The following is a 144,179-nucleotide window of genomic DNA, read 5'->3' on the forward strand; positions in this document are numbered from 1 at the left end:
CATAAAAATCTACATTTTGCTGATATACAGAATACAAAAGGCATATTATATTCATTAATCAAATATTTATTTGACCATTTGAGATACAGGCAATGGCATCTTTGGATGAGGAACAGAACATTAAATGGGTTCTGAACATTCTTGGGTTCTGAACATTTTTTTTTTTTTAAAAACAAAAACTTTTTTCCCCCCTCAATTAATTGTTAATTGTTTGATTTAATCGGATAATTTCTTAACGGTAGTTAATCGAAAATCGATTAATTAACATATAACATCCCTACAAGGAAGTGGATGGGAGTCGAGACCGAGCATTCTATGCAGCTGCCCCCCCCCCGGCTGTGGAACTCACTCCCAGACCATCTCAGAGCTCCACAATCTGTGAACACTTTTAAGAGAGCACTAAAAACCTACCATTTTAACAAAGCATTTGGTTAGCTTTTTAAGCCGGTTTAATTTAAACCTGCCTCTCCTTTTTAAACTTGTTTTTAAACATGTTTTTAACCTGTTTTAGACTTTTTGATTACCTTGCAAATGGTTTTCTTTATCTTGTTTTATTATGTACTGTAGCACTTTGAGGTTTGTTTCAAATGTAAAGTGCAATACAAATAAAATGTATTATTATTATTATTATTAGATAACATCACAAAACCCAGAACAACATTAAAATGATAATTTCCTGTTGATTTGTCTATTTGAAGATCAGGATCCATGGATCCATGGATTATGTAATACATAATTAATGACAATTAATAATGAGTTTTGTAGATAATCTGCACAAAATCCGAAGTGTAAAAGTAACAATTTATTGATGGGGGTAAACTTACCATGCTCGCTGGGTGCACGTCTCAAGTCGTTTACAATGCAGCTGCAAGACTGAAGAGGTGGGAGGGCACTTGACATCACTGTATTAGGTGAATAGTGAAACTTAAACGGACTGAGGGCAGCCAGCTCATTTAAATTATTACCGAAGCACCCAAAGCTACCCCACCCCTCTGCACACACACACACACACACACACACACACACACACACACACACACACACACACACACACACACACACACACACACACACACACACACACACACACACACACACACACACACACACACACACACAGTAACTTCCTCCATTCTATAATAAGAAAGACAAGCACAAACTGTACTTACAAGCAAGGAATGGCAGTTTAATTTCAAAACTTGTGTGCGTGTCAGAAACTGTTGGGCCATATTTCGATGTTGTCAAAACCTGTCAAATCTGAATCAATGATCTCTTTCGGTCCATGTATATACAAGTCTCAAATATGTCACAAGGCGGTTGCAATATACTCAAAATATGAAAATAAACAAAAGTTTATTATGCACCTGTTTTGTCTTTCATTTTCATTCTGAACATAACCGACTTGAATTTGAATTGATCTGCAATGGAACAATAACACATGGTTTCTGTTTGGGTGGAAACCACAACGGTTACTATTCAGGATTCAGATTAGAAAATAGCAAAAGTAGCAGATCTACAAGCTCAAAGCGCGTCGCTTCGCGCCACGTTCCGATATTTATAGAACCCACAGGCACACTTAACCCATTGAGACCTGGAACGCATCTATGTCACCTTTTGATTTGAGCTAAAAAGCATTATTTTACACTTTGGCTATTCAAAAATAGCAGATCTACAAGCTCGTAGCGCGGCACCGAGTGCCGCGCTACGAGCGTGTATATCTGCTATTTTTTTTAAATCGTGTGTGCAAATTAATATATTTATATTCTTTTAAAGCGAACATTTTTAACTCAAATCTTTGCTTCTGGGGGGCCCCTGGAACAAAATATTTTGAGATGGGTGTCGGCGGCCAAATACGTATCATTCTGGGGGTCCTTGACATGAAAACGTTTGAGAACCGCTGGTATAGAAACATAGGTTTTTCAGAACACTGTCACTTGCAAAAACGTAGCCGATCTACAAGCTCGCAACTTTGCCATTTTTTGCACGACACTCTAGTTGGATCAAGTTATCAAGTAGGGCATTCATTTACGAAAAACAAAAGAAACATAACATAAAAAGTTGAACTTTGGAGATACAAGGATTCCGCCAGAAAGCGATGCAGTGGCGGAGCGGGAGCATGGATTCTACTCATGGGTTCCCACACATTTTGGGATTTTCTTAACTTTTCCATAACTTCTATTAAACTATTTCACCCCCTTTCCAGGCTTATAACAATCACACAGGGCAACAATGAGGCTCTTACCCCAGAGTGCTGTCAATGCACCAAGACAGACTCGAGCGAACAACAGATCTACAAGCTAACAACGTATCATGGTGCAACGTGTTGTTAGCTTGTGGATGAATTATTTTTGTGTCGCATGCAGGGACGTGCACAGATAGACTCTAGGTGGTGCTAGAGCACCTGCCCTTTGCCCTCTTGACCAGAAGTGCCCTTTTGAAAAAAAGATTTTTATTTTTTTATTTTTTTTTAATTTACAGCAGGGGTCTTCAACAGGGGGTCCGGGACCCCTAGGGGGTCCTCAGAGTTACTACAGGGGGTCCGCCAAATCTTTATGTGATATGATTTTTCTTTTTACCATAACCACTCGAAACCTAGCATCCCTTTTCTGAGGAGAACTTTAGCCAAAAATAGCCGATCTACAAGCCCACAACGCCTCACGCTGCGAGGCGTTGTGGGCTTGTAGATCGGCTATTTTTGGCAAAGAGGTATAGGTGTAGAGGGAAAAAAGAGCAGACCAAGTAAACAAAAAAAAGTATAATTTACTTGAGCACCTGCCCCTCAAAATGTCTGTGCACGCCACTGGTCGCATGACATCCAGTATACATAAGGCTCGTGCAGCGCAGCACTACAATCTACCATGTCACATATTTCCCGTCATGTTAGACATGTTTTGCGACATGTTTTTTACGGACAAAATCGATAGCCAAAAACAATGTATATCCAAACATTTTCCTAAACATTTGGTAAAATTCCAAACCTTTTTCCAGGCCTGGAAAACTGTTTTTTTTTTCTCATTTCAAAATATTTCAAACGTCTACTGCAGTGGCTGCTTCAGCTCAAACAGTCCCGTTCCCCCTCGCACCACCTTCCCCACCACCAGACAGGCCGACGGAGACGACAGCTGCTCTTGAGAACCTGTGGACAGACAGGGGAGACAGAAAACAACGTGGGACACAGCGTTAATTCTGTGTGACTAGAGCTATATGTTGACAATTGAGTCAACAAATAAAAACTAGACTAAAATGTTAACGAGGGAACTGGTGGAGAAGAGATCCTAAGACAAGTCATTTCATGCTTAGCCGGAAATAGCCGATCTACAACGCAGAGGGTCAGCACACAGCTAGGTACAGTATAAATCAGGCATTATGACGCCATCACGACCCGCCAACTTAAACTTTAGTCGACTAAAGCAACTCTAGATTTAGTCGGCCTAAAACTGAAGCATTTCAGAAGACTAAAATATGACTAAAACTAAATGGAATTTTATTCAAAAAACGACATCAATTTTGATTCAGTTTTAGTCAGTCTTTTGACCGACTAAATTCTATTTAGTCTTAGTCATATTTTAGCAATTTGAAACGTTTTACTTTGATAGTTTCAGTTGACTTAATATTATGCGGTTTTAGTCGACGGAATCTACAGTTGATTTAGTCAACTAAAATACATTTTGGCGGCGCTTTGATGCCTGATTAATACTTATAGGCGGCTGCAGTTATGATTTGACCCAAAAAAAATTGCAACAAAAGGTTTCTCAATGGTTTATTGTAGTATCAGGTGTACTTAATAACATATCAAAAGTTTACCAAAATCGGACCGCTAGAAAGGTCCGATTTTCAAAATGGCCGCCGTCAGATCCTTAAAATACCATTACTCCTGTATTATTCATCCTAGACAAGTAATTTTGGTGCCTAACCCCAGGTTTTGGTGATCTTGGATCTAATTAGCATAATATAAATTATATTCAAGTGATTACAAGTATAGAATTATAAAGCAATTGGTTATAAGCATGGTTATAAGCATATTTAACAATGTAATTGGACATTTCTCCCTTTTCTACGTGCCATAATGCCCAGGATTGGTGAATTCATCACCTATACATGAATTCACTGTTGAAGCTTTCAGGAGATTTCTTTTGATAACAATAAGGAATAAATTCATTATTATTGGGTGGTACTGTGAAAACATGGCTGTAACTCACAGACTGGGAATGTTACACAAATCTTGGAAGAAATTCCTTACAGAGAAGTTTCTTCACTATTTTGTTTGTAAAGGTGTCTGCCAAAAAATAAAACAATAATCCTAGTCCCCTAGGGCAGTGGTTCCCAAACTGGGGGTCAGCCCCCCCCCCCCAGATGGCTTGTCTTGCTAATTGCAAAACAAATAATTGCTAAACGTTTTGTTGCAATTAGTTTTGGGTTAGGTGCTTTTTTTTCATAACTGCAGCCGCCTACTGAGAAATGACAGATGTGAAACCTTCTGCAACCACCATCGAATCGAAAACATTGAACTATAGTTGAACTATTTCTGCATTGGCTTGTCTTGCACTGTGGGAACAAACACACCATCTTGTTTTGAAAGGGTAAAGTTGTTGATTGTGTGTGTTGGTGGTACATATGAAACTGCAGCTAACAGCTCTGTCTGGTGTAGTGTAGAGAGCATAGCTCGAGAGGAGATGATGAGGTCACAGAGAAGGCTGTTGATCATGATGAGAAAGGACAGATGTGAAACCTTCAACCTAACCACATCCGCCTTGCAAACACCTGCCTCTCTGCAACCACCATCGAATCGAAAACATTGAACTGTAGTTGAACTATTCTGCATTGGCTTGTCTTGCACTGTGGGAACAAACACCATCATCTTGTTTTCAAACGGTAAAGTTGATGATTGTGCGTGTTGGTGGTACATATGAAACTGCAGCTAACAGCTCTGTCTGGTGTAATGTAGAGAGCATAGCTCGAGGGGACACTTGTCATGTAATTATTGGCAGAAATGTTTATTAATTGCAAAAATAGCAGATCTACAAGGACACACCACATCACAATGACACTGAGTTGTGAGAAGGTATATAGTTATTTTTGTGTGACATAATCGTATGACTAAAGTATAAAATAGGGCTTAAGTGCTTAATATAAGCATCTAATCAATCAATTGGGATAGTATAGGATTATTATTGTTTGCCACACTTAGATATCTAGACATAATTACTTGCAACACACATGCAGAGTTTGCTGTTTAATGTTCTTCAAATAGCTAGCAACTATTCTGAACCATTTTGTGATAGAAACCAGGAAGGCAAAGTCCTCAGTTGTGCTCACGACATCACCTTCGTCACATGCTAAACTGTCCTACAAGTCCCATCAGATTCTCTCTCTCTCTCTCTCTCTTTTAGTATAGATAGACACTAACTCTGGAGGGTATTGAACCTCCAGAGTTACACACACACACACACATATATATATCTATATATATATATATATATCTATATCTATATCTATATCTATATATATATATATATATATATATATACATACACACATATATACATATGTACATATATACATATATAGGCTACATACATACATACATACACACACACACACACACACACACACACACACACACACACACACACACACACACACACACACACACACACACACACACACACACACACACACACACACACACACACACACACACACACACACACTTTTCACAATTATCTAATTGTATCTCTGCAATTTGGACAATTCCAGTGGATGTCTAGGCCCCCAAAACATAGGGTAAGACACAAAAGGTACTTGTCTAGGATAAATAATGAAGGAGTTAGGTTATTTTAAAGATTTTTTGGGCATCTTGGACGCCATCTTGAAAATAACACCTTTCCAGTGCTCAAACTTTGGTAAACTTTGAGTATGTTTTTAGGGACACCTAATACTGCAAGAAACAGTTGAAAAACGTTTTGTTGCAATTAGTTTTGGGTTAGGTGCTTTTTTTTCATAACTGCAGCCGCCTATTAGCTGTGTGCCGAAAATAGACGATCTACAAGCTCACAATGTGTCTGTGAGCTTGCAGATCGGCTATTTTCGGAGCGCGACACTCACGTGCAGCCAAGCATTAATATTTTAGTCTAGTTTTTATTTGCTGACAAAATTGTTAGTATATTTAGTCATAGTTTTAGTCATCATCATAGCTTAGTTTTTTCATTAGTGTATGAAGGTAGTTGACGTCATTTATTTTGTATAGAGTTTCGGGGGGCTACGCCCCCCTCAACCCCAGCCGCGCACGGGGCCCAGCGTGTGCGTGTGTATATTGTGGTACCCAAGTCGCCGGAGTAAAACTGTCCAAAAGAAAAAAAAAAAAATTTTTAATTTGGAAAAAATGTTAATATTGATTGTTACCTTGGTGGTCCGCGGACCCCCTGGTGGTCCGCCGACCCCCTGTGAGTGTTGGGACCCCCGGGGACCCCCCTGGAACATCGCGGACCCCTTCGGCTGTTTTTTTTTTTTTTCATGCACGGTTTGCTTGTTTCTGTCGCTTGTTTTTGCAAACCTGGCAGGACTTGGCAACCCGACTGACATCACTGACGTATCCTTGGTATTTGTACTTCCGGGTTGCATAATGATGACATCACTGTCGAGTCCTGTGGTGTCATGAACCTAAAAGCTGGTTTGTTTACCACATTTACCAGGGCAACGTGCAGTGCTGTGGCCGTCGGCGTTTGTTTTTGTGTTTGGGATGAACATGGCACGTGAAGGACGGACATATTGTGATCGACACATGAGTGAAGTGAAAGTAACGGCCTGGGTGGAACAAAGGACGTACGTAAGAAGGGGGGGGGGTTGAAGCAAAGGAGCTGCGTGTGTGCTGTTGTGGAGGAGATGGGCAGAGTGCAATGGCGGCCGCTGGTGTTGTTTCGGCGAAATCCGTCGCCGTTCGGTGACGGTGGTGTGCACGGTAAACGGTACGAAACTGTTTCACCTTCCGTTTTGTCCGACATTTGGTGAGTAGAATTAATTATGTTGCGCGGTGGAAAAGGTGTAGTGAGCAATGAGATGTCCCCTACGCGAGGCGTAAATTCAGCGCGGCCGCCGTGGCGAGTCAGTTGGCGACATGTGGTCTGGCGGTGCGTTGTTTATTCGATAACAGAGCTGTGGGGTGTCCCCACCGAGGGTGCGGAAGTCGGTCGCCATTTATATAGTTAGATAGTAAAGTGCTTTTATAACTATTAATTGTGAGAGGGACCACAATGGAAATAAGACTTAGGACTTTGTTGTATTAACTCAAACTGCTGTAACCTTGTAGAGTTTTTTTGCTTTTCAAATAAACTAGACACACTTGAAAAAGACCACTAGGTCGAAACGTTGTTCACTTGTTGTCTGCTGCAGTTGGAAATACATTTTTAAAAGTGAGTTGCGAGCCCTTTGTTCGTCTGTGGTTTTGCTGCCTTTGCAGTTTTGCTCAGCATGGAGGTTATGGGCTATCTTTGTCTTTGAAAAAACACAAACAAGCACACACGGACGCACGTATGCGCGCCCATTAGCTAAACAAAGCACAATGGGTCTCATTCGCAAAGCTCTTTGCGAGATACTCAAAGAGACAGTGTCCTCAATACCCTCATACCTGTCTAACTACTTACTTAACTACTACAGTGAGTGACACCCACGACCACAACACTAGAGCAGTGGTTTTCAACCTTTTTCATGCCAAGGACCCCTAAATTGATATACATTTGGCCGCGGACCCCCATTTGAAAATGTTTTGTGCCAGGGACCCCCAGAAGCAAAGATATCAGTTAATTTTCGCTTTAAAAAAATATAAATATTCAAAGATATGCACACTTTTTCAAGGTTTTTCAAAAATACATGTAGCAGATCTACAAGCTCATAGCGCAGCACACTTGAATATCCAAAGCTAAGTGGTTAAAAATGATTGTGACGCAATGTTAACTCATTTTTCTGGGGACCCCCTGGTACTCCCTCAAGGACCACTGGTGGTCCCCGGACCACTGGTTGAAAACCCCTGCACTAGAGCACTGTTTTCCAAACAGTGGGTCAGAAGCCATCTTTGGGTTGCGGACCAATTTGTATGTGTTGTGAGTAAATACCCCCCTTTTTTTTCCGTTTCCTACACTAAAAAAAGATTCATCAAAATATGTAATCATTTCTATAAATACTTTTTTTTATTTTATTTGAGAAATAGTCAAAATAGCAGATCCACAAGCCCACAACGTGGCGTGAAGTGACACCTCGTGAACTTGTAGATCTGCTATTTTCACTAGTTAGCCCGGGACTAGGGTCCCGGGCAAACGTCTCTTTTGGGTCAGAGCTGCACTAGCCTCGGAAACCCATGGCTTTTTTTTTGTTGCAAAAGAAAAAAGCCTGGGGGAAGATCCCAGGAACTGTGGTCTCGGAGCGGGAGTGAACCTTGTTACCTCCTAACCAATCAGAGTGCAGAGGGGCGTCGCTCCAAATTTGGTGACGTCAGTATTCTACAATGTTGCACAGACCAGGGGGGGAGGGGAGTAGGAGGGGGGCGGGGGGAGGGGAGGCGGGGACATAGATTGGTGAAGCAATCGGAGGACGCGCCTTGCTCCGGGCGCCTGGGTTTGGATCCGCCCTTCGAGACCATGGATTGCTCTCGTTCTCTCAGGCTAGAGCTGCACTAGAGGGAGTGACCATGATCTGGTACCACCCAAACTTAGAACAAACATGGGAAAGTTCTCATTCTACTACATACATACTGAATATGGAATTCCCTGACACCATCCATTGATGCTTTAAGACCGCGAACGCATCTGTGTCATTTTAAGATTTATTTGGCTCTAGCAGATCTAGCAGATCTACAAGCAGATCTACAAGCAGATCTACAAGCTCATAGCGCGGCACCGAGTGCCGCGCTATGAGCTTGTATATCTGCTATTTTTGAGTGGTGCCAACCACTCCTACATTTGACTTTGTCCGTGTGTCCGTATGTCCGTCCGTCCGTATGTTTGAGCACGGCTGATTGGTCAAGCTTCACGTGACACGTGACAATATGGTGTCACGTGTCACGTGACACCATATTGTTGCTGATTGCAACACAAGGATGCAACCAGTTACACTTTCAAAGGCACCACTCTCTTCACACTGGGTGTGATTTCGCTTTAAAAAAGTATATATATATTCAAACTAAAGATTTGAATATATATATACTTTTTTAAATCGAAAGTTTTTAACTCAAATATTTGCTTCTGGGGATTTTTACAGAGAGACAGAGATATGCCTGTCCGTGTTGACGAATAGTGAAAATAGCTGATCTACCAGCTCACAAAGCTTGATAGTGTTATTATTATTATTATACCCATCATAGTAGCTTGTTTGAGGAACTTGTAGCTGGTCTCAAAGGTCATCTGCTGCAGCGGAGAGGCGTTGGACGTCATGGCGTGTCGGTTCAGTGGCTTATAGACGCCTTCGAAACACATGTAGTCTGCTACCAACGACAGGTGTCTGGGGTCCACCTCGATACCTGCACAGCGCGCACACACACACACACACACACACACACACACACACACACACACACACACGGTCAGCATTTACATGAAACCGTCATCATTAGTATTATGTATATAATATACATAATGCAAAGCAGCATATCAGCTTGGGTAATGTTATTACCCAGGCTAATATTACATTACATTACATTACAGTCATTTAGCAGACGCTTTTATCCAAAGTGACTTACAATAAGTGCATTCAACATAGGTAGGGAACGAAACTACTAATCACCAGAAGTCTTAAGTGCATTTCCCGTACAAACAAGCAACCAAGAGTATACCTAGCGCTAAGGTGAAAGTGCAATATATCAGCTACCTACTTTCTTAAACAGATGAGACAAAATAGCTAAATCAAGTGAGCACGAGCTAATACAAAAAGTGTATCGACTAAACAAGATCCAATAAAACAATACAACAATACAACAATAGTTCGTACAACTAGTTAACAACAAGTAAGCCAGCCAAAGAGGAAGGGTAGTGTTTCTTGAAGAGGTGGGTTTTCAGCCTGCGGCGAAAGATGGGCAGTGACTCTGCTGTCCTGACTTCAGTGAGAAGTTCATTCCACCACTGTGGGGCCAGAACAGAAAAAGGTTGTGACCGTGTCGATCGACCAGAAGGACCCTTGAGTGACGAGGCAATCAGTCGCCCCGAGGTGGCAGACCGAAGTGGTCGGGCAGGGGTGTAAGCATCGACCATAGCCCGGAGGTAAGAGGGAGCTGTTCCTTTCACTGCCCTATAGGCTAGCACCAGGGTTTTAAACTGAATGCGAGCTGCTACAGGGAGCCAGTGCAGAGAACGGAGAAGGATAGTTGTGTGAGAGAATATGCTGCTGTGAGAGAATATGCTGCTAATATGCTGCTTCGCAGGTTCAGTATGTGTTCAGGTCCTGTCAGGTGTGCACTTTTTAAAATGATCCCTGGCTAATAAGCCTTATATGCCTTAATACATTATAATTGCCCTCTATAACTTAATCTTTTACTAAAACACAAGCTTTTACTATTAGCACATGCATTCCATGCATTCCATAGGGCTGGACCACACATGGACAAATGACTTCAACAAATGTTCGCCTTGAGTAAATGATTAGCTATTAAAAAAAAAAACGCAGGCACCCATGTTGCCCGGTTTCACATGATCCAGCACTTGATTCTTAACTTTTGCTGTCAATTCTGGATATTAAGACGTACATGTTTATGTTTTTTCACCAGTCAATCAACGCGTTTTGAAATGCGAGTTCACTCGCTGTGAGTCCCTATAGTTAGAGGGGAGGAAGGCCCAGGTGGGCGATTTATCCCACAGCAGCACATAATATAAAAAAAAGACTGTATGGAAAAAAGTAAACTTGGATGGGTGTGTATCGCCTTTCGCCACATAGTTGCTGCAAACTGAGGTAGGCTACTCTGCTTCAAGTTCACTTCATCTCCTATCTCGTGTGTTCATTAGCTTAATCCTAAAAGAAGATTCTTTTGTTTTGGTGAGTGAGAGAGTGAGACATACAGTCAGTGTTGACTTCGTCGACTAAAACTATGACGAAAAATGTTGGTCGACTACCTTTTTTCACTGACGAAAACTAAATAAAAACTAAGCTATGATGACTAAAACTAAGACTAAATATATTGACAATTTCAAACAAATACAAATAAAAACTAGACTAAAATGTTAGTGAGGGACTAGTGGAGAAGAGATCCAGTAGAACTAAAAGACAAGTAATTTTATGTTTGGTTGCGCTCAGGTGTTGCGCCCTGAAAATAGCAGATCTACGAGCTTGTAGATCGGCTATTTTCAGCATGCAACCAAGTGTAAAATCAGCCATTACGACGCCATCAAGGCACCGCCAAGATACAGTTTAGTCGACTAAATCAACTGTAGATTTAGTCGACTATAATCTTATGATATTTAGTCGACGAAACTAGACAAAAACTAAAACATATCAGATGACTAAAACATGACTAAAAATAAATGGAATTTGATTCAAAAGACTATGACTAAAACTAAACAAAAACCTTCTGTCAAAATCACCACTGCATACAGTCATGTCGTCTCATCTCGGTTTGTTCATTGACAGTGTGCAGTCAAGTTACTATAGTAGCCCGACACTGCACGTGTTACAGCCAAATGTATACTTTGTCGAACGACGGGGTCGTGCGCCGAAAATGGCAGATCTACAACCTCACAATGCGTTGGGAGGTTGTAGATCTGCTATTTTCGACCCGCGGGCCCACTGTACGGGGAGGTATAACTCGGGCTTAAAGGACTGCAGAGCTGTTCTCACATTATTGCATTATTGCGAATATATCGTCAATGGAACGTGACAAAGAAGGGCCCAACAACGGCTCCACTGCCTCCGGCAGCTGAAAAAGTTCAGTGTCAGCCCCAGCATCCTCAGGTCCTTCTACAACAGCACGGTCGAGAGCGTGCTGTTGTACTGCTGTACTGCCTGGTATGGCAGTTGCACCGCACTCGACAGGGGGGCCTTGCAGAGGGTGGTGAAAGCGGCCCCAGCGCATCATTGGAGGTGAACTTCCATCCCTCCAAGAACTCTATGAAAAAAAGATGCACTGCCCAAGCGGATCGGATCATCAAAGACACTTACCACCCCAGCCATAAACTCCTCAAGGCCTGCAGAAACCCTCGCCCTGGTAAACGGTTTCTTCTTAGCATCCCAAGTACCACCAATAGGACACTAAACAGCTTTTTCCCCACGGTAGTGAGACTGCTAAATAAGCAGTAGTGTAGGACTGGCTGCACACTCTGGACACACTGGACTTAATTATTGTTGTTTTATCTTTTTATCTTTTATTAATATGAGTGTCGTTAGGTTTTAAATTAAACAATCTTAAAGGTTTTTTGCACTTTTTTGCACTCTCAACTGCTGTTGTTGTTTTAAGCTGCACTACAATGTTTTTCACCCACTGTTTTACCTGTAATTCATGTGATGTGACAATAAAGTTCTATTCTATTCTAAATGGGCGATTATTGGGCCGACAATGGCCGATAGGAATATTTTGGCATACCGTCCAACCTTAGTGAGGACAGGTTTCCTGGTCCTCACTAGAAACATGGTTGTTTTATTGTAAACAACGAATGTTAGATTTAGGCTTTAAATACTTATACCCAAAATATGGCAATAAATGGTAAGAATTGCATTTATAAAATGGTTCTCCTAAAAAGTTGATGTCCTCAGAAGTATAGTAATACAATTGTGTGTGCATGTGTGTGCCTGTGTATGTGTGCGTGTGTGTGTGTGTTTGTGTGTGTATACCATAGACGGCGAAGACGTCTTTGATCTCCTTCTCGATGACTCTCAGCGCCACCTCGATGCCGTAGGTGTTGGCCATGGTGTGCACCTCGTTGGAGTACAGTCTGTTGATGTCCAGGATCTGCAGGAAAATAACAACATTATAATAACACATGACGCTCACACTAGAGGCAAACACATGGCAGCCACATGCCCTATTCTGGGCATGTCATTAGTCATCACAGGCGAAGAATTCTGCCGATCTACAAGCTCAAACTGCGTAGCGAGCTTGCAGATCGTCTATTTTCGCAAAGATATTTGGAGTAGCATTGTGACACGCTCTGGGCTTGCCGATTGGCAATAGCCAAAGTATAATTAGGGCTAAAACAGTTAAACATTATTTTGAAGCTATGAAAAGAAATAGCAGATAAACAAGCTCATAGCGCGTCACTTCGTGTCGCGCTATGAGCTTGTAGATCCGCTATTTCTTTTCATCTTGAAAATTTGTGACAAATCTTTGAATATATGATTTTTTGCTTCTGGGGGTCCCTGGAACTAAATATTTTTTGAGATGGGGGTCCACGGCCAAATACATACATCATTTTGGGGGTCCTTGACTTGTTTTGAGAATCACTGACATAGCAACATATAGAAGACAATTTTAGAATCGGCTCCTCAGATCTTAACGGGTTTAACGCATTTTGCTGGGGGACCCCCCCCCCCCCGGAACTCCTCAAGGACCTCTGGGGGGGGTCTCCTCAAGTACCCCCCCCCCCCCCCACGCTGAGAACCACCGCTTCAGGCAGCACGCGGTGAAAACGTACGTCGCAGTGCTTGAACAGCTCGTGCATGTTGATGCCCTCGGTGTTGAGGAGGGTCTCCTTGGCCCCCGTCTTGGTGGTGGTCTCGCTCAGCAGGCAGCGCGTGATCCCCTTGGTCTCCATGATGACGGCGTTCTGGGCCAGCGACGACATCACCGAGGTCAGGTCAAAGTGTATCTTGCTCACCGGGAGGACCAGACTCACCTAGAATAGCGAGACACAGAGAGGTGGAATAAAAACCAGTGTTGATTTTAACAGCACATTTTTATTTAGTTTTTAGTTTTGATTGATTGAAATTTCTATTAGGCAAAAGAATGTAAAACGTCACAGTTACATTTATAGTACTTTTGTCTAAAAGGTCCGACCAAAAAAGTCCTTGCGGACTTGTTTCCGTTGGGGTCCTTGAATTCATTTCATAGACATATATAGTAGCAACCAAACAGTTCAAATATCAACATAATAATACAGGGAGAAAAAAACACTATGTACAAAAAAAAAGCATGAAAAATAAAAAAATATATACAAAAAAAAAGGGGGGGGGGGGTCGTCTGTCTACCGGGAAACTAAACTAGTCATAGCCTTTTGAATAAAATTCCATTTATTTTCTGTCATATTTTAATCATCTGAAATGTTTTAGTTTTTGTCTAGTTTTAGTCAAATAGATATCATAAGATTATAGTCGACTAAATCTATAGTTGATTTAGTCGACTATAATGTATTTTGGCGGTGCCTTGATGGCGCCGTAATGACTGATTTTACACTTAGTTGCATGCTGAAAATAGCCGATCCACATCGGCTATTTTCAGAGCGCAACACCCGAGCTCAACTAAACATAAAATGACTCGTCTTTTAGTTCTACTGGATCTCTTCTCCACTCGTCCCTCACTAACATTTTAGTCTAGTTTTAGTCATCATAGCTTAGTTTTTATTTAGTTTTCGTCAGTGACAGCCAGCGACGACATCACCGAGGTCAGGTCAAAGTGAACCTTGCTCACCGGGATGACCAGACTCACCTAGAATAACGAGACGCAGAAAGGTGGAATATAAAGCACAGGTTCTCAGAGTGGGGTCAGTGGGGTTGCGATGTCAAATATTGATTTTAGATGCCATCCAACATGCGCAGAGTGACTCTTGGGTGAGGCGGTTAAAAGTTGGACTAGAGTGACGTGACTCTTGGGTTAAAACACACAGTTAAAACGGACCAGAGTGACGTGACTCTTGGGTTAAAACACACAGTTAAAACGGACCAGAGAGACGTGACTCCTGGGTTAAAACACACAGTTAAAACGGACCAGAGAGACGTGACTCCTGGGTTAAAACACACGGTTAAAACGGACCAGAGTGACGTGACTCCTGGGTTAAAACACACGGTTAAAACGGACCAGAGAGACGTGACTCCTGGGTTAAAACACACAGTTAAAACGGACCAGAGTGACGTGACTCCTGGGTTAAAACACACAGTTAAAACGGACCAGAGAGACGTGACTCCTGGGTTAAAACACACAGTTAAAACGGACCAGAGTGACGTGACTCCTGGGTTAAAACACACAGTTAAAACGGACCAGAGAGACGTGACTCCTGGGTTAAAACACACGGTTAAAACGGACCAGAGAGACGTGACTCCTGGGTTAAAACACACAGTTAAAACGGACCAGAGTGGCGTGACTCCTGGGTTAAAACACACGGCTAAAACGGACCAGAGAGACGTGACTCCTGGGTTAAAACACACGGTTAAAACGGACCAGAGTGACGTGACTCCTGGGTTAAAACACACAGTTAAAACGGACCAGAGTGACGTGACTCCTGGGTTAAAACACACAGTTAAAACGGACCAGAGAGACGTGACTCCTGGGTTAAAACACACGGTTAAAATGGACCAGAGTGACGTGACTCCTGGGTGACAGAACAGACCTGACACCACAGTCCATGCAGGCTGTCGTAGGAGTAGCTCTCTATGGAGGGATGAGACAACAGCACAGCGTTCACTCTCATGTCATCCATAGCATCTCCTTCTGCCTCCATCTTCTCCTCCTCACCTCCTGCAGGCACAATTGTTACATAATCACCTGATCGAAATTATTGATGATAATCGCAATTATTTTCTGCATAATTGTTCAAACCTTTTTTTTTTAACAGCAAAAGTAGCAGATCTACAAGTTCACAACACGTCGCATGACACGTCTACAAGCTCGGCTATTTTTGACAAAGGTTGTTGTCAAGTAAAAAAAAAATGAGCGCACAAGTGCAGTTGCAACTTATGTCTGTTTAGAGCAGTGGTTCTCACAGTGGGATCCGGGGACCCCCAGGGGCCCTTGGAGGGGTTCCAGGGGGTCCCCAGCACGTCACTTTGTGCATCGGCTATTTATTTTTAATTCTGAGAAATATCCAAAACTTTTGCATTATCTCACTTTAAAAAAAAAACATAAATCATCTCTTTAGAGGGTCAAGTTAAACGTCATGAGGGTCATACTGTACCTCCTACAGCAGCCTGTGACAGGTTGGCTTCAGCGCTGTTCTCCTCTCCCTCTGCCCCCTCCTCGCCCTCTCCCTCCTGGACGGCCGCCTCCTCCACTTCATCTCCTCCCCCCTCCTCCTCGCTCTCATAGTCCACCTAGAGAGAGAGAGAGAGAGAGAGAGACAGAGAGCGCGCATTCGAAAATTAGCACTCGTGCTATATACACTGTAAGCAAAACATCTGGTTCGTCCAATGTATTTGTGATGTCCTTATAAAATTTTAAAAAATCACACCCAGTGTGAAGTGGGCGGTGTGGTCATCACAGTGGTCATCACAGTGATGGAAGCTCACTTTTAAAAAAAAGTTTTTTTTTTAAGTGCATAGTCCTATTTATAGGTTATTAATTTCATCATGTGTCTCGCTAGCCAATCACAGTGCTGAATAGAGTCAGCCAATCACAGTACAGCTAGGGGTGTACTAATGCAGGGGTGTACTAATGTATGGGCCAATCACAGTACAGCGAAGGGTGTACTAATGAGGTGTCCCAACCCCACTTATAGGGGCGGCTACACCGCCCAAAAAAGGAGTGTGTGTGTGTGTGCCATCTCTGCATGTGCATTGTGGGCACAATTGAGAAACAAGCTGTGATATTTGGCCGCTTAGGGCGTGTCCATAAGACGTGTGTGCGGGGCACAATTGAGAAACAAGCTGTGATATTTGGCCGCTTAGGGCGTGTCCATAAGACGTGTGTGCGCGAGGACTACAAATTGTCGGGACTGGCTAAAAGAAGGTCAAAACATTTGGATGCATCCTGCTCCGTCTACAACACAACGCACTGCTTTTCAGTTCATCATTCAAGTTTGAGCCAATAAAAAATATGTGATTATTAAGCGATTAATCAACACAAATCATGCGCGGCACTAGTCATAACATTTAGTCAAATATTGTTGTGTCTGCCACTGTCAACTATATCCATAACTGGTAGTCTGCTTGTCTAGCCTATACAGACACATTGTGATCATGATCTTGGTATTGCCGATATGTTTGGATTTTGACACAATTGAGTGAGTGAGTGAGTGAGAGTGTGTGTGTGTGTGTGTGTGTGTGTGTGTGTGTGTGTGTGTGTGTGTTCGTGTGTGCACCTCCTCCTCCTGTTTCTTTTTTCGCTTGGCGTCAGAAGCGTCCGCGTCTCCCTCGTCTCCTTCATCGTCTACCACCTCCTTCTCCGCGCCACCCTCTCCATCAGCCACCTCCTAATGGACAGTGGTGGAATCAATGTATTTACTTAAGTAAAAGCATCAATACTGCCATGTAGAAATACTCTGTTACAAGTACAAGTCCGGAATTAAAAATTGACTTGAGTAAAATACCAATACGATTGTATTGGTATCAAAATGTACTTAAATTACCGAAAGTAGAAAGTGCTCAATATGCAGAATGTCCCATTTCTTGTGAGGACACTTACAAGCTCACAGCGCATCACATCGCGACGCGCTGTGAGCTTGTAGATTGGCTATTTTCAAATGGCCGAAATATATATATAGTCAGGTTGCTTAGGACAAGATTTTAGGAAAATGTGGACACGGCTGACAAAAGCGCCACATTTTTTCTATATGCTCTCCATCACCATAAGTTTCATTTTGGACGGGGAGCCACGTCATCAAGATGGCAGAAGGCAGCCATCTTGGATTTCAAAGATGGCCACCATGGGAATATCAACAAGTGACTATTTCTGCCATGATTTGGACATTTGGTTAATTCTGGCAATATATCTGATACGAGCGGTGCGTCATAATCACCCGTTGCTGAGCTTCGTGAGACGTTTTAAACCACATCGTGTTGTACCGCAAACGTAACTTAACACATTGAGTGCCAAAAACGGTCCGGACCGTTCTTCATAATCCTAACATGGTGTGCCAAAAACGGTTATGGCCGTTTTTGGGGAAAAATATGAAAAAAAAAAGATTTTTTTTTTTTTTTTTTTTTTCAATTATTATTTTTTTTTTTTCCTTCACAGCACCAGGAGATATCATTTTACGAAGATTTAGACTCCAATCCACCTCCTGGTTGAGTTATGACTTCAAAAGCCTGTATCTCGGCTCCTGTGTACTTTTTGTTTTTACGATGTATTTTCGACTATTTTCAACTGGCTGCAACTATGGAACGGATTACCGAATGTTTTTAATCTTTTTCCCCGGATTGTACGAGACCTCTATGTGTGTAATGAGGGGATCACCGTGAGGACGGTGATCACTGAAAATGTTTTGTGACTACTTGAAAAAGGTCCAAAAATGGTTAAAATTCCAGGCACTGGAGGTACCCTGTTTTGAAAAACCCCTGGCACTCAATGTGTTAAATTGTCATTTACTTGACTAATTAGTAAATGATAAACACACAAAATGAGAAACACAGGGCGTGGCTTCAATGTGGATCTCTGCCGGCAAGGTGATGATGTCATATTGATGACATCACTCTTGCCCAATTATGGAGGGGGCGGCATCCTGCACACATCGGTGTTGCTAGGCATGCATGGCAACCGATTAAGTTGTGAGTGAGGTCAGACCAAAGCTCTGCTCAGATATATGAGGTGTGAAGTTACTTTAGACTTCCACTTCTAGACCAGAAGATGGTGTGTCCACACGTGTTGTGAGAGAAAGGTATACAGAACTTTGGTAGACAAAGAATACAGGGAGATAGAGAGGGCACATTTTCCAGCCTCAACAGAACCTAAAACTCTGTTCCCATCACAGTCCATGTACAGCAGCAGCGCTGACCATGAACCGCCACTCCTGGGAGGAGTGTTGTCCCAATCCTCCCAGACTAAGCTCTCCTGTTCTGAGTGTACCTTCACGTCTCATCCGAGACGACGACCTCAACCGCCAAACGCTGAGGCATGGACATATCTGCTCAGAGGCCCGTCCGCAAATAGTCATCTCTGTAACCAGCCAGAAACAAGTTGACACAGACCCACCAAAATCTCAAAGTCATCAACGGTTTACCGAGGTTTTAACTCAACCAGGAGATGTAAAGATTTACAAAGGAAAGAAAACTCACATATGTAAACATTGTCACAAAAGTTTCAGTGGGTCAGGTAGTCTGAACAGACACCAGCGTGTCCACACTGGAGAGAAACCTTTCCACTGTAAACAGTGTAACAAGAGTTTCAATCAGATAAGTCACCTGAAGACACACCAGCGTATTCACACGGGAGAAAAACCTTTCCACTGTAAACTATGTGACAAGAGTTTCAGTTTCTTAGGTATTCTGACGAGACACCAGCGTGTCCACACTGGAGAAAAACCTTTCTACTGTAAACAGTGTGACAAGAGTTTCAGTGAGTTAGGTCACCTGAAGACACACCAGCGTGTCCACACTGGAGAGAAACCTTTCCACTGTAAACAGTGTAACAAGAGTTTCAATCAGATAAGTCACCTGACGACACACCAGCGTGTCCACACGGGAGAAAAGCCTTTCCACTGTAAACAATGTGACAAGAGTTTCAGTGTCTTAGATGGTCTTAAGACACACCAGCGTGTCCACACAGGAGAAAAGCCTTTCCACTGTAAACAATGTGACAAGAGTTTCAGTGTCTTAGATAGTCTTAAGACACACCAGCGTGTCCACACGGGAGAAAAGCCTTTCCACTGTAAACAATGTGACAAGAGTTTCAATCAGATAAGTCACCTGACGACACACCAGCGTGTCCACACAGGAGAAAAACCTTTCCACTGTAAACAGTGTGACAAGAGTTTCAGTGTCTTAGATAGTTTGAAGACACACCAGCGTGTCCACACGGGAGAAAAGCCTTTCCACTGTAAACAATGTGACAAGAGTTTCAGTGTCTTAGATAGTCTTAAGACACACCAGCGTGTCCACACGGGAGAAAAGCCTTTCCACTGTAAACAGTGTGACAAGAGTTTCAGTGAGTTAGGTAGTCTGAGGAAACACCAGCGTATTCACACTGGAGAGAAACCTTTCCACTGTAAACAATGTGACAAGAGTTTCAGTGTCTTAGATAGTCTTAAGACACACCAGCGTGTCCACACGGGAGAAAAGCCTTTCCACTGTAAACAGTGTGACAAGAGTTTCAGTGTCTTAAATAATCTTAAGACACACCAGCGTATTCACACTGGAGAAAAACCTTTCCACTGTAAACAGTGTGACAAGAGTTTCAGTGAGTTAGGTAGTCTGAGGAAACACCAGCGTATTCACACTGGAGAGAAACCTTTCCACTGTAAACAGTGTAACAAGAGTTTCAGTGAGTTAGGTAGTCTGAGGAAACACCAGCGTATTCACACTGGAGAGAAACCTTTCCACTGTAAACAATGTGACAAGAGTTTCAGTGTCTTAGATAGTCTTAAGACACACCAGCGTGTCCACACGGGAGAAAAGCCTTTCCACTGTAAACAGTGTGACAAGAGTTTCAGTGTCTTAAATAATCTTAAGACACACCAGCGTATTCACACTGGAGAAAAACCTTTCCACTGTAAACAGTGTGACAAGAGTTTCAGTGAGTTAGGTAGTCTGAGGAAACACCAGCGTATTCACACTGGAGAGAAACCTTTCCACTGTAAACAGTGTAACAAGAGTTTCAGTGAGCTAGGTAGTCTGAGGAAACACCAGCGTATTCACACTGGAGAGAAACCTTTCCACTGTAAACAGTGTAACAAGAGTTTCAATCAGATAAGTTACCTGAAGACACACCAGCGTGTCCACACCAGAGAAAAACCTTTCCACTGTAAACAGTGTGACAAGAGTTTCAGTGAGTTAGGTAGTCTGAAGAGACACCTGCGTGTGCATACTGAAGAAAAACCTTTCTACTGTAAACAGTGTGGCAAAGGTTTCAGTAGGTCAGATAGTCTTAAGACACACCGGCATTTGTGAAACATGTATGATGATGATCCATAATGATCTCACAGAGCCCACGCTGGAGGCTAATATAACCAAATCAGGCTGTTACTGCATGCTTACAGAGAGAGAGGAGCAACATCCGGTGGGAGGTTACCATAATGCTTCATTTATGCATGTACCGCATGCTGCAGACAGCATGCTGCAGAAATACAAGGTTATCCAGTTTTAAAGGTGTCCTACCACTAACAAAGATGACAATTAGGTAAATATGCATTGCTAGAATGAACATATTTATTTGATCTTGGTAAAAACAAAAATCAAGTGGTATTCTCTTTTTTTTATTCTATTTTTTTTAAAATATATATATATGTTATTTTTTTTTATCCCACGATTTTGTAACCCTTTTTTCACCCGGTGCCAATTATCTAAGTGATCCTGGGCGCTACACTCCCCTGAGGGGTGAGGGTACCTACCCTAGGAGACACGGGGAGAACATGCAAACTCCACAAAGTGGTATTCTCAATAGCTTAAATGCATTCCTTGACACCAAGATTACCCTTTTAAATGACTTGGAAGGCGAGATATTGGCACTTATAGCTATTACATGGTGGCCATCTTTGAAATCCAAGATGGCCGCATTCCGCCATCTTGATGATGTGGCTCCTACCAAATATTTAGGTTATTGTATAAGTTATGGTTTATGGGGAGCATGTGGAAAGAATCTGGTGCTTTTGTTCGCTGTGTCCACATCTGGACCTAAGCGACCTGACTAATTGCCAGAATGAACCAAATGTTCAGATATTGGCAGAAATAGTCACTTGCTGATATTCTCAATAGCTTTATCAAATTCCTTGACCCCAAAAATAAAGATTGAACTTCTAAGTGGCTTGGAAGCCGAGATATTGGCACTCATAGATATTACATGGTGGCCATCTTTGAAATCCAAGATGGCCACCTTCTGCCATCTTGATGACGTGGCTCCCCGTCCAAAATGAAACTTATGGTGATGGAGAGCATGTAGAAAAAAAATGGCGCTTTTGTCAGCCCTGTCCACATTTTTTTGCTAACAGCCTTGACTAATAGGCCTGAAGTGGTTAATGTATGTGTATGTAGAAGTTGGAGTGGTTGTTTAATTATGAGGTATTTAATACAGCACATTTTGTTTCTAGTGCCTGGAGTAGAAGACAATCTCATCTCTTCAAATACAGTAGGTTCTTGTCTGGTCCTCTGTTAAGATGGGAGGTAACAGGCCCAATGTCGTATTTTAAGTTGTATTCATGTAATCTGCCATGTGCACGAAGCTTGAGTGTTTTAGTTTGTTATTCGTTTGTTTATCGTTCTTGAATTATGTCGGTTCATTGTTTATGTCAAATGAAATGCAAGTGTCCTGTAAGTCCATATGGGCTGGGCTTCCTTGGAAGCATGACACTTTAACCCATTAAGACCTGAGGCGATTCTTAAAAATGTTTTCTAAATCCTAACAGTTTTTTGAAAAAAAATCTAAAAAGAAAAATTTCAATGATTTAAAAAAAAATTTAATAGCCAAATATATCTAAAGTGACATAGATGCGTTCCAGGTCTTAATGGGTTAATAAAGAAAAAAATCAAATCAAATCATGTATGTTCTGTAATAATAACAAAAATGTACAAAGTAACTAAAGTTTTCAAATAATTATAGTGGGGTGAATTGTAGTAGTCAGAGTGTCCACTGATATAGTGGAGTAAAAGTAAAAGTACTGAAAACTGGAAACACTCCACTAAAATCAAAATACCTCAAAATACAAAAAAGTACAGCACTTGAGTAAACGTACTTGAGCTTGTATATCTGCTATTTTTTGAATAGCCAAAGAAATATAAAAAATGACAGATTATTTCCCGGTCTAAAATGGGTTAAAATGTAATGATGACATAACGATTAATATAATAACACACACACACACACACACACACACACACACACATACCGCCTCAGCCGAACCCTCTCCATCGCGGTCCTTGTCTCCGGGCGTGGCCTTCCTCGTTTCCACGGCAATGGAAGCCAGCTTGGCGCTACGCTTCTTAATGGCTTCTAGAAGCAGATGGAAAAACCTGGGAGGCATATGGATTAAAGCAAAAAATAAAAAATCTCAATCTGTTGTATGTGCCAAGTCCTATTATGCAATGTGTGAAACACTTTCCAAGGAGCCCCCAAACAATTAATAGAAAATGAGTTTGTTTGGCAGGCAGACAGCCAGACAGACAGACAGACAGACAGACAGACAGACAGACAGACAGACAGACAGACAGACCTGTTCTCCATGTAGCGGAGGATCTTGTGCGGCGTCAGGAGCTTATCATCGCTGTAGCGTTCGGGAGGCAGGAAGTTGAAGGTGATCTTGAACAGTCGGGACTTGTTGTAGCCTTCCAGCCGCAACCTCTCCGAGATCTCTACCTTCTGTAGAACCTAGAGCACACACACTCGTTTGTATTACTATACTTGTGAGGACTATTTTAACCCATTAAGACCAGAAGCTCGATTTCTACAAAATGTCTTCTAAATCCCAACAGTTTTCTGAAAAAAGTATGTTTCTATATCACTGGTTCTCAAACATTTTCATGTCAAGGACCCCCAAAATGATATGTATTTGGCCGCGGACCCCCCATCTCAAAATATGTTGTTCCAGGGACCCCCCAGAAGCAAAGATTTGAGTTAAAAATGTTCGCTTTAAAAGAATATAAATATATTAATTTGCACACATTTTCTCGATTTTTCAAAAATAGCAGATATACAAGCTTGTAGCGCGGCACTTGGTGCCGCGCTATGAGCTTGTAGATCTGCTATTTTTTAATAGCCAAAGTGTAAAATAATGCTTTTTAGCTCAAATGAAAAAGTGACACAGATGCGTTCCAGGTCTAAAAGGGTTAAGACAGCAGTTTTATAAACAACTTTTTCAAAAATGTTGCTTTTTTTTGGAAAAACACCCCCAAATTTTGTCTGTGGAACCCCCCCAAAAAAAGGTGATCTGCAATCTCACAATGCGACACGTTTACTTACCCGCGATGTGAAAGCCATCTTGCATTGCATTAGTAAACAGGCAATATGTAGGCCTGTCACAATTATTACATGCTCGCCTAATCGCAATTATTCGAGATAATCGCAATTATTTTTGCATTATCGTAATAATCGTTTCCATGTTGACATTTTGCCACACATTTTCAAATATTAAAAAATCAGAAATAGCTGATCTACAAGCGTACAACGCGTCACAACACGTTGTAAGCTTGTAGATCTGCTATGTCCAATGCCAAACACACAATCGTTAAATCACAATTATTTGAGTTGACAATTAATGGTCAACTTCATTTGTAATAACAGCCCTAGCAATATGACAACGTAATTCACATTACAGTTTAGGCATTTAGCAGACGCGGGCAAAGATGTGTTCCCGATCTTAATGGGTTAAAAGGAACAACCAGTCATTGTCCACAAAGTAGACTCAATGAAGGTCGGACAAAATGGTGACCTACTGCATAGAACCCCAGTCACTACAGAAATGAGACAATGCCATGGTGACTCACTTTATGGGTTTGAAAATACAAAAGAGGTTGAGCTGAAACATAAACGCTGAACAATGGGGCAAAAAGGAGTGAAAAACATGATCAAGTATCACTGCTTTTATCGGAAGAAAAGTGTGACCTGAAGTGGTCACAGTCAGAAAATGAGACCAAAGTAGGTATAAACCGGTTTGGACTGGTCGGACCATGAAATTCTGACCCGTTTTGGATTTTAAAAAAAATATTTTTTTTTAACCCATCAAGACCTGGAACTTGTCATTTTTAGATTTGAGCTAAAAAGCATTATTTTACACTTTGGGCTATTCAAAGATAGCAGATATACAAGCTCATAGCGCGGCACCGAGTGCCGCGCTATGAGCTTGTAGATCTGCTATTTTTGAAAATGCGTGAAAATGAGTGCAAATCTTTGAATATATATATTTTTCAAAGCGAACATTTTTAACTCAAATCTTTGCTTCTGGGGGGTCCCTGGAACAAAATATTTTGATGGGGGTCCGCGGCCAAATACATATCATTTTGGGGGTCCTTGACGTGAAAAAGATTGAACACCACTTATATAGAAACATACGTTTTTCAGAATGCTGTTGGGATTTAGGACACATGTAGAATCGGCTTCAGGTCTCAATGGGTTTAGCCATTAAGACCTGAGGTCGATTCCGCGATTCCTTGTAGATCTGCTATTTTTGAATAGCTAAAGTATGAAATAATGGTTATAGCTCAAATCTAAAATGTTCCAGGATTGAATGGGTGAAATGCCATGGTCATATGGGTTGATTGATTGAAGCTACAGTGCCTTACCTCTGCCAGACAGACCCTGGTGAGTTTCTTGCGCAGTGTCTTGACTCTCTTCAAGGCCTTCCTGGTGCCCAGAACTGGAACGCTCATCATGGGCGTCTTGATCTTGGAGCTGGCTATCATCAGGATCTCTCTGAGTCTGACAGACAGACAGACAGACAGACAGACAGACAGACAGGAGAGAGCAGGTTTAACCCATTGAGACCTGAAGCCGATTCTACATGTCTCCTAAATCTCAACAGTATTCTGAAAAACGTATGTTTCTATATCAGTGGTGCTCAATCTTTTTCATGTCAAGGACCCCCAAAATTATATGTATTTGGCCGCGGACCCCTATCAAAATATTTTGTTCCAGGGACCCCCAGAAGCAAAGATTTGAGTTAAAAATGTTCACTTTAAAAATATATATATTCAAAGATTTGCACACATTTTCACGATTTTTCAAAAATAGCAGATCTACAAGCTTATAGCGCGGCACTCGGTGCCGCGCTATGAGCTTGTATATCTGCTATTTTTGAATAGCCAAAAGTGTAAAATAATGCTTTTTAGCTCAAATCTAAAAATTACACAGTTCCAGGTCTTAATGGGTTTAAAACCGTGGTTCTCAAAACGTTTCATGTCAAGGACCCCCTTCCCCTCCCCGTCCTCATCTCAAAAACATTCCTGTGCCAGGGATTTTTCAGAAAATAGCAGATCTACAAGCTCATAGCACGGCCGCGCTATGAGCTTGTATATCTGCTATTTTTGAATAGCCAAAGTATGAAATATGGTTAAAGTGGTTAAAATAATTGTGACGCTATATCAACAAATTTAGCTGGGGACCCCCCCCCCCGGTTGAAATTAAACAAAAATGTTACTTTTCAGGATTCCAATTAAAAAATAGCCGATCTACAAGCTCAAAAGCTTGTAGCTTTTTGAGCTTGTAGATCTGCTATTTTTACACTGCTATGTCACACTTTTGTGTGACATAGAACGACGAAGTGCGGCATTAATTTCAGGCCAAGGCCAATTTACAAAAAAAGGTTAAAGTCTGCCCGGCGACAGTATAATGCAACGTGGCCCTCTGGAGTGAGTGTGGAAATAGAGTGGCCCTCTCCATCATCAAAGTTGCATCGCCCCTGTCACAATGTATAAGCCAGTGTACCTGGGTATCCCCAGGGTGACGTTCATCTCTCCTCTCCCGGCGAAGTGGAAGGTGTTGAGGGTCATCTGGGTGGAGGGCTCCCCTATGGACTGAGCTGCCAGCAGACCCACCGCCTCGCCCGGGTCACAAAGCGAGCGCTGCCACTTGTACTGCAGCAGCTGACGCAGGCTGGACAGACAGACAGACAGACAGACGTTTGTGTCACTATACTTGCAATCTGGGAACCCAGAGCCAACTGAAAAGGAAAAACAGCGACCTCTGCTGTTTGTTACTATCTCAGTTGGCTCTGGGAGGAAGTTGACGTACCACCTGTGCGCAAGGAAACCAGGGTTTTGGTCTGCCTTCAGCCTTTCACTTCCGGTGGTGCGACTATGTTTTCATTCCCACTAACAATATTTCTACACGGAACACTAACACCACTTCTCCCAGAGAACATGGATCGTTTTGGTTATAAGCCACATTTGTTTCTATGATGAAAGAGCAAGTTAAAATGTGAATATCTTTCCGTGGTTTTGTCTGCTCCGCGGACGCTATTGTTAAATTAGTTTCGGTTTGTTTCGAGGGGGGAAGGATAGACGGACACGTGAATCCCGCCCACTACATTGGTTGGGTAAAGCGCGGCCTGCTTCCTGATCTGAAGGCACGCCCACTTGTAGGCAGTGCGTACGCGTTATGACGAACCTCCCTGACAGATTCCAACGCAGAGCAGAATCTGCTCTTGAGAGATTACTATACTTGTGAGGACATCAGTGGTGTAAAGTAACTAAGTACATTTACTCAAGTACTGTACTTAATAGAGATGGGCAATATCATCGATATGGCAATATATTGCGATATTTTATTTCCAAATACTGTATCGATACTCCAGGCCGTAGTATTACAATACTTTCGGAGAAAAAAAAATCTGTTCCCATGCATAGAAACCAATGGTAGAAGTCCGGTCGCGCCATTCTGCTCCTCTAGATGTCGCTGTACTATAGCTAGTTCCCCTTCCAGTGATTCATCTCAATATATCGCAATATGTATCGCAATATATCGTGATACAATCGTAAAATTGTACTTAAGTACAATTTTGAGGTACTTTTACTTTACTGGAGTATTTCCAATTGTCTATACTTTTACTTCTAACTCCTTCTAATGACGCTGGTATGCAACTAAGTATACATCATGTTTAACTCTAATTCCAACCGCTAAACCTAACCTCTAAATGTCTAATCCTAACCCCAACCTGAATCTTTTTCTAAACGTAAAAGTATCTCTAAAAATATTGTATCAATCATAAAACAACCGTTTCTCTGGTGAGGAAGAGGAAAATGGTCCTCACAACCGTCTACTTCTCTCACACACACACACATAGGTTTGTTTTACTATACTTGTAAGGACATCAACACTTTAGGACAGCCATTTTATGAATGTCATTTGAAAATATATATATTTTGGCATTTTTAACCGTAAGCCTAAAGCCGAAAAACAGCAGATCTACAAGCCCACAACTGTGGGCTTGTAGATCTGCTGTTTTTCGGTGCATGACACTGGCGCGCAACTAAGTATAAATCATGTTTAACTATAATTCCAATCCCTAAACCTAACCTCTAAATGTCTAATCCTAACCTGAATGTTTTTCTAATTATAAACGTATCTCTAAAAATGTTTTTTTAACTATAAAACAACCATTTGTCTTGTGAGGACCAGGAAAACGGTCCTCACCATGTATATTTCTTCAAATTCTACTATACTTGGTCCTTGCAAGTATAGTAATACACACACACACACACACACACACACACACACACACACACACACACACTAACCAGTGGGTGTCCAGGCTGTCTTGGCTCCCCCTGGTGTCTCTTTGGAGGTACTGTTCAGTGATGTGGTGGAAGGTCTCGGAGACGGAACCGAACTCCAGGTCGGGCCTAAGCACAGCCAGGGCCGGTTCCGGACAACGCACACACTTCCTGTTGTACCTGGTTCTGCTGTCTGCCTCCAACGAACGCCAGCGCTCCACCAACTGTGGAAGTCAAGTAGATTTCAGGGCGTTATGGACCGCATGCCCTTGCTGATGTCGACCCTGTGTAGGGTTCAAACCCACAACCTTCCGCATGAAAAGGCATACGCTCTAACCAAGCCCCCAGAACCCAGTGCTTGCATTGAAGCGAAATGGACATGCTGGCCATTCGTAGGTACTGCAGCTTAAAACGGATGGGGCCACTGCAAATGTACGAGCAAAAACGGTTTCGACCAATGGGCTTGACTCACGAGCTTGCGCACAAGCTTGCGCACAGGGACGCGCATCTCTGTGACGTAAAACGCGTCACTTCTGTGACGCAGAACGGATCACTTCTGTGACGCAGAACGGATCACAGTGGCCCCAAATAGGCTACGCCCATCACACTTTACAACCCGGAAGAAGGGGTGAATTCGCTTCATGCGCTCGGTGAGCAACTCAATGCAAGTGGACGGGAGGCGATATCCGGTGCCCTCTCTATTATTTTTAACTCTATGGCTCTAACCCATACATGGACAACTGGCGGCCCGGGGGCCACATGCGGCCCCCACCTTCACTTAATGCGGCCTGCAGGTTAATATCGGAATACTGATATATGATTGATTTCAGCTGTTAAAATTCCAAACATGCAAACATGACCCGCTTTAATTACTTACGTCTATATTAGTAGCTTAATGACTAGTATTACAATTCTATTGTCTTTTTTATGTCCAATACATTTGTATTTAAGTTCATAAAGTTAACATAAGTATAACTAAATGCATTTGAAATTAAATAAAAATGTTATTTTTCAGGATTCCAATTTGAAAATAGCAAAAAATAGCAGATCTACAAGCTCAAAACGTGTCGTGCTGCAACGCGTTTTGGGCTTGTATTTCGGCTGTTTTTGCTACTTTTGTGTGACATAGAATGGCAATATGCAATGTGGCCCGCTGGAGTGAGTGTGGAAATATAGTGGCCCTCTCCGTCATCAAAGTTGCCCACCTCTGCTCTAACTGCTACACTAGGGCGGACAATAAATCATCAAGTAAAATGTCATGATGGTGACAGCTCTATGTGTGTGTGTGTGTGTGTGTGTGTGTGTGTGTGTGTGTGTGTGTGTGTGTGTGTGTGTGTGTGTGTGTGTGTGTGTGTGTGTGTGTGTGTGTTTATACCTGGAGAGTGGCAGCTTCCCTGCCAGATTCGGTCAGAGCCACGCCTCCTTCTGCCTGCTTTAGTCTGGCTAGCTTCTTCTGGGAGAAGTACAGGAAGCCACCTGACACACACACACACACACACACACACACACACACACTTTTGTTGATTTTGACAGCAAATTTTCATTTAGTTTTAGTTGTAGTCTTTTGAATAAAATTCCATTTAGTTCTAGTAATGTTTTTTGTCATCTGAAAAGTTTTAGTTTTTGTGTAGTTTTAGTCTACTAAATATCATAAGATTATAGTCGACTAAATCTACAGTTGATTCAGTCGACTGACATTTATTTTGGCGTAGTTTTTATTTGTTGACCAAATTGTCAAAATATTTAGTTTTAGTCATCGTAGCTTTGTTTTTATTTCGTCAGTGAAAAAAGGTAGTTGACCAACATTTTTTGTCATAGTTGACGAAATCAACACTGACACACACACACACACCCCTTGTAGATTAGTTCTATAATGACAGTCCTAAAATAGATTGATTTTTTATTTATTTATCATGATAATTTTAGCTTTCTACCCCTTTTTCTTCCCAATTTAGTCGTTACGCCAATTGATTGGCGTAACGATTGGCGTAACGACCCCCCCCCAGGCTTACCTCCCCCGAACACGGGCCAATTGTGTTCATAGATGCTTCTAAAGATTTTTAAAGGGACAATTTAAGGACTTTTAAGACCATTATAATAATACCAAATTGGCCAATTTGTCAAATATTAGGTAAGAAAGAGGCAAACGTTGTGAAAATAGCCGATCTATTTGTAGTTCTGCTATTTTTATAACAATTATCTGACGAGCTGAGTCAAACCAAATGTAATGCCTACAATTCCAAGTGAATGTCAGGGTGGGGGGTCCCCAGTTAAAATATGAGTATTTTGGGGAACCTTGTTCTAATTAATAGCTGCACCCCTACAGTACAGGTACCTTGGCGTGGGCATGCTGCCGTCTCTCTCTTTGCCTTCCAGCTCTGGATGGCGTCAAAGTGCTGCGTGGCAGCCCGGGAGTCCTGACGCGACAGCACCTGCTCCAACACCTGGGCCTTGGTGATGACCTGACGGACACACACATGATGACCACACTTTTACATCCAACACACAGAACCACATGAAAAAGTCTTCTGGGCATAATAGGCAAACATTCTGCAAAAAAACAGCCAAACATTCTATAAAAATAGCTGATCTACAAACTCACAGCTGTGGCTTGTAGTCTATTTTTGCTATTAACTCGTCGACTGCCATTGACGAGTACACTCGTCATTTGGCCCAAGGCTCACACCGCCATTGACCGCCAAACAAGCCACATTCAACTGCCCATACCCATGGAATAGATTATCGCGGCGGCACATTTACATTTTTCTCCGATTCTCCGAGACCCCCTACGTCATACATGGGCAACTGGCGGCCCCCACCTTCACTTAATGTGGCCCTCAGGTTAATATTGGAATACTGATATATTATTGATTTCAGCTGTTACAATTCCAAACATGACCCGCTTTATTTACTTCAGTCTATATTAGTAGCTTAATGACCAGTATTAAAATTCTATTGTATTTTTATGTCCAATGTATTTGTATTTAAGTTCAGTAAATAGTAGAGCCAAAAATGGAGGTTCCGTGACCATCCTTTGGCAAGTAAGGTTTGACGATTGATTTGACCTCTATGGACCCTTTAGAAAAGATTTAGCCCCCAGGTCCCTCCCAAAAATCCTGGCATTTTTTGCTAGACAGCCAAATTCAAAATGGCGCCCGGCGCCATCTCTAAAAATTAACTTTTGATCTGAATGACCTAGAATCATGTATGAAGGCACTTTTCCATACAAGTCAACCATGAGGATTCCAAATCTGACACAATTTTAATTGTAAGACCTTGTTTTGACTCCGAAATTCAAGATGGCCGACATCCAGTAGAGTAAAAACTTATACCCAGGGGGCAAAGGGGGGTATGCTGCATTTGCCCTGCCATAAAAGGTTGGCCACCAGAAATAATATCTATGACCCAGTAGGATCACAACCTATATGGACAACCCGGTCACCTTGCTGCTGGAAATCCAATATGGCCGCCTCAATATTATCAGAAAATAGCTTTGGCAATAACTTTTGAACCAGATGGGCTAGAAATAAAAACTTGGTGTCTATTTCATGGTTTCAGAGCATGAGAAACTCAATGGAATACTTATCTTTATGATTGGGTGTGTCTGGACCTTTCATTTGCATATTTCCAAGATGGACGCCACGCGAAAATGAGTTTTACTATGACTTTTACAGTGACAGCTGACTGTTATGGCAACAAGTCTGCTTTTTAAGCAATATGAACACATTTGGTCAGTTTGAGCTTTAATTTATATGTTGTCAATATGGCAGACCCACACCATGAGTCTGGTCAGAGTCGTGTAATCCGGGACACAGAGATGGTAGTCAAGGTCATGGCAGCAGTGGAGACTAACCCATGATCAACATATCTACAGGACAGTGTGCTGATTCCACAGTCAAGGACGACTTGATGAGTGTGAAAGAACTGGGAGGCACTGAAGGCACTGTGTGAGTCACTGTCCAGTGAACAGAAGAAGACAAGCATAATGAAGCTTAACACTTTCTACACTCAAAACACATCATCTAAAATATCTAAGGGGAAAACCTCAGCACCTGGCAAGAGCAATGAAATTACTGCCCTCCTGCGCATGACCCAAATCATAGCCAGTGGTGGAGAACTCAACCTTGTCTTTATAGGCAACCACGAGTGCAGTGACTTCCCCCCTTCCCTCTTCCAGGAAGATGGCAGGATGAGAACAGGTACCAAGGCAAGCCTTGTTAAGGTCCTGAAAGAGGAGACCAAAGTTGCATGCATCCCTGACCTGCCTACAGAAGACATAAAAACAGCAGTAGTTATTGATGCCATGTATGCCATGCGCCATTGGTCGTTCCTGAAAGGTGAAGCATTTGGAACAATCGCTGAACGATACCAACGTCTGCTGTTGAATGATGTGCCTGCTGGCACAGAGATCATTCACTTCTGTTTTGACCGGTACAGTGGACCTAGTCTTAAGACAGCTGAGCAAGAACACAGATATGCTTGACCAAAACCTGCCAAAGAATATGAAGTCAGTATGCATTACACAGCTCCAGATCCTCAGGAGTTTTTTGCTGTGTCAGCTAACAAGGCAAACCTATTGAGTTTCCTCTGTGACGAATGGTGTGAAAATGAGAAACTTAAGGCGGCCCTTGGTCCAACACATCTTTACCTGGGTGGGGGGGTTAAAGAAGAGACAAGGAGTGTGGTGATCAATGAGGGGTCTATTGAAGATGTCCCTGCACTAGAATCCACACAACAGGAGGCTGATACAAGAATAATACTCCACACCCTGTACAGCGTCCAGAATGACAAAGTTGACAGAGTTCTCATCCATGCCAATGACACAGACAACATCATCATGTGCCTTTACTATGCAGCAACCCATCTCAGATGCCTTCCAGAGCTGTGGGTGAGAACAGAGCAAAATTCATACCTTCCTCTCCATCAAATGGTATCAGCACTGGGGCTCGCACAGTGTCGTGCCCTGCCCTTTATCCATAGTTTAAGTGGCAGAGATACTGTACCACCAGCTATCCCTTCTTCACTGGGAAGAAGGCATGGTTCAAGGCCATCATGCGTCTGGATCTCTGCACTTGAGGAGTTTGGTGAAAACTCTTATGATTCCCTCTCAGATGACGTCCATAAATCCGGCACGAGACCTCACAATTGCTGTATATACATCCAAAGAGGACCACCAGGAGGATTTTGACCTGAGTAAGCTTAGATCAACCCTCTTAAAGCTGCTGCCCCCGACAGAGAATGCCTTTGACCTGCACCTGAGAAGAGCTGTCTCTCAGTGCTAGCAATGCAGTCCCCCTTGCATCTACCGAGCCAGCCTGGCCTGTGTCAATGAACAAGGCAATATCATGCAGCTGTATCAAAGGCTGCCAAAAAAAACTGTTCCCGTGCAAAGAAGGCAATTCCATGCTACTTAGGATGCCGTTGCCAGGGACTGGAGACACGATGCAGCAGGATCAGTGCAACACATGACAACAGTGACAGTGAATAGCATTGTACCATAGTATCATTGGCTTTAGAAGCAGGCAAGACAGCACCATAGAGGTCAAAATGAACCTTTTGTAGGCAACCTCAATTCCGCCTTTACTCTATTTGTCACTAAGTAGTCTATCTTTTGTTATGTTACTTGAATGCATACCACTATGTTAATTTGTATAGCCCTAAAGTTGAAGTTTATGGCAAGTCTTGGAGTGTGCATGTGTCGGTTTATATTGTATTTAGTTTATTAAAATGATACATAAGATACGTTGTGGGCTTTTTCTCCGATTTTCTCTGCAATCATCCCCACAACTATAGATCTATAAATCAATAAATCTGAGGGGAAATGTAATACCATACATTATTTATGACTGCAGCCATATTGACAACATATAAATTAAAGCTCAAACTGACCAAATGTGTTCATATTGCTTAAAAAGCAGACTTTTTGCTGTAAAAGTCATAGTAAAACTCATTTTCGAGTGGCGTCCATCTTGGAAATATGCAAATGAAAGGTCCAGACACACCCAATCATAAAGATAAGTATTCCATTGAGTTTCTCATGCTCTGAAACCATGAAATAGACACCAAGTTTTTATTTCTAGCCCATCTGGTTCAAAAGTTATTGCCAAAGCTATTTTCTGATAATATTGAGGCGGCCATATTGGATTTCCAGCAGCAAGGTGACCGGGTTGTCCATATAGGTTGTGATCCTACTGGGTCATAGATATTATTTCTGGTGGCCAACCTTTTATGGCAGGACAAATGCAGCATACCCCCCTTTGCCCCCTGGGTATAAGTTTTTACTCTACTGGATGTCGGCCATCTTGAATTTCGGAGTCAAAACAAGGTCTTACAATTAAAATTGTGTCAGATTTGGAATCCTCATGGTTGACTTGTATGGAAAAGTGCCTTCATACATGATTCTAGGTCATTCAGATCAAAAGTTAATTTTTAGAGATGGCGCCGGGCGCCATTTTGAATTTGGCTGTCTAGCAAAAAATGCCAGGATTTTTGGGAGGGACCTGGGGGCTAAATCTTTTCTAAAGGGTCCATAGAGGTCAAATCAATCGTCAAACCTTACTTGCCAAAGGATGGTCACGGAACCTCCATTTTTGACTCTACTAAAAGTATAACTAAATGCATTTGAAATTAAATACAAAATGTTCTTTTCAGGATTCCAATAAAAAAATTGTCAAAAAATAATCTGGATTCCAATTCCAAAAGTAGCAAAAATAGCAGATCTACAAGCTCAAAAACACATCTTGAGCTTGTAGTCTACCTCCCAGCAGGAAAAACTAACAATGATAATAGTGCTGCGTCTAATGTGTAAGATAGGGCCCTATATTTAAACTAACAATGATAATAGTGCTGCTCTAATGTCAGGGTAAGATAGGGCCCTATATTTAAACTAACAATGATAATAGTGCTGCTCTAATGTCAGGGTAAGATAGGGCCCTATATTTAAACTAACAATGATAATAGTGCTGCTCTAATGTCAGGGTAAGATAGGGCCCTATATTTAAACTAACAATGATAATAGTGCTGCGTCTAATGTGTAAGATAAGGCCCTATATTTAAACTAACAATGATAATAGTGCTGCTCTAATGTCAGGGTAAGATAGGGCCCTATATTTACAATTAGGCATTCAGCAGACGCTCTTTATCCAGAGTGACTTACAGTAAGAAAGGTAATAGAGACAGTGTAGTGTCTCAGTAAACTAGGATCATAGGTAAACCAAGAACCTAGCATCAGTCTAAACAGTCTTGTCAAAAGGCTCACGGAGAGGCTCCCAATCAATCCTGAGTGAATGGATCTGTATCTGCAGAGGGTGACATGTTTGAAAGGGCAAGCTCATAAGAGACAATGAGGCAGCAGCAACTAGTTCGTTTGTTGAACTTGCCAAACTCCACACTCGGATTTGGGAAATAAATCGGATTTTACTGCAGTCCAAACACGTGGCAATTCTGCAATGTGGCATATTTCATGTATATTATATCTCAGTGACTGGACTGACAGAAATGCTTTGTGACTATTACTGTTACTTGGATTAGATACAAGTATTTTGGTATGAAAATATGCATTTTAGATGTAACCGCGTATGTCTACTGGATCCATACTGTAGCCATACTCCATGTCTGGCATTTGTTACAAACATAACCGCTTGAAAGTCGCTTGAAAAATCAGGGAGTTGTGATGATTTTAATAGTGGAGAGACCGTCTGCTTAAAGGGGAAGACCACTCATTTTCAACATTAAACTATGTCTTTAATACACCTTTTTTTTTTTTTTTTTTACATTTTCTTTTTTTTTATTTGACCCAAAGACCAAGGAGATATGATTTTTCGAAGATCTAGACTCCTATCCACTTCCTTGTTAACTTAGAACTTAAAAATTCTGTATCTCAGGAGCCGTCCTGAGTACTTTTTTAATTTCAATGAAAAATCTCTGGCAGACAACTGCAAAAAAATCTGAAATAATTCAGGCAGGAAGGTGTACTCTTTGCCATTCTAATGCATGTATATGCATTAGAATGCTCGGCTGCCACTTCCAAGATGGCGGCCACGGATACAAGTCGCTCCAAGGAACTGCATCGGCCAATGAGGTATCTAGGTTTCTACATCTATGAACCAGTGAGGTGTCTGAACTATACCCAAAGACATTATTTCAGTCTAAAAAAAAATAAAAATAAACAATCTGTACATTGAAACTATACAAACAGGATGCCAGGTCAACAAAGTAACCTGGCATCTAAATAACATGCTACCTAAATGACATTTTAACCTTTGCATAAGACTGCATGGTCGTCAGGCTACTGTAGGTCAAGTAAGTGCTACGGGTTAACCCATTAAGACCTGGAACTGTGTCATTTTTAGATGTGAGCTAAAAAGCATTATTTTACACTTTGGGCTATTCAAAAATAGCAGATATACAAGCTCATAGCGCGGCACCGAGTGCCGCGCTACGAGCTTGTAGATCTGCTATTTTTGAAAAAACGTGAAAATGTGTGCAAATCTTCTGAATATATATATTTTTAAAGCGAACATTTTTAACTCAAATTTCTGCTTCTGGGGGGTCCCTGGAACAAAATATTTTGATGGGGGTCTGCGGCCAAATACATGTCATTCTGGGGGTCCTTGACATTAAAAAGATTGAGCACCACTGATACAGAAACATACGTTTTTCAGAAAACTGTTGAGATTTAGGAGACATGTAGAATCGGCTTCAGGTCTCAATGGGTTAAAGGGGAATACCACTCAGACCTCTCGTGTGGAAATAAGAAAAAAGTCCCCCCCCCCCCCCCCCCCCGTTTCCTAAAACTGGAGAATCGGTTGTTGGGGTCATGTGATCAGTCAGTGACATACGGAAGGTGTACTCTTTGGCCCGCCCTCTAGGCTGCCTCATTCACTAGAAAGGTGGATCTCACTTCCAGCTGAAACAGTGCGACTTGTAGTAGTTTATAGTCGCATATGATTATATATCACATTTCACAAGACATTGTACTTGTAGATAATAGAAATCAATAGGCTGAAAATGCTCTAACTAAAGGCCTTTGCAGACAGGGTGCGATTAGTCAATCAGTTTTTACCGCATGCGAAAAGACCCACACATCGAACTGGGTTCGATTGAAAAAAAACCCCCAAAAAACCCCCAAAAAACGCATTGCCGCAGTCACTTGCCGCACGGCCGTACTTCTGTCTTATCTCCACACAACAGCTCTAAGGCAGGGGTTTTCAACTGATTTCGACCCAGGGACCACCATCCTGACTAAAAGCAACCTGAGGACCACCACTATTGTTCGTGGTGGGTCCATCATAGACCCACCCCACACAATAGTGGTGGGGGTTCATGTACCACAGGGAGCTGGAGAAAATAGCTATAATATCAATATAATATCTAATAAAATACAGCGATTTTGTTTGAACATGATGGAATATGATTAAGGATTATTGTGATTATGGTAAGCTCACATTTCATATTACACAAACACAATACAGTAAGAACTCCTGTAAGTTATTAAAAGTAAAAAAAAAAAAAAAGTTTTAAAAAAAAAGTTTTTTTTTGGCCAGGGACCACCTGCAATACCTTTGCGGACCACCAGTGGTCCGCGGACCACCGGTTGAAAACCCCTGCTCTAAGGTATTATGACATGGTTCAATGTTGAAAATGAGTGGTATTCCCCTTTAGAGTCTTGTTGTTTACACTGATTGATAGTTTCTGTCTTAGTTCCACTAAACTGAAGCATTTCTCATTTTTAGGGTGCTTCCTCTTTCACTATTTGTCACCTCATGTTATTTCTGAGGTGTCAGCTGAGGATAATACACTCCTTGATTCTCAGAAGTCAGTTGTTGGCATGCCTGCCTATTAGCTTACATTTTGATTAATTCTCTGTATCACAAATGTAGGCCTATGTCTGGTAAGGCAGTCTGTCTTGAAGTTCCAGTAACATTTTTCAACTATGAGTTTCTTAAATTAGCCTTTCATTATATGTTCTGGCCGTCATCTAATGCCTTCCATGTTATTTCTGAGGAGTCAGCTGAGCTGTTGTCAAATGGACTTCATTCCTGTCTGAGTAAAACACTGGAAGGATGGTTGTCACCGACGTTTAGGAGTTCAGGTAGGATTCAATATGTACAATTCCTTCATCCTGGGAAGTACTGTTCAATGTGACTTTTCTGTGTTATATCTTATATAAATGAATAGGGATGATGTCATTTATATGTTAAAGGGCTGAACCAGTCAAAGTTTTTACTTCTAGCTCTTGACATTATTTGTGCGCGCGCACACGCACACACACACACACACACACACACACACACACACACACACACACACACACACACACACACACACACACACACACACACAAACTTTGACTGGTTCAGCCCTTTAACATAGAAATTACATCATCATTAATAATTAAGTGCCGTTCATATTGAAACACTGCGGAAAAACACTACAAGAATTTGAAAACAACAACGTAATAAAAAACGACTAGTATTACCCTAGAACAAGCCTTTCAAAATTGCACATTCATATCAAAATGATCTTTGTGGTGTTCTCTCTCCTGATTGGATGAAATTGATGACCCACCTAAAAAAATATTTCCAATTTATTACAGACAGACAGAGAAATAGGGAGAGACAGAGAGGGAGTGGGAGAAAAGAGTATACTGTGGGTGAAAAGGTTATTCTTTAATCTTGTTTATTATCACTACTATTATTATTATTATCATAATTATTATTATTATTATAGTGGTGGATGACAATGTAGTGACTCTTGTAACAAGGACAAAAGTAATGGAAAACTCTTGTCCATTACTTTTTTCATTTATTTCTTACATATCTTTTTTCATGTTTATTTTATTTGAAAGTGAAATATCCCTTTAACTGAAATGCTCCTACCGTATGTGCCCAGCAGGGCCCTAAGGTCTGCTGAACAGGCTCTGTTAGATATTCCAAACACTAAATTAAAAACTAAAGGTAACAAAGCCTTTCAGCTTTGGAATGCTCTTCCACAAGTTTTGAGAGCTGCAGCGTCTGTGGACATTTTTAAGAACAACCTTTAAAACGCTACTATTTGAACAGGCGTTTGTCGATGGTACATGATTTTATTTTCCATGCTTGTGTTGTTGTCCTGCTTGAGATTAACTGTACAGCCTTTATTTTTCTGCTTTAATACCGTTTTTAGTTTTTTCACTGTATGTAAAGCACTTCATGAGATCTCTGTGAGAAGTGCTATTTAAGTAAAATGTTTCAAATGCACAAAATGTTATTTAGACAGCATGTTGTTTAGACAGATGCTATGTCCATTGTTTAACAATAATAAAAATAATAATAATAAGTAAACAGGTACTAGCAACATAAAGTGTGAAGAGTATTAAGAGTTTGAAATGGTTTATATATTTGATTTGTTATTGTGCTAAGATATTATTTGATAAGAATGAAACATTAACTTGATGACTGTCATTAAAGTGAAAGAGGCTGAATGGAGAAGTTGACAGAGTTCTCCACAACCTTTTGAGAGTTGTTATGTGTACAGCTTCATTTGAATGTTTCAATTTGAATGTCCAACATTTGTACATCTTTTTATGTAATTGTAAGTGAGTCCCAGATGACAATGACATGGGACAAGTCTGTCCACACATGATGCTATAGTCCTTTAAAGGGAACATGACATGTGGAATACAAAGTGAGAATCTACAGTATATCGAGTTACAGAACAAATAAAAGGTTCCATGTGGACTGTAACCGTTTTACTGTTGTATCCTCTTTAGATCATCAATGCTGAACAGTGTTGTCACCAACCAGTGTCCACAGCAGAATTACTCCGTCAAAAGTACCTGACAGTTGACCCTGAAGACAGCCACGATGCTACAGACAGGAAGCTGGCTTTGTTTCTCCTTCTTCTTTCTGTTGTTCACGCTTTATCTTAGTCCTATTCTGGCTTACTTCCTGAAAGACTGCACTATTCTTTACTCTGACAATGTCTCTGCTGGCGTTTCAGTGGAATGCAACAGTCGTCACCTCCTTAGCGTACCAGACGACATTCCCAGAGACGTTAAATCATTAACACTAAAGGTCAATATGATCCAAAAGATACACAGGACAGATTTTTACCATCTGTCAAATCTCACAGATTTGGATCTGAGTAATAATTTAATAACTCATGTAGATGACGGGGCTTTTGTCCCTTTGGTGCATCTTAAAGAGCTCCATATGGACGATAACAGACTAACAACACTGACAGACAATATATTTCAGGGACTGTCTAACCTCTTGATACTGAATGTGGATGATTATAATATCCAATTCATCCACCCTGCTGCCTTCCAGTCACTCACCAGCTTACAGGAACTAAGTCTGTGGTCCAATCAGATGACAGATATCATCACCGTCTTACAACTACCAAGCTTACAGGTGCTGAGCATCACAACCGATGAGTTAGAGTCTTTTCAGTCAAAAGATCTGCCATTAAACATGTCCTCTGAGCTCAGGGAGTTGAGAATTAGTTCAGGTTCGATAAGAAAGTTCGGCATCACAACAGCTGTATTTCCACATCTTAAGACAATCGACCTGTCAGGATGTTGTTATAATATGGGATGGGAGTGGGACATACCAGACAAGTATTTTCTAAGGAATATAACTAAGGTGTATTTGAATGTATTTGTTGGTTTTTCTTTTGACACCATTGAAAAGGCTCTACAGAGCCTTGATTCACTGGAGAACCTACATCTGACCTACATCTTGTTATGTGTGTCGCTATACAGAGATCTCTTAAATATTATCTGCCAAACACCTACACTGAGGACACTCAGTGTGTATGGTCAAATCCATGACAGGAATAATATAACACTGTTACCTTGTACTCATCTTACCAACCTGGATCTACAAATGAATGGCCTGACTGAACTGTCTAAGGATTCAATTATACATATGAAGCAACTGAGTCACTTGAACCTAGCCAAGAACCACCTTTCCAAAGTGCCAGACGATGTTAAGAATCTCTCCAGGCTTCAAATCCTAAACCTGCAATTCAATAATATTAATGATTTAAGCTGCTCAGACTTCTTAAATGTAACCAGACTCACACACCTTTATCTAGATTACAATCACATCTTGGAACTCAAACAGTGTGTTTTTCAACATCTTAATGAATTAAAGGTTCTCACTCTTAAACACAATTTAATTGTGACGTATGGCGAAACATTCGAGACTGGCCTACAAAAACTAGAATTGTTGTATTTAAATAATAATAATTACTTATTTACTTGGGAGAGGCTTTCGACGTTGAGAGATTTCGATTTCAAAGGTCCGAAATCGCTGAAGCACTTAGACATTGACATAGACATGGACTCACGGTCCATATACGATTTGGAAGGACTAGATGGACTTGAAAAACTTAGTCTAAATTGTAAAAACAACGAAATTACATCACCTCCCCATGAGTTACAATGGCAAAACAGAGATACCCCCATACTGCAGAGCCCGAAGAGCTTAACAATTCAATTCAGTCCACAAAACCATATTGTACGGTACATGCTCTCAGATATTAAACATTTGGAACATTTGGTAGTTGTCCATGGTAAACAACCAGACTCATTTAAATATGTACCACAGCTGAAGACTCTTTCCTTAATAAACTGTAATGTGACGTCCCTGGATTTCCTGGCACAAGCCAATCTGACTAAACTCTCCTGGCTGGACCTGAGCCAGAATGAGTTGACGGTGATCAATGTCTCTGTGTTCAGTTTTCTCCCTGCTCTCAGGTATATTAACATGAATGACAACCCTTTAGCTTGTGATTGTTCCAATTATGACTTTCAGCAGTGGATACAGAGCAACAACCAAACACAGGTAGTTGACGCTCACCGATACACTTGTGGCTTTCCTCTGGATAAAAAGGGAACCAGCAGGTTTCTGGACTTTGACTATCATTCCTGTTGGGTGAACGCTAGCTTCATCTGCTTCATTTCCTCCACTTGTGTGATTGTGCTAACTCTGCTCACATCCTTCACCTACCACTTCCTGAGGTTGCATCTTCTCTATGGCTACTACCTCTTCCTGGCCTTCCTTTATGACGCCAAGGAAAGAAAGAGGGGGTCTCCTCAGCGCTACGATGCCTTCATCTCCTACAACGTTCACGATGAGCTCTGGGTTTGCAGAGAAATGCTTCCAGTGCTGGAGGGAGAGCAGGGCTGGAGACTCTGTCTGCACCACCGAGACTTCCTACCAGGTACAAACATCTCTCTGTCTCTAAGTAATACTGTATTCATCTAAATAGGTTTGTCTCTTTGTGTCACTAACGGTTGTACGCAGGTAGGGACCTCTCTCTGTCTGAAGGTTTGTGTTGTCTGTAGTATCATTATAATTACAGTATGTGATACTATATGTCTGATCTGTCTCTCAACAAGTGAAATAGTTTTCAATCTGGTGTGAATAATGTCTGTATGTTTTGTTTCTAGGTAAACCCATCATAGAGAACATTACAGATGCCATCTATGGCAGCAGAAAGACCATCTGTGTGATCAGCCGTCATTACCTGGAGAGTGAATGGTGCTCTAGAGAGATCCAGATGGCCAGGTGAGATGGGGGCAGTATGTTATGGCCCCTACAGTGGCAGCATTATTAATATATAGCCCAATTCATAATTAATTGATTGATTTAAATAAATGCAGTCCCCCTTAGTTGTTTTGTCCTTGGATTACATTTTTTTAATTAACATTTCTGCCTAATAAAATATTCAATCAATGTCCTCTGTTACTCATCCTAACTATTAGGACCAACTCAGCAGTCAGCCAACACTATTAGACTATTGGTTGAGTCATGAAGTGAACTATTGTGCTGAGGCTGTGTGTGCATGTGACCCAGGGCAAAAACATCACAATTCCAGCCACTTTACAGGAGAATTACATGAAATTTGATTTTAGTCAAAAATGTGTTAAACACATTACATTACAGTCATTTAGCAGACGCTTTTATCCAAAGCAACTTACAATAAGTGCATTCAACATAGGTCGGGAACGAATCTACTAATCACCAGAAGTTTTAAGTGCATTCTCTTCTAAAACAAGCAACTAAGAGTATACCTAGCGCTGAGGTAAAAGTACAATATATCAGCTACCTACGTTTTTAAACAGATGAGACAAATAGGAAAATAAATTGAGCAAGAGCTAAAACAAATAAGTATCGAATAAACAAGATCCAATAAAGCAATAAAACAAGAGCTCGTACAACTAGTTAACTACAAGTAGGCAAGGCGAAGAGGAAGGGTAGTGTTTCCTGAAGAGGTGGGTTTTCAGCCTGCGGCGAAAGATGGGCAGTGACTCCTGTCCTGACATCAGTGGGGAGTTTATTCCAGTGTGCCTTCAAACTCTGTAGAGACCTGAGCTACTAAACTCATCTGGGGTATTGAGGCTTAAAGGTTTCATGACGTTCAGTTTTTCCACACATTAAAAGTCTTTGTCATGGTCCTTCAAACGTGTATAGAAAGTTTTTTTCATGTAATCCTTACGGTGAATGTGAATGTGAATGTGAATGAAAGGGGAATCTGGTGGGGAATTTTAATTGATTTTGAAGGAGAAAATTGTCCTTTTTTTAACAAAGTTTTAACAAAAAAATCCACTCCATTGATCCATGGCAGGTGTTTTTCTCTAACATTTCTAAAGCCTTTTCAACTGCAATGAAAAAAGAAAGCTTTGCCTGCGGGTGTCGCTGGTGAGGGATTTTGCCTGTCAATCATCGCCTCTGCTCCGCCTCCCCCCCCCCCCCCCCCCCCCCCCAAAGGAAAGGATAGGGGAGGGGAGGGGCGAGGAGGAGAGTGGGCGGGATTAATCGGCTGTGACCTCACTGCCGAAGGGCCAAGCTCAGATTACTTTTCAGCTTAATTATTCAGAAAACCCCAGACCACAGAAAATCCACTGAATGTTCAAAGTTCTGATTTTTTGGGTGTAATTGAGGTCATAAAACCCCCCAAAAAACATAAAAAATTAAAAAAGTGAAAATGAATGTCATAGAACCTTTAAAGCAGTTGAGCAGTTCACCAGGCTAGCCCAATCAAGTGGGCTTGCTAAGTGTCTGGGATTTGGCCCATCACATCTCAAGGACTATAAAGGCATCCTTGGCAAGTGTCTTCTTCAGTGAGAAATGGGGACAGCCCTTCCCCGGGAGGAAAAACAGATTCTGAATGTTCAAATATTTCCAAATCATTCATCTAAAAGTTAGAATTGTAACTGGCATGTAGCCATGAATATAATAATAATGACACATGATAAATACGCATCATGTGTCATGTTAATATGAATATAATGCATAAATAGCATCATACTGTATGTCATGTTAATATGATCTCAGCCATTATATGGAGGTAAACTGAGACCTCCTTGCATGTCTTATTGCTTTTCTAAAACAGTTACAAATATGGCAACATGAATCATAGACACGTCCCAATTAAAACAGTTCTTAAAAATAATTCACTACAAATAACAACTTCTACAAGAAAGTAGTTCCCAGAGCACAAACCAGGTAGAGCAACTTCCTGACAGATTATAGTGTCTGTCTGTGCTATCAACGAGATCAACTTTTCCCAAACAAAGGCACAAAGAAACAAAACTTAAGTTGCAACTAAGATATTTGATAGAAAAGGCAGATTTAACTTCTACGTATGTGAAATTCACTTTGCTTAGTTTTTTACATCGCTTGTTTTCGCTATAAGCCCCTAAGTCAGGGGTATTCAACTAGATTAGGCAGGGGGCCACAACTGTAAAATAATTTGGAGTTGGGGGCCACACAGTTTGCGTGCGTGCGCGAAGCGCACGCGCGCAATTTTTTTCGGGTCTAATTCGGGTCTAATTCGGTCTAATTCGGGTCTAATTCGGTCTAATTCGGGTCTAATTCGGTCTAATTCGGGTCTAATTCGGGTCTAATTCGGTTCTATTTGACCAATATAAATCAACCTTTTTTCGGGTCTAATTCGGTTCTATTTAAGGTTCTAAGTTAAGTTCCAATGAAAGATGGCCTTTCAAGAACTAATGAAGGATAAATAATGTGTACTGTTTTAACTTTGATAACATAAAAACGAACATATATTTACATAAATAATAATTATGAAAAAAAAAAAAAAAAACATTTTTTTTTTTTTTTTTTTTTTTTTTTTGGGAATATGGCCAGGGGCCACAAGGAAGCTCCTCGCGGGCCGCACGTGGCCCGCGGGCCGCCAGTTGAATATCTATGCCCTAAGTCACTCGCCGTCTAGGCTGCACCAACGCTCCTGTTTTCTGACCTAAAGGGGCATGTTTAACATCTCCGGCGAGAGAATCCGTGTGATCCCATTGGTTCACCGATCTGTCCGCCAGCCCCCGCCCCGTCAACACAACATTACGAGTGACGCCCACTGCACTCTGGTTGGTTGGGGAAATGAAATACTTCCTATATCGGGTACACCGACGCGCTGGTCCAGGCTTTTATTTTTTAGCAAAACTAAACAATAAAAGCCTGGAGATCGAGGCTACTCGCCGTCCTACGCAGGCGGTGCTTAGAAGCCCCGCACAGCCGGGGGGCTTGGAAGGAAAACAAGCGCTCCCCTTACCTCGTTCAGCTACACATACGCTGGATCACTGCAGAAAAGAATCCACCTGTGATTAATATAAACTGATCTAAGGAGAAGATTATGGTGTGTTTCATCACGCCTATTAACCCATTGAGACCTGAAGCCGATTCTACATGTCTCCTAAATCTCAACAGTATTCTGAAAAACGTATGTTTCTATATCAGTGGTGCTCAATCTTTTTCATGTCAAGGACCCCCAAAATTATATGCATTTGGCCGCAGCCCCCCATCAAAATATTTTGTTTTAGGGACCCCCAGAAGCAAAGATTTGAGTAAAAAATGTTCGCTTTAAAAATATACATATTCAAAGATTTGCACACATTTTCAAGATTCTTCAAAAATAGCAGATCTACAAGCTCATAGCGCGGCACTCGGTGCCGCGCTATGAGCTTGTAGATCTACTATTTTTGAAAAGCCCAAAGTGTAAATAATGCTTTTTAGCTCAAATCTAAAAATGACACAGTTCCAGGTCTTAATGGGTTAAATGGAAACCAGCCAATCATAATCAAGGATGGGAACTATCTGTTTTAGAGATAAAGCTTGTACATACTGTCCGTACAACCTGACTGAGTGTAAATGTCCTCTGGTCTCCTGTGTGCAGCTACCGTCTGTTTGATGAACAGAAGGACGTATTGATCCTGGTGTTTCTGGAGGACATTCCAGCCCACCAGTTGTCTCCCTACTATCACATGAGGAGGCTGGTGAAGAGACACACCTACCTGAGCTGGTCCCAGGCTGGACAGCACCCTGGACTGTTCTGGCAGAACCTACGCAGAGCTCTGGACACACCTCACACTGACCTGGCTTTGAATGAATAATCTGATATTTCATGTAATCCTGTTACGGTGAATGTGAATGAAAGGGGAATCTGGTGGGGAATTTTAATTGATTTTGAAGGAGAAAATTGTCCTTTCAGGGATGGGGGAGCGATCGTTTCGTTGTTTGCTGTTAACATTAACAGACCAGTGCCAGTGTTACCTGCTTCTATTTTTTTCTTCAATATGAACTTTTAAAGCGCCTCTTAAGACTCACGTCTTTAAGTAATAGTGTTTTTGTTTTTGCTTTTTCTTTACTTAACCCCGTTTTTTATTATTCTAATTGGAAATCATGTTTTTATTTCACTTTGTATTTTACCATATATATATATACTAGAGATTCGGGGGGCTGCGCCCCAATCAGTACAATTAATTTACATTAATTGTACTGATCCTGTTGCTTCTTTATATACAAATGATATTGGATATATTTCTTTGGTAATATTATTTTTTGCTAATATAGATTTTTTGTATTTGTATTGATAACTTCTAATACATATTTGACAAGCATTGAGTACTGTGACACATGATTTCTATTGATTGGCTCATTTTATGATTTATTGATAACATACATTATTGACTTAATTTGAATCTTTGAATTCATTGACTGTTATTAGCTCATATACTGCCTAGAACGACTAAAACGACTTCTGTCCATAAGCCATGCCTGCCAAGAACGACTAAAACGACTTTTTAAAACATTTAAAAAATTAAAAATATTTTTTTTTTTTTTAGATTTTTTTTTTTTTTTTTTTGACCCAAAGACCAAGGAGATATGATTTTTCGAAGATATAGACTCCCATCCACTTCCTTGTTAACTTAAAACTTAAAAATTCTTTATCTCGGCTCCTGAGTACTTTTTTTTTCCAATGAAAAATCTTGGCGGTGTTCAAACGGGCCAGAAATAATTCTGGCAGTGAATGAGTTAAAGTTATGCTTTAATTCCCGCTGGAATGGAAACATCCTGTATTATCTATCATCCATGTTGCATTTTCATCCCATTGCTGCAGAGATACAGTATATACTATGGCAGGGGTCGGCAACAGGCGGCCCGCGGGCCGAAATTGGCCCCCCAGAAATAATAATTGGCCCGTGAGATAATTTTGAGAATTAAAAAAAAAAAAAAAAAAAAAAAAATTTTTTTAGAAAAATATTTTTCTTTTTTTTTATGTTAATGTTCACATTGTTGGTGCCATCAGTCACATATTAGTAAAGATACAGTATGAATGATTTACTGAAAAGTGTTATAAAAAAAGTATTAAAAATTAATGTTAAAATAATTATAAATACTTATTTCATAGAACCTGAACCCACTTTTGAAATCATGCACTCATAAACACGATGCATTTTAAAAGATTTATAACATTTTATAGCTAGATTAGAGGAAAATGGAGAAGAAAAAAAAAAATCACCAGAAAAATCGCCTGTGCTGATATTTAAACCGGAAAAAATGTTGATTTATATTGGTCAAACAGAACCGAATTAGACCCAAATTAGACCCGAATTAGACCGAGTTAGACCCGAATTAGACCCGAAAAATGTTGCGCCCGCGGGCGCGTGTTGTGCATGTTCGCGGGGAGGCCCGGCCCGCGATGGAATGTCTGGGAGTGATATTGGCCCTAGGCTTATCTCAGTTGCCTACCCCTGTACTATGGTTTGCATGTCAACAACATGAAAAGCCACATGCTGCTTTAGTTAGGTTGTCTATACTCCTGGTAGTTGCTCTCTATGAAGGGTTAGGGTAGTTACCTGGTAGTTGCTCTCTATGAAGGGGAACTGCCTGGGCTGGAGGAACCCGGTTTTGGGGACGTCCAAGCCGTCCTCACCATAGAGGAACTGCACCACAGAACCATCGCTGTCCCTCACCGTCAAATCGTACTGCACCACCAGGCCCTCCAAGTGCTTTATCACACACCTACAACCCAGCACAATGAAGGAGCATCCCAACTCTGAGGGGAACATTCGCCAAAAATTGCCGATCTAGTAATGTGTTGTCATGTTGTGAGCGTATGTGTTGAACAGTATGTGTTGAGTTGTGAGCTCGTAGATTGGTGTAAAGGGGATTTGTTTTTGCTAGGACCTAGAATAGAGCCCTGAGGGACTCGGGACAATGAAGTATAATATTAGGACACAGTTGTTAGGTTTTTACCTTTGCAGGTACCCCGATCGGGATGTTTTGACAGCCGTGTCTACCAGGCCCTCCCTGCCAGCCATACAATGGTAGAAGAACTCCTGAGGACAAACAATAATGACAAACAAATGAACTACGGGTGCAACAGTTAACCGAACTGATTTGTTAAATCATTACAACATAATCAATAATATAATCAAATAATCAATTAATAATCAACCCGTTTTGGGTTGTCATTATAGGCACAAAAAAAAAGAAGTCAGAAGCTCGGGTGGCTCAGTGGTAAAGTGCCTGCCCACCTCCGCGGCGTCTGGGGCAGAGTCCTGCACCGGGCAGGGTACCCGCGCGGGTACCAGACGGGTACTCGCGTTTGGCGGGTGAAAACGGGTGAAAAATATACTTTGATAAGTAATGCACAACGGCATGGAGCACGCCGGTCAGTTATCTTAACTCACAAAAACACATTGAACATCCTGTTAAACCTTCAAATTAAAACCATCTGACAATGTTAACAACGACACATGCGTAGTGCGTATGTGCGCGTTCGCGCGTGTGGCTAAAGCTCGCTCCTCCGTCTTCACTTGACTTCTGAACGAACCTGACCACTGAATGTAGCGCTGTTGTTGAAGGCTGCTATCTTTTTCAACACACTTTTAAATTGAGTGACTGTCTGTAGGCTATTTACATTTTACTCTGCATGTAATCACGGGTAAACGGGCGGACAACGGGTGTATTATTTGACGGGCGGGGCGGTTCTGGTTCGTACTTTGAAATAACACGGGTGACGGGTCGGTCTACGGATCTGATTAATGACGGGCGGGGCGGGCACGGGTTCTCAAAATTGGACCCGTGCAGGACTCTGGGCTGGGGGTTCGAATCCACCGTGGTGCATCCGGCTTTGTCGAACGTCTATACGGACACAATGTTTTTTTTCCGGGGGAGGGAAGCTGGGCGGGAGGAGTAGGATGTCTTCCCGGTGGGGGCTCCTCACTGGCAGGTGATTCAGTAGGATACAACAGAAGTGACAACTCACAGAAATGTGTGAGGCGAGGAATCAATTGGCATAACTAAATTGGGGAGAAAACAGGGGTAAAAGGCTAAAAAAAAGGATCGAAAAAATGTAATCAAATCTGTCTCTAGAACAAAATCTTTTCAAAAGGAGGTGGGTGGTGGTCTTGACATTAAGGCTCACGTTGGTAGGTTAATGTGTCACACCTGCGGTTTGATGCCCGTCAGGAACCTGCCGGAAATGAAGCCCCCGGAGCCGGGAAGCGGGTCGTACGCCTGGAAGCACGGCAACGATTTCCCAGAGGGCATCAGGGGCGGCCGACGACCCTCCAGCTCAATCTGACCCAGCAGGCAAGAGATCTAAAAAATACAAAACAAACCAGAGACACACACACGCGTTAGGCAAAACGATTTCACAGCTTAGCCAAGGTATGTAACAAAATAAATGAACCCATTAAGACCGGGAAAGCATCCGTGTCATTTTTTTTATTTCTTTGGGCTATTTTTGAAAAATCGTGAAGATTTGTGCAAATCTTTGAAAATATATTTTAAAGAGAACATTTTAAACCCAAATCTTTGCTTCTGGGGGGTCCATGGAACAACATATTTTGAGAAGAGGGGTCCGCGGACAAATACATATAATTTCGGTGGTCCTTGGCATAAAAAGGTTTGCGAACCACTGGTATTATAGCAACATAAGTGTTTCAAAAAACTATTAGGATTTAGAAGACATTTGTAGAATCCCCCAGAAGCAAAGATTTGAGTTACAAATGTTTGCTTAAGAATATATATATTCAAGGATTTGCACACATTTTCACGGTTTAAAAAAGAAAATTGCTATTTTTGAATCACCAAAGAAATCTTAAAAATGACACGGATGCATATTAATGGACGTCACATGGACGTAAATACACCGGATTTAGCAAAGATGCTAGTTTTCATCCGCAGTCCTTACAAAAAACAACAGCCGTAGTGATAGCATGCATTACCTGCATGGTGTTAACAGTAGAGCCTTTGGCTCCTGATATGACCATCAGCTGCAGGTTGTTGTCTGGGAAGGAAGTGTGCAGACCAATAGGCATGCATACCTAAAAAAAAAAACACAACACCACCACGAATCACAACGAAGAAAAAACATCATAATACAGTATACTGCATGCCATAATGTCCAGAATTGAGTATGCATAACACGTACTCACATAACAATTCTCACATACTAATAGCGAGGCGGGTTACCGCAGCGGGAGGGGGCACGGAGCGACTGGGGGACGATATCTACACAGGTTCTGGGAACACTAAACGAATGGTTTAGGGGCAGGGGTCTTCAACAGGCGGTCCGGGACCCCTAGGGGGTCCTCAGAGTTACTACAGGGGGTCCGCCAAATCTTTGTGTGATATGATGGTTTTTTTTTTACCTTAATCACTTGAACCCTAGCATCCCTTTTCTGCGGAGAACTTTGGCCAAAAATAGCAGATCTACAAGCTCACAACGCCTCGCAGCGCGAGGCGTTGTGAGCTTGTAGATCTGCTATTTTTGTCAAAGAGGTGTTTGGTGTTGGTGTCTGTTTGGTGTCTGCTTTCTGTCCCTAAAACCAAAACCAAAACCAAATGTGGCGGGGCACATTTATTTATGCACCACATACATGGCACAAACTCCCAGAGAACTGCAGGTCTGCTTCCCACTCTTATTTATTTTAAATAGTAAAACTAAAGAACTTTCCGTTTGCCGCTGCCTTTGAATGAGTTACTGTTCCTGTTGTAACTGTATCTGTTTTTAGTTTCTGTTTAACTTATTTTGTTTTTTATTTTGTTTTATGCATCATAATGTCATTGTATAATTGTGTTTCCTTTTTTTTCCTACATTTTTGATCCCACGATTTTGTAACCCTTTTTCACCGGGTGCCAATTTTCTAAGTGATCCTGGGCGCTACACTCCCCCCACCAGCCTAGGAAGCCCAGGGCCGAGCTCATGCCTCCTTCAATGCATGAGAGCCAACTGACCTTCTTGTCACCTGACAGGGGGGAGTTTCCCCGGTAGGAGTAGCGCGTGGAAGGAACACGTTATTCCAACCTGTTCCTTTCACCTCCATCAGGCGCCCCGGCTGCGACGAGGATTACATGTTTTTGTGAGGGTATTAACACATCGGGTGCCAGCATTTTTTCATAACAACTTACGTTGGGTCCCAGCATTCTCCCCATTGACTGCGCTTTGCTGTTTAAAGCTTTAGACTCCGCGACCAGCAAATCCACGTAAAAAAAAGCATCCATTCATGTTGAGCGATGGCCCTGGCTACAGCCTGGAACCATACCATTTCACTAGCGAGTTACATCACGCATCGTGCATGACCGGTTTTCACCACCGGAAACGGATTCGGAGATATAGGCGTTTTAAAGAAGGAAATAGACAGGAAGCGGATGGAAGCCATGTTTTTGTTTCCGGTGATCTATCTGGCCCTTCCTTCTCAAGATCACAATGGGTACTCCCAGAGCTGCTCTAGCCCCGGCCGCGCGGAGAAAAACAAAAAAAACAAAAAGACTGAAATCACGGTTCAGACCGTGAACGGCACCAGAGCGCTACTATGTAAACACACGGTTCAGACCGGGAACGGCACCAGAGCGCTACTATGTAAACACACGGTTCAGACCGTGAACGGCACCAGAGCGCTACTATGTAAACACACGGTTCAGACCGTGATCGGCACCCGATGTGTTAACTACCCTAGGAGACACGGGGAGAACATGCAAACTCCACACAGAGTAGGTCCTTTCACCAACCCCACCTAGGGTATGGGCGCTGATGACGCGGAGGAGAAGACACGCCCTCAGCGCCCACAGCGTCCTAGGCGGGAATCGAACCCAGGACCTTCTAGCTATGAGGCGCTACCAACTGCGCCAACATGCTCCTAGTTAATAATTGTGTTTCCTTTGCTTTCTGTTCTGTGTAAAGCACATTGAAATGCCTTGTCGTTGAAATGTGCTATGCGCCTTACAGCGGACCTAGCATAGAGCAGGGGTGTCAAGCTTGGTTCTCAAGGCTTATTTTTCAGTTAGCGTACCTTATTGATGTCTAGCTTGGTTCTCAAGGCCTATTTTTCAGTTAGAGTACCTTATTGATGTCTAGCTTGGTTCTCAAGGCTATTTTTTCAGTTAGGGTACCTTGTTGATGTCGAGCTTGGTTCTCAAGGCCTATTTTTCAGTTAGAGTACCTTATTGATGTCTAGCTTGGTTCTCAAGTCCTATTTTTCAGTTAGAGTACCTTGTTGATGACGAGCTTGGTTCTCAAGGCTATTTTTTCAGTTAGGGTACCTTGTTGATGTCCAGCTTGGACATCTTAAGGCTATTTGTTCAGTCAGCGTACCTTGTTGATGTCGTTGTTGACCTGGTTGGCCACCTCTTTGAACTTGAGGTCGGCCGTGTTGAAGTCCCTCTGGTCGGGGTTGAGGTGGGCGTCCTGCCAGCGGCCGCGGGCCTCGGTTTGGTCCACGCTGGACGGCAGGTTGAAGGCCGCCTGCAGGGCCTGCCACACCACCACCACCACCACCACAACAACAAAGTCACTCACTTCAGTGGGATTCTCAACCTTCTACAATCCATGGATTAAAGCTAAATACAATCTCTGTATGTCCAAGTCCTAATGTGTGACTTGTGAAACAGTATGAAAGGAGCCCCCCCCCCCCCACACACACACACACACACACACACACACACACACACACCACACACACGCAAGCGACCAGGTAACGAAATCACAGATTGAGGCTATAACCTTTGCTTTTTTAATGAAATATCTGAGACTATTCAGATTTTATGGAAGACATTGCCACTTCATGTGCTCCAATCTTAGAATAACTAACTGAAAATATCCCATCTACAAGCTCTCAATGCGTCAGAGGCATTGAGAGCTTGTAGATGGGATGTTTTCGCTGCGCAACATGCTGCCCATAGATGTCATGCATGGCTTCTATGGAATCCAATGACTGAAATCAGTTGTGGCCGTGGCGACTGAGAAGATAATCAATCATGACAATTTCAATGAGGTGTGGGCATGCATGCATAATAGAAAATTGCTCGTAGATCTGCTACTTGTTTTTTTTCTTTACGCTTTTCGCTTCTAATGACTAAAATAAGGATGATTATTAATGGATATTTTACTAGTATAACTCACTCTGGTGCCGTAGGTTAGAGAGTTTTTAATGAGCTTCCTCCTCTGCCTGTTGGCTCCGGGTTTCACCAAGATGTCCTCCACACCTGCACACGCACACACACACACACACACACACACACACACACACACAAATCTCATGACTGAAACATTTTGTCAGGCCAAGTCTTAACCCATGAAGACCTGAGGTCGATTCTTACTGTCTTCTAAATGAAAAACGTATATTTCTATATCAGTGGTTCTCAAACTTTTTCATGTCAAGGACCTCCAAAATGATATGTATTTGGCCGCCGACCCCCATATCAAAATATTTTGTTCCAGGGACCCCCAGAAGCAGTTAAAAATGTTCGCTTTAAACAATATATATTCAAAGATTTGCACACATTTTCACGATTTTTCAAAAATAGCAGATCTACAAGCTTGTAGCGCTATGAGCTTGTAGATCTGCTATTTTTGAATAGCCAAAGTGTAAAATAATGACATTTTCAAATGCCACGCATCTGTGTCAAGTGACACAGATGCGTTCCAGGTCTTAATGGGTTAATCTGAGATCTTGTGAAACAGCATGAAAAGACCCCGAAGTGGTCAGGTGGAAGGGCCACGTGCATTTTCAGAGTTTTGATTGATTGATTGAATATTACTTTATCAATCGTAAAAAGTAATTGATAGAATACTGGCTAGGAGAGTCACAGGCCCTAGTCGTACAGCTGTAGGTAGGCAGTGAAGAGCCATATATGGTCATGTCACGTCTGTGACGCAATCCAAGACAAACAATGTCACAAAAACGTGACAATTCACAGTTTTCGTACCCGGCGTCCACTTTCAGAGCACCCGTCGAGGGACATGACTCCTCCAAATGTCACGTTTTGGGGCAGATCGAGAATGAAGAGACAGAAGAAGACGGATAAATCGAGAATGAAAACGCAAACAAAGACGGATAAGCCAATCCCCGTGTCGAGCATGCCATTTGAAAAAGTGTCCAAATGTTTAAAACTAATGGCAAAAAAAATGCTTTGTTGCATGTGAAAAGGTCGGGTTCTTAGTAGGGGCTGTGAATCTTCAGCTATCTCACGATTCAGAACGATTCTCGACTCTCATTTAAAAGCGATTCCCAAATCAGACAAAAGTCGTATTGTTTTCCAACAGCTCAAACCAAAAAAATGATATAATACCAGAGAGGGTCGCTTGTAAAACGTCTTGGCTTTGATGCCAGCTTAGATTAGGTGTATAGTTCTATTTGATGCAGAAAAACACAACATAATTGCCTTTAAATGCAAATAACATTTTTCTTTTCCCTTTTCTTTGAACATTTTTTCTTTGAAAAATCGCGAATCGATTCTGAATCGCTGTCGATAATAAGAATTTGTGCATGAATCGATTTGCCAACATAGATTTATTTGGCTATTAAAAAAATAGCAGATCTACAAGCTCATAGCGCGGCACTCGGTGCCGTGCTATGAGCTTGCAGATCTGCTATTTTTTTTGAAAAATCATGAAAATTGGTGCAAATCTTTTGAGTATATATATATATTATTTTTTAAAACATTTTCCTACGTCTTACCCAGAGTGAAGCCCCGATACAGCTGGAGGTAGGCAGTGAAGAGCCTGGCCAGGCAGCTGAGCAGCTTGCCGCTGGTCTCTCCTCCGTACAGCTCGAAACAGCAGTGGACCAGGCCGTACGCCGAGGCGCCGTAGTGGGCCTTGTCCAACACCCCCACCAGGAGCTCCCCGTGGCGGATCACCACCTATTAGGATCATTGGACACACACAGAACAAACCTTTTCATGTCAAGGGACCCTCGAATTGACACGTATTAGCACGCTGGAAGAAGAGTTAAAAAGAATTCAAACTTATTCAACATTTTCCAAACATTTTTAGATATTTTGACAAAATTACCAAAAAATAGCCGATGTACAAGCAAGCTCGCAGTGAGCTTGTAGATCTGCTGTTTTTGAACGAACAACATATAAATGGATGAAGTGGTTCATATGAATGTGATGCCATGTCAAATACTTTTGCTTTTTCACTCAATTTCAAAAATAGCTGATCTACAAGCTCACAACGCGTTATAATTGCACGTTAGAAGTCATTCCTTTTTAGTTTTTTTTGTAATAATTTCAAATGAATTGAATGATAGTGAAATTAAAACTATACTGGTTTGGCTGGGGACCCCCTGCAGACCCCCCGTCAAGGACTTCTGAGTAGCAAAAAGTAGCAGATCTACAAACTCAAATGTTTCAAGCTTGTAGATCTGCTACTTTTGATGCTTTTTGTGTGACGCTGTGGTATGATCAAGTAGGACGTTAATTTACGAAAAAAAACACAAAGATAAGAATATGGATATAAGAGGTTTCTGCCCGACAACAAGGATATACTATGACATCCGTACCGTGCGGTCACAGTACTTAGTGCAGTACCCAATTCAGAGTGATGTTGCAACCCAAAATTTGCATATATCTGTTGATATCGGAATTTAACCCATTGAGACCTGAAGCCAATTCTACATGTCTCCTAAATCCCAACAGTATTCTGAAAAACGTATGTTTCTATATCAGTGGTTCTCAATCTTTTTCATGTCAAGGACCCCCAAAATGATATGTATTTGGCCGCGGACCCCCATCAAAATATTTTGTTCCAGGGACCCCCCCAGAAGCAAAGATTTGAGTTAAAAATGTTCGCTTTACAAATATATGTATTCAAAGATTTGCACACATTTTCACGATTTTTCAAAAAATAGCAGATCTACAAGCTCGTAGCGCGGCACTCGGTGCCGCGCTATGAGCTTGTATATCTGCTATTTTTGAATAGCCCAAAGTGTAAAATAATGCTTTTTAACTCAAATCTAAAAAATGACACAGTTCCAGGTCTTAATGGGTTAATGATAAATCAATCGATCGTGTTCTGGCTTGGCTCAATGGAACAAACAGAGCATGCTTTATGTTCCTATTTATCGCTATCACAAACGAAAACACATTTTTCAAGGTTTTCAAGAAGAAATACAGTTATCGACAAGATCTTAGTGTTTGCAAATTATTTGGGGCCCACTTGCAATACCCCCACGGCCCACATGTTGGCAATGGGCTGTATTAAACCAGTCAGTCAGTCACAGGAGCCGTCTTTCCAGCCATCCCTCCATCTCTCGTCCACGCGAGAGCAGTCAAACTCGGGCTTACCGAGCGCGACGTTGACGTCGTTGTGGAGGCGACAGAGCCACTGAGAAAGGGCGCGGCGACTGGTAGCGTCGGGCGGGTCGGTCGTCAGCCTGCCCCTGAGGTCCGCCGCGCACGAGTCGCAGGGAAAGACCTTGGAGAAGAGGTCGATGAACCGCCCCATGTCCTGCTGCTGGTCCCGGGAGGGGCGCTCGGGGTGATGCGCTGCCATGGTATGTAGAAAGGACCAGGTGTTGCGCCCCAACTCTTCCCTGTCCAACGGACACTGCTGCGCCTGCGGCGGATCCCTCTGCGGTCGTGGCTCATCCTGTGTACGCCTCTTCGGAACTTTCTTCATCCACGACTTGAAGTCCGTACACGCCCGACACCACGGCTTCTCTGCGGGCTCATCGGCCCGCTCTTTCCCGGGACTCTCTTCCAGCGGTGGTGGTCTATCGGTCATTGAACTAGAGCCTTGGGACGTCACGTCCAATGCTCGAAACTGAACTCCTGAACCTCCTAAACCTGGGACAAAACTGAACTCCTCTGAACCTCCTAAACCTGGGGACGAAACTTAACTCCTAAACCTGGTGACGGGTCCTATATTCTCTCCCCGAGAGATGCCACATCATACTGCTGATGTTACTCTGTCTTCGCTTGTCTTTATGTGTCTTGATGACGACCCCTGCGCACTGTCCAAGATGCCAGTCTCGGATGACATAGGTCTCTTAAACCTGTTCCTTGTATGGGTATCCCGGCTTGCTCCCCAATGGATATCTTGTATATGGTCTTTAACGTAAGTATCGCTATCAAGAGTACTTGGAGGCGGATCTGTGATGTCATATTGATGATGCCTCGACTTGGGAGCATTTCCGGGGATCTCCAGATATTGGGCAAGTGTTTCAATTAATCAGTTTGAGATAACTCAGCGATGTCCATATATGGGCTAATGCTTCAGCCAGCCAATCAGTGTGGGAAAATTCCAGGATCTCCATATATGGGCATAATGGGACACTCACACACGCAGACATTCCGGTATGTATAATGTATATAGTCTATATATCGTCTTTCCGTGTTTCTTATTCTATTCTTACCGAATAGAGATACAGCATGGGGACTGCAGCGTCACATTTGAATGTCAGTCTCCCTACCGTTACAGTCTTTTTAGTTAGAAGGGATGAAAACCAAGACGCACCACTGGGAGAGGAGGGCTTAAGGCGAGAGAACGGGCCGACATCCGGTCTCTACGCGGGATCGCGGGCGGTGCCCCCAGAGGCACTTCTTTGCAGATGGCTTTCCAGATTGGTCTTGCTAATGTGGAGTTCCACACAACTCCAGCCTGGCCTCCAAGTGCTGACAATGTGGGTCAGCAGTGGTTCTCAAAGTGGGGTCTGGGGACCACCAATGGCTCTTGAGGGGGTACCAGGGGGGGGTCCACGGCGGAATGATTGATAGCGTACATTTTGTACACTCTCAGAGTTAAATAAACTCAGAGGGTTTTACCGTAGGTCAAGTAGAATGTTCAGTCAGTTTCTTTTCCAGGTTTTCACAAGCCAGTCTAATTTCTGTAGAATCACAGTCATCAGGAAGACCATCGGCGCTTTTGTCCATCGCGGGTGACGATAGCGAGTGCGCTCCTCCACCCGTGTCAAAGAGGAGTTGCGGGGTGGAGGAGGCATGATGCAGACCCAGGGACGACGGACCTTTGTCCCGCGGCTGCGGTTGACAAAGGCTCTTCTTGTGGGCCTCCAGCTTCTCGGTCAGCTGCCTGTACAGCTCCTTCACCGGCTCGCCGCTCCTGTCCTGAGGCTCCAGGGTCTTCGCCAAGACAGCCATGGAGGACGGCAGAACTTTGTGGTGAAGCAGGTGGAGCAGCATGAGCAGCGCGTGTCTGTGGACGTTCTCCTTCGCCGAGAACGCCGTGAGGAGGAAGCCGTCGAAGACCGCCGAGCAGAACTCCTCGGAGCCGAAGTCGCCGGAGAGCAGGGTCAGGTGGCCGGTCAGCAGATGCAGGAAGATGTCCCTGAAGGCCATGTCGCTGTGAGACGCCGCCAACGCGGGGAGCAACCTCTGCAAGGCCTTCTTGTTCCTCTGTTTGGCGAATTGGAGGACGTAGTAGAGGCCTATCTCGCAGGCGACCCTGTCGTCCTTCAGAAACCTGGTGAGGGTGTCGGGCAGAGCGGTAGGATAAGACAGAAAAGAAGTCTTCTCCGGGCCGGGCAGCCTCTGCTCCACGGTGAAGGTGTAGTCGTCCACACCCACGGCCATCATCGCCGGCAGGAAACGGGTCAAAACCTCTAAATCCAAGGGCGGCTCGCTGAAGACCTGATTGTGAATCATGTCCCAAGCGCCCTGACCCAACGACAGCATTCTGAGGAGCAGTATCAGCTCTGGCCTGTCCCTGGGCAGAGCGTCATGACTGAGCAGCTCCTGCACGTTCCTCACCGTGCTCAGCGCCAGCGTGTTACAAGCAAACGGGTCGCACAGAATCATGGAGAAGTCGCCCAGCACTTCCTCCTGTCCCTTTTTCACCCCGTCAAGAAAGCCCTGCAACTCTCTGGCCCGCTTGGCGTCCACAAACTTCTCGCGAATGCACGCGTCCAGGCACCAGGTGAACTTGTGGCAGGGCTCCTCCGTGCAGATCTCGCTGAGGTCGCAGTCGTGGAGGGACATGAGTAGCTCGGCCCTCAGGGTGCAGTAGTGGACCTTGCGCGTGCGCAGGAAGAGCATGCGCAGGAACTGCAGCACCATCTGGTACAGCTGCACGTTCTTCCCGATCATCCGGGTCAGCTCCCTGACCACGTCGCCTTGGCGCCTCGTCTTGGGCGAGCGGCTCAGGAAGTTGTGCAGCGTGGAGAGATTGCTGCTGAAGAGCTCCGCCTCTTTCTCGACGATGTACTGCTTGAGCAGCGGCTTGACCTCCTCGGCAAACAGATTCTGGTTGTCCTGCCAGATCTGACGTTTCACCTCCACGCCGCAGACCTTGTACAGCTCCTTGTCGGCCAACACCGTCGCCAGGATGCTCTCCGGCACCTCCGGTAGATACTTCAGCACCTGCAAAATCACCGGCTGGATGGCGGGCATTTTGACCAGCGGGAAACTCTTCTCCAGCAGCCCCTCGAGCTTCACGTATCTGTCCTCGTCCTTGCCTTCCGCAATGGCGGCGATTCTCTCCGTCAACATGTCCCGCAGCTCGTCCAAGACCAACTGATGGAACTCCAGCCGAGGGGTGTCGTGGAGGTCCAGGAAGGGCAGAGCGGCCTGGAGGTTTGGCATCAGGATGCCGTTCTTTGTCCGAATCTGCTCGACGTCTTTCAGAAACTCTGTGCTGTTGGTGAGGGTCTTTTTAAGATCCTCGCCATTGGGTATCCCCAAATCAGGCAGCCCGGAAAACATTCTTTCGTTTGAACAATGTAAGTCAATTTTGTTGTGTTCCTTAAGATTGTATAATGTGGATTTGACTGCAGATGTACGTACGGCTAACCTGTGACAGCAAATAAAATGTTTATTACATAGTGAGCCATGTTTTTCAGAGTAGTGTGACATGGTAACACCCTGCATCCCCTTATATAGACCACCAATCTGACGTCACAATACACAACCCGTTGACATGTATGTATCGGAGCTGTCGGGCAGAAACTTCTTATCTCCATATTTGAACTTTTTGTGTTTTTTTTTAGTGTGTAAGAAACACCCAGAATGGAATGTGGGCGTGCACTTCTGTTCATATATATATATACGGTGGGGCGTCGCTGTGGAAAGGGGGCGGGTTTGGTAAAAAAGGGTCCAAAACGCGTCATGCTTGTTTGCCTTGCCTTGCTTATTGTAAGCGACATTGCCCTGTTTTTCTGTGAAGGTGCTTGTAAAAGACTTGGTTGCGGTTTGTCCCCGTTTCTAAAACGTTGTTGATATATTGATATATTTCACACACACTCTGACATTGGATTAATATCCAATTAATTCTTGCTTATAAATTAACGCCCTACTTGATCTCAGCGTCGCTCAAAAGTATCAAAGGTATCAGATCCACAAGCTCGAACGCGACGCGTTTTGACCTTGTCGATCTGCTACTTAGGCTATTTTGTAATTTGAATCCTGAAAAGTAACAGTTTTGGACATATGAGGTTTCCACCCGACAGAGACGATACATTAACCCATTAAGACCTGAGGCCGCTTCTAAACATTTTCTAAATCCTAACAGTTTTTCGGAAAAATATATTAAAAAAAAGATTTCACGATTTAAAAAAAATAGCAGATCTACAAGCTCATAGCGCGGCACTCGGTGCCGCGCTATGAGCTTGTATATCTGCTATTTTTGAATAGCCAAAGAAATCTAAAATGACACAGATGCGTTCCCGGTCTTAATGGGTTAACACATTCACTGCCTGAATTATTTTCACTGCCTATTATTATTCATGCCAGAGATTTTTCAATGAAAATAAAAAAAAGTACTCAGGAGCCGAGATACAGAAATTTAAACTTAAGTTAACAAGGAAGTGGATAGGAGTCTAGATCTTCGAAAAATCATATCTCCTTGGTCTTTGGGTCAAATAAAATAAAAAAAGAAACTCGTTCTTGGCAATCAAGTGATGAAAAACTAAAAACGAGTAGGCTAATTTTGATCTAGGCAATCAATGTGTTAAGTGTTTCTGCTATAGCATGTCGTTCCTGTCAGGCATTAACCTCAGTTTTCCAACTTGTTTTTGTACGTTAATGCCCTACTTACTCTGTCATCCTACACCAGGGGTGATGCAACTTTGATGATGGAGACGGCCACTATATTTCCACACTCACTCCAGAGGGCCACATTGCATTATACTGTCAGACACCTCTTATCTCCATATTTTAACTTTTTTTCGTAAATTAAATCACCATTCAATGTCACGCAAAAGTAGCAAAAATAACCGATCTACAGTACAAGCTCAAATGAGCTTGTAGTTCTGCTACTTTTCAATTGGAATCCTGATTTCTTTTTTTGCTATTTTTGAATTGGAATCCTGAAAAGCAAGCAACATTTTCATTTAATTTCAAATGCATTTAGCTATACTTATGTTAACTTTATGAACTAAAATACAAATACATTGGACATAAATAGGACAATAGAATTTTAATACTAGTCATTAAGCTACTAATATTAGACTAAAGCGGTTCATGTTTGCATGTTTGGAATTGTAACAGCTGAAATCAATCATATATCAGTATTCCCATATTATCCTGCGGGCCGCATTAAGTGAAGGTGGGGGCCGCATGTGGCCCCCGGGCCGCCAGTTGCCCATGTATGTCCGACACCTACAGTGTCAAACAATAAGTAGCACAGATAGCTTACAGATCGGCTAAATGTCGCTATATTTGAAATAGGGCTTAAGTGGTTAATTCATAATATATTTTAGTTTGTAAGTTTGGGTCCCAAGAGTCCCTTCCTAGAAGTGTAGTGCATTGGTTCTCAAAGTGGGGTCCCGGGACCCCCAAGGGTCCCTGAGGGAGTTCCAGGGGGTCCCCAGCTAAATGATGGATAGTTAGGAACCGAATGGACCCTTATGGGTCTGTAACTCTGAGAGTGTACAAATGCAACCAAATGGACTCTAACGGGTCCATTTGGTTGCATTTGTACACTCTCAGAGTTAAATAAACATTGATTTTACAATATAAATTGGAGTCCCGGAGATAGAGATGCCATTAAATGGGGGTCCGTAGCCCTAATGCATGTCAAACTGGGGGTCCTTGAAATGAAAATGGTTGAAAATCACTGGTAGAGACGTAAAACTCTTCTCTTATGGGGGTCCCTGGCAAATATTTTAATCAAAAAGGGGTCCGTGGGATAATAAGTGTCAATTTGGGGGTCCTTGACATGAAAAAGTTTGAGAACCACTGGTGTAGTGGAGTCAAGTCAAGTACAATATTTCTATTTGAAATATAGCGGAGTAAAAGTAAAAACAAAACTCTAAATTTAAACCATTAAGACCGGGAACACATGTCATTTTAAGATTTCTTTGGCTATTTAAAAATAGCAGATATACAAGCTCATAGCGCGGCACTCGCTTGTTTTTTGGAAAAATCGTGGGTCTTTGAATATATATTTTTAACTCTATATCTTTGCTTCTGGGCATTCTACAAATGTCTTCTAAATCCTAAAAGAAACGTACAGTATGTTGCTATAATCACTGGTTCTCCAAAATTATATGTATTTGGCCGTGGACCCCCCCCATCTCAAAATATTTTGTTCCAGGGACCCCCAGAAGCTATAACAGAGTTAAAAGTGTAAAAAAAATACATATTCAAAGATTTGCACACACTTTTCACGATTAAAAAAAATAGCAGATCTACAAGCTACGAGCTTGTAGATCTGCTGTTTTTTGAAGAGCCCAAAGACATCTTAAAATGACACACAGATGCGTTCCCGGTCTTAATGGGTTATAAGAACAGTTACTCAAGTAAATGTACTTAGTTACTGTCCACCAGTGCGGGTTACCTGGGAGTCGCACATGGTGTCAGGGTGGTACCCGGGCGGCAGCCTGGGCGGCACCTGGATCCACGCCTTGCCAGGGATCTTGGACCTCCCGGTCAGGTGGAGAGGCAAGGCGCCTGGAGGGATCACGTTGAGCAGGAGAGTGGACACCACCTGGAGACCAGTGGAGGAGGAAAGCACTCAGAATTTGGACTTATACGTAAAAGTAGCAATACCACTACAGTGTAAAAATATATATATATAAAATACTTTGTTACAAGTAAAAATCCTGCAATCCTGCATTTACTTAACCCATTAACACATTCGGTGCCAGAGTTTTATTAAAAAGGTTACGTTGAGTGCCAGAGATCTCACCGTTTGTAACGCTGCGCTGTTTAGAGCTGCAGACTCCACGGCGAAGCACCCCGCGTGTAAACAATGCATGCGTGCACGACGACGTATGGTCCTGGCTAACGCCTGGAACAATAACATCTCTCACGCGAGTTTTCATTATTGCGGAGGGATCGCGCATCGACAATGACTCGTTTTCCCCGTTGTAAAAAGTTAAGGAGATGCAAAGGTTTTTATCAAGGAGATAGGACGGGAGCGGACGGGAGCCAGTTTTTTTGGCACGGTGATCCAGCTGTCCCTTCCTTCTCAGAGTCACCGTGGGTGATTCCAGAGCTGCGCTAGCCCCCCCCCCCCCTTGTTGAAAAAAAACCCGAAAAAAACAAAAAGATTGATTTCACGGAGAATCACGGTTTTGGCACCTAATCGCTAAAAATAAAAAAAACGGAGATTCCCGGTTTTGGCACCCAATGTGTTAAGACCTGAGGTCGATTCTATAGACGGATTATTTGTTTACAAACATTGGGACTGCAGCGCAGGTGCCGGTTTCATAGCCTGGAAACCAGACGAATCTGCCATTGCAAAAAAAAAAGTCTGAGTCTGGTCTGGCACCGCTCAGTTGTGATTGGATTTCACTCACATCGCATCGCGGATGTGACCGCTGTGAGCTTGGAGGTCTGCTGTTCTCGGCCGTTCTCTGCACGCGCGACAACTTCGCACGACAGAGCATAAATTAGGTTTGAGGGGATACAGTTGCGCGATCAAGCAGGCTCCGGTGCCGTTCTTTTGACCCCGGCCTGCGTGCGCTTACTGGTTCTTCTCAGTGTGACGTTGTCTGGAAGTCTATAAATGCTTTCTAAAATCAGTAGTTCTGATTTCAAAATTTTCAAAAATAGCAGATGTACAAGCTCGCAGTGCTGCACGAAGTGATACGCTGTGAGCTTGTAGGTCTGCCGTTTTTGAATAGCCAACACTAAAATCTAAAATGCTTTTCCGGTTTTTAATGGGTTAAAGGGAAAGTTCACGTTCAAACACGTTTGGGGTCATTTTTAAATCTAGTCAGGCTTTTGTGTGTCACCCCGCACAGTTTTTAAGTTGCTTGATTCAGTATTTAGATAGTCGATATTCATTTTATCAGACACGCCCCCTTCTTATACAAACCCATTGTAACTTCAAACTCCATTTTAAAGGAGCTACACCATGAATTTAAAAAATAATAATAATATTTGATATCATATTGTTTATGTCCCTCAAAGGTTTTCAAAAGGTTTGAGCCTAAATCAAGCCTCAGATATACTCATTCCAACTAACTTCTCTCTGGCTTATAAAGCACTTTCACCTGCAATACCACATTGTCCTGTTTGGCACGGGGCGCTATTGAGCCAGTTTGTATGCATGTCATGTCCTGGTTCTGTGTGGAAAAAGTAAAAAAAAAAAATAAGAAAAAATTTGAAAAAAATTAAAAATGAAAAAAAAAAAAACATTTTTTTTTGGGGATTTTTTTTTTTTGGTTAGAACTGAAAAACGGGAGGAATTGTTCCCAGACGTGACGTAGGGTGGGGGAACAAATCTGACGGACTGTTTTCAGACCAATTTACATGAAAACCACAGATAGCCTATGAAAGCCTGCATGCTCGAAGTCGGGTATTTGTTGGAACAGAAGAGAGGTGGGGGAGACCAAAAACACACAAAAATGAAGAAAAAGTTAAAATTCATGGTGTAGACCCTTTAACCATGATAGATAAATCAAAAACACATTGTCCTTGGTTCTGGTGACCGATATTGTCCTTCTGATGCGTGAGGGGGCCGTGTTTTTTCAGTTACTTTTTTCATTCATTATGGGGCCAGGCTTCCAGCATGGACCCATATTGTTATTCGCATTATTCCATTTCTTCTTCTGCCACTTTTGGCAGTTCTGGCTGAACCGTGCAGTCGCTTTTTATGAAACTCGGCCATATGATAGATGGTCATGAAAAACGATCAAGAAATAATTCTCACAATCTTTCGTCAAAAGGTGGCGCTATAGCACTCAATTGAAAAATGCCAACTTTGAACAGGTACAACTCATGCCGTGTTTGACCTACAGCCATGAAACTTCGATGCACACATGCGTCTCCTCATGCTGAACAACTTTCACACTCTGACTTTTGACCTCTGACCTTTAGATATCCCACCATTTGGAATTATATGAAAAACAGTTAAAACCTATCTCCTCCTGGGATTTTTGAGTAATCTGCACGAAACTTTTTACACATGAACTTTGGACCTATACCAAAAAACGTTTGCAAAATATCTTCCATAAGTGAAAAAATGAAGCTTTAATGAGCCAATGAATATTGCAGTTTTATGACAATTATTCATCTGCCCCTAACACATACATGCAGACTTACCATTCTTTGAAACTTTGCAGAAATGTAAAGGGCCATTCCAAATATCACTGAAACCAATCTTACTCCAATTGGTCAAACGGGGGCGCTATAGCAATTTTTTGAAAATTGAAACTTTAAACAGGCAAAAGTCATGCCTCGTTTGGCCGACAGCCATTAGACCTGCTTACACATGTGCCTTGACTAATGAGGAACACATCTATCACGTTGACCAGTAAGCACCGCCCTTAGATTGTCCGCAATCTTGAGCAGTTTGAAAAACACTTAAACCCAGGATTTTTCAGCTATTTGCGTGAAACTGTATCATCATTGTGATCTCCTTTCACAGGTTCTTGTCTGTTGGTGGCTTCTCGCTTAAATGTGTGCCCCACAACCTGAAGGTCACCAGTTCAAGCCTCACTTGGTGCAGACTTCATCTGAGTTGCATTTCACACAACATGACTATCAATGAATACATCTGCAATTGTTAAAGATAACATGAAATACTTAATTGAGTGTTTTTTACATACAGCTGATCTACAATCTCACAACTTTTCAGATAGCAATGAGAGTATGTTTTTTCAATGTATAACATACTTCATTGTGAAAATAGCCAATGTACAATCTGACAACTTTTAATGGTTTGTGAGCTTGTAGATCGGCTACTTTCACTAATTTTGGTTCTGAGGAGATGTACAATTTCTTCATTGGTAAATGGTTTGTGAACGAGTGATCTTAGTGTTAGTGAAACAGGGGCTTGGGTCATGACAGAAGGCAAGAGTTTGTGATCCTCAACAGACAATATCAGCCTGGACAAAGATATAGCACTATAGGTAGTGTTGCAGCTACCTAAGAGTGCTTCATGACCGTAAGGTTGCCGGTTCAAGCCTCACTTGATGCAGACTCATTTAAGTTGAAATGCAAAAAACATGACTCAATCTATTCCGTTTACATGGCGCTCTCTCTCTCTCTCTTCAATCTATTCCATTTCCATGTCTTTCTCTTCAATCTATTCCGTTTCCATGTCTCTCTCTCTGTCTCTTCAATCTATTCCATTTGTCTCTCTCTATGTCTCTTCAATCTATTCCATCTCTCTCTCTCTCTCTCTCTCTCTCTCTCTCTCTCTCTCTCTCTCTCTCTCTCTCTCTCTCTCTCTCTCTCTCTCTCTCTCTCTCTCTCTCTCTCTCTCTCTCTCTCTCTCTCTCTCTCTCTCTCTCTCTCTCTCTCTCTCTCTCTCTCTCTCTCTCTCTCTCTCTCTCTCTCTCTCTCTCTCTCTCTCTCTCTCTCTCTCTCTCTCTCTCTCTCTCTCTCTCTCTCTCTCTCTCTCTCTCTCTGAGGGGTGGCCATAGCTGAGTGGTTAGTGAGCCCGCCTAGGGAGCCAGAGACTCTGGTTGCCCCAGGTACGATTCCAGGCCAGGTCAGCAAATGTGTCGATGAAATGAAATTTGTCCCTGAGCAAGACTCTTAACCCCTAATTGCTCACAGGCACTCATTGGAAACAAGACCGCAAGGACTTTCATGAACTGACCTGTTAAAGGAATTATCATTTCTCTCTCCTGGCCCCATATTATCGCTGCTTGCAGCTATATTTTTTATTATTTTCCAGAAGCTTCTTTTTTTCATATATTGTTATCATATTCTTATCCTTTTTCATGCCAAAGACCCCTAAATTGATATACATTTGGCCACGGACCCCCATCTGAAAATGTTTTGTGCCAGGGACCCATGTTCTCATAGCGCGGCACTCGGTGAGCTTGTAGATCTGCTATTTTTGAATAGCCAAAGCTAAGTGGTTAAAATGATTGTGACGCTATGTTAACACAATTTTGCTAGGGACCCCCTGGAAGCCCACCAAGGACCACTGGTTTAAAGTACCTGTTTCCCAGACCAGAGGCACTGTGGTTTGAGTATGGCCGGGGGCAGCAGCTTGATGCGTCCAGGCCTGTCGGTGAGGCCCCTGTACACCAGCTCCGTGTACTGGTCCTTAGTGAAGAAACAGCCCCGGATGGTCATCCTGGTGCCGGACACCATGTGGTCCTGGATCAGCCCGGCTAGCGGCTTACCATCCTACAACACACACACACACACACAGGTTTGTATTACTTGTGAGGACATCAACGCTTTAGGACAGTCATTTTATGAATGTCATTTAAAAAAGATATATATTTTGCCATTTTTAATGTCGCGGATGAGAAAGCTGTGAGCTTGGAGGTCTGCTATACTCGGCCGTTCTCTGCACGCGACACCTTCGCGGGACGGAGCATAAATTAGGCTTGGACGGGCTGCAGCTGCGCGAGCCAAGCAGGTTCTGGTGCCATTATCATAGAGCGCTCCCTCTGTTCTTATGACAGCCACTGGAGGTGGGTGGGATATGGGGGACAACTGTTTTGAATTGCTATTATTGTTTACACACACACACACACACACACACACACACACACACAACAGAAACCAAGAAATATATATTTCAAGAGCGAGAGATTACAGTAAAAATCCTAAGCATTCTTCCTCCACACTGGGAGAAAGGCAGCATCTGAAAGTTTGATGGGATGCATTTTTACACGTGAGACTGTGACCGCTTTTACATTGCATCTTATGAGCGGTGGAGTTCTTTTGCTGCCGACCTGCGCGCGCATAATGGTTCATATCAGTGTGACGTTGTCTGTTAAGAGGCGTCTATGCAACCACTGGGTTCCGGGGGGGCTTGGGTGTGTCAATTGGCCTCTTTGCACTGGCTCCCGGTTAAATACAGAATCGAGTTTAAAGTTCTCCTCCTCACATACAAGGCTCTCAATGGACAGGCACCAGTATATCTCAAAGAACTCATCGAGCCCTATAAACCAACCAGAACACCACTGCGTCCACAGTATGAAAAAATGCTTACGGCTCCAGGAAACCCCAAAAAAGTTAGAACAGGAGGCAGAGCATTTAAGTTTCAGGCACCTCAGCTGTGGAACCTTCTCCCAGTTTCAGTCCGCGAAGCAGACACACTCTGTATATTTAAGACTAGACTAAAAACCTTTCTCTATGATAAAGCCTATAGCCGAAGTGTATAGACTCAGTCACCCTATAGTTATCCTCTCTCCCCTCCCCTGCCCACCCCCCCCCCCCCTCCCCCCCCTCCCCCCTCATCCTCTCTCTTCTCATCCTCCCTTTGGTTGTGTGGGTTTGTGTCCCAATGGTACAATGGTACAATCGTAATTAACCCTGTACGGATTCACGCTCTAGTAAGGCCTGCCACTAATTCTACAACCGGGGACCCGCTCCCCGGAGTTTCTTTTATTTCCCACGTCGCAGGTCCATGGACTGTCACTACGGACTCCCAGCTGCGGCTCAAGACTGTGACTGCGGACCGGGCCTCTCCATGGAGCACGACCGTGGATTTCTACTACACTACACTATACCACTATACTATATATTATCTTAACATTCTTATATTATACCATTATATACTACATACACATTATTGCTGTACTATATTATACTATCATATATATCTTACACTATTATATGTGCTACTATTGTTACTGTTACTACCTGCACTGTCTCTCCTCTGTCTCTGTATCTCTTTCTGTCTCTCCCTCCCTCTCTCTCTCTCCTCTTTCTCCCGACACGGTCGAGGCAGAAGGCCTGCACCCTAGAACCTAGGGTCTGCCTGACGTTTCTTCCAGTTAAGAGGGAGTTTTTCGTTGCCACTGTCGCAAAAATTGCTTGTTCAGGGTGGGATTGTCGGGTCTCTTCTCTACATGTAAAGTGTCTTGAGACAACTTGTTGTGATTTGACACTTTAATAAAATTGAATTGAATTGAATTGAATCAATACCTTGGGGACCAGGTACTGGTGGTCAGTGCTGACCAGGTGGTAGGCCTCCGCCCGGCTCAGCTCGCTCTGGGGGAAGTGGGCGTTCATCTCGTCTCCGTCAAAGTCGGCGTTGTAGGCCTTGCAGTTGGCGTAGTGGAGCCTCAGCACCTGGACCGATCAAATAAAGCAAAAAATAACATCTCATGGCTGAAACATTTTTGTTCATTGGTATACTATTATGTTTAGGTTTTATTATCGTCCTCACTGTATTGCCTGATTCACTGCCCTTTGCTATTATTTTAATGTGTTTTATGCTTCTGCTTTTCTTATTTGCTTTATTGTTAAATTATTTATAACTGTAATTGTATTCTTGCTCTGTAAAGCACTTTGAGCTGCATGTCATGTCATGAAAGGTGCTATACAAATAAAGTTTATTATTATTATTATTATTATTATTATTGCGCTGTTTAAATCTGTAGACTCCACGACAAGTGATCCATGAAAAAAAAAGCACGCGTGTAGGGTGCGCGATGCCCCTGGCTAAAGCCTGGAACAACAACATGTCTCACGCGAGTCACCATTGCAGAGCGATCGCGCATCGAGAATGACTCGTTTTGCCCACTGTAAAAAGTTAAGGAGACACAGAGGTTTTTAGCAAGAAGATAGAATGGAAGCGGACGGGAACCAGATTTTTTTGCACGGTGATCCATCTGTCCCTTACTTCTTAAAGTGTTCATGGGTGATTCCAGGGCTGCGCTAGCCCGCCCCCCCCCCACCCCCTTGTGGAAAAAAGAAAAGAAAAAAAAGGTAAAAAAAAAAACGTATATTTCCGTTTTTTAGGATTGTTGGCACTCCGCGGGTGTATTTGCAAAACCGTAATATTACGGTTTTGGCACTCAATGTGTTGAGAATCGCCTCAGGTCTTAATGGGTTAAAAAGGTAGAGCCGCTACCTTTTCTCCTGGCAGGATGCGAGCACAGTGGGCCTGGATGGAGGGTCTATGGAGGGTGGGCTGTCTGTTGAGCAGCAACACATCTCCATTCTTTATGTGACGATTCACCTGGAGAGAGAGACACACACACACACACACACACACACACACACACACACACACACACACACACACACACACACACACACACACACACACACACACACACACACACACACACACACACACACACACACACACACACACACACACACACAGAGGACAGCACAGCATTTAGTTAAAATAGCTGATCTACAAGCTCGTACCGTGCAGCAACGCATTGTGAGCTTGTATATCTGTTATTTAGAATACCTCGGTCATACATGCAGGCCGGTTCGGACCAAAATGCCAGGGCTGAATTTTGGTCCCATTCCGGCCCTGAGTCCTCGGGTACTTACTATCTTCATGGGCATCCTGTGCGGCCCAGGGCACGGGGTCAGCAGCTGGTTGGCCACCGCCTCCCTCTGCGTGGGGTTGCCGGGCGACAGGATGGTCCGCCTGCCGTCCTCGTTGATCACCATGGAGGCGCCGGGATGCACGTTGGGCCCGTTGAGCACCGCCTGCCGTAGCTCCTTCACGTTCCAGGGAGTCACCGGCTGGGGGTACGTCAGCTTGGTGGCAAACACCTACGGAAAACACCACAATAAAAGCCACGCACATCCACTCTCTAAAAAAAACAGGTGGTGGGCTGAGGTCAGAATCCAAAGACAATAAAGTCCACACACTGGATCACGCTCCAAAGTTTAACATTTATTGGTTTCTTTACCACCATTGATTGGACCAGTGCTGATTTCGTCGACTAAAACTATGACGAAAAATGTTTGTCGACTCCCTTCTTTCACCGACGAAAACTTAAGAAAAACTGAATAAAAACTAAGCTGTGATGACTAAAACTAAGACTAATTATATTGACAATTCCGTCAACAAATAACAACTAGACTAAAATGTTGGGGAGGGACTAGTGGAGAAGAGATCCAGTAAATGGTAAATGGTGCATTTATATAGCGATTTTATCCAAAGCGCTTTACATAGATTGTGCTTTACATTCACCCATTCACACACCGATGGCGGCGGAAACCATGCAAGGCAACAACCTGCTCATCGGGAGCCAGTTCACTTTACCCGGCCACTCTACCCCTGAGCCACTGCCGCCCCCGTAGTAGAACTAAAAGATAAGTCATTTTATGTTTGGTTGCGCTCGGGTGTTACACTCTGAAAATAGCCGATCTACAAGCTCACAGCGCTTCGCAGCGCGACGCGTTGTGACCTTGTAGATCGTTGTAGATTAGTGTAAAATCAGCCATTAGGACGCCATCAAGGCACCGCTAAAATACATTTTAGTCGACTAAATCAACTGTAGATTTAGTCGACGAAACTAGACAAAGACTAAAACATTTCAAATGACTAAAATATGACTAAAACTAAATGGAATTTTATTCAAAAGACTATGACTAAAACTAAATAAAATTTGCTGTCAAAATCAACACTGGATTGGACATGACATTTCCAGCCCTAGAGGAACAGTTTTTCCGGAGCTGGCTGATCACACAGTCAGAGGCTGGTGTGTGGAGCAAAACGTCTGCTGTACAATACCATACTTTTTTTATTTCAATGACCAGCATTACTCCTGACAGCGGACAAATGGAACCAAATGGACCTGTGAGGGTCCATTTGTTCCTGCAAGGGTCCACACTGCAAGTAACCCAGAGGGGTCCCCGGATCTCACACTTTGAGAACCAATTATAACTAGAAAAAGTGCTCCTCGGAGCACAACTCTCCGCTGTTGGGAATGTTGGGAATGTTCTATCTGTATAAGTGTCCTATCCGTCCTGTCTATGTAAGTGTCCTATCCCTCCTGTCTGTGTAAGTGTCCTATCCCTCCTGTCTGTATAAGTGTCCTATCCGTCCTGTCTGTATACTGTAAGTGTCCTATCCGTCCTGTCTGTATACTGTAAGTGTCCTATCCGTCCTGTCTGTGTAAGTGTCATATCCCTCCTGTCTATGTAAGTGTCCTATCCGTCCTGTCTGTGTAAGTGTTCTATCCGTCCTGTCTGTATAAGTGTCCTATCCGTCCTGTCTGTATAAGTGTCCTATCCGTCCTGTCTGTATAAGTGTCCTATCCGTCCTGTCTGTGTACTGTAAGTGTCCTATCCGTCTGTGTAAGTGTCATATCCTTCCTGTCTATATAAGTGTCCTATCTGTCCTATCTGCCAATTATGTATCAGCCATGCAGCCATTTCGTGATGGTTCCTGTCTTACCTCACTTTGACAGTGGCAGAGACACTGTCAAAGTGATGCCATGTATTTATACAGTATTTCACCGTATTGTCACGTGTCACGTGAGGCTTGACCAATCGGTGTGTCATATTTAGAAAGTGAAAACAATACTCTCCTGCGGAGAGTAATAAAAAGGCCAAATTGATATACATCTTTTCAAATATATAGGAATCGTTAAAGGATATCTTTAGTTTTTTACAACCAAGGTTTATGTTTTAGATTGTAATTAAAGTAAATAAAATATGAGTGTTAAAATGTTTAAATGTACTGCTTTCTATAGTTTTAGCAATTTTCGCGATCTTTTTTACAGTGGGCGGGGGCATTCTGTCCGGTGGCTAAATATGTATTTTTTTACACAATAACCCGGCGTTTTCTTTATTATTATTTACAGTTGCTCTTCCAGCCCCCAATAACTCATATCTGGCCATCAAAGACCACAGGACCTTTTTTATTGTGTAAAAAAAGACATATTTAGCCACCGGACAGAATGCCCCCGCCCACTGTAAAAAAGATCGCAAAAATTGCCAAAACTGTAGAAAGCAGTAAATTAAAAAAAATATAACAAATAACACTCATCTTTTATTTAATTTAATTACAAGCTAAAATATAAACCTTGGTTGTAAAAAACTAAAGTTGTCCTTTAAAGGGAACCGTTAATGGTTTCATGACATTCAGTTTTGCAACACATTAAAAGTCATAAACCCCCCCCCCCCCCCCCCCAAAAAAAAGTGAAAATGAAAGTCATAGAACCTTTAAGGTATCGGAATTATTAAAATCCCTAGTCAGGAGCAGATGACATATGAAACGTACCATAGGTATCCCTATCTCGTTGGTTCCTATGTACATGTCGGGGCAGATGACGGAGCGTGCGGCGTAGTCCACCCTTTTACCCATCATGTGCTTCCGGAACAGTCCGTCCTTCTTCTCCAAGATCTGTCAAGGACGAAAAAAAACAACAGCACCGTCTTCATCACAAACACTCCATTGTTCTGAACCCATTCAGACCTGCTACACCTATACCAGGGGTCTTCAACGTTTTCAGGCCAAGGACCCCCTAGCTGAGAGAGAGATGAAGCAGGGACCCCCTCTACATTGTATAACACTGTGTTTTAGGTTCAACATTTTTTTGTTTACTTGGTCTGCTCTTTTTTCCCCCAAACACCTCTTTGCCAAAAATAGCCGATCTACAGGCTCACAACGGCTCGCGCTGCGAGGCGTTGTGAGCTTGTAGATCGGCTATTTTTGGCTGAAGTTCTCCTCAGAAAAGGGATGCTAGGGTTCAAGTGGTTAAGGTAAACAAAAAAAATCTTATCACACAAGGATTTGGCGGACCCCCTGTAGTAACTCTGAGGACCCCCTAGGGGTCCCGGACCCCCTGTTGAAGACCCCTGCGTTACACCTTTCAAGCTGGGAACGCCTCTGTGTCATTTTAGTTGTTGCTATATATATATATATATATATATGGCTGTTATAGGGCAGAAACCTCTTATCTCCATATTGTAACTTTTTGTGTTTTTTTTTTTGAGTGGTGCCGAAGGCAACCACTCCTATATCTGGCTTTGTCTGTGTGTCCGTATGTATGTATGTATGTATGTATGTCCGTGTGTCCACCAAGCTAACATTGGTCAAGCATCACGTGACACGTGACAATATGTTGAAAGGGTGTGCTTTGATTGGCTAGCGAGACGCATGACGAAATAGAGCCCTATAAATAGGTGTGTCACTTCGAAACATTGTTTACATGTTTCGAAGTGACATCAGTGCCATCAGCCAAGCTAACATTGGACATGTTAGCTTGGCTGATTGAACATGTTAGCCAAGCTAACATGTTCTAATCCTTAGATGTTCTAATCTAAGAATCAGAACATTTCTAGAAAACTATGGTTAAAGATAGGGCAAGTGATTTCCTTTGGTTAAAATAGCACGGGTCTGCTGGCGGAGACTTGTGCTCCGAGGAGCACACTTTCTAGTCTGTTTTCTATGTCTGTCCACAAACATTGATGACAACATCAATACGGGGGTCAATACGGGCTCATCAAAGGCACCACTCACCTCACACAGGGTGTGATTTTTTAATTAACGTCCTACTCGATCACACTACAGCGTCACACAAAAGCATCCAAAAGTAGCAGAATCCACAAGCTCGAAACGCGTCGCTTCTTCGCCGCGTTTCGAGCTTGCGGACCTGCTACTTTTGAATTTGAAATCCTGAAAGCTAACAGTTTTGGACAAATGAGGTTTCCACCCGACAGAGAAGAAAAGTTATTTGCTCTGCTCATTATTGTTATGGAAAGAAATCAGCACAAATCGGCCAAAGAACTGCCATTACTGATGTCGACAAAACAGTCAAATGATGCAGTGGTTCTCAAGCATGTTTGGCCCAGGTCACCCCAGTAGATAACTTTTTCATCCACGGCTGCCCTGAATTACATTGTTACTGTATAGCACCTTTTGTCATATTAACGGTACGTAAACATGTAAATCTTTCCCCCAAAGATACAGTATGTCACGAGGAAAACTGGAGAATATTTGTTTCCATTATTTAGGACAGACTGAAAATAACTTATTCTTGGCCTTTAACCACTTAAACCCCAGCATTCCTATTCTGGGGGGGGAACAACAAATCAAACAACAACAACAAAAATAGCCGATCTACAAGCTCACAACGTGTCACAACGTGACGCGTTGTGAGCTTGTAGATCGGCTATTTTTGGTGAAGAGACTTGGTGTACTAGTACTAGTACTAGAAAGTACAGTTTAACTCAGGTCCGTTTTACTAAGTATATAGAGGGTCTAAGGGGTTAAACTGAAGTGACATTGATAAATTCCAAATATTATCAAAGTATTCTGAGGCACCCCTGGACTTGGGCGTCAAGGCACCCTAGGGTGCCACGGCACCCACTTTGAGTGGAAGTGAATGGAGCAGTACATCTTCGGATCACGTTATCTTGGGTTCTGGACGTTTTTCAAAAAATAAAATAATATAAAAATGAAATGACGGAGATCTCCGTCAGTGGCAGGGAATGTGTTAAAAGTGGGTTGATTGTTGTACCTGTCTGATGCCGGGGTATTTCTCCGTCATCAGTTTGTCCATGTCGCTGTCGAACACGATGTTCACGTGACTCTGCAGACGAATCCAAACCGTGTAGAGTTTGTCCGTCAGCGTCTCTCCCGCGATGCCGGAGAGGAAAGACATGTCTACCTGCTGCTCCGACACCTGCCGGATCAAACAGGGCAGGTTAGCCACAACAATACTTCCCAAAACAATAGGTAGACCGGCCTGGTTATTTTCACTATTATTTGAGGTAGGGTTCATTTATGAAGCGCTTTTTTTCCCCCTTCCTAGAATCTTTAGTGGAGTTAAAAAGTACAATATTTGTCTTGAACTGTAGCTGAGTGAAAGTCATCCAAAAGTATCCAAAAGTACAGATAGAAGCACCGAGTGCCGTGCTATGAGCTTGTACTCGGTGCCGTGCTATGAGCTTGTATATCTGCTATTTTTTTTTTAAATCGTAGATCTACAAGCTCATAGTGAAAATGTGTGCAAATATTTGCATTGCGCATACTTTTTCATGTCAAGGACCCCTAAAATTATTTGTCCACGGACCCCCATCTCAAAATATGTTGTTCCAGGGACCCCCCAGAAGCAAAGATTAGAGTTACAAATGTTCGCTTTAAAAAATATATATATATTCAAAGATTTGCTGAAATTTCTAGATTTTTCAAAAAATTGCAGATCTACAAGCTCATAGTGCTATTTTTTAATTGCCAAAGAAATCTTAAAAAGACAGAGATGCGTTCCCGGTCTAAAAGGGTTTAAGTATTCAATTAATCAATCCTGCCCTATGGGCCACGTGGCTAGATAAGGCTTACTGCCCAACAGCACAGTTCTCACCTCCTGTTCGGGTGCGACCTTCTGGAACTTCTCGCCAGCGATGAGGGCCAGTAGTTTCTGGATGATTCCACAGTCCTTCATGACGGCCTGCATGTTGACCGTCTGGCCGTTGGTGAACATCTGGTCTCCTAGACGGTTGATTGGACGGTACCTGGAGGAGGGCTAGAATGTTAATAGAATGCTAATATACAGCCTTTAAGCATATGTTCAATTCATTTCTTTACCTTCACAATGCATGTGTGACGCACTGTGAGCTTGTAGATCGGCTATTCTCAAAAGAAAAATAATTGTATACATTTTATACAATTGTATACATTTGAAAACTTGTGAAATGGGACATTCTGCATAATGAGTACTTTATACTTTTGGTACATTTTGATATACTTTTGTACTTTCACTCAAGTCAATTTTGAATTCCGGACTTTAACTTGTAACTGGGTATTTCTACATTGTAGTATTGATACTTTTACTTAAGTAAAACACTTTGAGTACTGTTCATCAGTAGGCCTAATGAATCAGGTAATAAGAATACACTGTTTATTAGAAGTCTGACAGTTCGCTATCGGTCCATTTGACCATGCAATTGATCATTAATCGGTTATCGGACAAAATGTTAATATGGCGCATCCCTAGTGTGTTAGTGTGAGTGTGTGTGTGTGTGTGTGTGTGTGTGTGTGTGTGTGTGTGTGTGTGTGTGTGTGTGTGTGTGTGTGTGTGTGTGTGTGTGTGTGTGTGTGTGTCCTCTATGGGTCCACCAACATAGTCTGCCGGAGCACAAGTGACATGGGAAATGTGGCCCCCTTGGTCAAACCCCCATCAAAAACTTGGGAGTTCTTTTTTAATTGGAGCTCAAATTCGACAGACAAGTGACATCAGTGGTACAGTCCTGCTTCTATCAGTTGCGCACGATCGCACATATCAAGCCCTTCCTCTCTTCCAGTGAGCTGTGTTCTAGATTTTTTTGGAGGGTATACTATAACAATTCCCCCCAGTTCCTCCCACACGCACGGCACGCACGCACGTATAATTAATCCATGTAAACAAATTGCGCGCGCTCCGCGCGCATTTATGCCCCGCACAAACTCGGCCAAGCCCACTCAGGCCCAGTTTCACAGTAACACTGAGTACACTTACAATATGCTTTATACTGATTTTCTACTGTTTCTAATGTTAATCACCCTGTAACTCAACCACTTCGGAGCTGCTTTTAGCCTTGGATGCATTTTTTTTAAATATATTACAATATAAGTGCAGGGATTGTTATAAATAAATGCTGGTTAGGCTTATCAGATATAATAGCAGTGTTAACAGCGAGCCTTCCTGTATCTATTACAGAACAGCATTTACTTGGCATTGAAGACACAAACAGTATTGAAGATTCAAGATTTTGCTGCGCTATGACACACAATTTGAATACTAATGAAGAACTCAATTCAGTGACCTACGTTCAATGAAGTGAATGGCAGGTCGTTGAAATGTGTGAATTCCTTCGCCAGTAGCCATTAATTATCACCTCAAGAACAATAGCCACGCACATGATAAGCCTTCACCTCAGAGTTAGACTAGTCAGACGGTCAGACCACATTCTTGCTGTTTGTATCGCTGCGCCCCCCCCCCAGCCCAGCCACTCCTGGGTGCAGCGTATCAGATGCGTATCAACGTATCAGATACGCCGCTTCGAGCTGTTTTTGAATGTATACGGTGGCGACGGAAAAAATCTGCAGGCCATACGGCGTATACAGCGTACCACGGTAGAACACACCACTGGTGACAGGCACCAAGCTAAGAGAGCGCATCTCACCAGTCCTTGTCTCTCTCCACTGGCTCCCAGTGAAGCGTAGTGTGACATTTAAGATTCTCTTGTTTGTGTTCAAAGACCGTGACGGTCTTGCACCCTCCCTATTAGGGGTGTGGGAAAAATAATCGATTCATACTCGAATCGCGATTCTAATGTTGGACGATTCAGAATCGATTCTCATTTTCCAAAAATAGATTTAAATTATTATCATTATCATTAACTCATTGAGTGCCCAAATTATTATTATCTATTTCTGGCCCTTATGATTTTTATTGTTTTATTTTTTCAAAGTAAAAAAAAAGTGCTTAGGAAGCGAGATACAGCCTTTTTAAGTTATAAGTAGGGACGTCCGATATTATCGGCCTCCCGATATTATCGGCCGATATTAGCATAAAAATTGATATCGGGAAAATATCGGTATCGTTTTTTTTTGCTTTTCTAAATAAGTTACAGGAGTTCTTACTGTATATGGTGTGTGTGATATGAAATTTGAGCTTACCCTAATCACAATAATCCCCGCATATATCGGTATCGGTTGATATCGGTATCGGTAATTAAGAGTTGGACAATATCGGTATATCGGTTATCGGTAAAAAAGCCAATATCGGACAACCCTAGTTATAAGTTAAACAAGGAGTGGATGGAGCTGCAAATCTTCAGATAATGACATGTTCTAAAAACAATTTTTGAGTTTTTTTCAAATAACACGTGAAACACGTTAATGGCACGTTGCACCATGGCGGTAAAACATGTGAAACACGTTAATGGCACTCAATGAGTTAATGTATGTATTATTATTATTATTTATTTTGGGGGGATCTTGGATTTACCTGTGTGTTTACATCATTATCAGTTGATAAAACCTTTTCAATTATAAAAGCTATGTAAATGTACTCTGCTTTCATGCCAGCAGACTGGAGTAGATCCTGAAATCATATGTTATGAATCGAGAATCGCTTTGAATCGAAAATCGTTTGTCTTAAAGAAAATCTGAAATCCGAAATCGTGACCCCAAGAATCGGAATTGAATCGTGAGATAGCAGACGATTCACAGCCCTACTCCCTATATTGTGGAATTTTCAGACCAATGTCCCAGCTCCAGATCACTCAGATCAGACAGTCAGTTGTATATGAAGACGGTCCACGGGCTAGCACAGTAAGGATGGGGTGACCGTGCGTTTGCTGTGTCGGCACCGGAGTTGTGGAACAAACTCCCTTCGAGGATCAAAGCTGCCCCCCCATCCTATGCTAAAACATGCTTAAGACCCACCTTTTCACTGAAGAGGACTCACTTGTTTTGTGTGTGTGTGTGTGTGTGTGTGTGTGTGTGTGTGTGTGTGTGTGTGTGTGTGTGTGTGTGTGTGTGTGTGTGTGTGTGTGTGTGTGTGTGTGTGTTTAGCCTCTACTCCCTCCTGTTGTGACTGACTGATAGTGTGACTGAGTTCTTGTTGTCCCTCCTTTTCTCTTTCTTCGGACTGCGCCCCCCTACAAATACTGAATGTGTGTGCATGTGCGTGCGTGCATGCGTGGTACCTGCTGGGAGCGACCACGAGGAGCTCCAGGAAGAACAAGTCAGGATAGAAAGAAATGTCGTCTGGTCCCTGCATCAGTCCTGGAAACAAACACCTGAGGAAGAAACCTGGACAACCACACACACAAGCCAAGAAGAAAAGGAAGGAAGCAAGGAAGGAAGGAGGGAGTCAATGCGTTGTGAGCTTTTGACAATATAATGACATGTCCAAGAACAGGGATACCACGTTGAGAGTGGATGAAAGCAAGTTATCGTCTCCGTCGGGCGGAAACCTCATACGTCCAAAATTATTACCGTTCAGGATTCAAATTCAAAAATAACAAAAGTAGCAGATCTACAGGCTTGAAACGCTATGCGCTTCGAGCTCGTATATCTGCTACTTTGGAGGCTTTTGTGTGACGCTGTAGTATGATCACGCAGGGATGCTCAAATAGCTGAACCTGTGGGCCACATTACAAAAATGGCAAGGGGCCAGGGGCCAGTTGATAAAATGACAACATTAAAGGGACAGTTCACCGGGGAAAAAAAAACTTTTTTTCTAGCAATTAGTCACCCCATTGAGACTTGAATTCATGGATATTTTTTTGTTTTTTTGTCGCATTCGGGGATTCGTGTTCCCCTGGGGTTCCCCCAGTTTCCACTTTGAGAAGCACTCTGCTTTATTCTATGCTTACCTTCTTGGGCCCATAGTTTAGTGATATGGTCTTTGGCAGTACTAGGAGTCATGTAGCCCCTCTTCCCAGCCAGCAGGTCTTCTACAGGGAGAAACAAACAACATCAAGTTTAGAAGACACTCTTACACACAGCAACTTACAACGTGCAAGATAAGATGGATAATGATGGAGAGTATGGCTGAGAGCCAGTCTAATGCTGGTGGCTTCTAGGGTTCTGAATCCACCTTGTCTCTTTTACTCGTTTAATCTACAACCACGAAAGCCTGTAAAAAAAAAAGTAATTTAACCTGACTTTAACTGTATTTGTGTTGTGACAATAACGTTTGATTCGATTCGATTACATTCGGTTTGGCTGAGCGTCTATGCGAACACATTTGGCCGTTTTTTTTCGCGGAAGGTGGGGAGGGGGCCGCACTCCTACTCTCTCTAGGTGGTCCTCAAGAGGAGCCCTCCACTGTCGCATTCCAGTCATCCCGGTTCTCCATACATCTGGCTAGCTCGTTGGTGCTTTGCGCTCCTGCATCTCTCCTTCAGTACATCCACGTTAGTATGTTAGCGTGGGACGTCCTCTTGACCGGTGCCAGTGGCGTCAGTTTTCAGCAAAAGCTAAGGTATGGGCAAGGTTAGGGTTGCCAACTCCCAGAGATTAAAATAAGGGACACCTATCCTGGGCGCGGAAGATTTTTTTTTTGGGGGGGGGTCAAATCCCCCAAATGCACAGAAAACTATGCATTATACCATAACACAATACAAACACAATGTTGTTACACCTGCATTAGGCTACTATTCATGATTGTTGTCTCCGCCAGGAGACTATGTTTTCGTTCTCGTCCTTCCGTGTGTCCACCAAGCTAAAGCTTCACGTGACAATATGTTGAAAGGGTGTGCTTTGATTGGCTAGCGAGACGCATGATGAAATAGAGGCCTATAAATAGGTGTGTCACTTCAAAAGATCAGTTATACCTTTTGAAGTGAGGTAAGACAGGATTAATCAGGAACAGTACTGGCGGAGACCTGTTTCTAGTTATTATTATTATTATTATAATTTTCTCTTCTGGAGCCAAGGTATGGCACCTGCCATACCCTGTCAAACCCAATTGACGGCCCTGATCGGGAGCAATTAGAGGTTCTGCGTAGGGATGTCCGATATTATCGGCCTCCCGATATTATCGGCCGATATTAGCATAAAAATTGATATCGGGAAAATATCGGTATCGGTTTTTGAAAAAAAAAAAAAATTTTTTTTTTTTTTTTTTTTTTTTTTTGCTTTATAAATAAGTTACAGGAGTTCTTACTGTATATGGTGTGTGTGATATGAAATTTGAGCTTACCCTAATCACAATAATCCCCGCATATATCGGTATCGGTTGATATCGGTATCGGTAATTAAGAGTTGGACAATATCGGTATATCGGTTATCGGTAAAAAAGCCAATATCGGACAACCCTAGTTCTGCGTCTTGCTCAAGGACACTTTGACACTAACTCTGTCTTCGTACCTTCAGTGTTGTCTCCAGTCTGTCCTCCTCCTCCTGGCATGGTGACGATCAGCTTGCTGTTGTGTTCCCGACGCACCACTGACCGCCCACTCCTACAGCACACACAAGGACAACGTTTTAGCACCACTGACCGCCCACTCCTACAGCACACACACAAGGACAACGTTTTAGCAACACACTGACAAAGGTCTAAAAAGGGCTTTGAGCATGCTGTTGCTGTATAACAATTTTCAGTGGCGGAAAAAGTACTCAAATGTTGTACTTAAGTAAAAGCATCAATACAGCAATGTAGAAGTACTCTGTTACAAGTAAAAGTCCGGAATTCAAAATGTACTTAAGTAACTGCGACGCGTTGTGAGCTTGTAGATCTGTTATTTTCAAATAGCCTAGTTATAAAATAGAGCTGAAGTGGTTAATGTATGTTTCATAACATCATCATTTGTATCTGCAAAGTAACAAAAGTTTTCAAATAATTGTCGTGTAGTAAAAATACAATATTTGCCTCAATATTTGTAGTGGAGAAGTAAAAGTATTGGATATTGGAAATACTCAAGTAAAGTACAAATACCTCAAAATTGTACTTAAGTAGATAAGCATGTACTTAAGCATTATCTCCACGACCACGCGCATGTTGTGCAGGGAATGATTATCGTATCCCTCCGAAAGGACCCCCTTCACTCTGAGAGCGTACAAAAGGAACCAAATGGACCCGTCCATTTGGTTCCATTTGTACGCTCTCAGAGTTACGGACCTGTAGGCGTCCATTTGGAAGCCCCTTAAAAAAAGGACCCTGAGGGGTCAGAGAACCCCACAGTTTGAGAACCATTGGACTAGATGGATTCATCGTAACGCTGTCTGAGATTATGGTTAATGTTATGGTGAGTTCTTTTCCCAGTGGAACGGTATTTTAATGACGTCACATGCACGCACACACACTTTGGTGGAGGCATTCTCGTTGCTTGCATGCGTGTAGACAGGATACCACCACAGCAGAACTGAAGCCATAATGCCGGGTTGCTTTTATACCGTGCATGAATGAAGACGCTCACCGCCGCCGGTAAACCTGTTATGCATAGCCATTTGTAGTCTACTTGGCTGGTGAATGAATCTGGGGGGGGGGGGGTTGTCGAAAATAGCGAAAATCAGCGAAGAGGTTTGGTGTACAGGGGGAAAAAAGAGCAGACCGATTACCGAGCCAAAAGGTCAAGTTTACAAGGTATTGAGGGTTAAATGTCTGAAAACACACATTTAACAATATGTAGTGGGGGTCCCTGCTTCATCTCTCTCAGCTAAGGGGTCGTTGGCCTGAAAAACGTTGAAGACCCCTGATCTATTCTACACTAGCCTCGGAAACCCAGCCTTTTTTTTGTTTCAAAAGAAAAAAGTCTGGGCGAACGGTGCAGGAACGATGGTCTTAGGACCTTGTTAACTCCTAACCAACCAGAGAGCAGAGGGGCGTCGCTCTAAATTTGGTGACGTCAGCCTGCTCCGTGCACAGACCGGGGGGGGGGGGGGGGGGGGGGGGCAGGCGGGGACATAGATTGGTGAAGCAATCGGAGGACGCGGCTGCTCCGGGTGCCTGGGTTTGGATCCGCCCTTCGAGACCATGGATTGCTCTCGTTCTCTCAGTCTAATTCTACACAATCATCCTACCTGATGCAGAACAAGTGAGAGCAGCACGGTGAGCCTATAGTTATGACATCAGCACAAACCACAGGTAACGTTACAGATGGCAACAGAGAGGATGCTGTGATAGTCACACCACAGGAAAGCATTTACCAAAACAGTCGTCATTAAAATCAGGGTTGGTCATTCGTCATTTAGCCTCGATCTCCAGGCTTTTATTTCCCTTCGCGTTTTGCTCGGAAATAAGACCCTGGACCAGCCTGTTGACGTTCCTGGCATAGGAATTGGGAGTCAACCTTTCATTTCCCCAACCAACCAGAGTGCAGTGGGCGTCGCTCCAAATGTTGTGACGTCAGGGCTCTCAATGCTGCACATTGGGGTAGGAGGAGGGGCATGGGGCGGGGCGGGGGCGGGCGCACAGATCGATGAACCAATGGGAGCCCACGGATTATCTCTCCGGAGATTTCGAACCCGCCCCTCTATACCAGATATCAGACACGCTAGGGCAGCCTATTCGTCATTCATTTTCTTTCGCTTCCTGCTTCCTCTTTCCCCGTAGGCGTCATCATCCCCTTCTTTGTCACTGCCATCACCATCGTCCACCCTGGAGTTAGGGACCCAGAGCCCCAACTCTATGCATCTCTTCATGTCGGCCTCGGCCTCCGCCTGCTCCATTCTGCTGATCTCCCCCTGTAACATGCGGACGTCTTTCTCGTCGAAACACCACATCTCTTCTGGCATGGACTTGTAAATCTCCTGCCGTTCGTCGTACTCCTCCTCCGCGGCCTCCACTGTGAGGCTCTTAGCCGTGTCGCGCACAAGCTCTTTGAAGGACTCCAGCTCGTCGTTGAAAGTGTCCTGTTCGCACGGATCCGCGGCTTTAATCTTGGCGAAGAATTGACGGAAACAGCCGCGGGGGTCCACCTTTGAGGCTTTGGCCAGCCTCAAAATGAAGTGCATGACCACAGTTTGATGAGCCACTTGCTCCATGAACGCGTGTTTCTTCTCGACTTCGAGGTCGACGCACATGACAACCAGGGAGTTTGCGGTCTCCACGCATAACAGATGCGGGTTGTCGGAAAGGTACTTCTGGCTATCGTCCCACCGTCGCATCAAGGCAAAATGTTTGATATTCCTCTCGTACCTGATGGTAAAGATGGTAAACCTTTCGTCTCTCTGCTCTTCGGTCTCCTCGTCACCACTTTCCGTCTTCTTGATGTTGACCACGCTCTTGCTGAATCCGTCTCTACTGAGGGTGTCCACGTTCCACGGCGTCTTCTTCTCTTCCTGCCGATGCGCCGCCACTTTCTTCTCCCATTCCCGCTCCTCTTGTTTCAGCCTCTTCTCCTCGGCCCGTGCCTTGCTCAACTCCGCTTCGACGGCGTCACCCATCGCCGGGTTGGCGGCGAGCTGCCCCGTTTTCTTCTGTGCGTCTGCCAGCTTGCGCTTGGACTCGGCGAGTGTCTTCTCTAAGTCTTCGCCCTTCTTCTGAAATACTTCCATTCGCTCCACGCGTGCCTGGTGTCTCCATCTGAAAAGGCTCGGCGTGTCGATGTTGGGATGCGTGACGTCTTCGTCATCCGAGACCTCGATGTGGTCCCACGCGCTGTAGTCTATTCTGGACATGATGCTAGCAAAGCTGCTAACGAGGATAATCACGTTAGCTCGCAAGGTTGTTCTGCTCGTCTATGTCAGTGGTATAAAGGTAAATAGTGATACATGATGTGTATAGTGGTGGCACCAAGCGCCCTATGAAAAGTAACTCACTATACAGAGACTTCCTCTGTTTGGCCAAAACTGCAGCTTCTCGAGGAATTCCAACACATTTCCACTTTGAGGTCAATACGTCATCAATAGGTCATCAATATGTCATCAATACGTCAGGACGCAGCATCTGCTTGCATTATCCTACTACTTTAACCCATTAAGACCTGGAACTGTGTCATTTTTAGATTTGAGCTAAAAAGCATTATTTTACACTTTGGGCTATTCAAAAATAGCAGATATACAAGCTCATAGCGCGGAACCGAGTGCCGCGCTACGAGCTTGTAGATCTGCTATTTTTGAAAAATCGTGAAATATGTGTGCAAATCTTTGAATATATATATTTTTAAAGCGAACATTTTTAACTCAAATCTTTGCTTCTGGGGGGGTCCCTGGAACAAAATATTTTGATGGGGGTCCGCGGCCAAATACATATGATTTTGGGGGTCCTTGACATGAAAAAGATTGAGCACCACTGATATAGAAACATACGTTTTTCAGAAAACTGTTGGGATTTAGGAGACATGTAGAACCGGCTTCAGGTCTCAATGGGTTAATTGAAATTACCTCCAAAATATGTCAGGGGTTGGTCAACACACAAACACTCCACTTGCCCCGAAACTTGTCCCAGACTGTTGATCAGAGCTCTGGCTATAATATAGGCTTCTTTGATGGCGAGAGCCTTCAATGTACTTACATATTGTACGGTTAATATAAAAAACCACATTTCCTACTATATCTTAACATTTTAGCCACAGCAGCTTTCCTTCTTTCTGGCCGCAGTATCTTTTTATTATTATTTAAAGAAAAGATACATTCGATTTTATATTACATTATATCAAAACAAACTAAATATTTAGGGGCCTACTCTCGCAATATCCTCACGCCACACAGGTTGAGAAATACTGCCATGTACTACTACTGTCCAGTGGTGGGAAACGTACTCACATGTTTTACTTAGTAAAAGTATCAATACTGCGATGTAGAAATACTTGTTCAAAATGTTACTTGAGTAAAAGTGCAAAAGTATTGGCATGAAAATATGCTTAAAGGATCAAAAGTAAAAGTACTAAACGCGTCTCATCGCGACACGTTGTGAGCTTGTAGATCGGCTATTTTCAAATAACCTAAAAATAGGGCTAAACTGGTTAATGTATGTTTTATAATGTAATCAGTTATATCGGCAAAGGATCTAGTAACTAAAGTTTTCAAATAGTTGTAGTGGAGTAAAAGTACAATATTTGCCTCTGAGATGTAGTGGAGTAGAAGTAAAAGTACTGATAATTGGAAATACTCCGGTAAAGTAAAAATACCTCATAATTGTATTTAAGTAAATACACTTAGTTACTTTAAACCACTGACTAATGTCATGCGTCATCCTGCTCTTACCCGCAGTGCGGACATTTCCTGGTGCTCATGTAGACCCTCCAGAAGTTGTTTATCAGGCTGCATTTCTTCTCAACCAGGTGTTTAATCTGAAGACAGACAGACAGACAGACAGACAGACACACAGACAGACAGACAGACAGACACACACACACGGTCAACTTTCCTGAGAAATGATATTCGAATATATTCGAATATTATTATTATTATAATTTATTTCATTTTCTTTTTACAGAAACAATACAAAAAACAATGTATCGAGTGCTCAGATCCAATAAAACATATCTTTTGTTTGTTTTTATAACTTGATACATTGTTTTTGTATTGTCCCTGTCAAATAAACATTAAAAAAATAAAAAAAATCCAATATTAATTTTCATACTCATACATATTTTCCCCATATTCGAGGAATATTTGATATTCGAATATTAATTCACCAGCCCAAGCTCACAACGCGTCGCGGTGCGACGCGTTGTGAGCTTGTAGATCGGCTATTTTCAAATAAAATCTTGCGTGGAAATTATAATAAGCAGATCTGGCAACCCTACTAACCACTGAAGGCATTAACAATAGCTGTGTGACGAAATCATAACTATATTGGATCCATTGGAACACAATCTGATCTCCGCGTGCTATTTCTGCTTTTTTTTGAGTGGTGCCGAAGGCAACCACTCCTATACGTGGCTTTGTCTGTGTGTCCGTATGTATGTATGTATGTATGTATGTCTGTATGTCCGTGTGTCCACCAAGCTAACATTGGTCAAGCTTCACGTGACACGTGACAATATGTTGAAAGGGTGTGCTTTGATTGGCTAGCGAGACGCATGACGAAATAGAGCCCTATAAATAGGTTTGTCACTTTGAAACATTGATAACATGTTTCAAAGTGACATCAGTGCCATCAGCCAAGCTAACATTGGACATGTTAGCTTGGCTGATTGAACATGTTAGCCAAGCTAAGCAAGGCACCACTCACTTCACACAGGGCGTGATTTTTTAAAAATATTTGAACATTTTTCAACATGGAGACGATTATGCAAAAATAATTGCGATTATCTCAAATAATTGCGATTGGACAATTATGTAATAGTTGTGACAGGCCCACGGCGACAACGAGAACGTCGCACTGACCGCTTTGCCGTTGCAGGCGTCTTCTCTGCTGGTCGTTCCGATGATGCTCTGTGTGAACTCCTGCAGCACCTTGCTGATCTCATCTCCACTGGCCTTGGCGTTCACCTGCAGGAACTAACACACACACACACACACACACACAAACAAGTCAAGTCAAGTCACCTTTATTTATATAGCACATTTAAAAACAACAGAAGTTGACCCAAAGTGCTTTACAATCATAATAACATAATACAGCATAGTAAAAGAAAACATAAAGCAATACCTAAACAAAAACACCAAAGATAGAGAACACGAAAGTAATACAAAAAATAGAAAATACATTCAATGGCCATGGGTTAGAATTTACCCTCAGACTGAGCTGAAGGCAATGGAGAAGAGGTGGGTTTTTAGGGTGGATTTAAACCTTTCAATTGTGGAGCTGGACTTAATGTGCAGTGGTAAATTGTTCCAGAGTGTGGGCGCAATAACGGAGAAAGCCCGGTCACCTTTAGTTCTGAGGTTTGTTGGGGGAATGTCGAGGGGCATTTTGGAAGATGACCTAAGAACTCTGAGGGTAGGAGGTGCAGAAAATAGGTCAGAGATGTACTGTGGCGCGAGGCCATTTAAGGCTTTAAAAACAAAAAGTGAAATTTTAAAAACAATGCGATGTTTCACTGGTAACCAGTGCAGTTGGGCCAGAACCGGTGTAATGTGCTCCCGCATCCTAGTTCCAGTCAGGAGTCTAGCAGCAGAGTTTTGGACCATCTGCAGACGGGAGAGAGTAGACTGAGCCAGCCCATGGTATAACGAGTTACAGTAGTCCAACCGAGAGGTAATAAAAGCGTGGATGACTGTTTCCAGGTCCCTATGAGTTAAAATGGGCTTCAATTTGGCTATGGTTCGTAACTGATAAAAACTACTGCTCACTACACTTGAAATTTGTTTATTAAAATTCAAGGAGGAGTCCAAATAAACACCCAAGTTTTTTATAGTGGTGTGCAAATTGGCAGAGAGGGGGCCGAGAGCGCTTTTTAGGCCAGTGATGGACACACACGCACACACTCGTGTTCTATTCAGGTTTTTAACTAGGGGTGTGCCGATACACTAATTTCACGATACGATACACGATGTATCGAAAAGCCGGGTGATAGAGAACAGGGCGATCTTTTATTAAACCACGAAAAACTACAATTACATTGTTTCCTTCGGTGGCAGTCAGTGAACTCTCATTTAAAGTAATTTGACCCCCCCAGTCCTTCCCCTTGAGCCCCCACCTGGTTGAGGACATGCTCTGCCTGGTAGACATCTTGTAGCGGAGCTCCGTGATCGAACAGCTTCATCTGGCTGAGCAGCAGGTGGACGGCAGCTCTGGGACACGTCAACATGTGACACGACAGACACGAGCCACGCACCAACAGGTAGAGTTTCTGATGGGAGAGAGGAGGGGAGGGGAGGGGAGGGGAGGGGGAGGAGAGGGCAAATAAAAGGCAAGAAAAAAAAGAGAAACGATTAGATAGGTTTAGGGTTATTACCATGTATTACCATCATTGGTGTTGATTATCTGGTTATAAACAGGTGTGTGCGTGTGTGCGCTTACGTCAAAGAACAGTGGGTTGTATACAGGTAGTGGTAGCTCCACGTGTCCCAGATGTCCAGGGCAGTTGTTGTAGTCCTGACAGCATGTTGAACACACCTGCAGGACACCAGAACACATGAAACGAAAACAGCCGATCTTAAAAAAAAACATCTTGCGTCACTAGTTTCACTGCAAAATGCCGGCATATGACGGAACTATGAATGAAACATACAGGCCTATTAGGCCCATTAAGATTTTTGACACATTTTCACCTCTGCCCAAAATAGCAACGGCAGGGTTAACGGTTAAGGCCATGGGGACACAGAGGCCTCAGCATGAACAACAATTAGAGTTGTTCCAGTATCGGAAAAGCTGCCGATGCTTAAAATGCTGGTATCGGCGAGTACGCCAGTACTGTACTATTACAATTATTATTTTACTAACTTGTAGCAGCACTAACTATTATTAATGGAATTTGGATTCATTCCTAGATAAGTGGTTCTCAAACCTTTTAATTTCAAGGACCCCCATAACTCTGAGAGTGCACAAATGTGGGTCCATTTGGTTCCATTTTTTGTACACTCAGGGTCGGTTGCACCAAGAGGGATTAATCTTTAACCTAGTTTAAATCAAGGTTTATCTATTAATCCAGTTGCACCAAACTTTAAACCTAGTTTCCACTAACCAGGTTTAGTTTTAAACCATCCTTTAATCTTGGTTTTCATTTTCACAGTAAACCTGGATTAATGTTAATCCTGTTGCACCACTACTTTAAACTCCAATTTAAATGTCAGTAAGGGATTAATTCTAAACTTGCAGTACAGGCGGTTTAAATGTAAACATGGCAGCATATATCAGATGGCTTCATGAAAACGAAAGAGTAGCTCAAAGAAAAATAAGGGACCGTCTAAATTAATAAGCTTATATATCTGTTGTTTTTAGCGAGCGTCTCGTTAAAGCCATTATTTTTGGCTGCAGGAGATATTTTTTAACACGCCTGCCCACATTATCTCAAAAGTGAATAAAAAAGTAATTCTAATGATATTTGGCTCAAGAGAAGAAGTATTCCTTTTTATTTACAGCGCAAATCCAAGATGGCGGACACACAACAAAGTTTAATCCATGAAATAATCACTGTTTAAAGTTTTAATCACAGGTTAAGGATTTAAATCACAGATTTGTTAAGCAATGCTTAAAATTAAGTGGTGCAACACAACTCGAATTAAAATAAATCCTAGATCAACAAATCTTTGATTAACCCTAAACTAAGCTTTATTTAATCCCTTTTGGTGCAACCGACCCTCAGCGTTACAGACCTGTAAGGGTCCATTTGGAACCCCGTCAAGGAACCCAGAGGTCCCTTTGAGAGACACTGTCATGGATTCTTTTAGAATACCCTTCTTAACATACATTGACTGTTTTTGTATGCCTTTTGTTATTGACCTGTGTGTGAACATATAAAATAAAAAAACCTTGAACAAAAAAAAAAGAATACCCTTCTTGCTTTAAATAAGCTATGAAAAACAGAAAAATAATTGCATAATAATCAATCATTGAAACAAAGACAATATTTCGACACTTTAAATAATTAATAATTACACATCACTATATTTCCTATAGCAACGTATATAATTATCATATAATATATTAATATATTTCATTACCATATTAATTCTATACATTTTCTTAAATTTGCAGATACAAATACCCATTTTTAAATCATTTTCACGACTAATCCATATTTGTATCGCTTTTGCAGATACACATTGTTTTTTTTATCTTTGTTCTGGCCTTAGTTACTTTAAGCATATTTGTTCCCCTCAACCAATACCTGCTCTCTTGTGCCTGAATTTCAAATACAGTTCAAGTGCCTGAATGGACAGAACGTGAGTGCTGGCTATCATTTCTTATTGTCTACGCTTATGACTATTTAACTCTTTAAGACCGGGAACGCATCTGTGTAACCACTTAAACCATTATTTTATACTTTGGCTATTTTTTTTTTAATCTTGAAAATGTGTGCAAATCTTTGAATATATATTTCTTTCAAGCAAACATATTTTACTCAAGTATTTACTTCTGGAGGGGTCCCTGGAACAAAATATTTTGAGACGGTGGTCCGGCTAAATACATATCATTTTGGGTGGTCCTTGACATGAAGATGTTTGAGCACCACTGATTATAGCAACATAAGGATTTAGAAGACATTTGTAGAATCCCTAGAAGCTAAGATTTGAGTAAAAATGTTCGCTTTAAAACATATATATTCAAAGATTTGCACACATTTTCACCATTTTTCAAAAAAAATAGCAGATCTACAAGCTCGTAGGGCGGCACTCGGTGCCGCCCTACGAGCTTGTATATCTGCTGTTCTTGAATAGCCAGAGAAATCTTAAAATGACACAGATGCGTTCCAGGTCTTAATGGCTACGCGGTAGTAGTTTAATGGCTTAACAGACATTAAAACGTTCTCCATATCAAAAATGTTACCTCTTTGCTGTCGGCCGGACCCAAGGCCAGGTCGTACAGGCCGTTAGCGGCTACGTTCCCGACACCGTCCAGGAACCTGAAGTTAGTGACCAACTTAGCACTCAGGTCTCTGTTCAGGAAAACGCATGAGAAAAAGCAATGATACACATGTGGTCGTCATGGTTACAGTAGCTTCGTTTTTTTCAATATTAACGGAGAGAAACTGTTTGGAAATCTGTAGGGGGGGGGGGGGGGGGGGGATACAAATACAAATCTAAATGTTTCTACTATGACATTCCCAAAATAGGGTTGAATGTCATTAAAAAATGTTTATTTAGGGTATAAGATTTGCCTCTGAAAATGGGAAATAAGTGAGCACAAAATATGGATCTAGCAAATAAAAACTCAAATACAAATGTCATAACTTTCTGTAATAGCTGTGTGTGTGTGTGTGTGTGTGTGTGTGTGTGTGTGTGTGTGTGTGTGTGTGTGTGTGTGTGTATATATATATCAATAATAACGTGTCACAAAATCCCAAGGCACACAAGTTGTGTCTGAACATGCAACATACTAATAATCAGTTTGCCATTTTTTCCATCAACACACTTTTGAGCACACACTACAGCAGAGCAGCACACAATATTATCAAACCGCACGGAATGTTGGGAAAGAGCCCCACCTTGTGACAAAGCAGAGGTACTACACATACATTCCACTGCGCCACATACAGTGATATTATGCATAATACAGTTCAGAACATCATTCATGTGTGTGTTTATCTGTCATGTTATGTAAATATGATGTATATGCCTCTCTATTGGGACATTCAACAAAGTGGTCTAGTGAAACAAAAATATATAATTATATATCATAACTTTGTGTGTGTAACTGTATATTAGTTGTCAAACAATCGCGAGACAGGCAGACATGTGTCTGGACTTGTCTCGCGCACCGACAGACACACCGTTTGTATTCCGCTGCGCCACATACAATGTGAATGTGCATTGTATATCAACAAAACACACACGCACGCACGCACACACACGTTGTTTATGAACTGTGTGTGTTGTGTTGTGTTGTGTTGTTTATATAGCATTGAAGCTAAGCTAACTCACCTTATCTCCTGGGCAGTGTACATGCCGAACGACATGCTCTCCAGGCGCCTCCATGGCACCTCTTTACCGAACAGCATCTCCACAAAGCAATAACGATAATAATAATGTTTTATAGGATTTAACGTATGAATTAAGTCATACTTGAGCGTCAGACAGCCTCACACACACACTGTCCTCTCTCTCTCACCACACGTGGGTTCCACAGTGTAGAAGAGAGTATCGTGACGTCACTCTTTGAAGCTGTGTTCCGTGAGCAGAAATAACGGAGCAGAAATAAGACTTCCGGTTGACGATATCTTCAGAATAAGAGTACCCTCTAGAGTAAAAAGAAACCATTGAAAATCATTGAAAAACGGTTCATTTGCACATTAAAACTATAAATTAAGCATTTAAACAAAGCTATATAACACATATTATGTTTCTGTGTAACAAAAACGTTTTTTAAAACATTAAAACATTATCTAAATGGATAAATGCTGTTCAAAGGACTGCATAGCCTATACAAATTGGACACTGGACCGGAGACGGCTGCCGATGCCAACACTTGTGACATACACACGCGTTCGGGGAGACCCCCTCTACAACGCCACACTCTCCGCTAAGCGGGAGAGGTGTAAAAAAAAGTGTGGCGGACCGTCCAGTGAGGTCAGAGGTCAGAAAAGTGCCCTTTTCTGCCATTTTCAGACAATAGGGGACACTGGACCGGAGAAGGCTGGCGATGCCAGCACTTGTGACGTACACACGCGTTCGGGGAGACCCCCTCTACACTGCCACACTCTCCGCTAAGCGGGAGAGGTGTAAAAAAAAAGTGTGGCGGGCCGTCCAGTGAGGTCAGAGGTCAGAAAAGTGCCCTTTTCTGCCATTTTCAGACAATAGTGGACACTGGACCGGAGACGGCTGGCGATGCCAGCACTTGTGACATACACACGCGTTCAGGGAGACCCCCTCTACAACGCCACACTCTCCGCTAAGCGGGAGAGGTGTAAAAAAAAGTGTGGCGGACCGTCCAGTGAGGTCAGAGGTCAGAAAAGTGCCCTTTTCTGCCATTTTCAGACAATAGTGGACACTGGACCGGAGACGGCTGCCGATGCCAGCACTTGTGACATACACACGCGTTCAGGATTCTTCTTGATTCTTGTTCAGATTAGTTCCAGAGTTCTCTTTGAAAATGTCACACATTTTGAAATGGCTCCACATCCATTACCTGATAGAAGAGAGTTGCAGATTTTCATGGAACTTGGTAGAAATGATCTCTAGGCTGCCCTATAAAATGGCTCAAGGTCACTATCATAGTCACAGTCAATGTTACATCAGTCATATTGATCCTGTACCTGGCCTGTAGACCTGTTCGCAATTTGGTGTTAGGGGAATTTCTCACCTGAACTGAGTCAGTGGGTCCCTAGACATGAAAAATCACGGAGGTGCTTGTCCGCCAGAGTGGCACGAATGGCGCAATGGCCAAATCAAAAATGGCCGCCATCGACTATGATGAAAATCCAACTTTTTTGTTTCTGAATGTATATGCAAATGTAATACCTCCATTTTGACTAATTGTTGTGTGTGGAATTCATTTCTGATATTGTTATGACCATTCTGGGTGATTTTGACCTTGGAAGGTCATGGTCAAGGTCATTTTGTTATTCTGAAGACCTTGGCCATAACTTGGCCATTGTTAGGAGTAAAAACAGGTGCAATGAGTCTTATCCAACTAATTCTGACATTTAGAATTCTTTTCTGATATTGTTTTGACCATTAAGGATCATCTTGTCATTGAAATATCAATGTCAATGTCATGTTTCAATAATTAAATTACGATTTTGTACTTTACTGTGCCTTTTATTGTATTTCCTTTCTTAATAATTTGTTTTATTTACAGCAAAAGACATACATGAGAAAAGTAATTATAAACTTCACCCTTTAACTTTTATTTTAATTGGGTTTTGAATTTAGCAAATAAGACTGTATAGGAATTAATGTCATGATCTGTGTCTGTTCTGTATTTCTGTTGTGTTTCTAGTGTTCTTTGTTAGTAGTTTTAGATAATGTTTTACTTTTTTCTTGTGTTCCTTTGATTTTGAAGTATTGTGTATTCCTTGTTTCTTAGTTGGTGTTTTACTTTACACCTGTGTGCCTTTTATTTTGTAGTATGTTAGTGTCTCAGTGTTAAACGGCAGCCATTATGTCCGGGCTCTCACTGGGATGCTGATTGTGGAGGATGTGATCAGGTCGCTCCAGTGGGAGATGTTCTGGTAACACAAGGACAAAGCTGCATATCCAGTGCTAACACAGGTAGAGGCACTGCACACTACGCTAGCTGCAAATCAAAGTTGCCCAGAGCAGTTTGAGGCCCTGATTGGACAATTGGAGAAGTTGAATCAGGACTTTCTGGAGTTTGAGAAGGAGTGCGAGGCCAAGTCAGAGCTCTGCCAATTCTTTGGAGTTTGGCTAGAGTTGGTGGCCGTCATCAAGAATGCTGTAGTCTCTGAAAGAGAAGGAAACTGGGATCTACATGCGGCTACTGTCGAGGACTCCATTCCAATCTTTGCAGAATGTGACTGCATAAACTACCTGCGTCATGGCTCATGGTATCTTGAACAAATCAAGGTGCTAGAGTTCACACATCCTGAGCTCTACCGGCGCTTCTCTATAGGCCAGTGGGTTGTTCAGGGTCAACCAGGCTGGTTCTGCGCTGTAGGAGGTGACATGAAGGTTGAGCAGACCATTCAGCGAGTGTCGAAGGGTCCAGGAGGTCACTATGTAGTAGGAGCCACACACAATGCCAATTCTGTGGCAGAGTTCGAGCTCTTGTTCCACGAGATTGGGTCAATCACCAATGTCCTCAACCTTCTCACCAACAACCACACCATGAAACACACAGAATGCCATCTCCAGCATGCATTGAGTACCACTCGGCGCCTAACATTCAACCGGAATGTGTCGAAGCTGCTGGACTTTGTGCTAGAGCGTCAGAATCCATACTAAATAATGGTCAGTGTGCCTGTGCTACTGCACAATCTGCTCACAAAGCAAGCTGGGGTCAAGCGAGGGGTCGCTCCACGCTTGCTCAACTGTCTCACAAATGGGGAGCGTGTCTACAGCTCATACAGACAGGAGAGGTTAGTTGAGAAGACCAAGAAAATGAGCACAACCATACCAAAGCGGAAGCTACCGCAGTTCAACGAGCAACCGAAGAAGACACCAACAACCATTCTGAAGGAGCAGAAGTTAGTGTCATCCAAAGACATGGCCGAGGCACATAGGAGTATGGACATTGCTAAGGAGCGGGGCATGAACATCCGGGAGGTCTTTACTCATGATGTGCTCTCAGCATCTCCCCTGTTTGAAGGTGACCTTCCAGCTCATGTCAACAAGTCAAAACTTGTCAGTGAAATTGAGCCTGACCTTGACCTCACCCAATGGAGTCCAAAGTCTACTCTTGCCACTCATGTTGTGGTAGACTTCATGTCGAAAATACGGCAGATGCCACTAGCACAATTCCCTACTTTCGGTGCTGTCATCAACACCATCATCGGCTCAACATTATCCCTCTGTGAAGAGCCAGAGTTCATCCATCTCATACTTGATTCCTACATTGAGATGTCTCTAAAGGAAGGGGAGCGCATGCGGCGCACAGACTCAAGAACAGGAATCGACATCATTGGCATTAACAGAGACACACCTATCCCTCAGCAACTTGACAAGTTCTGGGCATCTGAGGAGAACAAGCGTAATCTCCAGCTGCTAGTTCGGGATATGGTGTGCAGTCGAGCCTGTGGCAATACTACCATCATTGTCAGCTCTGTTGTCTCTGAAGATGAGGTGCTCCCAGCAAAGGCAGCTGGTGGTGAAGAGATCCCAGACCTCTTGAACTGGATTGAGGAGGCTGATACCAGATTGGTGGTGCATGTGGACTGGGCTGTTCGTGTGAAACAGAGCAAGAGAGTTATCATAGTCTCCAATGATACAGACACCTTCGCATTACTGCTGTACTACACCCCATACTTCCAAGCACTGGGGATGAAGGAGATCTGGCAGCAGTATGGCACTGGTGAGAAGCGGCGCATGCTTCCACTGCATCAAGCAGTCTCTCATCTTGGAGCACCACTTGCCAAGACAGTGATCAAGGCGCATATCCTGACTGGGGAAGACTGCATGAGCAAGGTGGGGACCAAACATGCAGCTATGACTTCTGACCCAGTACAATATTTAACAAACTTTGGAGAGGCAGACACCTTGACAGAACAAGACACAGCATTGGCAGAGAAGTACTTGGTACGTGTCTGGGCAGGGGCTAGGTCAAGTACAACTGCTGAGACGTTTGATGACCTCAGGGTAGAAAGCTATACCAGTGCCAGTGCTGGAATTGATGCTCTCCCTCCCACAAGTAGTGTGATCAGAGGTCACATAAAACGAGGTGCTTTTCTGGTGCATAGGGCTTGCCACCTGCTTGTGACGGCCAAGGAACCTGAGGCAAGACTAGAGGCAATGGAACATGGATGGGAGGAGCACTTTGGTACACTCCTGCCATCCAAATGTCTGAAGTTCCGTGCATTATATTCTGCCATGGAAAACAGGAAAATCCTTCATGTAAAAACCCATCACACTAAACTGTATGCACACATATATGCTGCACTGTAAGAGAAATTATACAAAAAAATAAATTTGATTTTGTCTTATGATTTTATTTGTATATCACTTTTATTTTCATGTCTTATTTTCTAATTAAAGCACCCAATTCAAATAAAAGTCAAAGGGGGATATTTAGAATTGGAACATTTTTCATGTTCATGTCTTCTGTTAAAAAAAAGAGAAAAAAAAGAAAAAGATGATCCTTAATGGTCAAAACAATACCAGAAAGGAATTCTAAATGTCAGAATTAGTTGGATAAGACTTATTGCACCTGTCTTTACTCCTAACAATGGCCAGGTTATGGCCAAGGTCTTCAGAATAACAAAATGACCTTGACCATGACCTTTCAAGGTCAAAATCACCCAAAATGGTCATAACAATATCAGAAATGAATTCCACACACCACAATTAGTCAAAATGGAGGTATTACATGTGTTTAAACACTCAAAAACAAAAAAGTTGGATTTTCTTCATAGTTTTCTTCATAGGTTATGGCCAAGGTCTTCAGAATAACAAAATGACCTTGACCATGACCTTTCAAGGTCAAAATCACCCAAAATGGTCATAACAATATCAGAAATGAATTCCACACACCACAATTAGTCAAAATGGAGGTATTACATGTGTTTAAACACTCAAAAACAAAAAAGTTGGATTTTCTTCATAGTCGATGGCGGCCATTTTTGATTTGGCCATTGCGCCATTCGTGCCACTCTGGCGGACAAGCACCTCCGTGATTTTTCATGTCTAGGGACCCACTGACTCAGTTCAGGTGAGAAATTCCCCTAACACCAAATTGCGAACAGGTCTACAGGCCAGGTACTGGACTATATCTCAGGAACGGAGAGAGACACAGAACGAGATGTTGGTGTGTGCCTTTATTAATGGTATTGACATTTTATACTGATGTCAAACTGGGAAACTGAAATAGAAGCAAGGCTTGTCCATAGCCATGTCTGTTTTGTGGGAGTATCCACACATATCTATCAATAACTGGTCAACGCAACAGTACTGTATACACAGAAGATGCTTTAAAACTTCCTGATGATATTCTGTGGCACTTCCTGGGACTTGCATCCTCTTCCAAAAAGCCAATGAGTAGGTTTGATTTATTATGTAGTCATAAGGAGGTGACATCAATAGAACTTTTTAAAAGGTATTTTATTTAATTTGATACGTGAAGTCACAGCAGTAGATTGGCTAATTTCAGCATGCAACCAAGTGTAAAATGTAGCATTACGACGCCATCAAGGCCCGCCAAAATACATTTTTGACGACAAAATCAACTGTAGATTTAGTCGACTAAAATCGTATTATATTTAGTCGACTAAAACTACACTAAAACAAACATTTAAGGTGAATAAAATATGACTAAAACTAAATTAAATGTTATTCAAAAGACTATGACTAAAACTAAATAAAAATTAACACTGCATCACAGTGACATGACAACAAGTAACCTCAGTCTGTGATATTAATCTACAATTTTTTGTGTTAAATTGTGACTGTAGCCTGAATGATCAGCGGTCAATTGTAAGCAAGAACAGATTGTTATAATTGTAAGTAAGTAATAGTAAGTGCCACGGCAAATAGCTGTCTCGTGTCCAGCGCCCAATTTGTGAAGTCTATGCTCTGAAAATGGACCGTTTTCTGGCCCCTGACTTCACTGGACGGCCCGCCACTTTTCCAAATACACCTGTCTGACTTAGCGGAGAGTGTGGCGTTGTAGAGGGGGTCTCCCTGAACGCATGCGTATGTTACACGTGCCCCCGCAAATAGCTGTCTCGTGTCCAGCACCCAATTTGTGAAGTCTATGCACTGAAAATGGCTGTTTTCTGACCCCTGACCTCACTGGACGGCCCGCCACCTTTCCAAATACACCTGTCTGGCTTAGCGGAGAGTGTGGCGTTGTAGAGGGGGTCTCCCCGAACGCGTGTGTATGTCACAAGTGCTGGCATCGGCAGCCGTCTCCGGTCCAGTGTCCACTATTGTCTGAAAATGGCAGAAAAGGGCACTTTTCTGACCTCTGACCTCACTGGACGGCCCGCCACACTTTTTTTTACACCTCTCCCGCTTAGCGGAGAGTGTGGCAGTGTAGAGGGGGTCTCCCTGAACGCGTGTGTATGTCACAAGTGCTGGCGCCAACAGCCGTCTCCTGTCCAGTGTCCAGTATTGTCTGAAAATGGCACTTTTCTTACCTCTTACCTACAAATTATCTCTCAAATGTTCACCAACATTCTGTACTGGTCTGTATCCATTTTTTATCAAGTTTAGGGACGCTCAGTTATGGAGAAGTACACACACATACGCACGCACGCACGCACGCACGCACGCACGCACGCACGCACGCACGCACGCACGCACGCACGCACACGCACACACACACACACACACACACACACACACACACACACACACACACACACACACACACACACACACACACACACACCCCTCTATCTTTTTTTATGCTGTGTTAAATAATTTACATTTTTAATGATTTTTTTCTGATTACATTTGTATTTGTATTGTATTTTAGTTTTTAAATAGGTGAGATCAACTTTATAAACCTGCAATAAACAATATTATATCATCATCATTTTCCAAGAGTGACCTGGCCTAGAGTCAGCATTATTACAACAATGGACAAACAATACAAAAACAATACATATATGTAACACACACAAATCAATATCCAGTTAAAGTGCAAAACAGTGCTAAGTGCACATTTAATGGGGGTCAATAGCCAATTTCAAACTGGAACAACCTGGCACTTAGAAGTGATCTAGTATAAGCCATTTAAAAAGACATACTGTAAATCATAAATTTATTTTTTAAATACAATTGTGTCTTTTTTTAAAAACTTGCCACTTAGAAGTGTTTTAGTATGAGCCATTTAAAAGGCATACATCATAAATATATTTTTTAAATTAGATTTGTGTCTTTTAAAAAACATAAAAAATTCACGGTCTTATTTTGAAGGCAACCGGAAATCTTATTTCTGCTAGCTCGAAAACCAGAAGTCCAATTTCTGCTCACGGAACGGAGCTACGCTTTGATCTCTCCGCAGAGCGGTGCTGTAGTTCCAAACATCCGGAACTATCTCTTTCAGATTAGTCTCGCGTTACCAGACTGTTGCCTCCCACAATTTACAATTCCTCCCAGGATGCCTTGCGGTTCCAACATGGCGGCGGCAGGAGGCAGGCATGTAGGACATTATCTGTTCAATAACAGCAGGATTCTGAGAGTAAATAACCTCCAACTGAGGTAAGACTATTATTATATGTTGTTATTATTATTGTTACGTAGTCATTATTATTGATATGTAGTTGTTATTATTTTTATGTGTATAACAGGCATGTAGGACATTATCTGTTCAATAACAGCAGGATACTGAGAGTAAATAACCTCCAACTGAGGTGAGACACTTGTTATTATTTGTAGTTATTATTATTGTTATGTAGTTATTATCATTGTTATGTGTATAGCAGGCACGTAGGACATTATCTGTTCAATAATAACAGTTAAATAACCTGTCAGTATCTTACCTCTCAGTAAAAGAGGTAAGACTATTATTATATGTTTTTATTGTTATTATTATTATTATTATTATTGTTATGTGTTGAGTAGGAATACATGGTGCTTCATGTTTGTGTGTGTGTGTGTGTGTGTGTGTGTGTGTGTGTGTGTGTGTGTGTGTGTGTGTGTGTGTGTGTGTGTGTGTGTGTGTGTGTGTGTGTGTGTGTGTGTCACTGGTTCTCAAAGTGGGGTCTGGGGACCCCCAGGGGTACTTAAGGGAGTTCCAGGGGGTCCCCAGCTAAATGATGGATAGGATCCAAATGAACCTTTATGGGTCTGTAACTACATTGATTTTACAATATAAATTGGGGTCCCAGAGATAGTAATGCCATAAAATGGGAGTCCGTAGCCCTAATGCATGTCAAACTGGGGGTCCTTGAAATTAAAATGGTTGAGAATCACTGCTACAGAGCCATAAAAATCTTCTCTTACGGGGGTCCCTGGGATATCTTTTCAAATGGGGGTCCGTGGGCTAATAAGTGTCAATTTGGGGGTCCTTGACATTAAAAAGTTTGAGAACCACTGGTGTGTGTGATGTGTTTTCTGACAGCAAGCATCCTCTGACTGACAGGAGGTCAATCATATTAATAATAACCAGTGGTGGAAAAAGTACTCAAAAGTAAAAGTATCAATACTGCAATTGTAGAAGTACCCCGCTACACTTAAAAGTCCGGAATTCAAAATGTATTTGAGTAAAAGTACAAAGGTATTGGTATCAAAATGTAGTTAAAGTATCAAAATGTAAAAGTACCAAGATGAAAATAGCAGATCTACAAGCTCACTCTCTACAAGCTCACAACTTGTAGAGAGTGCTGTCCTAAATTGAAATAAAATAAGCACCTATTGAAAGACAAAAGTGTGACTGCTGACCCAAAAAAAAAAAGAAAACCTGACAGCAGCACTAAAACAAAACTACTTCTTGATTATTATGATATTTATCTGTGTTTTTATTATTGTCTCCAGGAGCTTTGTTTGGAGTCCTGTCACGAGACAACAGACTGCCACGGCCAAAACAGGTAAACATACACTGTCCGTTCATGAAAATGATATATAGTATTGTATTGGAGAATTGGATATATTGCCCAGGTGAACAATGAATTATCATTTTGTCCAATGCCAATCCCTTTTCTTTCTTTTTTTTTAAGAGTTCTAGCATAGCTAGCTTATACATAGCCCTAGAATGTCTGTGATCTTACATACATTTCATGTATTCCAAATGAGTCGTTTCACATCCCTACCCCATATGTTTGTGCTTCCCCAAACATCGACTGTTTCCAAAGCAAGTTTTCATATGTTCAGTCCAGCAGTCAGGTTTGGCCTCTTCGCTGGCAGACAATGTTCTCTGTGTGAAACTCGTGGAAAAGTGGAGATATTTTACTAAACACACGTTTTCTGGTAGAACTTTAAAATGGATATGAAACTAGAGGACAATATCTGACTCCAAGTCTTAGGAATTCATTATTGGGTGAGTACACATGCATGCGGAGATCAGTCTGCTAACCGTGGGCGGATGGGACCGATCTATGGCTGTGTATTTGGAATACATGAAATGCATGTAAGATCACAGACATTCTAGGGCTATACAATACAATGTTTTGATCAATATTTTGCCAAACAGTGCAACATATTCTAAAAAATCAGAACATTCGACTTACATGCAAACCAATATAAATAAAGAAGTAACAAATATACAATGAACAACCAAACAAGTATGAGACACACATGAAGTAAACTGCTATTTTAGCCGCCTGGCAGCTCAGGCACAAAATGATTTTTAAAAATTGCGCATTTTTCTTATAAAAAAAAAAATCAGTACAAATCGGCCGTAGAACTGCCATTACTGAGGTCGTCAAAACAGTCAAATAATGATGACAGCTATATCATTACATTACATTACAGTCATTTAGCAGACGCTTTTATCCAAAGCGACTTACAATAAGTGCATTCAACATAGGTAGGGAAACAAAGCTACTAATCACCAGTAGTCTTAAGTGCATTTTCTGCTAAAACAAGCAACCAAGAGTATACCTAGCGCTAAGGTAAAAGTGCAATATATCAGCTACCTACTTTCTTAAACAGATGAGACAAATAGCAAAATCAAATGAGCAAGAGCTAAAACAAATAAGTGCATTGACTAAACAAGATCCAATAAAACAATACAACAATAAAGCAAGAGTTTGTACAACTAGTTAACAACAAGTAGGCAAGACGGAAGAGGAAGAGGAAGAGGAAGGGTAGTGTATCCTGAAGAGGAGGGTTTTCAGCCTTCGGCGAAAGATTGGGAGTGACTCTGCTGTCCTGACATCAGTGGGGAGTTCATTCCACCACTGTGGGGCCAGAACAGAAAAAAAGTCGTGACCGTGTAGATCGGCCAGAAGGACCCTTGAGTGACGAGGCAATCAGTCGCCCGGGGTGGCAGACCGAAGTGGTCGGGCAGGGGTGTAAGCATCGACCATAGCCCGGAGGTAAGAAGGGGCTGTTCCTTTCACTGCCCTATAGGCTAGCACCAGGGTTTTAAACTGTATGCGAGCCGCTACGGGGAGCCAGTGTAGAGAACGGAGAAGGATAGTTGTGTGGGAGAACTTGGGGCGGTTGAACACCAGACGAGCCGCAGCTTTCTGAACAAGCTCCAGAGGTCTGATGGCAGATGCCGGAGCACCAGCTATATCGGCCAAACCGATGTATCGGTCGGGCATTAAGCCTGACCGACCGATACATACTTGGTTGCGTGAGCGAGCGGTGTCGGGCTCAGTAAATAGCCGATCTACAAGTTCACAACGCCTCACCAACGTGACGCGTTGTGAACTTCTATATTTGCTATTTACTGCATGCAACACCAGCACGCAACCCAGTATAAATCACGCTTTAGTCGTTTCGATTGTGATTCAAACGTCTGTGTGATGAGGCTGTAGTGAGTGAAGCCAGTTATTGTTCTGCTTTTCACAGAGTCTGCAGACACTGTTGTCCTTCCCAAGAGGAAAACATGGTATGTGTCTGTCTTTTATTGTTGTTGTCATCAGTGTGTGTGCTCTTTAATCTAGTGCCACCCCGTATTCCCAGAATATCAATGTATTGCATTCATGGTGATAACAGAGAATCATGATAACAATAATAGTGCTGTTGTTGTTTAGCCTGTTGCCTCCTTCTATGGTGGTCCTCCTAACTGCTGTTTTTTACTCAACAGGAGCAAGGAGGCTGTACTGCAAGCTCTGGCCTCTACTGTCAGCATGGTCTGTCTGTCTGTCTGTCTGTCTGTCTGACTTTAATGTATGGTTTTGTCTCAACATAAAAAGTGTGTGTGTGTGTGTGTGTGTGTGTGTGTGTGGGGGGGGGGGGGGGGGGGGGCTTTTATTCTCTTGTTATTATCTCTATAAAATACCTTATATTTATACTTTCTAAGATGATGTGCCATTTCAGACAATGTGGTGGCATTTATACTAACATCCCTGTGTGTGTGTGTGTGTGTGTGTGTGTGTGTGTGTGTGTGGTTGTTTTATAGTTAAAAAAAAACATTTTTAGAGATACGTTTACCATTAGAAAAACATTCAGGTCAGGATTAGACATTTAGAGGTTAGGTTTAGGGATTGGAATTAGAGTTAAACGTGATTTATACTTAGTTGCGCGCCAGTGTCATGCACCGAAAAACAGCCGATCTATAAGCCCACAACGCGTCGCAGCGCGACGCGTTGTGGGCTTATAGATCTGCTGTGTTTCGGCTTTAGGCTTACGGTTAAAAATGGCAATATATATATATTTTTTAAATGGCATTCATAAAATGGCTGTCCTAAAGTATTGGTCTCCTCGCAAGTCTAGTAATACAAACGTGTGTGTGTGTGTGTGTCAGTCTAATGTCCTCTCTCTCTCTCTCTCTCCTCTACTCTACTCTAGGACCATACAGCACATCCATACCAGTTCCAGGATGACCCCTACCTCTCCCCAAGGACCCTTGCAGAGTTTGTACGTCGAACCTTTTTTTGTTTAGCTCTGCTATAGCTATAGCTACCTGGTTGTCTTAGTGTCCTGTCTGAATGTAGTGTGCGGTAAAAGTCAGTGGTTCCCAAACTGGGGCTCGGCCGGGACCCCCCAGTGGCGTCCCCAAATTATTTTAGGGGGTCCCTAGATGATTAGCTTGATGTGCAACATTGTTCTCTCACTCGACAGTAAACAAACCAACATACAGTATAAGTGTATAAAGGCTATCTGCACATTTTTCTAAAGTTACAATTTAATGACATTTTAAGACCTTTTCAATATTGTGAAAATAGCCGATCTACAAGCTCACAAGCTGACCTTGTAGATCGGCTATTTTCACTATTTATATGTGGAACGGAGTCTAACTAAATGTAATGCCTACAATTACAAGTGTTTGTCAGGGTGGGGGGTCCCCAGCTCAAATATGATTATTTTGGGGGGTCCCAGTTCAAATATGATTATTTTGGGGGGTCCCCAGTTCAAATATGATTATTTTGGGGTCGCAGCCTGAAAAGTTGCGGTAAGTCAAGGTAACCCAGAAAAATAAAAGCACACATAAGGCTGGCACGATTACAACATTTAAGTTGACGTTTCATTGTCGTACAAATAATTGCTATTAACCATTTAAATGTGTCTGTTTTTGGCATTGAACATTGGAACACGTGAATACAAATGTAATTTCTGTTAGCCCTACACCACTGCTGCCTGTCTGACAGTCTGTCTCCCTCTCTTCTGCAGAAGCTGTATTCTCTCTCTCAAGAGTCCGGCAAAGCTGCAGCCAAATACTTTGTCGACACCAATCCAAAGTTTTTCACCAAAGACTTTGCTGAGCCCCACATACCGGTGAGAGAGACTTACACACGCACACACGGTGACAGTGAGAATGCTCACAGTACAGCAGTTCTCCATTTAGTTTTAGTCATATTCTAGTCATGTGAAATGTTTTAGTTTTTGTCTAGTTTTATTCGACTAAACATCACGAGATTATAGTCGACTAAATCTACAGTTGATTCAGTCGACTAAAATGTATTGTGGCGGTGCCTTGATGGCGTCGTAATGGCAGATTTTACACTTGGTTGCATGCTGAAAATAGCCGATCTACAAGCTCGCGACGCGTTGTGAGCTTGTAGATCTGCTATTTTCAGAGTGCAACACCCGAGCGCAAACATTACATTACATTACAGTCATTTAGCAGACGCTTTCATCCAAAGCGACTTACAATAAGTGTATTCAACATAGGTAGGGAACAAAAACTACTAATCACCAGAAGTCTTAAGTGCATTTCCTGCAAAAAACAAGCAACCAAGAGTATACCTAGCGCTAAGGTAAAAGTGCAATATATCAGCTACCTACTTTCTTAAACAGATGAGACAAAATAGCAAAATCAAATGAGCACGAGCTCAAACAAATAAGTGTATCGACTAAACAAGATCCAATAAAGCTATACAAAACTAAAACAAGAGTTCGTACAACTAGTTAACAACAAGTAGGCCAGGCAAAGAGGAAGGGTAGTGTTTCCTGAAGAGGTGGGTTTTCAGCCTGCGGCGAAAGATGGGCAGTGACTCTGCTGTCCTGACTTCAGTGGGAAGTTCATTCCACCACTGTGGGGCCAGAACAGAAAAAAGTCGTGACCGTGTCGATCGACCAGAAGGACCCTTGAGTGACGAGGCAATCAGTCGCCCCGAGGTGGCAGACCGAAGTGGTCGGGCAGGGGTGTAGGCATCAACCATAGCCCGGAGGTAGGAAGGAGCTGTTCCTTTCACTGCCCTATAGGCTAGCACCAGGGTTTTAAACTGGATCCGAGCTGCTACGGGGAGCCAGTGTAGAGAACGGAGAAGGATAGTTGTGTGGGAGAACTTGGGGCGGTTGAACACCAGACGAGCCGCAGCTTTCTGAACAAGCTCCAGAGGTCTGATGGCAGATGCCGGAGCACCAGCCAGGAGGGAGTTGCAGTAGTCCAGGCGGGTCTAAAATAACTTGTCTTAGTTTTGTTCCTCCACTAGTCCCTCCTTAACATTTTAGTCTGTTTTTTATTTGTTGACGAAATTGTCAATATATTTAGTCTTAGTTTTAGTCATCGTAGCTTAGTTTTTATTTCGTTTTAATTTAGTTTTCGTCAGTGAAAAAAGGTAGTCGACCAACATTTTTTGTCATAGTTTTAGTCGACGAAGTCAACACTGCATTACAGTTAGATTTGTTCAGCATTAGGCATTTAGCAGACGCTCTTAATCCAGGCATGTTACGTTAATCATGCACCATTCTGCAACATGAACTTTTAGGCATATTTAATAGTGTTATTACTGCCTGAAGATTATTTAAGAAAATGATATATATCGTCTTTGTCGGGGGGGGGGGGGGGGGGGACCGTGTATGTCCAAAACTGTTACTTCTCGGGACTAAAAATAAAAAGTAGCAGATCTACAAGCTTTTTACAAAAAATAAAAAAATATTTGGGTTTCTGCCCCGACAGTGACAAATCTGATGATATATATATTACCGTGTGTGTGTGTGTGTGTGTGTGTGTGTGTGTGTAGTGTCTGATGCCAGACACGGTGTCCCTGCGTCTTGAGGAGGTGAGTGAGGAGGCCTTGAAGGAGAGGATCAGCCTGAGGAAAGTCACAGCCGCCATCGACATGTACGATCAACTGCTGCAAGCTGGTGAGCACAAGGATGGATTCAAGTGGTAGTAGTAACCAGTGATCAATACAACGAATGACCTAAAATGGCCAATCTACAAGCTCTCAACACGTCGCTGTGGTCAAACTAGCAATAGAGCGCCCGCTGGCCTAGCGGACGGTCCAGGCGCATACCACATAGGCTGGTAATCCAGTCTGACAGCGCGTTGCGGGTTCGACTCCCCATCCCGACGGCCTTTGCTGCCTGTCACCCCCCCCCCCATCTCTCTCCCCATTTCCTGTCAGCCTAGTTTCCTCTCAAATAAAGAAAAAGGCCCAAAAATATAAAAAAAATAAAATAAATAGCAATAGAATGAATTGAATTGAGGGCAGCGGTGGCCTTAAAGGCTAGAGGAGCGCGTTTGTAACCGAACGGTTCCGGGTTCGAAAGTGAAGCTACAACACCGCTGACTTGCCCTTGAGCAAGGCACTGAGCCCCCAACTGCTCCAGCGGAGCTGCTCAGTGGCCAACAGCATGAGACTGTGGTTGTACTGGTCAAGGTTTTAATGTGTGAGCGTTAGTGATGTGCGGGTCGGGTTTTTTCATGACTCGCCCCGCCACGGAACCCAACCCGCCTCAACCCGCCCCGCGAACCTATATATAAATCTATGGCTCAACCCGCCCCTTGGTGGGGAAAAAAAGATAATCATCATCATAATAGCTCAGATTTATAGACCACCGAAGTCCTGACGTCACTCGTTCATCCCCAGGTTCGTAAAGTAATTTTGCTATGGAGAATAACATTGTGTCATCTTAGAATCGTCTCATATAAGAATTGTGGTCCAAAAATAAACAAACTGTCTCGGCGATATTGTCAGGGAGGAGGTGCTGTATCGTTTATGATAGTCAGTCACTTATATTTGATACAGTCTGTTTCTGGCGAAAATTTAACTAATTTGGCGGAAGTAACATTATCGTTTTCTCACCGTCAGTTGATGCTTCATATCCATAAGAGTCAAACCGCCGGGGTCATTTGTTTATTTTTGGAACACAGTTCTTATTTGACGCGATATTAAAGACGTCTATGGGATTCAGAATGGGGGTGGAAAACCGTGAACCAGGTAGACAAGCCAAGGATGTGTAAATTACGTCAGACTTCGGTGGTCTATATAGCGCTCTTTTAAGTACCCAAAGTTGCTTTAAATGTCTACAGTAGCACAACATTGTCATGGGCTAAATAAACGAGCATGTTGTTCAAAATAGTTTTGTTTTTGTTTTTTATGCGTGTGAGAGCGGCTGTATTAATTTATTTATTAAGTAGCCGTGTAATAAGCTCCGCGTCGGTGGATAATCACCCTGTGGGGCTTTAATTTTCAATAATGACCACCTCCGCATACATTATCCCTTGCTTATTTCTCTCACACACACACACACACACACACACACACACACACACACACGTGTCATAAGTCTGTTGTCCTCCAACCCAAATCTCCAGGAGCAGTCATCTCCTTGGAGACGACCCATGACCTGCTGGACCTCGTCTGTCTCTATGGCGACAGAGACCCTCTGCAGGAAGGGGGAGGACCTGAGACAGAGGAAACGGTGAGATGTCCCTCCCCCCACGATCCCATCCATTTGAAACATCCCATTAGTAGGCGTGGCTGCCGCTCAATGTTTAGGTTAGGTTTTAGGCGTTGGAATTGGAGTAAAACATGATGGTTGGTTGCGTGCCAGTGTTGTACATCGAAGAATAGCCGATCTACAAGCCCACAACGCGTTGCACGCTTGTAGATCGGCTATTTTTCGGCTTTAGGCTTACAGTTAAAAATGCCAAAAAATGAATACGCTTATGAATGGCTTTCATAAAACCGTCCTCCTAAAACGTTACTGTCCTCACGAGTATAGTAATAAAAAACCTGTGTGTGTGTGTGTTTCCAGGCCCAGGAGGAGTCCGGGGAGGAGGTGAGGAGGAGAAGAGGAGGAGGCAGGCCGCGTCGGGCCTCAGACTTCCCGCCGTGGAAAGACAACAACAACCACGCAGAGAGGATCTTCGGCCTGCTGTCCGAGAGAGACACGGCATGCTACTCTGCTCTGATCAGAGGCATGGTGAAGGTATAGGACCCCCCCCCCCCCCCCCCCCCCCCCTGTCGGACCCCCTGGACCTCTCCATCGACAAAGCACACGAGAGAGAACCCAGTTATGAGTTTCAACCAGGCCCTCAGAGTTGCTGAGAAACATTGAAGCTGCCACCCCAGTGGCCAAAGCTGGAACCGCAGGCGGGGCGAAATACATGCACCAGCAAAAAATACTGAGATATTTATATATGCAAATATATCTATCTATCTATCTATCTATCTATCTATCTATCTATCTATCTATCTATATCTATATCTATATATATATATATATATATATATATATATATCTATATATACATTTCTAAACCCAAAACCCCCCAAAAAAACCTGCCACTGTGTGGGACTAAACACAAAAACAACATATCAATGTCACTAACAAGACACGCCACAACGTGCAGAATTACTACGCGCAGTCTGTAGGCCACTTCATACTGCTCAGCACACATCTGCCCCCTCGCAGCATAATTAATTGCGGCCAACACAAACTCACAACATTACAGTCGGCCATGTTGTTCCTTAGCGTCATCGCCGACCACCGCCCAACGAGACCCAAGTGAGGTCAGACAACACACTCCATATTTGGGCATAGCTCCATTGGGAACATCTCCTATTATGGCTTTATATAACCGCCCAACGAGACCCAAGTGAGGTCAGACAACACACTCCATATTTGGGCATAGCTCCATTGGGAACATCTCCTATTATGGCTTTATATATTATAGAGACCAACAAACACAAAGCCCCGCGCAGCGGCTAGGGGGGAGGGGCGCGCAGCGCCCCGACCCTCTAGTATATATATACATTTCTAAACCCAAAACCCCCCAAAAAAAACTGCCACTGTGTGGGATTAAACACAAAAACAACATATCAATGTCACTAACAAGACACGCCACAACGTGCAGAATTACTACGCGCAGTCTGTAGGCCACTTCATACTGCTCAGCACACATCTGCCCCCTCGCAGCATAATTAATTGCGGCCAACACAAACTCACAACATTACAGTCGGCCATGTTGTTCCTTAGCGTCATCGCCGACCACCGCCCAACGAGACCCAAGTGAGGTCAGACAACACACTCCATATTTGGGCATAGCTCCATTGGGAACATCTCCTATTATGGCTTTATATAACCGCCCAACGAGACCCAAGTGAGGTCAGACAACACACTCCATATTTGGGCATAGCTCCATTGGGAACATCTCCTATTATGGCTTTATATATTATAGAGACCAACAAACACAAAGCACCGCGCAGCGGCTAGGGGGGAGGGGCGCGCAGCGCCCCGACCCTCTAGTATAATATAATATAAATATGTAAACATATTATACATAAATACATATGCATTTACATATGAATATGCATCTCGAGTGTATTTAATAAATATAAATATAAACACAGGCTCGTTCATGGAGGTAGGTTGTGACCTAGGACGCAAAAAGGACACCAGTGCGCATGCTCATAACTCAACGTCTCAAAAACGCCTCAATAGTTCTACTTCCGGCAGGCTTCCGGGTGCTTCAAAACGCCACTGAGCACTTTCATTGGAATGAATAGCTGGGGGCGGGGCAATCCGCCCTCTAGTTATATTATACCTCTATGGTTTCAACGTCATAGTGTTCCAGTTCCAATTGTGTCTGAAAACACCGCTTACTGCACCTTTTTAACACATTGAGTGCCAGGTATTATTCTCAAAATCATCCTCAGAGTGCCAGCGTTTTTTACCGTTTATTGGCGATCTTTTTTTAGAGCTGCAGAAGCCACAACGAGGACCCGGATGTAAACAAAAGGTGTCTTGGGCGATGGCCAAGGGTCCCGTCTAACGACTGGAACAATAACATTTCTACCGCGATCCGCCATTGCAGAGAGATCGCCCGTCGAACAATGGCTTGTTTTGACCACAAAAGAAGGAAAGGGAGATATGGACCTTTTGCTCAAGATCCCATCATTGGGGCGGATGCACGTCCGTTTTTTTTTTTATGATGTCACATCCGTCCATTCCCTTTTAAAGGGTCCTCGGATCATTCCTAAGTTGCGCCCTACGTTAGAGCTCCCTCTGGTGGAAAAAACATATTTTAAACGGAATATTCTGTTTATGACACTCAATGTGTTAACTAAAACAGGGGTTGACACTAAGGTCTCAGAGGCACTTTCATGTTCTACTTGACCAAAGGTCATGCCACTTTGCCCGATAAGTAAATCGCCATTATGAAATGATAGGTAAAATTTGAATTACCATTCATTCATTTTAACTTATTTTTTACTTTCTACTTTCTACTACGAATTCTGGGCCTGCACACGATATTCACAATGTCATACCTCAATATTTATGCCAAATAAATATCTCAATCAAACTGTTGCGATCCCCACTCAAACGCACTTGCCCGTAGGGGCAACCTGAAAGCAAGCTCCACTTGCCCGACCGTTTGATTAACCTGCCACGGGCAGTCGGGCAACCGTTAGTGTCAACCCCTGTAAAATATTTTCTTTTTCTTTTGTTTTTTCAGTCAACCTTTATTTAAGATTCTCGGAGAGATCATTGAGGGAGACCCTCATTTACAATGATGCCGAAATTACACACACATAATTAACATAAGAACGTCAAGAAAAAACAAACAAAGTTGACACAAACAGTTAAAACAGTTGCATACAGGTAATGCACTGTTATTTTCTCCGTTCTCTGCACTGGCTCCCCGTAGCGGCTCGCATTCAGTTTAAAACCCTGGTGCTAGCCTATAGGGCAGTGAAAGGAACAGCTCCTTCTTACCTCCGGGTTTTGGTCAATGCCCACACCCCTGCCCGACCACTCCGGTCTGCCACCTCGGGGCGACTGACTCCCTCCCCACTCAACGGTCCTTCTGGTCGATCGACACGGTCACGACTTTTTTCTGTTCTGGCCCCATAGTGGTGGAATGAACTTCCCACTGATGTCAGGACAGCAGAGTCACTGCCCATCTTTCGCCGCAGGCTGAAAACCCACCTCTTCAGGAAACACTACCCTTCCTCTTTGCCTGGCCTACTTGTTGTTAACTAGTTGTAGGAACTATTGTTGTATTGTTGTATTGGATCTATTAGCTCGTGCTCATTTGATTTGGCTATTTTATCTCATGTGTTTATGAAAGTAGATAGCTGATATATTGCACTTTTACCATAGCGCTAGGTATACTCTTGGTTGCTTGTTTTTACAGGAAATGCACTTAAGACCTCTGGTGATTAGTAGTTTCGTTCCCTACCATGTTGAATGCACTTATTGTAAGTCGCTTTGGATAAAAGCGTCTGCTAAATGACTGTAATGTAATGTTATTATATAAATTCCTAAAATGGCCAATAGATGCTAGGGTATTCAATTTAAGCTCTTGTTGCAAGAATTTCCAAAACTCGGGTGCGCCAAAGCTGAAAGCAGTCTTTCCCAGTTCCGAACTGGCAAAAGGAACCAGGAGGACTAGCCAATCGCTGGAGCGAGTTAGAATGTGACGAGGTTTCTGACGTAGCATGGAAGAGATATAAGGTGGTAATTTTCCAACCAGGGCTTTATAAATAAAAAGGTGCCCCTCTCAGTCAGAGAAGACCAGCCCACCTTATCATGCAGGGCACAGTGATGAGTGTTGTAGTTATTATCACCAGTAATAAACCACAGAGCTGAGTGGTAAACTGAGTCCGGAGGCTTCTCCTGTCCAATTCTGTGTTGCTATTTTGTTAGCTTTAGTTCACTTTAATAACCTTGGTGTCTGTCTGTCTGTCTGTCTGTCTGTCTGTCTGTCTGTCTGACTCACTCTCTGTCTGTCTGTCTGTCTGTCTGTCTGTTTCTCTCCAGCATGGAGCCTACGTGAAGGCATTCAACATTTACACAGATATGCTTAACAACAGATTGACAGGTAAGTACCCCATCAGGGTGGTCAATAGTACAATTAGCTTCTCAGGACTTGAATGGAAATACAAATTGTAACTTAAGGTCTGCAATCCTGAGCTGATTTCAATGAATTAAAACTCCAGCTTCCGCTCTGACCCGTGCTATGGGGGCCACGTGGCTCAAGAACCTTACTTTTAGGGATGGGACAATAATCGGGATTATCGTTTATCGTGATTAAAAACGCTCACAACCATCGTATCGCGGAGATTTTTAAGTTATCGTGAAATTGTCCTTCATCATCATACACTAGGATGAATTAGCTTTTGTTGAGCTGCAAATTCAGTACAACTTCCAAAAATAGGAGATCGACAAGCTCGACGTGAGCTTGTAGATCGGCTATTTTTGGTGAGCATCCCCCCCCCCAGAATAGGGATGCCTGGGGGTTCAAGTGGTTAACAAAAGTGGCATATACTGTATAAAAGTTTTAAGTATATTTTGATTATCGTGATAATATTGTTAAAGGACAACCTTGTTTTTTTTACAACCAATGTTTATGTTTTAGCTTGTAATTAAAGTAAATAAAAGATGAGTGTTCTTTTTTTTTTCATTTACTGCTTTCTATAGTTTTAGCAATGTTCGCGATCTTTTTTTTTACAGTGGGCGGGGGCATTCGGGCAGGTGGCTAAATGTGTCTCTTTTTTTTTTTACACAATAACCCGGCGATTTCTTTATTATTATTTACAGTAGCTCTTCTAGCCCCCAATAACTCACATCTTGCCATCAAAGACCACGGGACCTTTTTTATTGTGTAAAAAGAATACATATTTAGCCTATATGGACATATTTAGAAACCTTGGTTGTAAAAAAAACAAAGTTGTCCTTTAATATTGACTGCCAGAGTTTATTCATAATGTACTCACCCCTGTGCCAGCGATTTGCGTGTTTTTTTATTTTGTAATTTTTCATTCAAATAAATTGTCTGAGTGCGGTTTTAAACACATACGACAAATCTGCCAGTAGAGAGCAGCAAATAGACACCTTGATCATTCTCCGATCGGCCAAAATTACGATGTGATACACGACGGCGATGACTGTTCGTCACCCAGACTATAGATTGTAGAAGTGGACCTCTATTTTTATACCGTGTGAAAAAAACATGTTTTTCCCTATTCTGGCCGAGAATTACCGGGGGGGAAAAAAAATGAAAACCGGAAACGGAATCTGCGTCATGAAACCGGATCCCGGTGTGGGTGAAGTAAGTGGAACTCCAAACCTAGAATGAAAAATAAGCAGAATAGCGCGATCACAGATTAAACCCCAATTAATCACTAGATCGCATTAATGCGATCTTGGCGGACAAGCGCGCTATTTATTAGATCGCATTAATGCGCGATTGGCTGTATATGAGTTAATCGCAACAATTTTTGCCACAATAATCGTGACATGCAATTTTCAAATCGTCCCATCCCGGAATAAAAACACACAACCAGTGGTCCGGGAACCACCAGTGGTCCTTTGGGGTGGTACCAGGGGGTCCCCAGCGAAATTAGTTAACATATAGCGTCAGAATCATTTCAACCACTTAGCTTTGGCTATTGAAAAATAGCAGATCTACAAGCTCATAGCGCGGCACCGAGTGCCGCGCTAAGAGCTTGTAGGTCTGCTATTTTTGAAAAAAATCTCGAAAATGTGTGCAAATCTTTGAACATATTTATTGTAAGAGAACATTTTTAACTCAAATCTTTGCTTCTGGGGGGGGGGGGGAGTCCCTGGAACAAAACATCTGATGGGGGTCCGCGGCTGAATGTATTTCAATTTAGGGGTCCTTGGCATGAAAAAGGTAGCCTGGTAAACCCTCCCTCCGGAAATCTCATTTCCATTTGATTTCAGGAGTGAGTCTGGCCTGATCGCCCATTCTGCAATATTGGCTGTGGGCTGGAGTTGGGCGGGAGTAATACCGTTGACTGACAACCCCATCAGCCAATGATCGTTGTTCCCCTTCAGCCAATCAGCAGTTCATTTTTACCACCTCCGACTAATGTGACGCAACGGGACTTTTGAGACGGCCATGCCCAAAATAGGTTGCCTTATTCGGAGACATCCGTGTCACTGCCCGCCCCTGCCGGTTCTCTAAATTTTTATTTTTAAATAGGCTCTGTCATGATTAATTGACCACATATATGAAGTTAAACAACTCGATTCTATCCAAGCGATATCTTAAAAGTAAATTCCGTGCCTCAAAAAAGAAGTTTGAGACTGTTTTAAAACCGAAGGTAAGAAGTGAAGGCACGCGCACAAACAACAATGGCTGCCGTTCGTCTTTTGTCGGCTGCACTCAGGCTGCACTCGGCTTCATTCGGGCTCACTCGAACTCGCCACCTGATTGGCCAACTGTCGCTGTCAATCACAGAACGATGAGCGACGACGCTGATAGGCTCGGTTATTTGGTAATGCGCTATAAATGCCCATACAAGCCTTCATGCCAGACTCACTCCTGAAATCAAGTGGAAATGAGATTTCCGGAGGGAGGCTTTACCAGGCTATGAAAAAAGGTTGAAAACCACTGATCTAACTGACTCATGTCACTCCTCTCCTCTCCAGGTGATATTCATCTTTTCAACGCACTGATCGGAGCTGCTCCATTGGTCAGAGAGAAATACAACGAGAGATGGGACCTCATTACCGTAAGCCTGATTTACAGCGGTGTAAAGTAACTAAGTACATTTACTCAAGTACTGTACTCAAGTACAATGTTGAGGTATTTTTTACTTTACTGGAGTGTTTCCAATTTCCAACGCTTTTGCTTCTACTCCACTACATCTCAGAGGCAAATATTGTACTTTTACTCCACCACAATTATTTGAAAACTTTAGTTACTTGTTACTTTGCAGATATAAATTATTATATTATAAAACATACATCAACCACTTCAGCCCTATTTTATACATAGGCTATTTGAAAATGGCAGATCTACAAGCTCACAACGCGTTGTTAGTACTTTTACTTTTGGTACTTTAGTATATTTTTATGCCACTACTATTGTACTTTTACTCCAGTAAAACTTTAATGTATGTCTATTAATTTTACTATTCTGGAGAATCAATGTAGACAGGGACGTGCACAGATAGACTCTAGGTGCTGCTAGAGCACCTGCCCTTTGCCCTCTTGACCAGAAGTGCCCTTTTGAAAAAGTTTTTTTTTTTCAGTTTACAGCAGGGGTCTTCAACAGGGGGTCCTCAGAGTTACTACAGGGGGTCCTCAGAGTTACTACAGGGGGTCCGCCAAATCTTTATGTGATATGATTTTTCTTTTTTACCATAACCACTCGAAACCTAGCATCCCTTTTCTGAGGAGAACTTTAGCCAAAAATAGCAGATCTGGGCTTGTAGATCGGCTATTTTTGGCAAAGAGGTATAGGTGTAGAGGGAAAAAAGAGCAGACCAAGTAAACAAAAAAAAGTTTAATTTACTTGAGCACCTGTCCCTCTAAATGTCTGTGCACGCCACTGAATGTAGCATTATATATATATGGTTTGGAATTTATTCTCAAACATCGCTCAGGTAGTGCAACGGTTTGCAGTTATAAAGATGTGATCTTGAGAACCATGAAAAACAAGAAGGGGTCTCACAACTCACTTTAAAATGATCCAATCTTTATTCACAGCAGCAGCAAAAAGAATTAACAATGTTGCACCTTGCAGCCTTTTTCAAGTTCCAAACTTGAAACTTGAAAAAGGCTGCAAAAAGACAGCAAAAAAAGTTTGCACGAGCAATTTGGCTCAGATGTGCATTCATTTTGTCTTTGAGTGATCTTGAGAACCACAAGATCACAACAAAACTTAACCCATTTAGACCTGAGGCTGATTCTAAAAACGCCTTCTCAATCCTGACCTAAGTTTTCAGGAAACATTTTTTACAACAAATGTACTATGTTGCCATGTACTGTACATAGCAACAAGAACCCCAAAAAAGGGTTCCCGTTCTGAAAGGTATAGTTTATAGATAGGGGTTCCCGCCCAAAATGGGTTAAATACAATAATGGGGGGGATTTCACTTTTATGTTAACTCATTCAGTGCCTGACTTATTTCTGGTTGTGTTGTTGTCCCAGTGCCAGAGCCAAAAAATCATTGTAAAAAAAAAAGTGCTTAGGAGCCGAGATACAGCCTTTTTCAGTAAGAAGAAAAAAAGTTAAAATAAAAAAAAAACGTCACGTGGCGCTCAGGGCTTAACAATGGCGATTTTTTTAATGACGTTTTAGATGTCATGTGGCACTGATGAGTTAATTTTGTTCTGCAGGTGAGATGATTGCCCTTTTGAAATAAATAGTTTACATTTGTGTGTGCGTGTGCGTGTGTGTGTGTGTGTGTGTGTGTGTGTGTGTGTGTGTGTGTGTGTGTGTGTGTGTGTGTGTGTGTGTGTGTGCGTGTGTGTGTGTGTGTGTGCATGCGTGTGTGCGTGTACTGTAGGAGCTGTTGAACCAGATGAAGGAGCACAAAATTCAGCCCAACCTGCTGACTTTCAACACCATTCTGAAATCTCTGAGGCGCTGTGGCTCTCTAGCCAAAGCCATGAGCCTTCACACACTCAGTGAGATGAAGGCAATGGGGATAGGTTGGTATACACTCACGCACACACACACACACACACACACACACACACTCACCATGACTAATGTCGCAGGCAACACCATCACAAAATATCACCGGTCGTGGCACATTTTATGCCCCACTGCAGTGGCGTGCACAGACATTTTGAGGGAAATTACACTTTTTTTTGTTGACTTGGTCTGCTCTTTTTTCCCTCTACACCTATACCTCTTTGCCAAAAATAGCCGATCTACAAGCCCACAACGCCTCGCAGCACGAGGCGTTGTGGGCTTGTAGATCTGCTATTTTTGGCTAAAGTTCTCCTCAGAAAAGGGATGCTAGGTTTCGAGTGGTTATGGTAAAAAGAAAAATCATATCACATAAAGATTTGACGGACCCCCTGTAGTAACTCTGAGGACCCCCTGTTGAAGACCCCTGCTGTAAACTGGAAAAAAAAGGGCACTTCTGGTCAAGAGGGCAAAGGGCAGGTACTCTAGCACCACCTAGAGTCTATCTGTGCACGTCCCTGCTAATGTCGCAGGCAACACCATCAGAAAATATCACCGGTTGTGGAATTAGCACATTTTATGCCCCACTGGATGCATTCATAAATGCAACAAGGCTTTCCAAATGTAAGGTAACAGGCCCAATGTTGTATTTTAAATCAAGAAAAATCTATCAATCAATCAATCAATCGTGTAAGCATTCTCCGTTCAAAATAGCCGACAGCAGTTGAACTAATAAATAAAAGCCGATACCAATATATTCCGATTTTAAATCTTCATGTTAATATCGGTCGGACAGTGGTGTAAAGTAACTAAGTACATTTACTCAAGTGCTGTTCTTAAGTACAATTTTGGGAATATTATCTGACATCTCCAGTGACAACTCACAGAATTGTGTGTGGGGCAGGAATTAATTGGCATAGCAACTAAATTGGGGCGAAAAGGGGGTAAAAAAAAATAAAAGCAACCCTAAATGTTCTAAATGTCAATACAGCAAAGCATTTGATTTGAAAAAGAACCAGTGCAAATAGATGTGTTTGTTTGTTTGTGTGTTTGTTTCTCGGCCCAGCACCCTGCCTGGCATCGTTTGACCATATCCTGGCCATCTTCTACAGAGGAGGTAAACCATTGTGACATTTCACTTGACCATTCATTGTCGCGCAAATAATTGCTTAGCGATTTAACGCATTGAGTGCCAAGGACGTAGATCTACGTTGTTTCAAATCGGGAGGGAGGGAGAGGGAGAGACTATAACAGAGTCAGGCTAGCGTATTTTCACAACAAAACAGATGCAGATGCACAACACCGCCGTCTCCATCTATTTATAAACTCTTTGGATATAGCCAGCAGAGAAGCAATTATTATAACCTATATAACAGACAAGCGTATTTTGACAGCAACAGGAAACAGCCAACGAATGGAGACCGTCGGGGGCGTGGTTTGCCCAAAGCACTGGTCTTGTCCCAAATCACGCACCACTGACATACGTCAATGACCTTTTGAACTTTTGAGTGGTGTAAAGTAACTAAGTACATTTACTCAAGTACTGTACTTAAGTACAATTTTGAGGAATTTTTACTTTACTGGAGTATTTCCAATTTTCTGTACTTTTACTTCTACTCCACTACATCTCAGAGGCAAATATTGTACTTTTACTCCACTACAATTATTTGAAAACTTTAGTTACTTTTCAGATTTAATTATGATATTATGAAACATACATGAACTACTTTAGCCCTATTTTATACCTAGGCTATTTGAAAATAGCCGATCTACAAGCTCACAACGCGTCGCGATACGACGCGTTGTGAGCTTGTAGATCTGCTATTTTCAAACATTTTAGTACTTTTACTTTTGGTACTTTAAGTACATTTTTATACTAATACTTTTGTACTTTTACTCAAGTAATTTTTTAATTCTGGACTTTTACTTGTAACAGAGTACTTCTATATTGCAGTATTGATACTTTTACTTAACACATCGGGTGCCAGCATTTTTTCATAACAACTTACCGTGGGTGCCAGCATTCTCCCCATTGACTGCGCTTTGCTGTTTAAAGCTTCCGCGTGCGTTACAAGCAAATCCACGCAAAAAAAAGCATCGATTCATGCTGTGCCATGAGCCTGGCTACAGGCTGGAACCATAACATTACCCTGGCGAGTTACAACGGGGGGGGGATCGCGCATGACCGGTTTTCCCCACAGGAAACAGATTCGGAGATATAGGCGTTTCAAAGTAGGAAATAGACAGGAAGCGGATGGGGGGGAAAAAAAATTGTTTCCGGTGAGCGATCTGGCACTTCCTTCGCAGGATTACAATGGGTGCTCCCAGAGCTGCTCTAGCCCCGCCCGCGCGGAGAAAAACAAAAAAAACAAAAAGACTAAACTCACGGTTCAGACCGTGTTCGGCACCGAAGCAGCGGAAGCGCTACTATGTAAACACACGGTTCAGACCGTGTTCGACACCCGATGTGTTAAGTAGAAAATGTGAGTATTTTTTTACACCACTGCTTTTGACCTCTGTCCACTGCAGCCACCCCGGCCCACAGCCACACCACTGACATACTGCAAGAGACCATGCTGGAGGTGGCAGGAAAGAGCTTCACATGCCAGGACCCTGATGACGGTAATTTGTGCCCGTGTGCCCGTGTGTGTGTGTGTGTGCGCATGTGTATTACTCAGTGGTGTAAAGTAACTAAGAACATTTAGCAAGTAGCAAAAGACTAGGACGAAAACTAAATTAAAAATTGTTGTCAAAATCAACACTGCATCAAAATGGAATGGTCAGTTGGGGAAGAAAGTCTGTCATATTATTGATCTCGTTCTCTTTTGCTGTCTTTCTGCATCGTCTCTCCAGTCAACTTCTTCTCCAACGCCATGAGAATAGTAAGTCTGTTTCCCTCTGAATTAATAGCCACTGTCTACAACAGGGGGTCTTCAACAGGGGGTCCTCCGAGTTACTACAGGGCGTGTGATATCTGTGTGATATGATTATATATTTTTTTACATTAACCACTTGAACCCTAGCATCCCTTTTCTGAGGAGAACTTTAGCCAAAAATAGCAGATCTACAAGCTCACAACGCCTCGCACTGCAAAGCGCTGTGAGCATGTAGATCTGCTATCTTGGCAAAGAGGCATAGGTGTAGTGTATCCACAAGTTCCCTTGGGCGCTGTGGGCGTCACTTGCTGTCGATTTTCATATAGGTATCGGGGATCAAATCGACAGGAAGTGATGCGCCCAACGCCCTAGGAAACTTGTGGATGGGGGGGGGGGCACAATTTCATACAATATAGAGGGGGTCCCTGATTCATCTCTCTCTTGGCTAGGGGGTCCTTGGCCTGAAAAACTTAGATTTTTTGGGGGGGATTGTCAAACTTTCTTTAAGACCTGGAACGCCATCTGTGTCACTTTAGATTTCTTTGGCTATTCAAAAATAGCAGATCTACAAGCTCATAGCGCGGCACTCGGTGCCGCGCTATGAGCTTGTAGATCTGCTATTTTTTAATATCTTCTATTTTTGAATATCTTTTTGAAAATCTTGATTTGAAAAAATAAAAAAAAAATAAAAAAACTTTTAGGATTTAGAAAACCATTTTTAAGAATCGCCTCAGGTCTTAATGGGTTAAACGAATCTGTTGAACTGAGTGTGTTTTTAATGCCAGTGTCTAGACACTAAAGACACGGAGCAGGCCTACAGACTGCACAGCCTGATGGAAGTAGGTGAGAACTGGAGGCTTCTGGGAGACTCCTACCAACAGAGTCTTTACTAGTAAGTATAAACCAAGACGGAAATATAGCAAGACTCACAGTCTCCGGTTTATTTCCCGTATCTGCGTGACGTAGGTGGACGCCTTTTTAGGGGAGATTTTATTTGAAAATAGCCGATCTACAAGCTCACAACGCGTCGCATCGCGACACGTTGTGAGCTTGTAGATCTGCTATTTTCAAATAGCTGATGTATGTGTTAAAGTGCTCATAGTCGCTTCTTTTGGGCTGGTTTTCCTAGACCGGGTTGCTTGTTTCTCTTACAGAATCTGGCAACACTGCTCATGTGTGTGTGTGTGTGTGTGTCTCTCTCTGTCTGCAGCGGCCGTTTCTTCAGCCTGCTGTGCATGATGGAGCACATAGACGTGGTGTTGAAGTGGTACCGGCAACACGTCCCCTCGGTCAGTACACTTTCCTGCCTTGCCCGAGGGTTCCTTGGTATCCGACCCAGGGCATATATATATATATATATGTCACAGGGAAATTGGCATTCCAGGGAAATTGAAAGAGGAGCGCTCGCTTTTAGACGCGGGGCTTCGGGCACGAGGCGGGCCTTTTCGAGACAGGGTTTTTTTTTTTTTTCTTTGATACGAGGCGGCGCGAGGAGGAGGCGCGAAGCGGGGCTTTGATACTAGGCCGTGCGAGGAGGAGGCGCGAGGCCGACCTGGCTTTTGTTGTCCCCCCCCACATAGCAACCAGGAAGCTACGCTATAGGGGAACGCTGAACACGCGTTCACACGAACACGTGATAATAGTTATTGTCCATGACGGAGGCGTGGTGACTCAGCAGAGCTTGAGGCCGAGGAGACGCGCCCGAGCGCCTCCAGGCGCGAGTGCCCGTGCCGACCGGCCGAAGGTCTGCTAGTTGAATCAGCGCCGTCCGAGTTGTAACCCGATAGGGGGAGAATAGATCTTTTTATGGGTTACTAAGTATCCACGACGACACACATGTGTGCGTGTGTGCATTCATTGCCCTCTAGTGTTGGTTATACAGAATTGCCTGGGTGGGTGGTAAAAACAAGCGCTCCTTTTTCAATTTCCCTGGAATGCCAATTTCCCTGTAACATATACACCCAGTGGTGGTAAAAGTACTCAAATGTTTTACTTAAGTAAAAGTATCAATACTACAATGTAGAAGTACTGTGCTACAAGTAAAAGTCCTGAATTCAAAATGTTACTTGAGTAAAAGTACAAAAGTATTGGCATCAAAATGTACTTAAAGTACCAAAAGTACTAAAATGTTTGAAAATAGCAGATCTACAAGCTCATAGCGTCAAATCCGCGGCCAAATACATATCAATTTGGGGGGTCATTGGCACTAAAAAAAACGTTTTAGAACCACTGGCCTAAATGTCTCTTTTTGTGCAGCGCTACTACCCGAGCCCTCAGGGCATGAGGGACCTGCTCCAGGCAGTGGACACGGACGGTCGCCTGGACCTTCTGCCCACCGTATGGAAAGGTAACATCATACACTTAAGAGTATAATACTTATGTCAGTATTTTGTTGCTGTTGCACCTGCCTGCATTCAGGTAGCCTGGTAAACCCTCCCTCCGGAAATCTCATTTCCATTTGATTTCAGGAGTGAGTCTGGCCTGATCGCCCATTCTGCAATATTGGCTGTGGGCTGGAGTTGGGCGGGAGTAATACCGTTGACTGACAACCCCTTCAGCCAATGATCCTTTTTCCCCTTCAGCCAATCAGCAGTTCATTTTTACCACCTCCAGACTATGTGACGCAACGGGACTTTTGAGACGGCCATGCCCAAAATAGGTTGCCTTATTGGGATACATGCGTGTCACTGCCCGCCCCTGCCGGTTCTCTAAACTTATATTTTTAAATAGGCTCTGTCATGATTAATTGACCACATATATGAAGTTAAACAACTAAATTCTATCCAAACCATATCTTAATAGTAAATTCCATGCCTCAAAAAATAAGTTTGAGACCGTTTTAAAAACGAAAGTAAGAAGTGAAGGCACTCGGACAACAACAATGGCTGCCGTTCGTCTTTTGTCGGCTGCACTCAGGCTGCACTCGGCTTCATTCGGGCTCACTCGAACTCGCCACCTGATTGGCCAACTGTCGCTGTCAATCACAGAACGATGTGCGACGACGCTGATAGGCTCGTCAGTTTGGCGTACACAGCCAATATTGCAGAATGGGTGTTCAGGCCAGACTCACTCCAGAAATCAAATGGAAATGAGATTTCTGGAGGGAGGGTTTACCAGGCTAGCATTCAGGCTCTGTTTTTTCCAAATCCTTCTCTCTTCTCTCTTCTCTCACTCTCACACTCACACTCACACTCACACTCACACTCACACTCACACACACAATGGCAGTAATTGGTAGTTCATTTTTTTCTTCCGGTGTGTTTTCTCAGATATCAGGGCCCTTGGTCATGACAACAGGTCAGAATTGGTGGAGGAACTGCTGGCTCTGATGGCCAGAGAAAAACACAGTCCCGAGGTGAGAAGGGAAGCCATGAATGTTGACACAGACAGACAGACAGACAGACAGACAGACGGGTACAATGGGTACTCTGCCAACGGGTGTTGTGTAACTGGCTGGGGTATGCATCGTTCCCGAGTAGGCTGGTGCCCAAAACACTGATCTACCCACCTCTTCAAGAAACACTACCCTTCCTCTTTGCCTTGCCTACTTGTTGTCAAATATTTTGTTCCAGGGACCCCCCCCCCCCAGAAGCAAAGATTTGAGTTACAAATGTTCGCTTTGAAAATATCTATATTCAAAGATTTGCACACATTTTCGCGATTTTTCAAAAATAGCAGATCTACAAGCTCATAGCGCTGCGCTCGGTGCCACGCTATGAGCTTGTAGTTATGCTATTTTTTGAATAGCCAAAGAAATCTAAAAATGACACACGGATGCGTTCCCGGTCTTAATGGGTTAACACTGGGGTGTGTGTGTGTGTGTGTGTGTGTGTGTGTGTGTGTGTAGGTGCAGCAGTCCTTTGCAGCCTGTGCTCTGGACATAAGGAGTGCGTACGAGGGGGACAGGAGCAGGCTGGAGTGGAGCAACTCTTCTCTGTCCCACGCCACCGTCCTGCTGCTACGAGCCACCAGGACCCAGCAGGCCTGGTGAGGAACACGCCCGTCATCATGACATTTTTTACTTAAAGGAGTAGTTAACAGTTTTCAGAAACTTCAAGTTGCATATAACGATGCAATGAGAATTCTACTCAAAAGGCCTAGAATAGATGGAGCAGCGCGAGTGAAATGTTTGTGGCTGCAAGAGTCAATACTCTCCAAGCTGTTCTTAGGAATCTAATGCACAGGTTCATGTGCCGTTTGGATGAGTCTGAGAATAGCATCATTGTCAATATACTGTAAATGACCCTGTGAAGAGTTGCACCAGGTACTCCTCTAGTCTTAGGAGAGACATTGGCTTACCCCATTAAGACCTGGAACTGTGTCATTTTTAGATTTGAGCTAAAAAGTATTATTTTACACTTTGGGCTATTCAAAAATAGCACATATACAAGCTCATAGCACGGCACCGAGTGCCGTGCTATGAGCTTGTAGATCTGCTATTTTTGAAAAATCGTGAAAATGTGTGCAAATCTTTGAATATAGGCTATATAAAGCGAACATTTTTAACTCAAATCTTTGCTTCTGGGGGTCCCTGGAACAAGATATTTTGATGGGGGTCCGTGGCCAAAAACATATCATTTTGGGGGTCCTTGACATGAAAAAGATTGAGCACCACTGATATAGAAACATACGTTTTTCAGAAAACTATTGAGGTTTAGGAGACATGTAGAATTGGCTTCAGGTCTCAATGGGTTAACCATAGACATATAAAGGTAGACGCCTCCTTCGGCTCTGAGGCGTGCGTATCTCGGCCGTGCTTCCACTTCCTTCCGCTTCAGCAGGGCAAGCTGGAAACGTCCGTGTGCGTCACAGAAGGGGGGGCGTTCGGTAAGGCCAATCAGAGGCAGGTGGGGCGGGTCTTTTCTTTAAGAGGCAGCCGCGCAGCAACTAGTCAGTTAGACGCGCTGTGATTGGCCAGTAGTCAACGCGATGTGATTGGCCAGTAGTCAAACAGCCCTGCGGAAGAGCCTTGTATTGAGATACCAGTCGCTCCAATGAACTGCAGAGGCCAATGAGGTATCTAGCTTTCTATGTGAGCTTAACTGCTTGTATTTATAACTGTCCCAATTTATTGTGTAAAGGACTGTTTTTAATTCATGTTCATTGTTGTAGTGTGTATTTGTATGCATATATGGACCTTGAGTCTGCAATAAAGACATTCATTCATTGACCCCCCAAAAAACGTATTTTCTATCAGATACACACCCCATGAAGCATTGAGTTCATGGGAATCTTTTAGTTTTTTTGTCGCATTCCTAAGCCAATAATTTGATGACCGACGGTCTCACCGGTAGGAGACTCAAAGAGTCTCCTTTGAGTCTCCTACCGCAGTGGTTCTCAAACTTTTTCATGTCAAGGACCCCCAAATTGACACTTATTAGCCCGCGGACCCCCATTTGAAAAGATAAGCCAGGGACCCCCATAAGAGAAGATTTTTACGGCTCTCTTGCAGTGATTCTCAACCATTTTAATTTCAATGACCCCCAGTTTGACATGCATTAGGCTATGGACCCCCATTTAATGGCATTTCTATCTCTGGGACCCCAATTCATATAGTAAAATCAATGTTAATTTAACTCTTGAGAGTGTCCAAATGGAATGGGTCCATTTGGTTCCATTTGTTACAGACCCATAAGGGTCCATTTGGTTTCTATCCATCATTTAGCTGGGGACCCCCTGGAACTCCCTCAAGTACCCCTGGGGGTCCCCGGACCCCATTTTGAGAACCAATGTCCTATCGGATACATTAGCATCTTTCCGCCGGTAATCAAATTATTGGCTTATAGCAGGGGTCTTCAACAGGGGGTCCGGGACCCCTAGGGGGTCCTCAGAGCTACTATAGGGGGTCCGCCAAATCTTTGTGTGATAGGAATTTAGTTTTTTTTACATTAACCACTTGAGCCCTAAAATTCCTTTTCTGAGGGGAACATTAGCCAAAAATAGCCGATCTACAAGCTCTCAACGCCTCGCGCTGCGAGGCGTTGAGAGCTTGTAGATCGGCTATTTTTGGCAAAGAGGCTATAGGTGTAGAGCAGCGGTTCCCAAACTTATTTAGCTGTGCACCCCTTATTACATCCTGACCTAGATGACGCACCCCCCGGGGCGTCATCTAGGCAAACCAATTAGGTTGGTTTGCCTAGATGGCAGGTCACGCACCCCCTGGTGGGCGCTCGCGCACCACAAGGGGTGCACGCACCACAGTTTGGGAACCCCTGGTGTAGAGGGCAAAAATAGCAGACTAAATAAATAAAAAAACTTTAAATTGAAACACAATATTATACAATATAGAGTAGGGGGTCCCTGCTTCATCTCTCTCTCAGCTAGGGGTCCTTGGCCTGAAAAGGTTGAAGACCCCTGGCTTATAGGAATGCGACAAAAACCCCTATCAATTACGCACCCCATTCAATGCTTCATAGGGTGTGTAATTGATAGAAAACAAGTCTTTTTTTGGTTGATCTACTCCTCTAACATTTAGGTGTCCAAACAAACGATTGTGATAAACGATACAACGTGTCACAATGCGTCGCGTCACTATTTTATTTAATTATTATTTTTTTTTTATCATGATTCGATTAAAGTTGATTAGTTCAATGAACTGTTGCACCCCCCTGATCTGTGTTGGTTTCTCCACAGGGAGATGCTAAAGCGCTTCAAGACTGAGAACAGAGTTCCCACGTGAGTATGAACAGTACATGCATTTCCTTTTGATCTTTTTTTCCTGACTCCCCCCTCATGTACCCCCAGGGATCCTTGAGGGGGTTCCAGGGGATCCCCAGCTGAATTAGTTAACCCATTAAGACCTAGAAGCATACATGGGCAACTGGCGTATTGAATAACTAAATGCATTTGAAATTAAATTAATATTTTACTTTTCACAATTCTAATTAAATAAAAAATCACACCCAGTGTGAAGTGGGCGGTGTGTGGTCATCACAACATGACTCACTTAAAAAAAAGGATAAATGACTTTTTTTTAAGTCCATACTGCTATTCATGGGGTATCTAGTCCATACTGTTATTCAAATATGTGTACATTTATAATATAATACATATTATATATATTATATAATACATATATATATATTATATTATATATTATATATATATTATATACATGTGTATATATTATATATATAAATACACATTATAATATATACATGTTATAATATATGTACATAGTCCATACTGCTATTCAAAAATCATACCCTTAACTGGTATGTGTCATGTGTTTCGCTAGCCAATCACAGTCCTGAATTTGCAAAGTCAGCCAATCACATTACAGTTAGTGGTGATGACACTAGCTGTAATGTGATTGGCTGACTTTGCAAAAGTATCAATATTTTAACACATTGACTGCCAGAGTTTCTTCATAATGGACTCACCCCCTTGCCAGCGATTTGCGTGTTTTTTTTGTTATTTTGTTATTTAAATGCATTTAAGTTTCTCAGGCCATGGTTTTGAACACATACGAGGATCGACCACCAGAGAGCAGCAAAATGACACCCTCGATGACTCGCAGACCCCCCCCCCCTCCAGACTCAAACAGTCAAAACAACATAAACCGGATGTGACGTCTTCGACAATCTCTGATCGGCCTAAAAACGATGTGATACACGACGACGATGACTGATCGTCACACGGACCAAAGAAAATAGAAGTGGAGCTATCCGTTTGTATTTTATACCGTGTGAAAAAACGTATTTTAGCCGCATTAGCGCATTTTTCAAGCTAAAACCGGAAACGGAAATCGCTGAAATTGCTTCTGGGTGAAGCGGAAGTGACTCGGAAGCGAAAATGATCTCGGAATGTAAATAAAACAGCGTGATCGTCTATTAACTGAATTAAACATTAGGACGCAGATCTGCGTCCTAGATTACTCTGGCAGCCCACGGTTTTATCTATTAGGACGCAGATCTGCGTCCCTGGCAGCGGATGTGTTAACAGGGCCTTTTATTTATAAGGTATATATTTTACCACTAGTGTTTTAGCATGAATGTCTAGCAAAATATCATGATTCCCAAATCATACACCATCAACCAAGACAGTTCCTGTAATAATGGAAAATGATAGAGCATTGGAACACACATTTTGTTTAATTTTGAATATGTCCATAATGATTTCACGTACTATATTCACATATAGAATCTAGTTTATCAGTTTTTGAGTGGTGCCAACCACTCCTATATCTGACTTTGTCTGTGTGTCCGTGTGTCCGGGTGTATGTCCAATAAACAAACATTGATGACAACATCAATACGGGGCTCATCAAAGGCACCACTCTCTTCACACAGGGTGTGATTTTTAGAACATATTTTATGCGGACAGAGCATAGTGTTAACATCTAATATAATAATACACTATAATATAAGGACCAGACAGAGCCCTCTATGTCTTGTCCGTCTCGTACGTTTCCTCTTTAAATTCAACCACTCAGAAGTGGAAACAGTGTCATCAATTCTGCTTTATAAAATACCTTTTTTTGTGTGTGTTTTAACACATTGGGTGCCAGAGGTTTATTAAAATATTATACGTTCAGTGCCTGCATTTCTTCCATCCACTTGTGTTATAAGTTTCGTGCTGTAGAAACCCCGACGCGGAAGTGCATGTAAACAGAGCGTGCGTGCGAGACGGCGGAGGGTCCCGACTAACGCCTGGAACAATAATATTTGTAACGCGATCCTCCATTGCAGCGTGATCGCCGATCGAAAAACGGCTCGTTTCCACCACGTTAAAAAGAAATGGAGATATTAAGCTTTTAGTCAAGGAGATAACATTGAAAACGCCGACTGGAAGGATTTTTGACAGGGAGCCACATCCAGCCTCTTCTTCTCAGAAACTCCTTGGGTGATGTCAAAGTTTCGTTTTAGCGCCCCACGTGGGCCCCTCGTATAAAAATAGAATTGGGTCAATAACGGTCCGGACCGTTTTCGGCACTTCTCGTTTGGATCCTCAAAAACGGTCCGGACCGTTTACGGCACTCGATGTGTTAAAGGTCACAGCCACAGGTAATGATTGACTTGGGTTTTTAATTCATGTCAACAAAAAATCATACCCTTAACTGGTATTAAACAATATGCCATCCACTATTCTTTTGGTAGACTGCAGATGGACACTTCAGAAATCTTCCCAAATCTCGCGAGAGCTGTGTTGCTGGGATAGAGAAAGGTCGATAACAGAGTAGATTTTCTCCTAATTTGTGTCTCTAAAAAAAGCCATTAGTATGAAAATGTTGTACATATTGTGTGTCTTGTGACGATCGGGTCCAATATTTAGTTCAGTAACCGTGGAGCCAAGGAATGTGGTTCAGAAGCTGTGTTCACGTTAACTCTCCCATTGGAATCAAAAGACTCCAACCTGCTTCCTGTCTCCTAAAAAGGCGTCCAGTGGCGTACACAGACATTTTGAGGGGCAGGTGCTCAAGTAAAAAAAAGGGCACTTTGCGCGGCGCGCGGAACCGCCGGCTGCCTTAGTAGTGTGAGATTTATAGAAGAAAATTGCAACGCACATTTTGGGGAATTGTTAATATATTAGAAGCTTTTAATCCAGAATTGATCGATGTCACCATGGGCTACATACTGTAAACCAGGGGTCTTCAACGTTTTCAGGCCAAGGACCCCCTAGCTGAGAGAGAGATGAAGCAGGGACCCCCTATATTGTATAAAATTGTGTTTAAGATTATACTTTTTTTTGTTTACTTGGTCTGCTCTTTTTTCCCTCTACACCTATACCTCTTTGCCGAAAATAGCCGATCTACAAGCCCACAACTGCGAGGCGTTGTGGGCTTGTAGATCTGCTATTTTTGGCTAAAGTTCTCCTCAGAAAAGGGATGCTAGGTTTCGAGTGGTTATGGTAAAAAGAAAAATCATATCACATAAAGATTTGGCGGACCCCCTGTAGTAACTCTGAGGACCCCCTAGGGGTCCCGGACCCCCTGTTGAAGACCCCTGCTGTAAACTTTATTTTTTTCAAAAGGGCACTTCTGGTCAAGAGGGCAAAGGGCAGGTGCTCTAGCACCACCTAGAGTCTATCTGTGCACGTCCCTGTGGACTGTACTGCCTGACTTCCTGTCTCGTTCTTCTTCTGTAGTGATGACATGCTGCAGGAGTTTCTGTCGGTGTGTGGCAGCGAGGGCGCCAACCAGAGGGCGGTGGAGCTGGTGCAGTTCTCCGCCTCCTTTGGTCTCCCGGCGACGCCCACACTGGCCCAGCGGGCGCTGACAGACTTTGACCTGACGCAAGAGCAGAGGTAAGCAGTGGTGGGAAAGGTACTCAAATGTTTTACTTAAAGGGATAGACGGCGAGTTCAGAGCTAAATAAACACCGGCACTCCAGCAGTACTTTTCCCCGACCACCAGGGGGTGACGCAGGAGGGACTTCCATAGAGTAGAGGTACTTTTGAAGGGACCTTGCCCGAAACAGGTTGCTTTATTGGGATACAATATGTGGAAATTCCCGCCCTGCTGGTTCTCTGAATTTTTATTTTTAAATAGGCTCTTTCATGATAAATTGACCACATATATGAAGTTAAACAACTAAATTCTATCCACACGCTATCTTAAAAGTAAATTCTGTGCCTCAAAAACGAAGTTTGAGAGCGTTTTAAAACCGAAAGTAAAACGTTCATACGGACACGGACGCGCACGTGCGTGCGTTAATTTACGGCCCAGACATAAACATAGAACACATAAACATTAGGGAAAATACGGATTTCAGAAGGAGGACTGTGTTTCAATGCAGGAAAACACCTCAGCATCATTACATAGTGGCTGATAGAGGGGAAAAAATCCAAAATATGTATGTATATATCTTTTTTAAATTTAGGCTTAATGTTCCCTACAATACCTTTAAGCAAAAGTATCAATACTGCAATGTAGAAGTACTCTGTTACAAGTAAAAGTCCGGAATTCAAAATGTACTTGAGTATAAGTGCAAAACAAGTATTGGTATCAAGATGTACTCAGGTAGCAGTACTAAAATGTTTGAAAATAGCAGATCTACAAGCTTGTAAATCGTCTATTTTCAAATAGCCTGGGTATAATATAAAATAAGGCCAAAGTGGTTAATGTATGTTTTATAATGTAATTGCGAACGCAGCGGAAGAAGGCGCGCCTCCGCGCAAGTGGAGTCTACTATGAGACCGTGCTCGGGTTGTGTGTGTGCGCTTCTGTGTGCGCTTCTGTGTGTGTGCAGTATGTGTGCACTGCCTGTGTGCAGCCAAGTACATGTCCAATTTAGACGTACCATACATCAAATGAAAGGTCTTTGAAAACTTAACACACCTGTCAAGGTTTTGTTTAAGCCCGCCCCTTCCCCCGGAAGCCACGCCCCGGAGAAGGCTCCTAAAAACTCCCCATTGAAACCCCATGTTAAATGAAAAGTGCCCGAATCGCTCCCAAACTTTTTCTACCCCCCCCCCCCCCAAGTGGGGGTCTACGAACCAATGCTTAGGCCTCGGATTTTGGCTCCGTCCCCCGGAAGTGGGTGAAACAGGCACTTCAAACACTTTGTTGAATTGTTCAAAAACATTCAAAATATTTTTTTTGTGAATTTGTATTTTTCTAAGATGCTCCTTTTAAAGCAGATTTTTTGGGTATATTTTTTTTTTTGGTTTCTTTTTTTAAAATATTTTTTATTTATTATTATTTTATTTTTTTTGCGTTCGCTTCCCGCGTTCGCGCGTCTGACTTGTAATGTATATCTCCAAAGTAACTAGTAACTAAAGTTTTCAAATAATTGTAGTGGAGTAAAAGTACAATATTTGCCTCTTAGATGTAGTGGAGTAGAAGTAAAAGTATAGACAATTGGAAATACTCCAGTAAAGTAAAAGTTCCTCAAAATTGTACTTGAGTACAGTACTTGAGTAAATGTATTTAGTTACTTTACACCACTGAATATGACTTCAAGTCAATGTCACGATTATTTCCAACCTTTGCCTCGATTGCGATTAATGAACAATTATTATTTTATGTTTTTACAAGTGAAAATAGCAGATCTATGTTTAGCTATTATCTTTTAAGTGGTATTTATCTTTGTTAAAATCAAGCATCTTTTATATATATATATATATATATATATATATATATATATATAAATAAATAATCGATTAAGGGATTAGTTTGATTAGCCGTTGCACCACTAATGTTGTTGTTTGCTGCTCCCTCCCATCCAGGTCCATTGTGTGTGAGCTGGAGAGAGAGGTGGCAGCATAGACTAAAGGGACCAGTGGCCCCCACCAACCTGAGAGGCCCGTGACCGTCGCCAGAGATCACATCACTTTGGGGGGGGGGGGGGGGGGGGGTGTATAATAAGCAATTCAAAAAGGTTTAAAAATAGCCAATCTACAAGTAGTAGTCGTACATTGTCTAGTTTCCCTAATCGGTGTGTGTGTGTGTGTGTGTGTGCGTGCGTTTGTGCGTTCTCTCAGCCCACTGTTGTCTCAGCATGTACAGTACAGAAACCAGTGATGTGTCAGTCATTCACCACTATTATGATTAGTATTTAGCAACAAGACTGAAGGGTAAATTCTATGCTGTTGTAACTCTATTTCATACATAAACCAGGGGGAGCTCTTGACACGAGGACAACATTTTGAAACCATGGTACCAGTCTGATTAATCCAACATGATTTGCATCATATCGCTGTCGTCGGGCAGAAACCTCCTATCGTCAACGTCCTAACGGCCTACTTGATCACTCTACAGCGTCACACAAAAGCACATCAAAAGTAGCAGGTCCACAAGCTCGAAACGTGGAGCTTTGCGCCGTGTTTTGAGCTTGTAGATCTGCTACTTTTGAATTTGAATCCTGAAAAGTAACAGTTTTGAACATAATGAGGTTTCCACCCGACAGACGATACAGTATGCGGTATAATATGGGAATACTGATATATTATTGATTTCAGCTGTCACAATTCCAAACATGCAAACATGACCTGCTTTAATTACTTCAGTCTATATTATGGTAGCTTAATGACTAGTAGTAAAATTCTATTGTCTTTATGTCCAATGTATTTGTATTTAAGTTCATACAGTTAACATAAGTATAACTAAATGCATTTGAAATGAAATAAAAATGTTACTTTTCAGGATTCCAATTCCAAAATATAGCTGCAAGCAGCGATAATACGGGGCCAGGAGAGAGAAAGAGAAATGATAACTCCTTTAACAGGTCAGTTCATGAAAGTCCTTGCGGTCTTGTTTCCAATGAGGGCCTGTGAGCAATTAGGGGTTAAGAGTCTTGCTCAGGGACAAATTTCATCGACACATTTGCTGACCTGGCCTGGAATCGTACCTGGGGCAAGAGAGAAACGGAATAGATTGAAGATAGAAACGGAATAGATCACCGGCTTCGAATGCTATCAATGCATTGAATGGGAGATTATCACGTTTTATCAGACCATTGAATGGGCGAAGTAGGCGAGCTACCGTCTACCCCGCGATTTGTCAGACCATTCATTGGGCGTAATCAGGAGCTGCTGACCTACCGACGGAGGCGGAGCAGTCCCCACAACAATATTTACGATTCTGTCCGTATCGGTACATAACTCGAACGGCGCTGAGTAGGCACAGGCGAGCGTCGCACCGCTCCGGACGGCAACTCAGTCGCCTTAGCTCCTTCGGTGGCCCGTCGCGGGGCTCCAGCTCGCCTGAGACTGCGCGCCTCCGTCATGGTCCCGAAACCGAAACAACCAAAACCAAAACCGAAACTGAAGTATTTAAGTCATCTCCGTCGGTAGGTCAGTAGCTCCTGATTACGCCCAATGAATGGTCTGATAAATCGCGGGGTAGACGGTAGCTCGCCTACTTCGCCCATTCAATGGTCTGATAGAACGTGATAATCTCCCATTCTATGCATTGATAGCATCCGAATCAGGTGAATAGATTGAAGAGAGAGAGAGAGAGCCATGGAAACGGAATAGATTGAGTCATGTTTTTTGCAATTCAACTTAAATGAGTGTGCATCAAGTGAGGCTTGAACCAGCAACCTTGCGGTCGTGAGGCACTCTTAGGTAGCTGCAACACTACCTATAGTGCTATAGCTTTGTCCAGGCTGATGTTGTCTGTTGAGGATCACAAACTCTTGCCTTCTGTCATGACCCAAGCCCCTGTTTCACTAACACTAAGATCACTCGTTCACAAACCATTTACCAATTAAGAAATTGTACATCTCCTCAGAAGCAAAACTAGTGAAAGTAGCCGATCTACAAGCTCACAAACCATTAAAAGTTGTCAGATTGTACATCGGCTATTTTCACAATGAAGTATGTTATACATTGAAAAAACATACTCTCATTGCTATCTGAAAAGTTGTGAGATTGTAGATCAGCTGTATGTAAAAAACACTCAATTAAGTATTTCATGTTATCATTAACAATGGCAGATGTATTCATTGATAGTCATGTTGTGTGACATGCAACTTAGATGAAGTCTGCACCAAGTGAGGCTTGAACTGGTGACCTTCAGGTTGCGGGGCACACATTTAAGCGAGAAGCCACCAACAGACAAGAACCTCTGAAAAAAGAGATCACACTGATGATACAGTTTCACGCAAAAAAATCCTGGGTTTAAGTGTTTTTCAAACTGCTCAAGATTGCGGACAATCTAAGGGTGGTGCTTACTGGTCAACGTGATAGATGTGTTCCTCATTAGTCAAGGCACATGTGTAAGCAGGTCTAATGGCTGTCGGCCAAACGAGGCATGACTTTTGCCTGTTTAAAGTTTCAATTTTCAAAAAATTGCTATAGCAATTGGAGTAAGATTGGTTTCAGTGATATTTGGAATGGCCCTTTACATTTCTGCAAAGTTTCAAAGAATGGTAAGTCTGCATGTATGTGTTAGGGGCAGATGAATAATTGTCATAAAACTGCAATATTCATTGGCTCATTAAAGCTTCATTTTTTCACTTATGGAAAATATTTTGCAAACGTTTTTTGGCATAGGTCCAAAGTTCATGTGTAAAAAGTTTCGTGCAGATTACTCAAAAATCCCAGGAGGAGATAGGTTTTAACTGTTTTTCATATAATTCAAAATGGTGGGAGATCTAAAGGTCAGAGGTCAAAAGTCAGAGTGTGAAAGTTGTTCAGCATGAGGAGACGCATGTGTGCATCGAAGTTTCATGGCTGTAGGTGAAACGGCATGAGTTGTACCTGTTCAAAGTTGGCATTTTTCAATTGAGTGCTATAGCGCCACCTTTTGACGAAAGATTGTGAGAATTATTTCTTGATCGTTTTTCATGACCATCTATCATATGGCCGAGTTTCATAAAAAGCGACTGCACGGTTCAGCCAGAACTGCCAAAAGTGGCAGAAGAAACGGAATAATCTGAATAACAAAACGGGTCCATGCTGGAAGCCTGGCCCCGTAAATAGCAAAAACAAAATCAGGATTAAAAAATAAAACTAGAGAAAGTGCTCCTCGGAGCACAGGTCTCCGCCAGGTCAGGTACGATATTGTGGCCTCCTGGTGGCGCTATAATAGGCCAATGTGAAAAGGGTGCCATTTATTCTTCAATCGGACACTGCATTCATGATTTGAGGCATTTTGTTACAAAATGTGTTTTGCTAAATTAGACCTGCTGGTGGCGCTATAACAGGCCAATGTGAAAAAGGGTGGAATTTCTTCCTTGGCCTAGTGGGAATGTGTGTGTGAAATTTCACGGAAATCGCAAGCTGTGTTCATGATTTGAGGCATTTTGTTCAAAACGGACCAATCCTGCACATTTTGGAAGCAAACCTTAGCCAATGAGGATGGTGTATGGGAAATCGGACAGATCCGTGTTGATCACATGACTATAGAGATACTGTGTACCGATTTGCATGACGTTTGGATAAAATCTATAGGAGTAATGTAAAAAAATGGGTTTTGCACAAATCGGCCTCCAGGTGGCGCTATAACAGGCCCATGTGAAAGATTTGAGGCAGAGGTTCTGAATTGGCATCCAGGGAGTGTGTGTGCACAGTTTCGCAGCGACCGGGCCAACGGTGCCAGAGATTAGCTGCTAACACACAGACAGGACACACACACACACGGACACACACACGGACGGACGGAGGGTAAAACATACTCTCTCGCCATGCCTTCGGCCTGGCGGAGACAATAAAGCAGATCTACAAGCTCAAAACGCGTCGCGTCGCTTGATCTTGAAGCTCGGCTATTTTTGCTACCTTTGTGTGACATAGAATTTGTGACATTAATTTACGATAAAAGTTCAAATGCGGAGATAAGAGGTGTCTGCCCGACAATATATGCAATGTGGCCCTCTGGAGTGAGTGTGGAAATATAGTGGCCCTCTCCATCATCAAAGTTGCATGATTTGCATCACCCCTGGTATATCCCAACAGAAGATGCATTTTATCTCTCTATGATTCTGATGTGATGAAGCAGCTTCATTTAGTTCTGGGTTAATCACACAGGCATGACGTCACTGTCTGTCAGGTGGAAATCTTGTATGTCCAAAACTGTTACCTCTCAGGAAACGGGAAACTGTTCCTGTGGCTCCAGCATAGTTATCATTTAGTCACAAGCTCTAAATACTTTTCACTTGTTAAATATTTATAAAACCCACAGACACACCAACCACTTGCACTTAATTTTGTTTTCTGCAATGTCTGCTACTGTTGTGTGACACTGTTCATACTGACATATGAAGTAGGGCATTCCTTTACAAAAAAAACATTCAAATAAATTATGTTTGAAATATGGAGATACAAGTTTTCTGCTTAACAGCAACGAACGTGTTGAATCCCATATTGCAGTGGTGACATGGCTATTCAGCCACACAAAAATGGCTATTTGAGCGGGCTGCCTTTGCAGTTGGTCCATGAATGTGAATTTGGCATTGATGCCCGTGACTGGGGCTGGCCAGCAGCATGTGGAAAAAAAAACATTCACAAAATGTGACTTGTTGATGGAGAATTAACTTAACCCATTAAGACCGGGAACGCATCTGTGTCATTTTAAGATTTCTTCGGCTATTCAAACATAGGTTGAGAACCACTGATATAATATAGCAACATACGTTTTAAAAAAAAAAAAATGTAGAATCCCCCAGAAGCAAAGATTTGAGTTAAAATGTTTGCTTAAAAAATATTTAGCCTATTCAAAGATTTTCACACATTTTCACAATTTTTCCAAAATAGCAGATCTACAAGCTCATGTGCCGCGCTATGAGCTTGTAGATCTGCTGGTTTTTTTAATAGCCAAAGAAATTAAACACAGATGCGTTCCCGGTCTTAAAGGGTTAAGGTTTTTTTTCTAGAACTGTTATGCTGTACATTAAGTGAATAAATGTTGTGTGGAAGAAAAACCTCACTGTTATATTGTATCTTTATCCACAAGGCCTAGGTTTACGTGAATATGTTAAGTAATTCATTCTACATACCAGATAACATTTAATTACATTTATTTATCCTATATAAAAAATTGCCTTAATGGTTATGCCCCAGTCATAGTGACATGCCAATACAGTATATAGAAGTATCAGGTTTGTTTATGGTTATGTCAGAGTGACGTGGCCGTGGTCCTGCCTATATATGGCGTATGGGGTTTGTGTATGGTTATGTCTGATTACACTTGGACGTGGCCGCCCGCCGGTCCTCCCTTAACAAACCCGATATGCCCATATATAGGTATATATGGAGATTGGATATGCTGTTGTCCAGAACTGCCGATCCGACTGATATGGCCATCTATGGATATCCAGTTGACAAGAACCGCCGATCCAACCAATATGCCCATATATGGGCCTGCCAATATACAGGGTATGGGCACATATACTAGTGACATCAGGGATCAGGTAGACAGATATAGAGATCTCCATATATGGGCACAAAAGAGACACAGACAGACGGGAACTCTGACAAAAGCCCCGACACTATGACTCTGACACAGTGGTGGAAACTACTCACATTCTTTACTTAAGTAAAAGTAGCAATACCACAAAAAAATACTCTGTTACAAGTTAAAGGCCTTTGTTCAAAATGTTACTTGAGTAAAAGTACAAAAGTATTGGCATCAAAATATACTTAAAGTACCAAAAGTAAAAGTACTAGAATGTTTGATGCGTAAATTACGCCAGACTTCGGTGCTCTCTATATGGAAAAGCCATATATGCCATTACAATCAGAACCTCACGTGATTGGCTGAGAGGCACAACTACGTCACTCCACGTCACGGTAGCCAGTACTTATCCTCTACGCTGAATGCAGTGAGAGACAGAGCTGTATAACCCATACATCCATCCTGGAATCAAACAGAAATATGGCAGAGCTAAACGATTCAAAGGTCCGGTGACATTACAGCCTTTATCGCACGGCCATTATCAAACCAATTGTTCCCGTTCACAGAGAAGCCTTATACAATGCCAGTCTGCACCCATAGGCCCGGGCATTGATGCTGGAGGATACCACCGCGGAATATCTCTGCTATGGCAATGGCTTTGAGTGCCCGGGTGCTCGTTGCGGTCACAAGATCGAGAGGAGCACTACTACCGCGGATCGCTGAGGATCTGCTGCTCTCCAAGAGAGACGTCGGTCCGTCTCTCTCTTCCAAAGCCTACATAGAATGCACCAGCCGTGTAACCTCCTCGTACCCAGCCAGGTTTACCTCGCACCTCGGCCACCCCTACCACCCCTACCACCCCTACCACCCCTACCACTGCCTCAATACCCCCCACCACACCCACTGGGCCCCTCACAGCCCCACCCTGCTAACCCGCTCGCTGCACAGCTCTACCGCTTGGTTCCACGATAAGAAACCTTCGGGCGAACAGCCTCCTCAGCCTAAGCCTCCTACCGAGGCTCTCGATCACCCTCCGGTGCAGGAGAGGGCGCCGGTGAGAAGGTCTATGTATCGGAGGGCCGTGGACGAGCTGAAGCACTACTACCACGGATTTCGGCTCCTGGCCATCGACACCAGGGTGGCCGGGGCGATGGTGTGGCAGCTGCTGCAGGGAGAGGTTCTCACGCGCCGGGAGAGAAGGAGGCTGATGAGGACATGCGCCGACCTCTTCCGTCTCGTGCCCTTCGTGCCCTTCCTCATTGTCCCCTTCATGGAGCTCCTGCTCCCCGTCTTCATCAAGCTCTTCCCGGGCATGCTGCCCTCCACCTTCGAGACGGAGTCGGAGAAAGAGCGGAAGCAGAGCAAGGCTCAGGCCGTGAAGCTGGAGCTGTCCCGGTTCCTCCAGGAGACCATCGGCGAGTTGGCCATCAGGAACGGCAACGGCCACACGGGAACGGGCGAGACGGCCCGGTTCTCCACGCTGGAGCACCTGGAGCGCCCCCAGCTGGTGGCCATGTGCAAGCTGCTGGAGATGCAGCCGATCGGCACCAACAACCTGCTGCGCTCGCGGCTGCTGGCGGAGCTGGCGTCCATCAAGGCGGACGACGAGGTGATCGTGGCGGAGGGCGGCGCCGCGGCCTTGGACACGTCGGAGCTACAGGCGGCGTGCCACCACCGCGGGATGCGCTCCGTGGGGCTCACCGCCGAGCAGCTGCGCCGGCAGCTGCAGCAGTGGCTGGACCTGCACCTGAACGAGAACGTGCCTCCGTCCCTGCTGCTGTGCAGGGCCATGTACCTGACGGAACTCAAACCTAAAGTCCCCGTCATCCCCCCTGTGCCCAAGCTGAAGAACTGTCACCCTCCTGCTGCGGCGAGTACGGAAGTGAGCAGCAGCACACCGCCCTCGGCCTCTGCTGCTGCTGCTGCTGACGTTTTGGCCGACCCCGCCCCGGTCGTCACAGACAGAGCGGGGGAGGAGGACATGAGGGACGTGGCTCCTTCGCTGTCGGACAACAAATCTCTGACTCCTGCTGAGGTCCTTGTGGCCAAGGAGGCGACGGACGCAGCCCAGAAGAGCAAGACCAATTCCAACGGCATGTAAAGTGTGGGGCAGGGCAGACTCCATGTCTGAACCAGATTTAGGGACTCAACTATCGGTTATTTTTGTAGTGGTTTTTCTATCGATGCCTATTTTTGAACACATTAAGCCATATTTAATGCATATATATATGTCTTCAAGATCGGCAACTTTTTTCGGTTTTTAAAACATTTTGAAAGAAGAAAAAGCAACATTTAATTAGCTTTTTTTTATCAAAATCGTTTTTATAATCGATTGAATTGATTAGTTTGATTAACTGTTGGACCCCTAGACAGGCTTGGCCCATGACACAACACCCAGTGTCCAGGAGGGGGTTGTCAGGCACTGGGGGGGGGGTCAGTGGACACACATTAGGCCATTGGTTCTCAAGGGGTCCTTGAGGGGGTTCCAGGGGGTCCCCAGCAAAATGTGTGAATATAGCATCACAACGCGGTCGCCACAGAAAACAACGGGAAGTGTTGATCAAAGCTTGAGAGCAATGTTTAGCCGTAAATGACATGGTGTGTTTGTTTACACGGCCATTGGTGGAAAAAGTACCCCAAAAAAAAGGTAAAGAAGTCGTATAAAGAAGTGTGGAATTCAAAATAAAAGCAAGCCATTAGTTTACATAGAAAGAAAGGGGAATGTCTGTAATAGTAGTCAATTTAAATAAGTGATTGGCCCACAGCCATGGAGTATACAAAATCAACACTCCTAATGGGAGTATTGCTAGTCTGATGTAAGCAAATACACACAAAAACACAAAAAAAGAAAAAGGGGGCCAAAACACAGGGCAAGTCAGCCGCTGTATGTACAGCAAAGCCCAACGCACGAGCATAATGCTCATGCACCAGGCTCCATCACACACACAGCATACAGCACAAAGCACATACAAATATCAATCCAAAAAACTAGACAGATTCATCGCTATTATAAAGGAAAATAAGGAAAGTGTAACATATAATTAACAACATTTATGCAAACAAAAACAAACAAAGATAAAGCGGAACCAACAAGCCTGAGTAGTATTCCCTGATATTATAAACATGTACAATTTGCACGTAGATTCAAGTAAAGTCAAGCCATCAGGTAATAACAAGGAAAGAAAGGGGAAATGTCTGTAATCAAACCAAATAAAAGATTGGCCCAAAACCATGTAAGCTAGACAATCAACACTCCTACAGGGGATATTATTAGTCTGATGTACCCAAAAATAGAAAAGGAGCAAAACACAAAAGTAGTCAGCTGTTGTATACCGAATTAAACCTAGCCGAATTAAACCTAGCCAGAGGAACAAATGTCTGTTAAAAAAAAACACACATATTAATGCTGTGACAAAAACAAGCAAATTGAAACGCTGAAATATATATTAAAGGAGACACACCATGAATTTAAAAAAAATATTTGATATTTAATATCATATGGTGTATGTCCCTCAAACCATTTTCAAAAGGTTTGAGCCTAAATCAACACTCAGATATACTCATCCCAAGTCAATTCTCTCAAGCTTATAAAGCACTTTCAGCTGCAATACCAAAACGTCCTGTTGGGCAGAGGGGTGCTACTGACCAATTCTGTCTGTCAAAATACATGGGCAGAAAGTTTCGTGATGTAAGCAAACATGCCATTTCTGAGCTGGCCTGTTCAGACACGCCCATTCTGAAAATCTCTGAAATGAGAATGAATGACTGAATGTTAAAAAAAATATATTTTTTGGGGTACAAGAGACACTGGGGAGCCCAAAAATTACCAAAAAAATTAAAAAGAGTGAATTCATGGTGTGTCTCCTTTAAAAAAAGGGGGGGGGGAGCAGTGTCTGAGCGAAGGAACAGAAAAGAAATGCACCGGACTCGTCCTCTCAACCCAGCCGAAGCTGGCCGGCGTCAAAGCTAGCCAATCAACCACAGCCGGGTTAGTCCATATAACAATATAGCTGTTGGGCTAGAAACAATTAGGGAGGGAAGGTGAGAAGATGACAAGAAAAGAGAGAAAAAAAAGGCGTTACACCAAAAAGTGTTGCCGTCTCAGCCAAGCTGCAGCTAACCAGCCAATGGACTAGCTGGCCAGCTAACAGCCCAGCCAGCCCAGACTATTGTGTCCATGTCCAAAAAAAAATAGAAATAGAAATGAAATAGGTCAAACAACAAGCAATATAGTAATCAGGTTAAACGTTACGTAAATATAATGTCCGGATGAAAAAAGAGAGAGAAAAAAAAAGAGCGCCTCTTCAGCCCGGCAGCGTTAGTCCATATCCAGCCGCAGCTGGCCAGGCAGCTAGCAGCCAAGTCAGCCATATGTGGCTAACCAGACAGCTAAAGGCTAAGCTAGCCAGCAAACAGCCAAACAAGTTCGCTGCAAACAATACAG

The 144,179-nt window shown here is 42.8% G+C and overlaps 6 protein-coding genes across 6 annotated transcripts; 3 read left to right on the forward strand and 3 right to left on the reverse strand.

Annotated features, from left to right (window-relative positions):
• Positions 1-2,803: 2,803 nt before the first annotated feature.
• polr1a (RNA polymerase I subunit A) lies at positions 2,804-93,894 on the reverse strand. Its single transcript, XM_084041418.1, has 38 exons — positions 93,706-93,894; positions 92,612-92,720; positions 90,143-90,238; positions 89,820-89,972; positions 88,564-88,677; positions 87,436-87,521; positions 82,657-82,748; positions 81,159-81,239; positions 80,487-80,592; positions 77,156-77,306; positions 76,313-76,477; positions 74,071-74,193; positions 71,382-71,609; positions 70,945-71,052; positions 70,014-70,160; positions 68,067-68,258; positions 63,502-63,651; positions 55,445-55,628; positions 53,887-53,969; positions 53,080-53,238; positions 50,711-50,809; positions 49,929-50,081; positions 48,732-48,814; positions 48,332-48,497; positions 30,521-30,647; positions 29,561-29,661; positions 28,210-28,409; positions 26,399-26,566; positions 25,258-25,393; positions 23,193-23,347; positions 22,869-22,992; positions 17,196-17,306; positions 16,074-16,209; positions 15,510-15,637; positions 13,602-13,802; positions 12,802-12,919; positions 9,344-9,508; positions 2,804-3,136 (listed from the first exon to the last, which is right to left on the reverse strand). The coding sequence occupies exons 1-38, from the start codon at positions 93,780-93,782 to the stop codon at positions 3,036-3,038; spliced, it is 5,076 nt and encodes a 1,691-aa protein (XP_083897544.1). The 5' UTR covers positions 93,783-93,894; the 3' UTR covers positions 2,804-3,035.
• LOC311033787 (toll-like receptor 13) lies at positions 42,323-47,053 on the forward strand. The gene is made up of 3 exons (XM_084041443.1): positions 42,323-42,396; positions 42,626-42,743; positions 46,369-47,053. The coding sequence occupies exons 1-3, from the start codon at positions 42,330-42,332 to the stop codon at positions 46,583-46,585; spliced, it is 402 nt and encodes a 133-aa protein (XP_083897569.1). The 5' UTR covers positions 42,323-42,329; the 3' UTR covers positions 46,586-47,053.
• On the reverse strand, positions 58,542-60,428 carry LOC311033440 (negative elongation factor B-like; the record flags this gene model as incomplete). The annotated part of the gene is made up of 1 exon (XM_084040951.1): positions 58,542-60,428. The coding sequence occupies one exon, from the start codon at positions 60,426-60,428 to the stop codon at positions 58,542-58,544; it is 1,887 nt and encodes a 628-aa protein (XP_083897077.1).
• Positions 84,793-85,908, reverse strand: LOC311033441 (hsp90 co-chaperone Cdc37-like; the record flags this gene model as incomplete). Its single annotated transcript, XM_084040952.1, has 1 exon — positions 84,793-85,908. The coding sequence occupies one exon, from the start codon at positions 85,906-85,908 to the stop codon at positions 84,793-84,795; it is 1,116 nt and encodes a 371-aa protein (XP_083897078.1).
• A 7,624-nt stretch (positions 93,895-101,518) lies between the features above and the next one.
• On the forward strand, positions 101,519-135,161 carry LOC311034076 (small ribosomal subunit protein mS39-like; the record flags this gene model as incomplete). Its single annotated transcript, XM_084041819.1, has 24 exons — positions 101,519-101,601; positions 101,691-101,753; positions 102,877-102,929; positions 104,860-104,899; positions 105,098-105,143; positions 105,802-105,870; positions 106,624-106,728; positions 108,420-108,543; positions 110,000-110,106; positions 110,443-110,616; positions 114,454-114,514; positions 117,091-117,173; positions 118,956-119,100; positions 120,150-120,200; positions 121,613-121,705; positions 121,937-121,965; positions 122,745-122,851; positions 123,170-123,248; positions 124,216-124,306; positions 125,229-125,314; positions 125,807-125,946; positions 128,593-128,634; positions 132,046-132,204; positions 134,128-135,161. 24 exons carry the CDS (start codon positions 101,519-101,521, stop codon positions 134,165-134,167), a joined length of 2,070 nt encoding a protein of 689 aa, XP_083897945.1. The 3' UTR covers positions 134,168-135,161.
• Positions 135,162-140,387: 5,226 nt separating this feature from the next.
• LOC311034077 (LETM1 domain-containing protein LETM2, mitochondrial-like) lies at positions 140,388-141,836 on the forward strand (the record flags this gene model as incomplete). Its single annotated transcript, XM_084041820.1, has 1 exon — positions 140,388-141,836. One exon carries the CDS (start codon positions 140,388-140,390, stop codon positions 141,834-141,836), a length of 1,449 nt encoding a protein of 482 aa, XP_083897946.1.
• Positions 141,837-144,179: the final 2,343 nt, after the last annotated feature.

The sequence above is a fragment of the Gymnoscopelus microlampas genome (assembly GCF_963454915.1).
Source record: "Gymnoscopelus microlampas genome assembly, chromosome: 18".
NCBI lineage: Eukaryota > Metazoa > Chordata > Actinopteri > Myctophiformes > Myctophidae > Gymnoscopelus > Gymnoscopelus microlampas.

Coding starts and splice junctions, on each gene's coding strand:
- LOC311033787 (XM_084041443.1), top strand. CDS start 42,330: ATGCTTCCAGTGCTGGAGGGAGAGCAGGGCTGGAGACTCTGTCTGCAC. Junction 42,397..42,625: donor CCACCGAGACTTCCTACCAG/GTACAAACATCT, acceptor TTTTGTTTCTAG/GTAAACCCATCATAGAGAAC. Junction 42,744..46,368: donor AGAGAGATCCAGATGGCCAG/GTGAGATGGGGG, acceptor TCCTGTGTGCAG/CTACCGTCTGTTTGATGAAC.
- polr1a (XM_084041418.1), bottom strand. CDS start 93,782: ATGCTGTTCGGTAAAGAGGTGCCATGGAGGCGCCTGGAGAGCATGTCG. Junction 87,522..88,563: donor ACGCCTGCAACGGCAAAGCG/GTCAGTGCGACG, acceptor GTCTGTCTTCAG/ATTAAACACCTGGTTGAGAA. Junction 63,652..68,066: donor GCCTCTGGTCTGGGAAACAG/GTACTTTAAACC, acceptor ACTGGTCTCCAG/GTGGTGTCCACTCTCCTGCT.